The sequence below is a fragment of the Suncus etruscus genome, chromosome 19 (assembly GCF_024139225.1).
Source record: "Suncus etruscus isolate mSunEtr1 chromosome 19, mSunEtr1.pri.cur, whole genome shotgun sequence".
NCBI lineage: Eukaryota > Metazoa > Chordata > Mammalia > Eulipotyphla > Soricidae > Suncus > Suncus etruscus.
The window spans coordinates 13,529,341-13,650,082 of record NC_064866.1 but is presented as its reverse complement, the minus strand read 5'-3'; the positions used below and the strand labels follow the sequence as shown (position 1 = coordinate 13,650,082).

General features: G+C 41.7%; 1 protein-coding gene across 2 annotated transcripts; it reads right to left on the bottom strand.

Moving 5' to 3' along the window:
• Positions 1 to 1,280: 1,280 nt before the first annotated feature.
• Positions 1,281 to 113,196, bottom strand: SLC44A3 (solute carrier family 44 member 3). Of its 2 annotated transcripts, none has more exons than XM_049765765.1 (14): positions 113,095 to 113,196; positions 109,581 to 109,723; positions 105,165 to 105,298; positions 103,514 to 103,607; positions 88,348 to 88,508; positions 86,599 to 86,688; positions 85,608 to 85,732; positions 81,374 to 81,560; positions 66,313 to 66,478; positions 38,399 to 38,555; positions 35,488 to 35,571; positions 6,979 to 7,116; positions 2,767 to 3,003; positions 1,281 to 1,382 (listed from the first exon to the last, which is right to left on the bottom strand). In XM_049765765.1, the coding sequence occupies exons 2-14, from the start codon at positions 109,721 to 109,723 to the stop codon at positions 1,281 to 1,283; spliced, it is 1,818 nt and encodes a 605-aa protein (XP_049621722.1). In that variant the 5' UTR covers positions 113,095 to 113,196. The 2 variants fall into 2 exon arrangements, with proteins under 2 accessions (XP_049621722.1, XP_049621723.1); XM_049765766.1 differs by having other exon boundaries at positions 103,514 to 103,615; positions 105,266 to 105,298; positions 113,095 to 113,172.
• Between the last annotated feature and the right edge of the window lie 7,546 nt (positions 113,197 to 120,742).

Below are 120,742 nucleotides of genomic sequence, written 5' to 3'. Positions count from 1 at the left end.
ATGAGGGCAACAGCAGTTGGAGAGTGCTTTGTCTTTATTTGCTAAAGAAGGTAGATTTTTTTGGCTTGGAGATTATGTGAGCTGAATTGCTTTATTTTGGTTTTGTTTTCTGGCCAGTAGGCTAAGTACATTTGTGAACCTCTGCTTTAGAAACCTCTCTGAAACTTCCCTTCCTAAAAGAAACCGGAGGAACTCAATTAATTTCAAAGATACCTGTTGTCATTTGTCATGTAAACCTGAGCTGACATGTTACATCTCGGCATCTTTGCAGAATGTTTTAGGGAGATTTACATTCTGCTACTAGTGCTGAACTACATGTTACTTTTCTCAGGAAACCATGTGGTGCTGGGAATTGAACCTAGGGCCTATGCATGCAGAGGATTTGTTTCAGCCATTTGGACTATTTCCTTGGCCCATTGCTCTGCCTAAATAAGTCTTGTTAGGAGAGCTTCCTTCTGCTAGCCAACCCGATTGAGATCATCTGTCAGTCATCATGTTAAACATTCCTATTTGTTTAAAGCTTTGAAAAGAAACAAAAGTCCTCTGGCCTGTACTAGATTCAACTTTTGGGCCCAGGGTCCAGGACAAGTATTTTTAGTCTCTGATATGGCTCTGGTTGAATACCACTTCTTGTAACAAATTGAAGGTCTTTATTGGGTAACTTGCTGTCACTGGTTTATACCATCCTCATTTGGTGGCAGTTCCTGTTAAACTTCTTGTGTTTTGGTTTGGCTTTTTGGGGGGAGCCACAGTTGGCAATACTTAGGACTTTCTCCTGACTGTGTGCTTAGGCTCGGGGATCACTCCTGGCTGGCTTGGTGGACCATGTGGAATGCTGGGGATTGAACCCAAATTGACTTTGTGCAAGGCAAGCACTACCATATGTATTACTCTGGTTCCACTTTTAGTTTTTATTGCAACTAGAAACTGTGCTTTAATGGATAAAGTAAAGAAAAGCGATATTCTAGAGGTTTATGTTAAGGTATATTTAGCTGTTACAGAAGTTTCCTTTCATTGGTGTCCTGAAATAAGACTTTGCATAGAGTACTTTCTTGTTTGTATATGTGTATAAATGATTATATGAGACATATTAGTGTGTGTTATGTTTATAAACATGATCTTAAGAGATTTCCTGTGCCAGTTGGTACAAAACCTTTACAGTAAATATGGTTCTATTATTGCAACAAGGATGAAACAAAAGGACAGTAACTGGCCCTTTGGACCTTTTCATTTATTCTGTGAATATCTCGTACAAGAAAATTTGTTCCAGTTCCAAATATCTATCTCACTATGGGCTGGAGTTCCATTCCTTCTTCCTTTCCCAACTTCTTACCACTCTGTGCCTTTACATCCTTTAACTTGTGGATCCTTTTTATGAAACTCTGAAAACAAACAAGCAATGAAAATAAGAGATTAGACCAGCTCTGTAGCTGCACTCTTAGTGGATTTAATCTTTATTTTAAAGAAGAGATGAAGAAAAAGTACAGTGGGTAGGGCACTTAACTTGCGCATAGCTAACTTAAGAGTTGATACTTGGCATCCCTTTAAGCCTTTCAGCCCTGTCAGGAGGGATCCCTGAGCAAAAAAGTGATGAGTAAGCCCTGAGCACCTTTAGGTCTGGCCCCCAAATGAAACAAGAAACTTGTCCCTGTTAAAGTAAATTAAAATATCTTGAAGTTTTTAATTGGCAAAGAGTAATTCAGGGAACAAAGACCTGGTGAGTGTCCTATCACTATTAGAAATAATTTCTTTTCAAGTAAAATAAAGCATGACTGTATCTTTATGTCATGGAGTGAAGGATGAGACTACCACTAATTACAGTTATTGAAGTCCTTGTTAAAAAAAACTTAAGGGCCTTTTTAAAATGAAGAGTGCTTTGAATGCTCTGCTTAAAAGCAGGAGGACTTTAACGCCCAGTTTTATGGCACCAGAATGAAAGAAGAATATGAAAATGTCACCTGACCCAGACAACAGAAAGAGACTTTCTTCAGCTGCTAAATACCTCTGTCTATACAGGATAAGGCAAATAACAACTGGATTGCAAAAGTTGTTGGAAACAGCTGCCTGCTATTTCCAGATAAAAGCCATTTGGGGGCTTTTTGAGGGTGTGGCTGGGCATACATCGCTGTGCCTTGACTGATCAAGGGTTTGAAAATCGCAGGCATGGCAAGAAATTCTGTGCTGGGGCACGCATTTCCTAAAATACAATGAATATGATAGGATGCTTGGGAATGAGAAAGCAATTTGGGAAGAACAACCACCATTAATCCCACAGGCCATCCAAAAGGTTCCTTCAGTGAACAGCTGCCGTGTCCCAAACACCTTTGACTCAGGGTCATTTTGTTAGTGGTGTTTTTTTTTTGTCCAGTTCTCAGAGGGACACCATCAAGGAAGGAGGGTTTGATTTTAAAAAATCATTCAAATCACTTTTTGTTTTATTTTGATTTTTGGGTCATACCCAGCGGTGCTCAAGGGTTACTTCTGACTCTACACTCAGAAATCGTTCCTGGCAGGCATGGGGGACCATATGGATTGCCGGGATTCGAACCAGTTCGTCCTGGATTGGCTGTATGCAAGGCAAATACCCTCCTGCTGTGCTATCTCTCTGGCCCTCAAATCACATTTTCAAAGGTTCCAGACATTGTGAAAGGGACAGTCCCAGCATGAGAAGATAAGGCTGGATCTACTTCTCCTTGACCAATGAATGTCCAACACTTGATAGTGTGGGACTGGATAATGCGCCAAGAAAATGAAATGTCTGCTTACCAAAAACTCTTGGTCCATAAAGTAGGGCTTTTCTGCTGATCCATCATTTGTTTCCAGGTCAGCAGCAAAACAGAGAAAAAGTACATGCAGCACAGTTTCAAACACAGACAGGAAACTATGGGCTACTAAGTAGGCAAAAAATGCAACCAACAGCAGTGGGATGGCCCACACCTGGAAGGCCCGGTTGTAGTTAAATGCCATCAGACCTCCAAACACAGTGAAACACACCACCAATACCTGTAATAGTGAGAGTTGGTTAAAATGTCGGAAAAGATTTTTATTCATTTTCAAGCAAGTTTCACAAATGTACAAGAGTATATATCCTGCCTGATTATGAAGAATGGTTATCAGAAAAGGAGATACTATGCAACTGGAAGAAGAAAGGGAAGTGCCTTGATGGCCAAAGAAAGCCCAGTACCTTTGGAGAGTGAGAGATCAAGTACTTTTTTCTATGATAGTTTCTGTATCTATGTAGATAGAATAACTTCACAAACTTCACTATTTGTTCATATAATGCCACAATTAAGTCTCTTCATTAAAAAAACTTCTATAAACACCATCTTTTGATGGCCATTCAATGTCCATTAAGTGGCTATATTGTCATTTAACATGTGGTTATTGTACCTTGAAGATTAAAGCAATAGGGAGAAAATAGGATTACTCGATGTTTTTGCTCTATCTAATTATATTTCCAGGAGTATGATATACTGACCATAACATATCTCATTTTTTTTCTTTTTTCTTAATTGGGGAGAGCTTCCTGAATAGTGTTCAGGGGCCATGAGGCTACTATTGATAATATCAAGATAACTGGGCCAGCAGTTCAATTCCAGATCCAAGAATGTGGTATTAATGCTCTGAGTATTAATGAGTATTTTTTGTTTGTTTTTGTTTTTTGGGTCACACCTGGCAGCACTCAGGGGTTACACTCAGAAATTGCTCCTGGCAGGCGTGGAGGACCATATGGAATGCCGGGATTCAAACCACCATTCTTCTGCATGCAAAGCAAATGCAATACCTCCATGCTATCTCTCTGGCCCATGAGTTTTAATGAGTATTAATGCTCTCACTCACAGTATGAGAAATCACCTGGCCACTCCAGCAGTGCTGGGGGCCACCAGGGACACATCTAGAAGTGAATGGGGGGAGGTGGGGAGCTGCCAGGACTACACCCAGGCAATGCTGAGAGCCATGCAGTACTGGGGGACTGAATTGGGAAAAAGCACATAGAAAGTATGAACCCCTAATCCTTAATTTCTTAACCCCCTAATTTCTTCCTGGTCCCTAGTTGTTTGGTATTTTCCTTTTTTTTTTTTTTTTTTTTTTTTGGTTTTTGGTTTTTGGTTTTTGGGCCATTGACACTTAGGGGTTACTCCTGGCTATGTGCTCAGAAATCACTCCTGGCTTAGGGAACCATATGGGATGCCGGGGGATCGAAACATTGTCCGTTTTAGGTCAGCTACATGCAAGGCAAATGCCCTACTGCTCCGCCACTATTCCGGCCCCTGTTTTGTATTTTCTTTTTGAGGAGACACACCAACCAGTCAGGGATTGCAACTGGCTCAGTCATGACAATGCTTAAAAGACTGAATAGTACCAGGGAGGGAGTCAAATCTTTGTCTCCTACAGGCAAAACATGGACTCCAGCTTTGGAGTCATCACCCCTGGCCCAATGTACCTAATTCTTTGCCATATAAAACACACCAGTCTGGATTCCCCTTTATCTTGGGAAATCCATAAATGGACAAGACTGAATGTTGCATCATTCAAAATGTTCAAAGAATCTGGGGCTGAGGCTTGCTCATGGGATCAGGGGAATGCCTGGCATGTGTGAGGCCCTGGGTGTGACCCAAAGCAGTGCATGGCCTTGAGCACGTATCTGGTAACCTCCCCCCCCCCCCAACAACTGGGGAAATCACTTGTAACAAAATTCATTAGCAATGATATTTTCCTTATGCGAATACAGGAAAACTAGAAATTCATAATAATCAAAAATACCTTTTTCAAGGAAGGTATTATATAAAGATTAAATTTCATTTCAAGGTTTTTTTTTGGAGAAAGTGGTTATGAGAAAATGTATCACTGAGAATCTTGCGAAGTTAACATATAATCTTATTCATACAAGGACAGTTCATTGAGTGTTTTGAATGGCACACTTGTACTTCAAGCGTGAATGGCGTATGGAATGGTGTTGGGGCCCAGTGAACCCTGAAATAAACATGCAATTAATATACCTGTGAAATCCAAGCATGTTATAACTTGCTACTGATAACTATGAAGGCATTGCACCAGACACAGAACCAAATGTCACAAAAGCACAAGTGCGTGTGTGTGTGTGTGTGTGTGTGTGTGTGTGTGTGTGTGTGTGTGTGTGTGTGTGTGTAAACCAAGGTACCTCAGGTCACATCTGGAGTTCAAAATTTTGTCCACTACAGGGAACCTCTTAGGCCCCTGTATCCCTACAGAGAGGAGAAGCTGGAAGAAATCAGGATGTCCAGCTCAGAATTATAAGGATGATGTGTTCAAGAATATGATTGGCTTTCCAGTGAAGTAGGAAACCAAAGTGTGCAGAAGTGGGCCAAGTGGGAAATAAGCTAAGTAAGGCAGACTCTTGTTTCTCTGCCTTATATCCTAGAAAGGGCTTGAGCTCTTTATAGAGAGGAGCTGAGGTTCAGAGTAGTTGTTACAGTTTAGGGCTTGTCTTTTATCTGTTCATTTATCTTATTTTATTTTACCACACCTGGCAGTGCTCAGGATTTGTATCTGGCTCTGGATTCAGGGTTTACTCCTGGCAACCTTAGGGAACGTTTTGGGGTGCCATGAACCAAATCTGGATGGACTGCTTCAAGGTAAGTTAAATTATTGTGCAAGCCTCAAGGACTTGTTTTTTATACTGTGGTATGTTGGAGTTCTAAGATGCTCTGAGAGACTTCTCTATTTCATAAGTTTACAGACAACTCCTCAGGCTATGGTAATAGCTCAATAGGCTGAGCACATGCTTTGCATGCAAGAGGCTAAAGTTTGGGGCAGCACAGCAATGCTACCCAAATTCCCTGGATCCTTTGCTTAAGCTAAGAATAGCTCCTGAGAACAGTCAGGTGTGACCCCCAAAGCAGAACATAGACTACCAGGGCCGGAGCTGTGGCACAGCAGTAGGGTATTTGCCTTGCATGCAACTGACCTAGGACGGACTGAGGTCTACCAACATCCCATATGGTCCCCCAAGCCAGGAGCGATTACTGAGTGCATAGCCAGGAATAACCCCTGATCATTATCGGGTGTGGCCCCAAACCAAAAACAAAACAAAAAAAACTACCAACATATCTTTTTGAAGTGTTTCTGATGACAGCTTTATTCAGAGCATTAGCAATGAAGTCTTTATATTTACAGACATCATACCCTTAATTAAAGGATTTTCATCAGATTTCAATACTATTTTCATATATATATATTTATATATATATATATATATATTGGTTTTTGGGTCACACCCGGTAGTGCTCAGGGGTCACTCCTGGCTCTACGCTCAGAAATTGCTCCTGGCAGACTCGGGGGACCATATGGGATGCCGGGATTCAAACCACCATCTTTCTGCATGCAAGGCAGATGCCTTACCTCCATCTCTCCGGCCTTTATTTTGATATATTTTTATAGCAGAAACCCATTATAAAGTAAAAATGTCCTCATTTCTCAGGGGTTAGTGTTTTGTTTGTTTTAGAAATGAAAAAGAAGGGGTCAAAATAATAGAAAGAAGTGATCCATATATGCCTATTGTGGGCTCCTAAAAAGATTTAAGCCTTATCTTCCTCATCTGCAAAATGAAGATACCTCATGAGGTGAAGATTCAATGAGATCGTAGGCACAGCAGCTACTGTCAAATAAGCACTCAAAAAACATTATTTTTACTACATTGATAACTATCATAACAAAGTAAATGAATGAGGGAAGTAAAAAGCCTGTCTAGATTACAAGTGGGGGTGGGGGGGAGGGAGATTTGGGACATTGGTGATGGGAATGTTGCACTGGTGAAGGGGGGTGTTCTTTACATGACTGAAACCCAACTACAATCATATTTGTAGTCAAGGTGTTTAAATAAAGATATATAAAAAGAAAACATTTTTCTATTTCATTATTCAAAGCCTTGTATGACTTAATTGTTGGATCCCAAGTTTAAAAATTTGAGTGTTTAAAATTTTAGTGGACACATCTTACCTTTCCAAGGAAAATAATGAAGTCTCCAAGACAGTTAACTGATGCAAAATGACTTGAAGTCTTGGATAAGAGTCTGAGTGCATCTTTTGCTGATGTACAAAAATCTGTCCCATTAATAGCAGTTGCGGTATATGCATTCTGAAACAAAAGAAAAGCTTAAAAATGATCATTCTTATTTTAGAGATCATATCTTGACAAAGAAAATAATAGCAAAACTGAGAAAAAAAATTATTGTAATCCCACATCTCTGCCTTATAAAAAAAAAGTCATTTCATTTTCAAAGCATCTTCCAGTCTTGAATATACACACATATATTTTTATTTAGTTTCATCAGGAAAGATAAGTATTTTTGGCCAATCTGGAGGACTAAACATTCCATTATCAATATAAGAAATGATGGATACCAAATTATAACAATCTAAACTTAAAATGAGCCTGTTACACTGCCAGGCCAGGGGGCTAAGAGTAGATGGTATAGGATGCATGCTGGTAACATTGGTTGAGGGAGAGTGACACTGGTTATGGCAATGACCCTGATTCACTGTCACTGTATGCCTGAAACCCAACTATGAAGGACTTTGTAAATCACAATGTTTCAATAAGATAAAAAAAAAAAGTGATGGATAGGTCATAAATAAGTTTACAATGCAGAGCAGATTTTGAGGGCAAGAAAGGTAAATTAGATACTGAAGTGAAGATCTTAGAAAAGCCCAATCAATTGGTTTGAAATTGATAAAGGCTTTAGGAATTTGAAGCTGAGGATTTAGCCTAGGGACAAGAAATAACACAGTTAAGAGACAATGATCAGGCCAGTGCTAAGCAATTGAGTTCTCTGCACTCATTCAGGATTTAAACTTCACTGAAATTCAACCAACCATCACTGCAACGTGGTGAAGAAGAAACGCTCTGCATGTCTGGGACTGGAGAAATCACTAGACTCTGGCAGAGACCAAGAAAGATCAGAGCAGGAAATGGTGAGTTCACAGATAACCCTTGAAGAGGATGATGTGCCTGTCCATTGAACAAATGAAAAGATAACCAAAGGAAATAGTGCAACAAATGGAATGAATGTTTTGACCTTTTCTGGGGTGTGGGGGTAGATGCCAACTAATATTGTTGGGTTATGTGGAAGTTCTAGTTTTAACATTTTGAAAATAAAAATCTCCATATTGCTTTTCAAAGACATTGGAATAGACATTTCTACCAATGGTGAATAAAGGTTCCTTTCTCACTTCCTTGCCAACAGTCTGGCTATGTCCAGACTTTTTGATATGTGCCATTCTCACTGATGTGTGGTGGTATCTCATTGTTGTTTTGATTTGCATTTTCCTAATTATTAAGCACAGAGCTGAGAGTAGCCCAAGGATCATTAGATGTGATCCAGAAACAAACACAAGATAAAAAAAAAATCCTAAAAAATAAAAATAAAGGGCCCAGAGAGATAGCACAGCAGCGTTTGCCTTGCAAGCAGCCAATCCAGGACCAAAGGTGGTTTGTTCAAATCCCAGTGTCCCATATGGTCCCCCGTGCCTGCCAGGAGCTATTTCTGAGCAGACAGCCAGGAGTAACCCCTGAGCAACGCTGAGTGTGGCCCAAAAACTAAAAAACTAAGAAACTAAAAATAAATAAAAATAAAATAAAATAAAATAAAATCCTAATTTAGTTGTTGGTGGAAAAGTGTAGTGACTTAAGGAGGGATATGGAAATGCCTTTAGCATATTATTTGTTTTTTGTTTTTTGGTTTTGGGACCATTCCGTGATGCTCAGGGGTTACTCATGGCTCTGCTTCAGAAATCCCTTCTAGCTTGGAAGACCATATGGGTCCCCTGGGGGATTGAACTACGATCTGTCCTAGGTCAGCTGCATGCAAGGCAAATGCCCTACCACTGCACCACCACCCTGGTCCCATTCCTTTAGCATAATATTAATTAAGAAGTTTTATTATCTAAAGTTTTTCATGCCCTGATGACCCCAATGCATTGACTTGAAAGTGCCTTAGTGGGACAAGTAGATGGTAGGGCATCAGCACTCTTATAACCTGGCAAAAAATGCTGTTGGCATTTCCCCAGGTCTTCAGGTGGATCAGAAGGCTTTTAAATCATTTTCTCCCCTCTCACCTTTTGGAATACCAATTTTCATTGGAACAAAATGCTCATTAAAAGGGTACTGTTGAAGGTAAAGACAAGCTCTGTGTCAGACAGTCTCTGGGTTCAAATTGCACACACGTTAATGCCTGACTGTTGCGTGCTGGACAAATGATCTCACTTTTCCCAGACCCTCAATTTCTCACCTGTAAAACTGAATTGACAACACCTCCAGCAAAGGTCTGTGAGGAGCATGAAAGAGCTTCATCCCATAAAGCATTCCGAGGAACGACTACAGGGTGATCATTAGCATTCAAGCTCCCTGAAGATGATCTCATTTACAACTGGGAAACACAGGCAAGGCTTTTAAGCTCTAAGGAGGCACAAAGAGGATGACTGGTCTCCTTTCTTTAGCCAAGAGCTTTCATCTCACACCAGGGCAGGACTCACTTCATCCATCATTATCCAAATTCTTGGTTGTCTAGCAGGCAGCACCGAGCTGCAGAAGTCTGATCGCCTCCCTCCATCTTGGCACTGCCCAGTTCATTATCCCACTACTTTGCCTCAAGTAGTATCAGATTCTTAGTAAATTTTCTCATTTGAACCAGGAATATAGTTTTTGTGGACTCTTACCCTATATAACAGTCTTGTAAATTTAACATCCCTGATCAGTAGCAATAAACACTGATTTTTGCACCTTGGCTAAAATGAGGAAAGGGTTAAATTATATATATATATATATATAATTTATATATATATGCACACATATATGTGTGTGTATTTAGTGGGGGGAGACACAAAAAAGGGGGCTACATCTGGCTCTGTGCTTACGGGACCATAGCATGGTGGGGGATTGAACCATCGAACCAAAGACACACTAACATGGCAGGCAAAGCTTTAACCTTTGCAAGATCTCTTTATGCCCTAAATTTTTCTCTCTCTCTCTTGTCTTTTGAGCCACACCCAGCAGTATTCAGGAAACACTCCTGGCTCTACACTTTGAGCAATGTTCAGAGGACCTTATGTAGTGCCAAGGATTGAGCCAGAATCTTCTGTTTGCACAGCAAGAACCTTAACCCCTGTATCATCTTTCCAGTCTTGAAATTGCATTTTCCTATGCAAGAATTGACTTCACTGATTTAAGAGGAACCCATAACTATTTATATATTTTAATGCCTTATGCCTCCTAGAAGAGAACATTCAAACCACACTGACAAGGAAATTATATATGTCTTCTTGCTATTACTTATTCCACTGCATTTTACCACAAGGTTCAACCCAGAATGCCACAAAAACCTAGAATTAATGTCTGAGTGAGTAGCGGAAGGAGGGAAGGCTGACTCTAGGCACAGGAAACAGATGAAAAATGTCTGCTGTTTCAGCATTTGCTAATTGATGCTTCTTTGCAGTAGAAGCTGCTCCTTGTTGGGTATCTGCAGGGCCAACTGAATGGAACACTGGATGGTATATGTGAGTCCTCTCTGAGTTAGTTATGTTTTCCCAGAACAACAGAAATGAGGTGGAATATGTCACAGCAATCTGCAGTCTCTGCCAATATGTAGAAAGAACTGACCAGCATAGAACTAATCACTGTTCAATTGTAGAAGTTAACAGGAAATCCTGAAGGCTCATTTGGGGGGTGGTGGTTTTGGGTCACACCAGCAGCACTCAGGGGTTACTCCTGGCTCTATGCTCAGAAAACACTCCTGGCAGGCTTGGATGGGATGCCAGGATTTGAACCACTGTCCTTCTGCATGCAAGGCAAACACCTTACCTCCATGCTATCTCTCCGGCCCCCCAAGACTCATTTTAAAGCAAGAAGAGAGGTAATAGGTCGTGGAGATAGTGAAGTGGCTTAGACACTTGCTTTGCTGGTGGCCAATGCTGGCACCACTAGGAGTTATCCCTGAGCACAGAGCTAAGAGCAAGCTCTGAGCACAGTCAGATTTGCCCAGATTTACTTACCACCTCCAAACCTCCTCAAAGAGAAAAAAAAAATGTAGGGATACTTTTCATGTATTATCAGACAAAATTTAATTTTGTGTGCACATTTCTTTAGCATCATCTAAGTGGTATTTTTGAGTCTTGAAAATGAACCTAAAATGTGAAATATTTTTTAATAATATCTTTATTTAAACACCATGATTACAAACATGATTGCAGTTGGGTTTCATAAAAAGAATACCCCCCTTCACCAATGCAACATTCCCACCACCAATGCCCACCATTTCCCTTCCCCCCCACCTTCTCTGCCTATATTCGAGACAGGCTTTTTACTTCCTTCACTCATGGACATTGTTATGATAGTTCTCAGTATAGTTTTTTCTCTAACTGCACTCACCACTCTTTGTAGTGAGCTTCATATCGTGAGCTGGTCCTTCAGCCCTCATCTTTGGAAATAATTTCAATAATATCTTTTAATTTTAAAATGTGAAATGTGGGGCCGGAGAGATAGCATGGAGGTAAGGCATTTGCCTTTTATGCAGGAGGTCATTGGTTCGAATTCTGGCATCCCATATGGTCCCCTGTGCCTGCCAGGAGCAATTTCTGAGCCTGGAGCCAGGAATAACTCCTGAGCACTGCCGGTGTGACCCAAAAAACCAAAAAAAAAATGAAATGTTTTTTATATTTTATAGGAAATTTGGGATATTGCTGGTACTGCAATACATACACTATACAAGCAGGGATGCTCAATTGAGCCATGTAACCTCTAGTGTAAGATCCCAGTTGTCAATCTTGCTGTAATTTAAGGCTCTTCTGGGAACAGGATTATTTGTTTTCAGACCTTCTTGGGCTGTCTACTGTCTATAGACAGAAACGGGACAGCGAATTAATACAGCAGGCAGGGCCCCTGCTTTGCATATGGCGCACCTGGATTTTATCCTTCTATTCTAACACTTGAAATGTTCCTCAGAACCCACCAGGAGTGGTCCCTGAGCTCAGAGGCAGGTGTAAATCTTGAGCATAGACAGGTGTGGCACCAAATCAAACCAAACCAACCCAGAAAACTGCCAAAATAGGTGAGGGAAAGACTGGAATAAGGCAGAGGCTGTGTGGTTGCCAGGACTTGGTAGAACTGAACTACTACTTGGCAGCCCATTCCCCTGAGGTGAGGAACAGCTAAGGGACAAGGAGAAGAAGGATCATGAGCTGGGGAGTCACTTGGAGAACCAGCAGAGGAGGCACTGGGGTGTGTCCCAGAGGATGAGGTGGGAAGTGTTGTCCCAGTAGGCATGGTGGAAGGAGGAACTAAGGCGGTGGCAGCAGCAGCAGAAGGTGAAGTGAGAGCTGAGTCTAAGCAGACATGTATAGGGAAATAGCGTAGTCCAGGATTTCTCAGCCTTTCAAACCTTGGCCTCTTTGGACCTTTTTCCCTTCCTGTGTGCCCCCCCCCCCCAGTCCTGCACATTAGCCCCTTTGTCTCCTGCTGTGACCAATTCCTCCTCCCCATGGACACAAATTTCACCTGCAGCCTCCTTGGATTACCCTTCTAGGAAATGTTAGTTTGGAGCCTTCTTTCTTTGTTTTTATTTTATTTTATTTGTTTGTTTATTTATTTATTTTAGTTGTTGGGCCACTCCTGTGGAGCTCAGGGGCTACTCCTGGCTCTACAGTCAGAAATTACTTCTGGCAGCCGTGTGGCAATCATATGGAATACTAGGGATGAAATTCAGGTTGGCGGCATGCAAGGCAAAGCAAATACCCTACCCATTGTGCTATTGCTCTAACTATGCTCTTTAGTCTGCACCCTGGGTCACATATAGAATATATACACATATATATATAGAATATATACACATATAGAATCATACAGAGGAGCATGGAAAGTGGTCATAAAAATAATCTATTTTTTTTTTTTTGGTTTTTGGGTCACACCCAGTAACATTCAGGGGTTACTCCTGGCTATGCACTCAGAAATTGCCCCTGGCTTGGGGGGGCCATATGGAATGCTGGGGGATCGAATTGCAGTTCGTCCTAGGTCAGCGCGTGCAAGGCAAATAAACGCCCTATTGCTTGCGCCACAGCTCCAGCCCCACAAAAATAATCTTAAAATATCTTTAAAAAATATTTTTGGTGTGTGTGTGTGTGTGTGTGTGTGTGTGTGTGTGTGTGTGTGTGTGTGTGTGTGTGTGTGTGTGTGTGTGTGTGACATACAGCTGTGTTCGGAGCTTACTCTTGGCTCTGTACTCAGGGATCATTTCCGGCCAATGCTCAGGGTACCATATGAGGTGCTGGAGATTGAACTGGGTCAAACACATGCAAGAAAAGTGCCTTACCCACTGTAATATCCCACCAGCCTCCCAACCAAACAAATCTCTATGATTTTATAGTTGGTGAATATTTGATTCCTATGCCTAGCTTCTAGACCCATATAGCTGGGATCATGTATCAACTTCTCCCACAGAAAAGGGATGGTGAGTGGAAGAAGTTTAGGGGGCCCTGCTTTGGGGGAATGAGAAGTTAGGTCCAGGTGGAATTGATACTGCAGGGAAGGACAGGAAGTTTCAGGACCATTGTGGGGTTCAGTGCCTGTTTCTAGAAACTCAGTTCTGCTCAGTCACAAAACTTGCTCCTCCTTGTTTCTAACCCAACCTTTGAGCTTCCCCATGAACCACCAAAGAACCTACCAGGCTCAACTTGAGTTGAGCCTAAATGTTGGTATCAGTAGTCTCATAGGACTCAAAGTAAATAAACTCTACTCTGGAGAGAAAGCTATTAGAAATTACAATTCCCCCCCAGTAATCTCTTTCCTCTCCTATCCACCTAACCTCAGGAGGGGCCTTTGAATATGTCCCAGTGTTAGTATTTGCCTAACAGAGATTGTCCCTAATTTGTTTTTTACAGCCACCCCTCTGCCTCAACCCCATCAGAAGGCAGGTGAACAATTTGTCCATAAATAAGACATAATAAGGGTTCAGAGAAGCAGTACAGATGTTGAAGCACTTGCTGTGCACATGGCCAACACTGGTTCATCTCTGATACCACAGATAGTTTTCTGAGCTCAGAGCCAGGAGTAATCCTGGCTTCAGGTGTGGCCCAATGCTTCTCCATAAAGAAGAGTAAGCTTACTTATGCTCTTTATAAGTAAACCCAGAGTAAGCCCTGAACACAGTTCTGTGTCACCACCACCCCAAACACCTTCAGGTGTGGCTCAACACTTCTCCATAAAAATAAAATAATAGGGGGGGCGGGGTGGCACTGGAGGTAAGGTGCCTGCCTTACCTGCGCTAGCCTAGGAGACGGACCGCGGTTCGATCCCCCGGCGTCCCATATGGTCCCCCAAGCCAGGAGCGACTTCTGAGCGCATAGCCAGGAGTAACCCCTGAGCGTTACCGGGTGTGGCCCAAAAACCAAAAAAAAAAAAAAAAACAAAAAATAAAATAATAAAGGATAATTTGCTGGTACTTTGGCTTTTTGCTTTCAAGAGTGCCCATTTGTATTCTTTGCAAACATTTTTAGTGGTGTCTATATTATTAAGAAATGAATAAGGGCCCAGAGAGATAGCACAGCGGTGTTTGCCTTGCAAGCAGCCGATCCAGGACCAAAGGTGGTTGGTTCGAATCCCAGTGTCCCATATGGTCCCCTGTGCCTGCCAGGAGCTATTTCTGAGCAGACAGCCAGGAGTCACCTCTGAGCATCGCCGAGTGTGGCCCAAAACCAAAAAAAAAAAAAAAAAAAAAAGAAATGAATAAATAATTTTTGTTTGTTTGTTTTTGTTTTGGGGTTACACCCAGAACTCAGGGGTTATTCCTGGCTCTGTGCTTAGAAGTCACTTCTGGCAGGCTTAGGGAACCATAAGGGGATGCTGGGATTCAAACCCCAGTTCGTCCTGTGTTTGCAGTGTGCAAGGCAAATGCCTTACCGGCCCAATAATATTTTATTTTTGAGATAGTACTCAGGATGACCATATGCAGGGCATGAATCCACAGCAAGGCATGCATTTTACTTCTGCCCCATTTTACTCTGGTCCTGTATTGTTATTATTGTTGTTGGTTGCTTGTTTGTTTGTTTTTGCTTTGGGTGCTCAAAGTGATGCTCAAGGCTTACTCCTACCTATGAACTCAAGAATCACTCTTGGTGGAGAACCAAATTTGGTGCCATGAATCAACTCAGACCATCTATATGTAAGGCTATACTATTGCTATACTATTTTATAAAGGAAATTAATAGTATTATGAATTATAATATGTGCTTTAAAGAGATGATGTTGCTGGCAGGTGGGAAGTTTTGAAAGATACTCACCCTGTCTGCACTTAGGATGACTTTCCTATTTTATCTAAGCTAAGAACTTGCTGATTTTTGGAAACTCCCTATAGTCATACTGGTGAGATATCAGGATGTGCATGGATGGCCCACCCCAATGACCTTGCTGTACACAGGTTAGTTTGATGTAAAGTAACCATGGTGTTCCCTTTATCTTATGATGACCTCACTGTACTATAACCCCAATGTCCTCGCTGTATTTGATGCTATGGGGTTAGTGAGCCCCCATATTGCTAATGCATAATACTGAGTATGAATCAGAAGGATGGTCTAGAAGAAGTGTCCTATAAAATGTGAAGCCACTACTTGTGAAGCCACTACTCTCTATTGATTTTCTTTTTTTTTGTTTTTGTTTTTTTGGGCCACACCCAGTAACGCTCAGGAGTTACTCCTGGCTATGCGCTCAGAAGTTGCTCCTGGCTTGGGGGACCATATGGGTCGCCGGGGGATCGAACCGCGGTCCGGCTAGTACAGGCAAGGCAGGCACCTTACCTCTAGCGCCACCGCCCCTCTATTGATTTTCTTTGTTTCCTCTTTTGGGGGGTGCCACAGGGGTGACACTCAGAGGTGACTCCTGGTTATGTGCTTAGAAATCGCTCCTGGCTTGGGAGATCATATGGGATGCCGGGGAATAGAACCACAGTCCATCCTAGGTTAGTGCGTGCAAGGCAAACGCCCTACCACCTGCGCCACTGCAAATCTATTGATTTTTCTGACATCCCCAGCCCACTGGGAAATAAAACCTTCTTGTTCTTCTGCCATGGATTGTCTCAGTGTGCTGGATTAAGTGAACACCCATAACAACATTATCTCTGGCCCTGAACCCTTGTTTTATTAATTTATAAGCTATTTTAATGTAATGCAGTTATTATATTTGCTATAAAAAAGAATGGCATACTTCTCTAATGGACAGCCACTAGTCTATATTTCTCTGTCCTAAATCAATTGAATTCTGAGTTATTAGAATTAGCCCCCATTAGGCTTTTGAGATGTTCTCCACTGGGGTTGAGAAACCTGCCACAGGCACCCACACTACTGAGGTTGCATCACTTACCAGCAAACCTCTGACTGACTCACTGCGGGAAAACATTTACTTTGAACTGGACTTTGTGATTTTTCCCTTCCAAAAGATCATACAGCAGTGATCTCTTGAGATGTATCATTAAGCTGGGGTGAGGATATGGCAGGATGATTTTGCTAAGGACCTGGCTCCCCTTGTGTGCCCAGGTGTCCACTAGCTAATGCTGCTGCTAAGATGTACCCCAGTTTTGTTGCTTGTGAAAAGTGCCCGTGTGCTCTAAGTTTGATGTCCTAGAGGCTGTGTTTGTGCCACACATCACCAGAAGCCGGGCCCCTATGATCATCATCTTATTCCATCTGTTTGCTTTTCACCCCCCACAACCAAATAATCCCCATGACAGAAAATTCTAACATTGGGCCGAAGAGATAGCATGAAGGTAGGATGTCTGTCTTGCATGCAGAAGGATGGTGGTTTGAATCCTGGCATCCCATATGTTCCCCGAGCCTGCCAGGAGAGATTTCTGAGCATAGAGCCAGGAGTAACCCCTGAGTGCTGCCGGGTGTGACCCAAAAACCAAAAAGAAAAGAAAAGAAAAGAAAATTCTAACATTGAGGAAGGGAAGAAGGGAGAGCTAGTATGCACAGCTAGGTAACAAGGAAGCTGGATTGCTGCGAGAGTTAACCAAGAATGTTAATCACAGCTTTTCCATAGAAGAAACAATTTTTTTTTCTTCTTCTGAAGTCAAATGCATACGCCAGTGTGGTTTGGCCCCAAATCTTTCATCAGCCCTGGCTCCTCCTGCTGAACTGAAATGGTTCCTTCTTCGGGGGAAAGTGTGAACCTGAGGTTCTGTTGATTCTTCAAAAAGATCAACAGACTTTCACAGCGTATCGAGAGGGAAGGCTTTTGCCAAAAACTCATGCTATGAATAGCTGGCTTTCTTCTTGGAATGCCTTTCTAGACAAAGTTCTGATATTTATACACTCCGCTCAAAGTGCAAAGAACTAGTAAAATGAACCTGAAAAACTGGACGATATATAAATAATGCCAGACTCTTACTTTCCTTCAAACTGGAGGAAACTGAGAACAAGGAGCCCAGACACTGGCATTGGCTCAAGGGCCCTTCCAGGAACCTGTTAAAGGTGCAGACCACATTCTCCCAGTTCAGCTAGAGCCTTTGCTCAGTCACACACAGGGAGAAGAAGGACAGAGGCTTCCCTGGGCTTCTAGGGCTCAGCACAAACCCTCCATATCTTCTGGATATCATTAGTCATTGAGAGGGTGAGTTGGGACCTGTAACTCCTTCCTAACTGGGGATCAGGCCAGAGATGGGAGTTAAAGGGTCAAGTGCTCAGCAACACTGTATGCTTTGTTCCTTTTCAGTGCATTGACTTTTCACTTACTATGTGTGTGTGTGATGTGGGGAGGGAAGGAAAGGAATGTATGTGGGATTAAACCTAGGGCCTCACATAGGCAAGGTGGGTATTCTACTGTTGAGTCACATTCTAGGCTCCTGTGCTTATTTATTCTTAAAGAAAAATGTCATGGGGCCAGAGAGATAGCACGGAGGTGAGGCATTTATTTGCCTTTCATGCAGAAGGTCACTGGTTCAAATCGCAGCTTCCCATATGGTCCCCCGAGCCTGCCAGGAGTGATTTCTGAGCGTGGAGCCAGGAGTAACCCCTGAGCACTGCTGGCTGTGACCCAAAAACCAAAAAAAAAAACAAAAAAAAACAAACAAAAAAAAGGGCCCGGAGAGCTAGCACAGCGGTGTTTGCCTTGCAAGCAGCCGATCCAGGACCTAAGGTGGTTGGTTCGAATCCTGGTGTGCCATATGGTCCCCCGTGCCTGCCAGGAGCTATTTCTGAGCAGATAGCCAGGAGTAACCCCTGAGCACCTCCAGGTGTGGCCCAAAAACCAAAAACCAAAAAAAAAAAAAAAAAAAAAAAAAAGAAAAGAAAAGAAAAAGAAAATGTCTTTGTTCCCTTTACTCTTTTTTCTTATTTATTTATGAGGGAGGGCTCTGCAGAGGGTTTTGAGAGTCCCACTTCTGGTTATACCTGGCTAAGCAATGTGGGCCAAAGTGTTTGGTGCTGGAATTTAGAATTTTGGGGACTTTTAGGTTCATACCTGGTGGTGCTGGGGGTGAGGCATGTTATGCCAGGGATTAAACTTGGGGCCTCTTGTATGCAAGGTATGCAGTTCAGCCCTTGTAGCCATCTCTTAAGCTTCAATTTTTGAAATGCTCTGGTGGCTCCCAGTGCCCCTGGGTCCTATCCTGGACCTGTCTGATCTTGCACTACTTAAGACACCTCTCCCTCCTAGATAAATAGATAAATAAAATAAGCAGTATAGATGTTGTTTAGGCTTCAACAAAAGAAAATGGAACTGCAGTAAGACAGAAGAAATATATGAGCTCCAGACAAATGTTTCTTTATACCTTATCTTGGGTGATGAGTCTTTATATATATATATATATATATATATATATATATATATATATATATATATATATGTATGTATATATAGGTTTTTGGGCCACACCTGGTGATGCTCAGGGATTACTCCTGGCTATGCGCTCAGAAGTTGCTCCTGGCTTGGGGGACCATATGGGCACTGGGGAATCAAACCATGGTCCATCCTAGGCTAGCACTGGCAAGGCAGACACCACGTCACCACGCCAGTCCCTTTATCCCTTTTTTTTCCCCTTGGATAAAATCTATATTCTAAAAACAAAAACAAAACAAAACAAAACAAAACAAAAATAACCCAACTCAAATCATGATATCATGAAAAAGTTAAAGTGATTCAATTTTTAATGTTTTCAATTCATTAGCATGAAAGCATTAACTTCATGAAAATAAGCAGCTATGTAAGCAAAGAGTTGGGGTCAGAAATATCAGGCAGAAAAGAAGCAGGCAGAAAAACCTAAAGGAAAGGCTGCTTGGAGTGTTTTTGGAAGGCCAGTTTGGTTGGTACCTAAAAGCAAATGGCGGCTGGAGCAAGGTGTGATGTGGACACAGTGAGATTCTGACATTCTTCATTAACTGGTCCAGAAATTTAATGCCAAACATTCTGTTAGGGCCCTGTGTTGTTGAGCTTCCTTAGAAATGCTCAGAACCTCCTCCTTATGGTGCTGGGAATTTAACTAGGCTGGGTTTGGGCTGTTAGGCATGCTTCCTAACCACTGTACTATCTCCCAGTCACTGGTATTTAATGGAGTATGGCGTGTGTCACTGTATGGTGAAAAAATTCTTAGGGAAGCAGCAGCATGCTTATTTATTTATTTATTTATTTATTTATTTATTTATTTATTATTTTAGCCATTGTGTATAAAGTTTAGGTGGCACAGATGGTGAAAGATGAATCTTCTTATATTTTGTTTTGTTTTTTAGTATTAATGATTATTGTGATTTTGTCAGCGTTTTTATTTATCTATTTATTTATTTTTGGTTTTTGGGTCACACTCAGTGGTGCTCAGAGGTTACTCCTGGCTCTGCACTCAGAATTCTCTCCTGGCAGGCTCAGGGAACCATATGGGATGCTGAAATATGAATTGGGGTCTGTCCTATGTTGGCCTCATGCAAGGCAAATGCCTTACCACTGAGCTATCGCTCTGGCCCTTTCTGTCAGCATTTTGGACACTAAAGCAGAGGTTCCCAAACTGATTTGGCTTACTGCCCTTTTTCAAATAAAATAAAATAAAACAGTGATTTTGTATCCCCCCTGGAATTCTCCCCCCTTTAGGTGAACAAATAGAAAGTGGCTTTCAATTACACCTGAAGCTACTCCTATCCCTCTATACCTCCAAACTCCCCCTCTAGACAGTATGATCCCTATAGGAAAACTGGCTTAGAGACTCTTTGAGGATGGCAGTCTTGTTTCCTTATGAGGTCACCTCCACAGCCCTGTGCTGTACTGTCAAACTCCTCTATATTTCCCTAGCCTCGAGTCCAATTACCCATAAAGTTCTCTCTGCTTCTCAGTGAGGTTTATGTTTGTAGAACTCACAGAGGAAGATACTTTCAGTACACCAGGAGTGGCTCCCAAATATGTTTTCTTTCTAGAAAACCCAAATCCAATCTATAGATAGTTGTGTCTTCCATAGACTGGTAGTGAGAAAAGGCACACAGATTCTACTACTTAGGAAAAACTCACATTATGGGTGAGAGAGAAAAAAAAAAAATCTCAGTTGATTCAAGAACCAGGTAACTCAACATGAATGTCCTGAGTCAGAAATTTAGAGCCAAGGGGCCGGAGTGATGGCGCAGTGGTAGGGCGTTTGCCTTGCATGTGCTGACCCAGGATGGACTCGGTTTGATCCCCCAACATCCCATATGGTCCCCAAACCAGGAGCAATTTCTGAGCACAGAGCTAGGAGTAACCCTGAGCGTCACAGGGTGTGCCCCCCCAAAAAAAGAAATTCAGAGCCAAAACTTGCTCTTCCCACAAATGCAGAAAGGGAAAAACCAAACCCCGAGCAAACAAACATGTGGTTGAAGTTGGTATTGATGCCTAATGGGAAGGGTGAAGTGAGGAAGGTTCTCCCCTTTCTCCCAGGATGAGTGTTCCCTCAGTCCCATCATGCCTCCATCCAGGAAAATAATTTATGCATCACTAGCAGAGGAAAGGGGCAAGGCCAAAGGTAGGTGGGTCTTTTGCAAGATAAAAAAGGAAGATATATTAATGAGAAATGCATCAGTCCTGGGTCTGGTAAGGTCCATTCTTTTGAGCTTCTATTTCCTATTCTTCATAGTTAATATCTCTATGGCTTTTATTTTTGGTTTTTGGGTCACACCTGGTGACACTCAGGGGTTACTCCTGGCTATGCACTCAGAAATCGCTCCTGGCCTGGGGACCATATGGGACGATGGGGGATAGACCCATAGTCTGTCCTAAGTCAGCCGCATGCAAGGCAAATGCCCTACTGCTCCAGCCCCTCCATGGCTTTTAACAAATGCTAAAATCTGTGTGAAGACAGTAGGAACCCAGGACTGGGACTGAGCAAGTCTGGGCTCTTACATTCAATCATCATGACCTCTAGAAATGTATATGGAAGAGATGCTTTGACTAAGCTCCAAGGTGGAGATTAAGATCAGTGCCCTGAGCCAGGACAACAGCCTTGTGTTCCTGGAATCTTGCAAGTGTCTTAATAGCTCCTCAATGGACAAAGCAGATGAAGAGTCTCCACATTCTGAGAAGCCTTCTGATGAAGTCACTGGACCTCAGCTGTCTCCCCACTTGATAAATGGGAGTCTAGCAAGATGCCTTTTCCCACCCACCCCAAATGCCAACTGAGGCACGCAGTAAAAGGGAAAAAGAGGGGGAAGTCCAAACCAGCTGAGGTAGGTCGTCATCTGCATCCACCACCTGGATCATCGCCAAAACTTTGAGGAATTTTCTTGCCCCTCCTAAATGAGAAAACTCAATGCACCCACATTTTCTAAATTGCATTCTCTCTGCCTATGCACAGAACTCATGTCTCTAATGGCCAGAGAGAGATCAAGTACAAGAGGGACTGTCTAGCTCTCCCTAACACACAGGCTTTCTCCACTTTATTTGTTTTGTTTTGTTTTTTGGGGGGGTCATACCTGGCAGCGCTCAGGGGTTACTCCTGGCTCTACACTCAGATATCTCGCTCTGGCAGGCTCCGGGGACCATATGGGATGTCAGGGGATCGAATTACCATCAACTCCTGGCTTCGTGCAAGGCAAACACCCTACCACTGTGCTATCACTCTGGCCCAATTTTTTAAGCATTTTAAAGCTCATATTGTTACCAATGAAGATGAAAGAAAGGGAACCCCAAAGAAACTGAGTTTCTTGTGGAAGAAGATTAGTGCAAGTACTCTTCTACCTCCTGATCTGAAAATAGACTCAGTCCTGGGGTAGAAAGGAAAAGAGGTGCCTGAGCCTTGAAGATATGGTCCAGCTCTGCTGTTATTAGGGCATAAAAAGTAGTGAGATTTTAAAAGAAAGACTTTGGTTTGCTCAGGAGCCTAGAGATGTAGAAGTCAGTGCTAAAATCAGAACAGTCCCAGAAAAACTGAGACATTTGGGCCCACATACCCATCCACAAGAGGCCTAGAGAGCTTCAGGAAAATATATCTCTTGGGCAACCCATGTGCCTAGGGACAGCTAACACCTCTTTAAACTTCCAGGAGAGAGGCCACAAACAAAAGCTGAATTTATCTGCCTGCTTTTTGACACAAAAGCTCAAAGCTAGGACTTAGTTTGAGAAACATGTCTTCTTGCACATCTGAGATTCACATGTAAACCTAGAGGAGATCAAGGGGCTGAGAATGCAGAACAAGGTTAGATTCTGGCCTTTTGAAGATCATGAAGTAGAGAGACTGTAATTACATGGCATTTATTCCTTCAAACCCAGCGACTCACATCTCCTTTATTATATTTTTTTTATTTAGAAATGCTTTCTTTTTTAAAAGTAAACCCCAGTGCAAAAACTTATTCTAAAAATATCTATATTTTTATAATTTCTTTTTGTTGTTGTCATACACCTTTATTTTATTTTAATAATCTCTTTATTAAGCACCATCTTTCTAGTTGGGTTTCAGTCATTAAAAAGAACACCCCCCTTCACCAGTGCAACTTTTCTACCCCAAATGCCCCATATTTCCCCACCCCCACCTGTATTTGAGCCAGGCATTCTATTTCTTTCACTCACTACCATTGTCATGAGAGTTGTTTGTTAGTTATTTTTCTAACTGTATTTATCACAAAAACAAAACAAAACAAAACTATCAGTGCTAGCAGGGATGTGGGGAGAAAGGAACTCTCATTCATTGCTGGTGTGAATGCTATCAGGACCAGCCTTTCTGAAAAACAATATGGAGATTCCTCCAAAAACTGAAAATTGAGCTTCCATATGATCCAACTATACCAGTCCTAGGGAGATATCCTAGGAACACAAAAAACACAATACAAAAATTATGTCTGTACACCTATATTCATTGCAACACTATTTACAATAACCAGAATCTAGAAACAACCCAGATGCCCAACAACAGATGAGTGGCTAAAGAAACTGTGGTTCATGTACATAATGGAATACCAAGCAGCTGTCAGGAAAAGTTTCCTATACATGGATGGACATGAAAACTATTATGCTGAGTGAAATAAGTCAGAGGAAGAGAGTTAGACACAGTAACCTCACTCATCTGTGGGATTTAAGAAAAATAATTGTAGATATTGTAAAAATATTGTAATAATACCTAGACAATAGAGATGAAAGCTGGAAGAATCAACTCACAACATGAAGCTTACCACAGAGTGATGAGTGCAGTTAGAGAAATAACTACACTAACAACTATCATGGCAATGGTATGAGTGAGAGAAATAGAATGCCTGTCTCGAATACAGGCACGAGGTGGGAGAGGAGTGATGGGGGGCATTGGTGGGAATGTTGCACTGGTGAAGGTGTGTGTGTGTTCTTTTTTATAACTGAAATCCAACTGGAAAGATGTTTGTAATCATAGTGCTTAAGTAAAGATATTATTATTTCTGAGCGCTTAGCCAGGAGTAACCCCTCAGCATCAAACAGGTGTGGCTCGAAAAACCAAAAAAAAAAAGAGATATTATTAAAAAGTTCTTGGCCAGTAATAACTTCATTCTTCCAACCATTCTCAATACCCTGATCAAGGATATGTGGGTAGTGACGGCTGAGAAATGTACTCTCAGCACCTGTAGTGAGAAAGGGAAGGGCTTCAGAAGTGGGTAGGAAAAACTTTCTACAACCACTAATTGCAGAAGGAAATCCAAAGAGAAATGTGGAGAAAGATGCTCTCTGTCATGAGGAAGACATGAGGTAGGAGTTACTTAGTGCTTTTACTTCATTGAATTGGGGAAATGTGAAATGAAGCTGTTATTTCTACATATTTGGAAGGGTCTCCCAAGCAAACTCAGGGGTCTTCAGGTGGAATTCTTTTAGTAATAGTCAACTAGGCTAAAGGGTTCAATCCTCAGGCATTGCTATGCAGCACCTTTGAGGCCCAGAGGTATGGGGGATCAAAGGAACTCACCAGTAGTGCTTTGAGGGCAGTGCAGTGCTGGGGTCAAACCCGAATTCTTAATCTAAGGCATGGATCCAAGCCCTTGAGCTTTCTCTGGTGCAAAGCCTTTATAGTTCCTAAGCATGGAAGATCATTTTGAAAACTTTTATGAAAGCTTTATCTTCCTTTATGAATCACTTCCCCAATGTAACTCTCAGCCTCAGTGGACCAGCAGGCAGGATGGTCCATAGTACACACCAGTTAGCTAATGGGTGTGAAAAATAGGAGTCTTTCTGTGGCAGCCCAGCCTGTATGTGAAACACTTTTATTTTTTTTGGTTTTTGGGTCACACCCTGCGGTTCTCAGGGGTTACTCCTGGCTCTATGCTCAGAAAGCATTCCTGGCAGGCTCAGAGGACCATATGGGATTCCAGGATTTGAACTACCATCCTTCTGCATGCAAGGCAAAAGCCTTACCTCTATACTATATCTCCAGCCCCATGAAACACTTCTTATCAAAGCTCAGTGTCTTCATATGCTACCTGCTAACTTTGATATGGGTGAAATATATTTCATTGACTCCAAAGACAGTTTTATAGATCTTTGTTAAAAACATAGAAGATCTCGTTTAGCATAGTCCAACATACCTAATACTTATTTTGCTGGGTGTATACAAAGAACCTGACAGGGTTGCTTTAAGCACTATGTAAAGTTCAACCTGAGAAAGTTATAAAAATAGTACTTGGAGCCAGTGTGGTCCCTTGAAGCCAGCCAGGGTCCCAGGAGGCATGAGAAGCAGTGATATCACAGAGCTTGCTTACTGGAGAAAATGGTGGCTAGGTGTAGAAAAGTGAAGGTAAAAAGGACGTGTTGTGTGAGATAACTTCAGGCTCCAGTCATGCTCTGTCTACTGGTTATGGGTATGGATTTGAATGTGGACTTTCCTTTGCACCATCCATATTCTGAACTCCTAGCCAGTCAAGAAGTCAGTGGTCTGGCTAGGGTTGGAGTGGCAAAAGCAAAATGTGGCTCACGCCATCCATGTCTGTTGTTGATATTTTTCTAACTGAGCATCTGCCATGATTAATCCCAGAAAGCAGCACTATGCTTTCTTAGAAGACAGTCAGAAGTTTGACACTTAACAAGAAAATAACAAAAATATAGAAGTTATACTTACTGATTATATGCTTTGACTCGCCAGATATAAAACTAAGTATGTATATACAATCTCTTGAGATATTTATAATCATGCCAGGAAGTAGATATTTTTGTTAACCCCAATTTGGCACAAAACAAACTTGCAAGAGTCCAGAAATAAATAGATCAAAATAATTAAAGCTTCTTCTTTTAACACCAAAAAGAAAGGAAAAAGAGAAACTAAATATTTACGGTGCATGAACTAAGAATCAGGTAGGTATAAGCAGGCTTTTGGAGGGTAGGTTAGTTTCTATATATTAACGATGGAGAAATGTGTGTGTGTGTGTGTGTGTGTGTGTGTGTGTGTGTGTGTGTGTGTGTGTTAAGAATTAGGTTTTCTGGGGCCGGAGAGATAGCATGGAGGTAAGGCGTTTGCCTTTCATGCAGAAGGACAGTGGTTCGAATCCCAGCATCCCATATGGTCCCCTGTGCCTGCCAGAGGCGATTTCTGAGCATAGACCCAGGAGTAATCCCAGAGCGCTGCTGGGTGTGACCCAAAAGCCAAAAAAAAATTAGTTTTTTTTATAAGAGGGCATGAGCAGTGCTCTGTTTCAACTGTTTCAACTCATAAAAATGTCAGACTCAAGTCTGCCATCTTCCCACAATTGTTCTTTGGCTGGGAAAGTAGATATGTGAGCCTAGGTGGGGGGAGGAGTGAGAAAGAGAAAACTCTCCTAAGTTTTGAACGAATATCTTTCAGACAAAAGGGACGACTGAAGCCAGAGAAGATGGGTGAGGCTTAGAGAAAGAAGCAGGAAAGATCACAATCTGACTGACCCCAATCCATCTTCTGTCCAGGTCAGCAAGAGTTTGACAGCCCAGTTATCTCAGGCTAAGGAAGGTTCATCTCATGCTGCCTAAAAGATAAACTAGGTCAACTGTGTTGATGGATGTGTGATGTGACACACTGGTTTATTCCCATTATCTCTGTGAAGATCAAGAGAGAGGAGGGAAAGTAAATATAGGTAGGGTAGGACGAACAGGGTCAGAAAGAGTTCCCAACCTTCTAACTAAGGTTCTCCATAATGGTTTGTGTTCTAGGGGGATGAGTTCTTGTGGATGGAGGCCCCAAGGGGACCAGAGGAGAGCTGGACTTGAACATTGATGTGGGTAATATGGACCCTCCTGGCTTTGTATTTTTATTGCCTTCATGAGTTCTCCTCAAGGACAATTGCTCTCAGATTTCCAGGAGAGGAGGTCTGCTCCCAGGACTAACAGGGTTGAAGGGAAAAGCAGTAAATAGAACTTGTCTAGTTTCAGAAAAAGAACTTCAGCTCCTGCCTGAGATTTTCAGGGGGCCCAGGAGAGGGTCTTTAGTTTTTTTTTGGTTTAAGGGACAAAAATGAGTAAGTTGTTCCTACAGTTATTTATATACTCAAGTGACTCTTACTCATCTTCTTTTGCCAGATTTTTTACTCTGGAATAGTCAGAACTTAGCTAAAGAGGCAATGAGTGGTCAGTCTATCAAATCTCAGACCTTAGCTGGTCCTTTCTTCCCCTCATACCTAAAACAGCTTGCATTTCATCTCTCTGTACAGGGTCTCTCATAGGGTTCTCTGTGAGGATAAAGAGTTAGCATAGCTCTTGGCATGAATTAAAAGTTTTCCTATCTAAAGTGGCTGTATCCATGGCCGAGTTTTAAAGAACTAGCTCCCAACATGAGTTCCTCGTAGAGGCTGCCTTGGTTGAGTAAGGTCCTTTACAAATGCAGGGCAAACATTTGTTCTACAAATATCATTTGCTTCTCAAAAATGGATAATATTTGGAGTGGAGACACACACTCAGGGGGTGCTTGAGAGTATTTCTCCTGTGCTCAGGCTTGACCCTGGCATTGCTCAGGGGACCAGGTGGAAGTGGGCATTTGCTTCAGCCTGTTGACAGCTTTCTCCAGCTCTTTAGAGCTTTCTGTCAGTCAGAAAGGATTTTCGACAACAACCAAAGACAACAACTGTTCTCTAGGCTTTATCCCCAAAGGAGGAGGGGGTGATGAGACCCACTTGAGGAAGAGGATTGGGGGGCCCCAACAGATGGGACCTGGGCTCCAGAGCGGCTGTTTTTAGGGCAACCACTTAATGCCTCAGCCCTAAGTGCACCAGGTTCAGAGCCAGGCCCAGGAACAAGAGAATACAGGGAGCTTTTTCCCCCAGACAGTCCGGGGCCTCTAACGAATAGGTGTCTCAATTCCTTTCTATCTAAAGTCTGGGGAGTGGCATTTGCCAGGAAACAACTGTGCCACCAGGATTACCAGCATCTATAAATGAACCTTAATGCAAATGACACGCATGCGAGTTTCTCTGTAAAAGCACACACATGGCGACATCTCTCAGGTTGACATAATCAATTGGCAGTCCTGAAATAGCTCTGCCTCAGTCCCAAGGATGATGGTGGCTTATTTCACACAAATCTCCTTAGCTACCTATACCATGGTGTCCTCTTTAGAGCCTTTATGTCATTTCTATAATCTGGTTAGAGAAATTGCACAATATCCTCCTCCTCCTCCTCCTCCCAGAGATGTGCATGCTGCTCTGTGGGAGAAGGAAGAACTTGAAGATGTGCCAGTTGGCTTGAGATGAATCAAGACCTGACATGGAAAAGTCACCGAGAATTCTGGCTATTGACAACATGAGAAAGAGAATCATTGAAATGGAACTAGCTGAGTGGGGCAGGGTTCTGGAAAAGACTATGCAGGATTACAAAGTCAACTTTTTTTTTTTGCCACAAAGATTTAGCAGACAAACCAAACCTTATGTGCAGTGAAAAGAAAGTCTTGGCAAACAGTGTGGAGTGGGGGTGGACGGCCATGAAGAAGAGAGGGGAGAAATGTGTGTGTTTTCCAAGTGGAATGAGTTTCTCCTCTGCCCTAGATCTGACAAGTTGATTCAGGAAGGAAGTGGTGGGCCTTTCTGTTCAAATGCCAAGAAGCCATGATTTCTGCATGTAACCAGGAGCTCCAATCAAGCAGATGCTGAAGTATAGCAGTCAGCCTAATGCACTACCACAATGTGCATGGCTTTGAGGCACCACACTTCTAAAATTACTGATGGTGATACTGCAGACACTTGGGACCCGGGCCGCACTTTGTGATGGCACATGGCAGAAATCAAGTATGAAAGTTATTGAACTCAACTACCTCAATTCACTTTTGAGAGTGTCCATGGTCATCCTTTTCCCAAAATCTCAGCCACAGCTACTTACAAAGCAGTGACGTGAGTACATGGAGACAGATGGTTCATCTTTTCTTGCCTAACCCCATTCTTAGGTCACTCAACAAGATCCTAGAGGCTCAAGCCCAAGATAACAAAAATGTAGTGATCTTTGTGATTCTAGAATTAGTCTTTATCAAGGATAAGAAGTGAAACATCAGGCCCAGGATTAGCTCAAAGGGCAAGTGTGCATGTCTTGCATATCAGAGGCCTGGCTTCCATTCCCAGCACCACCTGAGCAACCCCTGAACACCAACTAGGTAAAGCCCCTGAGCATTGCTGGATGTAAAAAAAAAACCAACACTGTTCTTTAAACCATAATGAGTTATTTGCATTTAACATTTATCCCTTTCTAAGTGTGTCATAGTTCTGTGCAATGCAATAGGCAACCCCATGCTCCTGCACTCCTATGCTGACATAAAGGTCAGCAAAGGACATGAGAATTTCTTTATTCTGTAGAAACTCAGTCAGGTAAAGGGATTCACCCAAATTTCCCTGTAAGAAGGCAGAACATTCTACTGGCTATGCCTGAAAGGGACTTGCTTTTATTTAAAACTCTTAGCAGGAGAACAAATGTATAGTGTTCCAACTAGCTCGCTGCACAGCCCTTCATTTCTGTCAGATGAACAAAGCCCTGAAGGAAAATTTAATGCTCAATCTGATAAACAGATAGTGAATAGGAGTCAGGGATAATATAACTAATATAGGGGTTTGGCTGCATCAGCCCTAGTTCCATCCTTGGTCTCACATGGATTCTTGAGCATTGCCGGGTAGAGTCTTAGTGGCCTCTGTCCACCACTGCTATAGTTCAGTAATCCCTGGCATGACAGAGCCCAAGCAACACTGCATCCTCAGGCCCTTGCATCTACTATCTGGATTGGTTGACCAATAACTACTGGGAGTAGCCCCCGAAGTCTGGGACATTGACTAGAAGTCTGTGCTCCCACACACAAGAAGAAAAAAAAATAAGTGAAAAGAACAGGAAAAAAATAAAATCTTCAATGAATAAAGAAGTCAAATAATTAGCAGAGTAAAATGTTAATTATGGAAATAGCTGCCTTGAAACGGCACAGCTGCCTCACAAAAATAGTGGTGTCATACCCATAGCAAAGTGTTTCCCCTCGTTTGCAAAATGCCAACCCCGGCAATCCCAAACTCAACAATGTAGCTGGCATTGCCTTGGCAGTTCAGTGCCCATTCATCTAAACAAAAGAATGAATGAAGCCTATTTTTCTTCACAGAAGAATGAATAAATGTCCCCCAGGAAAGCACCCATTTTGGTTTAGAAATAGTAGGTTCGGGGACACTTTAGAAATACATCGTGTACTCGGCTAACTGGCAAACAGCTTTGGGTTGTATGTGAGAATGAAAATCTATGCGATTCCACCACTTACCCAGAAGAATTGATAAAGGTGCATTGTTGATTATTCAAACCAGACTGGAATCAATTAGTCTGTGTCCAGCCAGTGGGTTCCACTTGGAGAAGTGATGATCTGGGGACTAAACCCAAGGACTTGCAGAGGCCAAGTGATCTCTCTACTACTGGGCTGCAGCCTCAACCCTGGGGAACATTGACGGGGCCAAGGTGTGTATGCAGGGTGAATGAGTAAAGCACAAAGGAAGACATCCCTGGACAAGTGGTTGGAGGTTATTTTGGTCATCCCTGCAGATACATCCAATTACACAGTCCACAGGAGAGCTAAGGCAGGGCTGAGAGGGAGGCAGGGTTGCAGCTTTCCAGGCTAATCATTTCTGCAAACAACCCTCCTGCTCTCCTGCAAGCCTGGTACTGACCTGTTTTAGGGGCAGTAGTGGGCTAGACCACCCTGTCTGACCTTTTCTGAAACCATGATTGCATATTCGTCCTTTGCCCCAGCCCCTGTTTCCTCCTTCACAAGCTTAGCTTCCCTTTTGCATGAAGGTGAGTTGGATCTACCTGGGAAGGTGTTGGGGATACACTCCAGGCCAAGACTATGATTTCCACTGAACTAGGTGCAAATGGGCAGAGCTCAAGGTTTAGTTAGGGGAGGCAAAACACAAGGATCCAATCCTAATTCTTCTACTGATAATGTGCCTCTCTAAGTCTCAGTCTTCCCATCTGTAAATGAGAAATATGGTCCCAAAATGTGGTGGTGATGAAAACTATCAAGAAATCTAGGTGGAAAAGGCCTCAACACACAAGATACCGCCATTCACAGCTATTGTTATCAACCTATTAGCCAGTAATTTCATTGGGGCTATAATCGCATGGTTCATAAAACCTGTAGGTTTCTATGAAACCTCCAAATTACCAAATTAAATGAACTCCCCTCCCAAAGATTCCTCTTCCTAAACACAGGCAGTCTTCCCCCAGCACTTAAGCACGCAACTTTTTGTCCATGTACTTACGTGTGTCATGCAAATGTCTCAGAGCATCCCCTACTTCTCCAACCTACCAGCTCATCAAGGCTTTGTTTTCTAACCAACTATGGAATGCCATCATACCCTGCTTCAAAATGACTCCCAGAAAGTGTAAAGCAATTATTGTCAGGATAAATAAATGTGTAACTATATGTATGTGTACAGACACACACGTATTTAGTATTTATGGTATAGACTAGGAAATAAAAAATGCTGAGATGTTGGGTTTAATCCTGCTCTCTTCAGCTACAGGCTGAATGTTTCAAATATGCAACTGTCACCTACTTCCCTCCCTGGAGTATAGATGGATCAGGTTACTATGAAGGTACAGCAAGGAACAGCAAAACTCTACCATCGCCTCACTCTTAAGGAAAGAAAAGCATCTGGGTGCTGCTTGTTACAAATGGGTCTCTGTCTTTCAGTATCTCTCGCCTCTCACAGTATGATTCAAGGAAAATAAAATAGAACCCAGCTCCTTTAAATGTGATTTCCAGAGATATTTGCTCTTTATGTCTTCTTCTAGTGCCAGGGAATTCTTCCAAAGGGGAATGAATCTGACTTCCGTCTCTCACGTTGCATTACGATTTTGGTCCGCTGCCAGCTAAGCACCACAACACTGCTGATTTGGCTAGATAGTGTAAATCATCTTTGTTCTTATATTTATATTTTCATCTGCTTTCCAGTAGTAGATTTAGGCCAGAAGTAAACATTGCCTTCCCCTTAATAGCCACATGGACTCTCTTCCTTTTGCATTGCCTCCCCATTTCTCATCTCCCAAATCTTAGATTTTGGGGGATGAGGTCACACCCGGCAGCTTTCAGGGGTTATTCCTGGCTCTGTGCTCAGAAATGGCTTCTGGCAGGCTCAGGGGACTACAGGGGATGCTGGGATTCAAACCACCATCCGTCCTGGATCAGCTGTGTGCAAGGAAACGCCCTGCTGGTGTGCTATCTCTCTAGACCCCAAATTTCAGATTTCAGGACAGCATCCACTTCAGATGATTTCTCCTGTCCCTGTACAAGTCTTTCTAGAAAAAGATACTCTGACAGATGAGTCAAGCCATCTGTGCACCATGATCAAAATCCATAAGACAATGCTCAGTTTGTACCACTGCTTCCTTAAAGAACAGGGCTAGTCTTTATCCGTATAATCACTGCTATTGCTCTTGGTCACAGTATTCTCCATTTTTTAGAGTAATGATTAAAGAGTAGTTGAGAAGCAAAACAATAGTCTAATAGGTGGGGTACTTGCCTTTCATATGGGTTTGATCCCCAGAATCTCATATAGTCCTCTGAGCACTGCCAGGAGTGATCCCTATGCACAGAACCAGGAGTAATCCCTGAACACCAAAATTAAATTAATTTGGTCTCCCAAATTAAAATAAGTAAGTAAATAAAGAGCAGTTGATACAAATGCAAATTATGCTCTTGGAAACATTTGGCATTTCCAAATGACTCCGAGAAGGGTGACATTTCAGAATGCAGAATCTAGGTGCCTTCACTGTCAGGACAGAGCAAACCATTATGAACACAGTTGAAATTGATGAAATTCTGATGTGTCTGAGCAGATGAGTTCATTTCTCACACCATCCTGGAACCCCTCTCCTGCAGTAGTTAACAATGGAACTGCTCCATGGGAAGGCAGAGGGGTGTATATGTGTATGTGTGTGTGTGTGTGTGTGTGTGTGTGTGTGTGTGTGTGTGTGTGTGGTCATCTGTACCCTGAGCTGACTTTTTATCTTCTTCCAAGCCTTTCCCCTCCTTAAGTGGAGCGCCCCGCAAGGACCACAAAAAAATAAATACCCATAAAAATAAACCCCATTTCCATGGGGGCAGTATGAAAACTAGAAATTTCATATGAGGGGCAAAACAAAAAAATATCTTGATTTAATGTAATAACAACAGAGGGAGGAGGGCAGTTCAATGGTAGTCCTGTAGAACCAGCTAGCCTTTCTGTACGCTAGTGGTCCCATTCTTTCTGGGTATTTGTATGATTTTCAGTATTGATTTTCATTGCTCTCTAGCTTACCATAGCATGCATTGATAATGCAGCCCAATACTTTTGGGGAATAAGCCACAGTACATACATTTCTTGGAAGAATAAGTTTGGTATGTTACACTATTGCCAAACATTTGAAGGGGTTGGCTAAATATACTAGACCATCTACCATTCTGAAGGGTGCTATTGGATTTTGCTGTTTTATATACTCTGGCTAAAAAAAAAAGGATCTCAATGAATACAAGACACATACTAAAATGTATTCCAAGATCCTTCCCAAAAGTCTTAAAAGCAGAGTCTCTTCTCACTAGAAGAAGACAACACACATCCCCTGAACAATAAAAGATGGTCTTAATTTCACTCTTAAGATGTTAGACATGGATGGTTTAATTAGCCCCTTTACTTATAATAGCACGCTGAAATCTAGTGATAATGGTAATAAGAGCTTTTCTAAGTACTGTGAACTTTCTGTGGAGACTCATATTGTGAAACAATCTACTGAGTTATCAAAATACACCTTTGTATACACTTGACTAGAGGTTATTAAAATTTCCTAAATTATTGCCAAAAAATAAAACATATATTTAGATTTCCATCGATTTGAAAGACTTAAGGGAAAAAGAAACCCCTGGAATTCAAGCAATTGCAGTATATAATTTTTGTCCTGATTTTTTAAAGGGGATATTTATAGCTTGAAATGGGAGAGCTGGTGAAATACATCAAAATTAAGGAAGCGATTCTTTTCCTATTTCAGGAAAATTATAGTTCTTGCAAAAGACATTGAAAATTAGCTCTCAGTTGATACATATTCTTATTCTGAGGTTTCTCAAAGAAAGGTGCATCACCCCCACCCCAAATTAGAAATGAGCCAAGAAATACTTCTTTTAAAAAATTTTCAACTGTAGTAGTGTCCCTCTTATTTCAGGGAGATGTACTCCAAAATTCCTAAAGGCCATATCAAGCCCTACATAGGCTGTATTTATTGTATAGACACATTCCTATGCTAGTTTACTTTACAAATTAGTTCCCCTCTCCCAGGAATTGAAGAATGACTTTAATGAGCTATGGTTCAATAAATTATGGATCTGTAATTTTTTTTTATTTTTTGTTGTTGTTCTGGGGATTGTACCCGGGGACCTCACAAATGTCAAACTTCAGCCCAACAGTGAGATCTGTCAATCTGCTTTCCTCTAGCTCTGATCCAGTACAACATTCACATTTTCAAAATCCAGTAGATGTGGCCCCCTATCTCCTTCTATTGGTTTCACGTTCCTTGGTTTCAGTTATCTGCAGTCAATCTGTTGAAAAATATTCTGGACAATATGTATTTTGAGAGACTCTGTGGCTATAACTTTTGTAAATTACATTGTTGAATCATTTTGCTTTATTATTAGTTGATATTATTATTATCATTCTTACTGGGCTTAATTTATAAGGTAAACTATCATATGTATGCATAGAATGTAATATCTTTGGGATAGATTACAGTTGAAAATAAACAAAAGAGAAGTATTTCTTGGCTTATGAAAACTCTGGAAATTCAAATTTCAGTGTTTGTAGATAAAGTTGAAGAAATACACCCACAATATTTCTTTGTCCAGGGTTATTTTCCATGGCAAACTCTCTGAGGAGTTGTACCTGAGCCTGTATGCCCCCAAAGCCCAAAATATTTGCAATATTATTGGACTAAAGAATATAATTTATATGACATGAAAAAAATTTGAGAGTATTATTAGGACTAACAATATGAATCATCACTGGTCTCAGTTATCTGTGGTATATGGAATAACTGGATGGGGAAATTCAATGTATAACAGGGAGATTGCCTAGATCATCATGACCCCAAAGTAAAAGGAGAAGAATAGAGTATAGAAATCAAGGAAATAGGGCCCGGAGAGATAGCACAGCGGTGTTTGCCTTGCAAGCAGCCAATCCAGGACCAAAGGTGGTTGGTTTGAATCCCGGTGTCCCATATGGTCCCCCGTGCCTGCCAGGAGCTATTTCTGAGCAGACAGCCAGGAGTAACCCCTGAGCAATGCCGGGTGTGGCCCAAAAAACAAAAAAAAAAAGAAAAGAAAGAAAGAAATCAAGGAAATAAAAATGAAGAAGTCAAAAGGAAGTAATAGGGGTCAGTATTCAAGGGCCTCAGAGACATCAGTGATGTAGAGAAGTGATATATCTATGCATACAAATCATAAAGCCAACAACAGTGAAAAAATGAGATAAGACTAGATATTTTCCAGCCTTTTCCAAAACCATTGTTCATCTCTGACCTGAGAGTGAGAGCTCTACTAGGTTTCTCCCTTTGTTCCTGTGGCACATGATAAAGACATACCTGGTTGAGATGGCCCAGACATTTGTCAAGACACCCGAAACAGCAGAAGCAGCATTTGTATATGTATCTCGACCACACACTGTGCTGTGGGGATCAAGTTCAAAACCAAAGGAACAGAGTCAGAAACAGTATAGGAGAAAGATGGAAGCAGGGAAAGTCTACAGACAGAGTTTTGACTTTATATTTGTATTCCAGGGAACCACTGCTCTTTGGGTATAGAGTAAGTCCTAATTTTCATCATTACATTTATTCCTACGAGCTAACTTTCTCATGGGTTTAATCCTATGGTCTCTGTAATTCTCAGCTAAAAGGGAAATGGGCTGTTCCATATTTACTAGGAAAGATAAATTAGACCTTCTGGTTGGTTCTACTAGTCTCTCACTTCATCTGCTCCTGTGTCATTTATTGTAAAATTTGCTCTTTCAAATTAAAGTTCATATTCATGAAAACTCACTTCCCAGAGGCAATAAAACAAGGAATAAATTGTAGAGAATGGTTGTGTCACATTTAAAAAAAAGGGCGGGGGGGTCACATTGAACCTTTTTTGGCAGAAAATCCTCCAGTGAGACTTTCAGGGCTAAATTCAAGGGGCAAATTAATCCTTTGAAATAAAACTTGAACTTGGATATAGCTTGAGTGATAATTTAATAAGGCATTGGGGAGGGTGATTGAACAAATGCATCTTACTCACTGTCCAAAGTTTAAAAAACAATTCCTGAGAACAATCCTGAAATACTCCTCTACCAGGACCCCAAGAATAACTCAGCCTTATATGGACATTTTCTTGTCCCAGTGTTAACTCAATCAGATGCAACTTGAGCTGGTTGCTTTTCAGCCTGGCTGCAGTTCTGAATGAGCCATTTAATGTAGGAAAGATCACAGGGTGACTTGAAATGCTAAAATTTTTGACACTGGGCAGGGTTGAAAGGTTGCTGAGGAAGACCTTTTTTTTTTTTTAAAAAAAAAAGCCAACAACAACAACAACAACAACAACAAAACACTTTTTCAACACAAGAAAGGACACATTTCTCCAATTCCACCTTTCTTTACCAAAAGGGAGTTTGGCCCCTTGGACCTTGAGGGATCTGGAAAGTGATAAACAGCCCTCAAGACATCAGCAGTCTCTTTTCCTTTAGATTTAAGGGAGGCAATTTCCCCAGAGTTTAAGATGCTTAGCCCTAGAAGAAAAAGTCAGTTTCCCTAGTGCTTATTAATTTATGATTATCTTTTACTAATAAAACATATTCCCACACTAAGAACTCAGTTTCTCTAAGTTTCCTAGGATGGCAGGGCCAATTCAGACTGCAGAAACCAGAGTAACTAGATTTGACCAAGTGGTGAAAAATCCCTCTTTGAGTCACCAAAATATAGGGAAGCAATGTTTCAATGGAAACAAGGAAAGTTTTCTGATTGGGGTAAATACAAAAAAATGTGCTGTGATTGGGGCAACTGACTAGATTGTATTTTCAGATCAACAAGCTCGATCATTTTATGCTAAATGAAATGTTATTCTTAGTTGATATATGACTCTGGATTCTGACGTTGAAAACATCTGGATTTTGACGTTGAAAACATCAACAATTCAGATTTCATCTTCAAAGAGAACAAAACAAAGCCTGAGTCCAAAATATCAGTATGGATTCATGTGTCAACTTTACTAGGAACACATACCTAGACCCAAAAAAAGGCTGGCATCAGATAAGTTTGTAAAATTCTTACTAAGATACCAACATTGAGCAGGGCCTAGGGAAGGGGATAAGTCACGAAGATTGTGTGAGAACAGAAAAGCTGGACCAAGTCCAGCCTCCCCTTGTTTGGCAGGCCAGAAACACCATGAGAACAGCTGTTTTCCTGGTGTTCTGGTTTCAGCTGGCATTCATAACCAAATGTGCATGGAAATAAAAACCAGAGAGAAGAAAAAGCTCCAGGCACAAAAGCCTTACAGTTTCTGTCCTTTGAGCTGAGATTTAGGTCAGCTTGCTCAATTCTTACTCCCAATGTACTTGTGTACAGCACTCACTCACTCACACACACACACACACACACACACACACACACACACACACACACACACACTCACACACCCTACTTTCACATCTAATTCAGTCCTCTAGGAGACAACTAAGACAGTGTGTGCATTAAACAGAAGCCAGCAACTAGTCTTTCTTGCTGTATGTTTTCTTTTAATAAAAGCAAGATAAATGTCCTCTAAATATTGTTCAGAATGCCTGAATGTCTCTCATTTGTTTAGCATTACAATAAGAGGGAAAACTAACACATTACTGCTTCTTCACACAAATCTCCAACAGGATCTTGGAGAAAATCTGACAAAGAACCATAAACATAAGCAAAATAGAATGGAGGTGAAGGCGAGTACCTAAAGGAGTTTTTTTTTTTTTTTTTTTTGTGGTTTTTGGGTCACACCCGGCAGTGCTCAGGGGTTATTCCTGGCTCCAGGCTCAGAAATTGCTCCTGGCAGGCACGGGAGGACCATATATGGGACACCGGGATTCGAACCGATGACCTCCTGCATGAGAGGCAAACGCCTTACCTCCATGCTATCTCTCCGGCCCCCCTAAAGGAGTTTTTGAATGGATTCTGACAGAGTGACATTCTTGCCCCAGGACCGGCTGTCTAGTTTTTTTTTTTTTTTTTTTTTTTTTTTTGTTAAATTTGGTTTTTGGGTCACACCCAGTTTTGCTCAGGGATTACTCTTGGCTTTACACTCAGAAATCGCTCCTGGCAGGCTCAGGGGACCAAATGGTATGCTGGAATTCGAACCACCAGCCTTCTGCATGCAAGGCGAACATCCTATCTCCATGCTATCTCTTCGGCCCCATGCTGTCTAGTTTTCTAATGATTTACTTTTTCTACAACCACACACAGCACGATGCATAAGGTTGTTACTTACCTTCTCCTTCAGAGTGTTGTTTATGTGCAAGAGAATGATCCTGGGAATCCTCACCACAGTGATTAAAAATGACCCTTTTACCACGGTTCCTTGATGATAGTAGCAGAGAATGGAGAGAGAGGAAAGAACTGGGTGATTGCGAGGGTCATTTTTATTTCTGGAAACAATAACAACAAAAGAGATAGAATTTGAGAAACTAATTTTTAATTATTATTTTTGTTTTGTTTTGTTTTTTGCCATACCCAACAGTGCTCAGGGGTTACTCTTGGCTCTGCACTCAGAAATCACTCCTGGCAGGCTTGGGGGACCATATGGCATGCTGAGGATCGAACCCGGGCCCATCCTGGGTGTCTGCATGCAAGGCAAATGTCTTAATGCTGTGCTATTACTCCAGCCCCAAGAAACTATTTTTTAAAAATAATATCTTTAGGGCCCGGAGAGATAGCACAGCGGCATTTGCCTTGCAAGCAGCCGATCCAGGACCAAAGGTGGTTGGTTCGAATCCCGGTGTCCCACATGGTCCCCCGTGCCTGCCAGGAGCTATTTCTGAGCAGACAGCCAGGAATAACCCCTGAGCACTGCCGGGTGTGACCCCAAAAACAAACAAACAAACAAACAAACAAAATATATATATATATATGTATATATATATATCTTTATTTAAGCACCATGATTACAAACATTATTGTAGTTGGGCCCCCCCAATTTTTTTTTTTTTTTTTTGGGTTTTGGATCACACCCGGCAGTGCTCAGGGGTTACTCTTGGCTCTATGCTCAGAAATTGCTTCTGGTAGGCTCAGGGGATCATATGGGATGCCAGGGTTCAAACCACTATTCTTCTGCATGCAAGGCAAACGCCTTACCCTCATGCTATCTCTCTGGCCCCTCCAAAAACTTTTTTTTTATAAAATACTTTAAACTTTTAAAGTTTTAAAACTTTAAAAACTACTTTTTAAAACTTCAAAAACTTTTAAAAACTATTTTTAAAACAAAAACTTCTCTCTAGTTTCAATACTCATTGATGCTGACAATTTGTAAAACAGTGATACAATAAGCAAAAAAAGATATCTTCTGCGGAACTTCATATGTTTTGGAGTAAGTTAGTTCCTTTTGGTGGCACTCAATATAATCATTAATCAGTACCAAAAATTTTTTTTCTTTAACTTTTGAGGATTTAGGATTCCCCCTTTGCAATATTCCTTTCCTCCTCTACTTCTTTATGGTGTCTGTTAATTCATTTATATTTTTGGAGGTTGAATTGGGTCATAATCTCAGAAGTTTGCACAGCTCACGTAACATATTGCCAGACTTAGCTGGGTGACGACAATCCTGATCCAGTCACATGATTTAGGCCTGCAGCCCACAATGAACTCAGCTGCCATTGAAGGGCATTCTGGTCCTTTCTACACAGTTCCAGGCTCCTGAAACCAGCTGATTTTCACCCCACTTTTTAAAAGGGCACTGCAGTGTGAATCATTTACAGGATTTGTCATGACGCAGCTCCCAAGAATGTACAAGTCAGTCTCATAGGCTGGGGGTGAGGGGAAGTGAAAAAGAACAGAATGGGCACAGCCTTCATTCTCCCCCAGATCTAAGAGATAAATACAAAGGCTGGAAGGCGGTTGCTCCCCCTTGTCCCTGCCCTGAGCTGATCTTCTGACTCCCCACTGGTGCCAGTTCTCGGACACAAGGCCTTTTCCGAGAAGCAGCTCCACAGAATCCAAGTGGCGCTTGGTATCTTGATAATGGATTATTTTGCAACTTGCACTGGTTGCTAATAAGTCACTAGGAAGGCAGGATTTGACAAGAGCCTAGATTTTTCAGGGAGAAAGAAGAATTGAATTCAGAAAGGGTTGGAGGGTTTGCCATGGCTGCATTTTCTGCGACTCAAATCATCCCGGATGGAAAAAAAAGAGAACCCCAAAGCAATATTAGAAGCAGAATCATTGTGCTCCAATGGCTCACAAGAATTTAAAAAAAGCCAGAAAATCCATATTTCAACTCAATATTACTGAAAATACGAAATGCCAGAGAAGCTCTTGCTGATAGAAATTTATTTTGATCCGATAAACTAGAAGCATTGGGCAGGCCAGGAAAATCTGACACATTTTTTCCTTTGACTTTTTTTTTTTTTTAAGGAAGAATGTTTACTTTTCCATTTAGGAGATTTATATGCCTTAGAACTTATTATGGTTCTCTGGAGGGGATCTGAGAGATGAGCAGCACACCTGCTTCCCATCTGTGAGGACAACACATGATTCATAAGCCGCTGAGAATGGGGGTCTAGAAGGGACTGGTCTTGCAGGTATTGAAGATTGGGGTGAGCAGCAGCTTTATTTCACCAAAGTGGGATTAACCATTTCAGACCAACTTCCTTTCTCTCTACCATATTCTTTTATCAGTTCAGGGCTCCTCTGGAAGAAACTGCAGTTTCCATAATTTGGTTCATGCAATCACTATTTTTTAATTTTTGTTTTTGTTTTTTGGGGGTCACACGCAGCGGTGCTCAGGGGTTACTCCTGGCTCTGTGCGCAGAAATCACCCCTGGCAGGCTCAGGGGACTATATGGGGTGCCGGGAATCGAACCTGCGTTCATCCTGGGCTGGCCACATGTAAGGCAAATGTCCTACTGCTGTGCTATCTCTCCAGCCCCTCCAGAGCTTTTTTGTTTTTGTTTTTGGGCCACACCCGACGTTGCGCAAGGGTTACTCCTGGCTGTCTGCTCAGAAATAGCTCCTGGCAGGCACGGGGGACCATATGGGACACCGGGATTCAAACCAACCACCTTTGGTCCTGGATCGGCTGCTTGCAAGGCAAACACCGCTGTGCTATCTCTCCGGGCCCTCCTCCAGAGCTTTCAATCCAGGCCTGGATCATTCAGGACTGTCCTGGAAAACTAGAAGCCCTTAAAAACACAGATTAATACATGGGCGAGTCTATGAGACTCCCACCTTTTTTCCTGGATCTTATTTCCCATTTTAGAAGTGACATCAGCCTGTCCCCTGGCTCTATGTGTTGCTGTCACCCTCAAAACCAGCAAAACCTGCTTCAGAAAGAGACTCTGCTGAGCTTTTCACTTAGAGCCTCTTTTGACAACTGGCCTCAGACACACTCATGCAATGTTGGGCAATGGAGCATCTTGGTGAGTGATGAACTTGTAAACAAGCCAGCAGATGGGCTTAATCATCTGTCTCAAGGGAGGACCTGCCTGTTCCAACGTAGGCCCAGCACCTTCCACCCTAATTTGTGGATGAAGGCACAAAAGAAAGACTAGGACGGGGGCAGGAGTGGTGGCGCAGCAGTAGGGAATTTGCCTTGCATGCAGCTGACCCAGAACAGACCTGAGTTCTATCCCTGGCGTCCCATATGGTCCCCCAAGCCAGGAGCGATTTCTGAGCGCATAGCCAGGAGTAACCCCTGAGTGTCACCGGGTGTGGCCCCAAAGCAAACAACAAACACACAACCAACCAAACAAACAAAAAACTAGGACTGAATGTGCGAATTTGTGAGTCCAGAATTCAGGCACAAGTCTGCTCCCTTTTTCTTTTAATTGGCGAGAGATTAAGGTACCTGGTTCTAGGGGCTGGGGAGATGGATGTTTTGGTGTCTGCAAATACCTGGCTTGGTTGTAGGTTGTATCTTGAGATCATACGGTCTCCCGAGCATCACCAGAGGTGACCCTGGCAGATTCTTGGCATCACAGAACCCAAGCAGTGCTGCGTTCTCAATTGAATAGCACTGAATCACCAAACTCTTGATTGAATATCTGAGTGGCCCCAAAGCCCCCTAAATGCTGCTTGGGCTTAGGAGGACCCTATTCCTAAAAAATAACAGGGGCCGGAGAGATAGCATGGAGGTAAGGCGTTTGCCTTTCATGCAGGAGGTCATCGGTTCGAATCCCCGCGCCCCATATGGTCCCCCCATGCCTGCCAGGAGCAGTTTCTGAGCCTGGAGCCCTGAGCACTGCTGGGTGTGACCCAAACCCCCCCCCAAAATAAATAAAAATAAATAAATAAATAAAATAAAATAAAAAAATAACGGGAGATGATAATATAATAATAAATGTTCCTGGCTTTGGGCTCTAGAGTAAGTTCCAGGACACCATCTTAACCTAAGCTTCTGGGAACAGGGCTTAATGGTCTCACCCTTTTAAATACTGGAACCATTTATGTCCAAGGACTCATAGTCCTTGGATAGAAAGCATAAGGCTGAGCAAGGAATTCCAGGTCTATGAGAATATTTTTCTCGTTGTATCTGTTCCAGAGCTCATGGAGAATTTTCAAAATTTATTTTTTATTTCAAAATTTAAATGGAAAATAAATTAAAATTTGTATTTAATTTCATTTTAGTTAAAATTATTTTTTGAGGGGGTCACATCTGGGAGCGCTCAGGGGTCACTCATGACTCTACATTCAGAAATTGCTCCTGGCAGGGTCAGGGGACCATATGGGATGCTGGGATTTGAACCACCATTCTTCTGTATGCTAGGAAAATGCCTTACCTCCATGCTATCTCTCCGGCCCCAGTTAAAATTAATTTTATTTTTAATAATGATTTTATTTTGACCAAAGTAGATTACATATCTTTACAGTAATATTTTAGATACATAGACATTATATTTTTATTTAAAGATTTACTTCTTTCATTTGTGGTGCTGGGGATCAGACCCAGCTCCTCAACATGCGCTCCATCACCGAATTACACATGGGTTCCTTTCTTTTCTATTTAAATTTTATTTATTTTAAGTTTATTTTGAATTTAGGGGGCAACACCTGCCAATATTAGGGGGCAGGTGCCTATTCCCAGTTCTGTACTCATGGGGTAGCTCCTAGCATTGCTTGAGGGAACAAAGCTGCCAGTGACCTAAGCACAGTCCTCCACAGACAAAATTTGGAACTTTGGGAATCTCTTTCCATCCTTTAAACTTTAATTTTTAAATCCCCCTCTTTCTGTTGTAGTTGTTAGGATAAAGGGGTCCCATCTCCTGACTGTGAAGATCACACCCCATTCTCTCTAGAAGTGGTACATGTCTTAGTTGTCCCAGTAGTATCCTGTTAGTTGTGGTTTTCTTTTCTGTAGTGTAGGGATTACACACTGCAGAACTCCAGAATCCAGTTTGGCACCAGAACAAAACTAGTGGGTTTTCATTTGCAATTCAGATGATTTGAGCCACTGAGCTATCCCTGAGCCCATCTTTAGAACCTTTTTGGTTGGTTTGTTTTTGGGTTCACACCCAGAGGTGCTCAGGGATTATTCCTGGCTTTGTGCTTAGAAATTGCTCCTAGCATGTACAGGGGACCATATGGGGATGCCAGGATTCAAACCACCGTCTGTCCTGGATCTGCTGCATGCAAGACAAATGCTTTACCGTTGTGCTATGTCTCTGGTCCTAGAACTTTTTTTTTTTAAGTTTTGAACTATATTCAGCACTACTTAGGGGTTTCATCTGGCTCTGCACTCAGGAATCATTCCTGGTGGAGCTTGGGGGACAAGATTTGATACCGAATTTTAGATATTGAATCGAAATTGGTCATGTGCAAGGCAAGAGCCCTGCCTACTGTACTATCACTTTGGCCTCTCTTTTTTTGTTTGTTGGTTTTTTTTTGGGGGGGGGGGTCACATCTGGCAGTGCTCAGGGGTTCCTCCTGGCAGGCTCGAGGGACCATATGGAATGTCTGAATTCGAACCACTATCCTTTTGCATGCAAGGCAAATGCCTTACCTCCATGCTATCTTTCTGGCCCCACTTTGGCCTCTCTTTAAGAACTTTTTTGAAACAGCTTGGAAAATTAATTTTGTGCTGAGGTTGCTGGACCATGACTGGGTTCCACAGGGTCGAAGGGCTCCAGTGCAAAGCTGCTCCTCAGCTCATTTGCAAAATTATCATGAGGTGAGGTTCAAAGCACCTTGAAGAAGCTGTAAAATGGAAATTGCCTCTTTAACAATCCTGAGCAATTCCCTTCAGGGTTAGGAAATTCATGTCTCCTACCTAAATTCCTTAGACTTTAATTTGAATTCATGGCCTTGCTTTTCCTTAGTGAATTCAGAACAGCTGGAAACCATCTTTTGTAAACATGAAAATGATGAAGTCATGCCTCCAGTGTCTCCTCTCTAGTCTAACAGTCCTAATTTCTTCCCAATCACAACCCTAGGTGCCTCTTTAAGGCTGTTGATTGATCTCTCTTGAACCAAACAGTTGTGAAAAGGAAATTTTACAGGTTTCCCAGACCCCAGCATTTGAAAGAATTAGGATAAATTCCACAGCTTTCTCAATGCTTAAATAAAAAACAGAAATGAACATACTCTGGTATATTCTATCCTCTGTGTGGGCTGAAATATGAGATGAAAATACTATAAATTTGCAGATAATAAAAAGTTTTGAGATTCCAAAATTAGACCAGAAGTCAAAAGGAAAAAAGTTTTATTTTTGTTTTATTATTTATTTATTTATTTGTTTATTTATTTATTTTTTGAGTCACACCCTGCAGCGCTCAGGGGTTACTCCTGGCAAGCTCAGGGGGGACCATATGGGATGCCGGGATTTGAACCACTGACCTTCTGCATGCAAAGCAAACGCCTTACCTCCAGGCTATCTCTCCGGCCGAAAAATAGTTTTAAATAAATAAAATGGCAGTGCTAAAAATAAACCGTCATGTACTCTATTTTTACACTAATTTATTTTTATCAAAGTAATATCCGAAATATGCTTAAATACCAAATAGTACTGTTACAGAAAAGTTTTCTGTCCTGGCTTCAATTTTTTTCTTTCTAGAGATATATATTTTAGCTGTTTCTTCTGGACCAAGTCTCTGATTTTCTAAAATTACACGCTCTTACTGTTATTTCTTGATTTTAAGGTTTTAATAATTGTCTGCTGATTTCCCAGTGTATACGGAAGGGGTTAGCTCTCTTACAACCTAAATTCCCAACACACTCATGTCCTTTCTTCCCTTCTCAATATAGCTAGATTGAAGTTTTACTTTTTTCTAATTTTGACTTTGGGGCTACACCCAGGATGCTCAGGAGTTACTCCTGACTTTATGCTTGTTGTGTATGTAAATATTTTGGGGGATTACTATGTTGCTCACCCTAATCTGATTAGGTGATTGTGCCCTACCCTAGGGTGTGACCTGGCATTCTGCCCCCACCCTAGGGTAGGACCTGATTCTGCTTCCACCATTGGTTGGTATCTGATCCCACCATTGGGTGGGACCTGACTCTGGACTATAAGAGCAAGGGCCTGTGGAAGGCGAGAGGCTTTTGCTGGCTGGAACTGAATCGGAGTCTTTGGACTTCAGTTTTGTCCATCCGAATAAAGCAAATATTTCCACGAGCCTGATTGTCTGTGAGCTGTTTACCCGCCGTTTCACCTCAGAACCGTGGGCTAGACAGGGTGGCAGACACGTGCTACGAGCTGGAAGAAAAGGGCCTCATTCTCCATCCCTCCATCAGTCAACCTCTTCAGGGGCTGTCCTGATACATAATGGCGCCCGGACAGGGACCTGAACCCTGGACCCTCAGAACTGTAAGTGAAATATTTCATTGGGCTTTCCGCGGCAGCTCCGGAGCGGGGCAGGCTGTGCCCCCCAACTTTCTACCTCCGCGCACATCGCCCCCTTTGCGCGCGAAGCTGCTGGTGCGGGGACCAGTCGTGCAGCCCAGAGGGGACCGTGCGCCTGTACATCGCGCTGTGAGCGCCGGGGAGTGCCTTGGGGAAAGTGACCTGGGACAACCCGCCGCTGCCTCGATTTACCTCATGGACCCTGGAGAAGACCCCCCCCCTTCTTCACAGGAGCCCCTTTTCCTGGGCGCCGCAGGATTGGCCGCAGCCGGTCGAGCTGCACCTGGTTTAAGATTGAAGGCATCTTGTCTTATTCAATATGAAGTTGTTCTGATAAAGGGAGAGACGTGGCAAAAGCTGGCTCCCTGTGTGTGACACCAGGCGGGGAAAATCCGCGAAAGTACATCGGCCCAGTGGGGCTCAGCTGTGAAAGACTGTGAGTGTGACCTGTCTATGTCTGTCTACTGTCCTCTTGCGTGAAACTCTTGCGAGTGGGGCAAAAAGAGCCTCCAGAAACCTCGCTCGCCCAGACGCCATTTTCAGGGAGGGACTTCAGAGCATAAAAACCGGCTAACCTTTGCAAAAGCTGGCTCCCTGTGTGTGACACCAGGCGGGGAAAATCCGCGAAAGTACATCGGCCCAGTGGGGCTCAGCTGTGAAAGACTGTGAGTGTGACCTGTCTATGTCTGTCTACTGTCCTCTTGCGTGAAACTCTTGCGAGTGGGGCAAAAAGAGCCTCCAGAAACCTCGCTCGCCCAGACGCCATTTTCAGGGAGGGACTTCAGAGCATAAAAACCGGCTAACCTTTGCAAAAGCTGGCTCCCTGTGTGTGACACCAGGCGGGGAAAATCCGCGAAAGTACATCGGCCCAGTGGGGCTCAGCTGTGAAAGACTGTGAGTGTGACCTGTCTATGTCTGTCTACTGTCCTCTTGCGTGAAACTCTTGCGAGTGGGGCAAAAAGAGCCTCCAGAAACCTCGCTCGCCCAGACGCCATTTTCAGGGAGGGACTTCAGAGCATAAAAACCGGCTAACCTTTGCAAAAGCTGGCTCCCTGTGTGTGACACCAGGCGGGGAAAATCCGCAAAAGTACACCGGCCCAGTGGGGCTCAGCTGTGAAAGACTGTGAGTGTGACCTGTCTATGTCTGTCTACTGTCCTCTTGCGTGAAACTCTTGCGAGTGGGGCAAAAAGAGGCTCAGAGGAGCACGGCCGCGTAGCCATTGCAACAAGAAGGAAAAATCACACTAAGAACGGCGCTATATCACAGAAGCAAACATTTCTCTCTGGACTGTCTTCTCTGTTGCATGCTCGGGCCTAAGATTTGACCCAGTGTGAGGCTTCATCCACGGAGGACTCCCCTCCCTTAGAGGCAAGTCAGCCCATCCAGAAAGGGAGGAGCCAGAGGAGTGTGCTGCCTACATCATATAGACAATGAATACCACCACAACACGTAGAAAAACCCACAATACAAGTGTGACAATGGGGAAACAACACAGGCCAGCATCAGACATAGAGAATGAAGATGACAATTCTGAGGACCAGATAATGACTGAACAACTAATCAACCTCTCAGATAAGGACTTTAGACTAGCAATATGGAAGGTGCTCAACAGACTCCAAGAAACCATGGATCGAGTTGAACAGAACACTAATAAGAACCAAGAAAATATGAAGGCAGAAATGACAAAACTCCAAACTGAAATAACATGTCAACTAACAGGACTGAAAAAGTCAGTAAACGAAGTGAATGACAAAATGGATAAGCTCTGGGACAGGGTATCAGAAGCTGAGAATAGACTTGGTGCTGTGGAAGATGAGATACATAACAATTCCATACAGCAGGAGAGATTGGACAAAAAACTTAAAGCAAATGAGCAGACAATGGAAAAATTAGTCAAAGAATGGGAACAGACGAAAATAGAAGTCTATGATAAGATCAACAGAAACAACTTAAGAATCATTGGAGTCCCAGAGACCCAGGAAGAAAATTTCCAGGAAGAATCAATGGTCAAGAACATCATTAAAGAGAAACTTCCAGAGCTAAAGAATATATGTGATCAAATCCTGCATACCCGAAGAGTACCAACCAAAAGAGACCCCAGAAAAACCACCCCAAGACACATCCTAGTCACAATGACAAATCCCACAGATAGAGACAGAATTCTGAAAACAGCAAGATCAAAAGGGGAAATCATGTTCAAGCAAGCTTCCCTGAGATTTACAGCAGACCTGTCACCAGAAACGCTCAATGCCAGAAAGCAGTGGTGGGATATTGTGACAAGACTGAATGAAATGAATGCTTCACCCAGAATACTATACCCAGCAAAACTCACTTTCCGGTTTGATGGAAGAATACATGGTTTCACAGACAAAAAACAGCTCAGAAACTTCACAGACACAAAACCAGTCTTAAGAGAAAAACTGAAAGACCTAATCTAAGACAAGACTACCCAAAAGACACACCAAATTTTGAAATAAAGATGGCGTTAAATCCCAGGACAATTCTTTCTCTCAACGTCAATGGACTAAATGCAACAGTTAAGAGACACAGAGTGGCTAAATGGATCAAAAAACTCAATCCAACCTTCTGCTGCCTACAAGAAACGCACCTGAATAGTCAGAACAAACATAGACTCAAAATAAAAGGCTGGAGAAAAGTTATCCAAGCAAACAACACCCATAAAAAAGCTGGAGTGGCCATACTAATATCAGATAATGCAAACTTTATACTCAGGAAGGTTGTAAGGGACAAAGACGGACATTTTATATTAATCAAGGGGTACGTAGAGCAGGAAGAATTCACTCTCCTAAACATATATGCACCGAATGAGGGGCCAGCAAAATATTTAATACAACTGTTGACAAATCTGAAAAATAATATCAACAACAACGCAATAATTGTGGGGGACCTTAACACGGCTTTGTCAACACTGGACAGGTCAACCAGACTGAAACCCAACAAGAATATACTAGACCTGAGGAGAGAAATGGAAGAAAGAGGCCTAGTGGATATATATAGGACACTCCATCCCCAGAAACCTGGATACACATTCTTCTCCAATGTACATGGGACATTCTCCAGGATAGACTACATGCTGGCACATAAAACATACCTCCATAAGATCAAGAGGATAGAAATTTTACAGGCTACCTTCGCTGACCACAAGGCTCTGAAATTATTTGTGAACTCCAAAGGGACTCAGAAGAAACACTTTAACACCTGGAAGTTAAACAGCCTCATGCTCAATAACCAGTGGGTCCGAGATGAAATCAAGGAGGAAATAAAAAGGTTCCTGGAAACAAATGACAATAAAGACACAAACTCTCAGAACTTATGGGACACAGCAAAAGCAGTACTGAGAGGAAAATTTATAGCTTTGCAAGCACACATCAGGAAGGAAGAAGGAGCTTACCTGAGTAGCTTAATGACACAGCTAATAGAACTAGAAAATGCTCAACAAAAGGACCCAAGAATAGGAAGACAGAAGGAAATAACAAAGCTGAGAGCAGAAATCAACGAAGTGGAAACTCAAAAAACAATCCGAAAGATCAACGAAAGCAGAAGTTGGTTCTTTGAAAAAATAAACAAGATTGATAGACCACTGGCAAACCTAACAAAGAAAGAGAGAGAGAGAAACTTGATAACTCGTATCAGGAATGAAAAAGGAGAGATCACTACTGATATGACAGAGATTCAAAGGGTAATCAGAAACTACTTTGAAAAACTCTACGCCACTAAAAATGAGAACCTGGAAGAAATGGATAAATTCTTGGACTCTTATAATCTTCCACGGTTGAAGGAAGAGGATGTAGCATATCTAAACACCCCCATCACCATTGATGAAATTAAAACACTAATCAAATGTCTGCCGAAAAACAAAAGCCCAGGTCCAGATGGATTCACTAATGAATTCTATCAAACTTTCCAAGAGGAATTACTGCCAATCTTGGCAAGACTCTTTCATGAAATTGAACAAACAGAAACACTTCCAAATAGCTTTTATGAAGCCAACATCACCTTGATACCTAAACCAGACAGAGACGCTACCAAAAAAGAAAATTACAGACCAATATCACTGATGAATGCAGATGCAAAGATCCTCAACAAAATCCTGGCAAATAGGATTCAATGCCTCGTTAAGAAGATCATCCACTACGATCAAGTAGGTTTCATCCCAGGAATGCAAGGCTGGTTTAACATCCGTAAATCTATCAACATAATACACAACATTAATAACAAGAAAAATAAAAACCACATGATCATATCAATAGATGCAGAGAAAGCATTTGATAAGGTCCAACACCCATTCTTGATCAAAACTCTCAGCAAGATGGGAATGGAGGGAACCTTTCTCAATATAGTGAAGGCCATCTACCACAAGCCAGTGGCAAATATTATCCTCAATGGAGAAAAACTGAAAGCCTTCCCTCTAAATTCTGGCACAAGACAAGGCTGTTCTTTCTCACCACTCCTATTCAACATAGGACTGGAAGTACTTGCTATAGCGATTAGGCAAGAAAAGGATATCAAGGGAATCCAGATAGGAAAGGAAGAAGTCAAGCTCTCACTGTTTGCAGATGACATGATACTCTACTTAGAAAACCCTAAAGACTCTATCAAAAAGCTTCTAGAAACAATAGACTCATATAGCAAGGTGGCAGGCTACAAAATTAACACACAAAAATCAATGGCCTTTCTATATACCAATAGTAATAAGGATGAAATGGACATTAAGAAAACAACCCCATTCACAATAGTACCACACAAACTCAAATATCTTGGAATCAACTTGACTAAATATGTGAAGGACCTATACAAAGAAAACTATAAAACTCTGCTCCAAGAAATAAGAGAGGATACACGGAAATGGAAACACATACCCTGCTCATGGATTGGCAGGATTAACATCATCAAAATGGCAATACCCCCAAGGCATTATACAGATTTAATGCCATCCCTCTAAAGATACCCATGACATTCTTCAAAGAAGTGGATCAGACACTTTTGAAATTCATTTGGAACAATAAACACCCTCGAATAGCTAAAGCAATCATTGGGAAAAAGAATATGGGAGGAATTACTTTTCCCAGCTTTAAACTGTACTACAAAGCAACAGTTATCAAAACAGCATGGTATTGGAATAAGGATAGGTCCTCAGATCAGTGGAATAGGCTTGAATACTAGAAAATGTTCCCCAGAGATACAACCATCTAATTTTTGATAAAGGAGCAGGAAATCCTAAATGGAGCAGGGAAAGCCTCTTCAACAAGTGGTGTTGGCACAATTGGATAGCCACTTGCAAAAAATTAAACTTAGACCCCCAGCTAACATCATGTACAAAGGTAAAATCCAAATGGATTAAAGACCTCGATATCAGCCCCAAAACCATAAGATATATAGAACAGCACATAGGCAAAACACTACAGGACATTACAGGCATCTTCAAGGAGGAACTGCACTCTCCAAGCAAGTGAAAGCAGAGATTAACAGATGGGAATATATTAAGCTGAGAAGCTTCTGCACCTCAAAGGAAATAGTGCCCAGGATACAAGAGCCACCCACTGAGTGGGAGAAACTATTCACCCAATACCCATCAGATAAGGGGCTAATCTCCAAAATATACAAGGCACTGACAGAACTTTACAAGAAAAAAACATCTAACCCCATCAAAAAATGGGGAGAAGAAATGAACAGACACTTTGACAAAGAAGAAATACAAATGGCCAAAAGACACATGAAAAAATGTTCCACATCACTAATCATCAGGGAGATGCAAATCAAAACAACGATGAGATACCACCTCACACCCCAGAGAATGGCACACATCACAAAGAATGAGAATAAACAGTGTTGGCGGGGATGTGGAGAGAAAGGAACTCTTATCCACTGCTGGTGGGAATGCTGTCTAGTTCAACCTTTATGGAAAGCGATATGGAGATTCCTCCAAAAACTGGAAATCGAGCTCCCATACGATCCAGCTATACCACTCCTAGGAATATACCCTAGGAACACAAAAATACAATACAAAAACCCCTTCCTTACACCTATATTCATTGCAGCTCTATTTACCATAGCAAGACTCTGGAAACAACCAAGATGCCCTTCAACAGACGAATGGCTAAAGAAACTGTGGTACATATACACAATGGAATATTATGCAGCTGTCAGGAGAGATGAAGTCATGAAATTTTCCTATACATGGATGTACATGGAATCTATTATGCTGAGTGAAATAAGTCAGAGAGAGAGAGAAAAACGCAGAATGGTCTCACTCATCTATGGGTTTTAAGAAAAATGAAAGACACCCTTGTAATAATAATTTTCAGACACAAAAGAGAAAAGAGCTGGAAGTTCCAGCTCACCTCAGGAAGCTCACCACAAAGAGTGATGAGTTTAGTTAGAGAAATAACTACATTTTGAACTGTCCTAATATTGAGAATGTATGAGGGAAATGTTGAGCCTGTTTAGGGTACAGGCGGGGGTTGGGTGGGGAGGAGGGAGATTTGGGACTTGGGTGATGGGAATGTTGCACTGGTGATGGGTGGTGTTCCTTTTATGACTGAAACCCAAACACAATCATGTATGTAATCAAGGTGTTTAAATAAAAAAAAATTAAAAAAAATATAAAGGAAAGGGACTGGAGAGATAACACATTGTATAGGATATTTGCCTTGCATGTAGCCAACCTGGGTTCAATCCCTGAAATCCATATGGTCTCGAGACTCTGTCAGGAGTAATTTCTGAACACAGAGTCAAGAGTAACCAACCCCTGAGTATTGCTGAGTGTGGCCTAGAAACAATATATATAATATATTATATATAACATATATAATATATATAATATTTATATAACATATATATATATATGAAGGAAGGTATAATATACTATATAACTAACATTGTGAAAATGTAAGTATATATATATATATATATATTTATATATATATTTATATATTTTATATATTATATATATATATATATCCCTAGGTTAGAAAGATAGCAAATAGTCCCAAAACAAAACAAAAATGCTACTTACCAGAAAGAGCAAGAGCAGAATCTTTAAAAAGACCAGTTTGAACATGAGGGCAAGAATGTAAAAAAGATAATAAAAAAAAAAAAAAGAAATATTTCATTGGAAATTTCCTATGCTGACCATCAAATGGTTTCTGTGGTTAGTCATGTGGATTTTACCACCCTTAGTCTTACGCATTGGTGCTCTAGTATACAAGTGGATCATTCCATTTTGTTTAAAACTAATTGGTTTTGATCTAAGGACAATCACTGCAGTTGGATGGTTGTGGTCTATATTTCAAATGAAAAGTGTAGTGTCTCTAGCCATCATAGTTTGTGGAATTTCTGTGTTGACTAACGTTATTATTATGAGCATAGTTATTTGCTGTTATTTCTATTTAGGAAATAGAAAGTGTAGAAATGGTGAGGCTAAAACCAGTATAGATAATAATGAAATTTATCTGACGAAAACTCAGACCAAGGTGCAGGCTGACGAATCCAGCCCCACCATCAACAATATAGAAATTTTTGCTGGAAGAAAAACAACTCAGAATGTTAAGCCTGATTCTAGTGAATTGCTTGACAGTAGTGACTCAGATAATGATCTACCTCCAGTGCTAACTCCACGAAGTATGCCTCCTTCTAGTCACAAAATTGAATCGCAGAGCAGAGCAGATTCAAAAAATGAACCACATGCTCAGTCTCAGAGCTCTATTCAGAGTAATTTTGCTAATCAGGCTTTATCCCCTATAGACGGGGTAAATGTTTCTAACTATGTACCCTATCAGATGGAAGAATTAGATCGGTTTAAAAGATCATGTAAAGAAAATGGGCCAAAATCGCCATACAGTGTGGAGTTATTAAGACTTTGGAGTCATAACTCATCTTGGACTTTGTATGATTTTAAAAGAATCGCTGAAATATGCCTGTCGTCTAAACAGCGAACTGAATGGGAAATGTACTATTCAGAAGGCGTAAAAGCTAAATTATATAGTCCGGATGGTATGAAAAAGCAAGTGGCAGGTGTTACTCTATCGTATGAATTATTGATGGCAGAAAATCAATTTGCAAATATTCAGACACAAGCAGCTTTACCTAAGGAAATCTTAAATTTAATCAGGGAGATTGCATTGTCAGCATGGGAAAAAATTGATTCTAACAGCATTGGTAGAGGAAACTTTTTAAAAATTACCCAAGGCCCTTATGAGTCATTTGCAGAGTTTGTAGGTAAGATTAAAGATGCTCTGAAGTTACAGGTGGAAGATGAGGAGATTAGAAACTTCCTAGTAAAATCTGTGGCCTATCATAATGCAAATTTAGCCTGTAGATTAGTATTGAATACATTAAATGAAAAGTCAGATCTGAATGATTACCTTTATGCCTGCCGGAATGTCTATGTGGAACCCCAACCCCCACCCCACTCAGACTCAGTACAAACCTTCCCAGTTACCAAGGGAACAATGTCTTACTCCCCTCGGGGACAGAACACTTTCCGGAAACCAGGTCTTTGCCCAAAATGCAAAAGGGGTCGCCACTGGGCGAAAGATTGCAGATCCAGAAACCTCATTAATAATAACCTAAGTAGAGGTTTCAACACAGTCCCCAGGAGGCAAATCGCCTGCTACCATTGTGGAAAACAGGGACATATCAAAAGAAATTGTCGTCTCCTTATAAATTCAGCTCCCCAAGAACACACATACAAGATGCAGGGAAACGCCCACAGGGCCTCCCCCCAGGCCCTTCCAAATCAGGGGCAAAGTTCACAGACAATAATCCTTCCAAGCCCAGCCCAAGAAAATTCATCACGATAAGGGAATTAATCCACTCTACTTCAGGGAGTGCCGGATTAGACATATTATGCCCAGAGGACATTACAATTTACCCAGGAGCATGCCCTTACATGTTAGAAACTGGCATTGTAGGCCCGCCACCCCCAGATACCATGGGTTTGATTCTTGGCAGAAGTTCCCTCAACATAAAGGGTATATCAGTAATCACTGGTGTCATTGACTCAGATTCCATGGGAGAAATCATTGTAGTTATTACTGTACCAGTTACATGGACCTTTAAAAAAGGAGAAGCGATTGCCCAGATAGTAATAGTGCCTTATGTCAAATTTGGGACTTCAGATAAGACTAGAATTGGAGGTTTTGGAAGCACAGATCCGGGTGCTGCTCAAAACCCAATCGTGGCTCTGGTTACTAAATGTAAAGATGAACACCCAATGATCAAACTTCACTTGGAAGGCAAACCCTTTGATGGAATGATAGATACGGGTGCTCAGGTTACCGTAATTTCTGATAAAGAATGGCCAGAAAATTGGCCTCTTCAGGAAATCCCGTATTCCCTAGAAGGAATAGGAGGCCTGAGTTCCTGTCTGTTGAGTACGAGGACTATACTATTTTACGGCCCAGAAAATCAAAAAGCAATAATCAGACCTCACGTGGGCCCATTTTCACCATCCCTGTGGGGCCGTGACCTACACAAACAGTGGAAAGCAGAATTTCACATCCCATTAGCTCCAGAAGAGTCCGAACCTTCTTTTGATTTAAAAACCCAAAATTTTTAGTGGGGGCCACTACCGTAAAAACACCAGCACCAATAAAAATAAAATGGAAATCTGATGAACCAATTTGGACAGGTCAGTGGCCCCTTAAAACTGATAAATTAAAGGTGCTGACAGAATTAGTGGAGGAACAGCTAAGTTTAGGACATATTGAACCATCTTTTTCTCAATGGAATTCACCTATATTCACTATAAAAAAGAAATCCGGTAAATGGAGACTTTTGATGGATCTTAGAGCTATAAATTTATCCATGATACCTATGGGCAAATTGCAGACTGGTTTACCATCACCTGTAGTTATTCCAAAGGAATGGCCACTAATTATAATTGATCTGAAAGACTGCTTCTACCATATTCCTATCCACCCAGATGATAAAAAACGTTTTGCATTCTCAGTTCCTTCTCTCAATAATACCCATCCCTGCAGACGTTTCCAATGGACTGTTCTCCCCCAAGGCATGCTGAATTCCCCAACCATGTGTCAGTTTTTTGTAGATAAGGTTTTGAGCCCTGCTCGTGAAAAATTTCCTCAAGCCATGATATTTCATTATACAGATGATATCTTGCTCACAATGAACAACGAAACAGATTTACAGGAATTATACTCTTATGTTACTGACTGTTTACAAACATCAGGACTGAAAATAGCTTTAGAAAAAATACAGATAATGCCACCGTATCAATATTTGGGTTTTATTTTGGACCGGACGTCTATACGTCCACAAAAATTTTCTATCAAAAAAGAAAACCTCAGAACGCTTAATGATTTTCAGAGACTTTTAGGTGACGTAAATTGGCTCCGCCCTGCACTAGGAATCCCAAATGCAGAGTTATCTAATCTGTTTAAAACGTTGGAGGGTGATCCTGCTTTAGATAGCCCGAGAAATTTAACAACAGCTGCAAAAAATGAATTGGACATCTTCTTGAGCAGATTACAAAAATCGTTTCTCTCAAGATTCATCCCAGGAGAAAAGGTATTACTGTTAATCTTCCCTACTATAGAAACCCCCACAGGGGCCTTGATGCAACAGTCAGGACCTTTGGAATGGGTGTATTTACATAACAAACAACCTCGCTCAGTAGTCCCCTACTTGCAACTGATTTCAGAGATTATTATCAAGGCAAGACTCAGATCTATATCTTTACTAGGTTTTGATCCAGATATAATAGTTTTGCCAGTACCAAAAAAGGAAATTGAGTCAATATTGCCAATTAATGAATCTCTACAAAGGGCCCTCTCAGATTTCACAGGAGAAATATCCTCCCATTATCCAGCAGGAAAAATTTGGGACTTTTTAAAGAAAACTCAGTTTGTTATTTCTTCAATTGTTCGGGATTCCCCTATTCCCAATGCCAAGGTTTTTTACATTGATGGATCCCAAAATGGAAAAGGAGGAATAACTGGAGACAACATTAATATGACCATAGATACCAAATATAAATCTGCACAGAAAGTTGAATTAGCAACGTTAATTTACCTATTAGAAAATGTATCTGAAGCCATGAATATAGTTTCTGATTCTTTGTATGTGGTAAATTTATGTCATGTGATAGCCACTGCATCCCTTAATGCTAATAACCCGATCATACAGGACTTACTTAAACAATTACAGCAGCTTCTTCAAAAACGAACTGAGCCCATCTTCATCACACATATTAGAGCCCACTCAGGTCTTCCAGGACCTATGGCTCAAGGAAATAAAACTGCTGACTTGCTAGCAATGCCTATATTTAAATCACCTATAGAGGAACATTCAGCCCTACACACAAATGCTCGCCGTTTACATGTGAATTACCAAATTCCATGGAGGCAAGCTAGAGAAATCGTAGAAAACTGCAACGTATGTGCACCGTTAACAAAAAAGACTCACATAGCAGGAGCAAACCCAAGAGGCTTACAGTCTAACGAACTTTGGCAAATGGATATAACTCAAACAGATTTATTTCCAAGGAAACCTTATCTTCATGTTGTGGTGGACACTTATTCTCGGTTTATGTGGGCAATTCCCATGTCTTCTCAAAAATCTAAGGCTGCTTGTAGTTTTCTTTTACAATGTTTCTCTGTGATGGGTATTCCATATTCTATAAAAACTGATAATGGGCCAGCCTATGTTAGCAAAACTTTTGAATTTTTTTGTAAGGAATGGCAGATAAGACATCTCAGAGGAATTCCTTACAATTGTAGGGGACAGGCCATTGTAGAAAGGACTCACAGAACCTTAAAAACTCAATTGCAAAAAAATAGAAAAAGAGGTTTACCACCAACGGATTTGCTGTCTTTGACTCTTATCACACTAAATTACTTTAACTTACCCCAAGGGGAAAGCTACACTGCAGCGGAAAGACATTTTAAAGAAGATATTCAGAGACAAGAAACAACCCATAAACCTATTTGGATCAAGGAGGATGAAAAATGGATAGCTGGCTATCTTCTCCTAAGAGGAAGGGGTTATGCCTATGTTTCTATAAATGATGACCCTCCCAAGAAATTTTGGGTTCCATTACGTCTTGTTAGAAATCGGGCTAGCACAAATGATCAGGTTCAGACTACAAACTCCCCTTCAGAGAAAAAACAGAATACTTCAGACACTAACAGCAGTAATATTACTAAGGTCTCTGGGGCAGGGAACGATTTAGCTGTCACACACCATACAATGAGTGAGACTGATGGTAGTGATAAACCCTTACACTCCGAGATGCAAAAGGAAAGACAGGAACCGGTCTTAACTGGGCTCCAAAATATAGGAAACTCTTGCTACATGAACTCAATATTGCAATGCTTGTATAATATTTCAGACTTAACTCAGTATTTTTATAAAGATCATTATAAAAAGGATATTAACAAGAAAAATCCGATGGGGCATGAAGGTAAATTAGCCGAAGAATTTGGTCGGCTAATCAAAACCATGGGAAATGGATTTCATAGATATATTAACCCTGAAAGCTTCAAAGTAACAATTGGTTTACTTAATGACCAGTTTGCTGGACACAATCAGCAGGATCCTCACGAACTACTGATGTTCCTAATAGAGGGATTACATCAGGACTTGCTTACTGTAAATCTAATGACAGACAAAACTACACATCTCATGGGAAATGAAAATTATGAACAATTTAGTCCAGAACACCAAAAGGCTCATAAATCTATTATTTATGATCTCTTTCAAGGACAATTCAAATCTATACTCCAGTGTCTCACTTGCCACCAAAAGTCTGAGGTTTATGAGACATTTGTTCATTTGTCTTTGGCTGTTACATCTACAGATAAATGTACATTACAGGAATGCCTCTCTGAATTTTTTAAAGAAGAAGAATTAAGAAATGACAACAAAGTTCTGTGCAACAGTTGCAAAAATAGAAGGGATTTTTCAAAGAAAACGTACTTATGGAAACTGCCACCAGTACTTATAATACACTTGAAACGTTTTGCTTTTGATGGCAAACAAATAAAAAAATTGCATACTTATGTAGATTTTCCTTTAGAAGACCTCAATTTAGAGGAATTCACTTCAGAGAATAAAAGCAAGATTAAGAAATACAACTTATCATCGGTGTCAAACCATTATGGTAAAGTTCACTATGGACACTGTACTTCATACTGTAAAATTGCTGCAAAACAACACTGGATCAATTTTGATGACAAGAAGATCAAAAAAGTCCCTAATACATTGGTGAAATCCACAGCAGCATACATCCTGTTTTATACTTCTTAGAGATCTACAATGAACACCAGATAATCATTTTACTTCCTTATCAGTTGCTATTAATGCTCTAGGATTCTTTCCACAGGCATGATCAATGAATATAGATTGAAAATCATGAATCCCCAATGTGTTTCCTTGTAGGATGGATTTATGTCTTAATTTCATTATTGCTCTAGGTCTCAGTTAATCATGAAATTTTACAAATTAATTTAGTCAAGGTTCACCTGAAAGAGAAATTTCTCATCATATTAATGTTGTTTTTCTTTCTAGGTATACTCATTTAACGACTTTCACTCTTTTTATTTTAACATCATTGCTTTATTTCCCTCAATTTAGGTTTTAAGACGCTTACATAATGATAATTTTAGGTGGACTTTCTTCACAGTGCTTCTTGCCTATGATTGATTATCATAAAGTTACTGTTATACAATAACTTTGTATATATACTGATATACACGTATAGTAGAGCTGTCCATGTTTGTATTATGCATGAAATTCTCTTTCAGATCTGCTAGGCAAAACCATAAAAAAAAAATTTTTTTTTGTGAATTTGAAATGATTTATCTAAACAATTGCCGGCTATTACATTTTAAGGAGCTTTTAATTGATTCAGCTGAATTCTCTTTTCTTTTGCTCTATTTTGGATCCTTTCCAACAAATATTTTTTAGTATGAGTGAGTGTTATGGCCATATTTTTTGTGAAGTCTGTGTATGTATGTCTTGTTTAGTGTCTGTCTGTTCTGCATATTTTGTATATAGTTTCCTTTTTCCTAACTTTATCTTCCCCAAATTAGTCTTCCTTATCCTTCCTTCTCTCTTCCTAGTCCTTAACATTTTAATTTTCAGGATTTCACATGTGCAACCCATCTCCTTCACCCACAACTACAAGCTTCCTGATCTCGGCTGGAAGAAGAAATCCGTGACTGTTGGAGTTTTACACCATATATGCTGCAAACTTGTTGGAAATGAAGCCACCTGGAATTTGTGTCACAATGTAACCCCAGAGAAAAGATCCATGGACAAGACCCACGGTCTCTGGATCCCAGTTAAACTGTGCTATCTGAATTTCTGGTTTTCCATCCACATACACAATGCTATTGTTGACCGTTTCTACAATGGCTACCCCAAGATTGCACCGATCCCAAAGGAAATACAGAAGCCCAACCAACTTATGATGTAATGATGTAACGCTTGGGGATGCCCCAACACATGGATGACTGTACTGGCCTTCCTTCTTTATTCAGCTTGATGTTATCTCCTGTACAAGGCTTCAACCCGCTTTTCCAGACCCATCAAGTGTCTTCTGCCGGTCTTTTTGGAGTTCCAGACCCCTCATATTTACAGATTGGTATTGAACTCTGTAGAAATTTCATCTGTTGTTTTTCCTATAACTGTAATCCTTTGAAGTTATATTTGGTACTACACTTCTTTTGACTATCGTAATTAATGTTTTTCTATTTTAGTTTTTAATATTAGGAATCGATGTTGTATTACATTAATGTTTTGCTTTCTTGACTTTAGGTTTGTGAGTTATATATTATTGTCTATAATTTCCCAAATGATATTTTTGTCTGTTCTCAGGGTTTTTTGCTGGGCGCATCATAGGCAAAATACTAGGTTTATAGAAGGTTCCATCCATTTTGGATGGGCCCTCAAGTTGTTTATTTACACAGGGAAGGTCTCTGCCTTAAACATTTTGTTTTGGTTTGTGACTTAAGCTCCCATCTATAAATAGTCGACATCAATTTCAGACATCTTATGGACTTCAGACCGGATTAAGAACTTGGACTAAGTTCAGATACCTATTGATCATCATTGCAGTGGCTCCCCACTGTGCAGAGGGTGTATGTGCCACTTCTTCCGAAATAAAGGCCTAGTTCAATGCCCTCAAAGATGGGCTTTCTGGTCTACCTGAACTTGAATGAAAATGGAGCTGGAGAGATAGCATGGAGGCGAGGCGTTGGCCTTTCATGCAGGAGGTCATTGGTTCAAATGCCGGTATCTGCCAGGAGCGATTTCTGAACGTGGAGTCAGGAGTAACTCCTGAGCACTGCCAGGTGTGACCCAAAAACGACCACCACCACCACCTACAACAACAACAAATAAAGAAAAGGTGCTTCTTCTTGCCTGCTACACAACCTTTCTGGTGTCTCTTCGAAAGATCTATGTACGTCTTAGATTTATCTTCTCAGGAGCTTGTAGTTGATTCCTTGATACATGTTTCTGGTTTTAGACACCCTGTGCTTAGGTTAGAAGTTTTTCTTTACATTTTCCTGTGATGCGCTTATGCAAACAGCCGCTCTTTTATTATTGACTAATTTTTCTTTTAATAATTGTAGACAATATTGTTTGTTTACTAAAAACAAAAGGGGGAATTGTTGTGTATGTAAATATTTTGGGGGATTACTATGTTGCTCACCCTAATCTGATTAGGTGATTGTGCCCTACCCTAGGGTGTGACCTGGCATTCTGCCCCCACCCTAGGGTAGGACCTGATTCTGCTTCCACCATTGGTTGGTATCTGATCCCACCATTGGGTGGGACCTGACTCTGGACTATAAGAGCAAGGGCCTGTGGAAGGCGAGAGGCTTTTGCTGGCTGGAACTGAATCGGAGTCTTTGGACTTCAGTTTTGTCCATCCGAATAAAGCAAATATTTCCACGAGCCTGATTGTCTGTGAGCTGTTTACCCGCCGTTTCACCTCAGAACCGTGGGCTAGACAGGGTGGCAGACACGTGCTACGAGCTGGAAGAAAAGGGCCTCATTCTCCATCCCTCCATCAGTCAACCTCTTCAGGGGCTGTCCTGCTACAATGCTTAGGGGTTACTCCTGGCAGGCTCATGGGACTATATGGGATGCCGGGAATCGAATCTGGTCCATCCTGGGTTGGCCGCTTGCAAGGCAAATGCCCTACCACTACGCAATCTATCCGGCTCCTGAGAACATATTATTTATAAGAAAGGAGGAGAGGAGGACAATCTTTTGGGATATCACATGCTTGAGCATGACTGTATTCTCCTTTACCTCTGAATGATAGTATATATTACGAAGTAGAGAATTTGAATTTGGAAATGATGTTTCCTTAGAATTTGAACAGCTTTATCATGTAATCTTCTTGGTTCAGAGCTGATATTGAGGGTCGGACTATAAAATCATGTTAGCATTTGATTCTTTGCTTCTAATCTATTTTTTCCATTAAAAGCTTTTTTTTTTTTTCTCCTTGTTCATCCAGCTCTGGAATATCTTACTCTTCTGAACTCTACTTTTGAAATTAATTTTTATCAGATATTGGGTGTTTTAAATTTATCCTCTGACTATTTTGTTGTTGTTGTTGTTTTGTTTCTGGGGTCACATCTGGTGATGCTCAGGGGTTACTCCTGGCTCTGCACTCAGAAATCGCTCCTAGCTTGGGGGACCATTTGGGACACCGGGGGATCGAACTATGGTCTGTCCTAGGTCAGCTGCATGCAAGGCAAATGCCCTACCGCTATACCACTGCTTTGCTCTACCGCTGTACCACTGCTTTGGCCCCTATCCTCTGACTTTTAATCTTATCTCTTTTCACTTCTGTTTTCCATATCTCTACCTTTTAATGGAGTATTTTTAATTTTTTTGAGTATTTTTAATTTTAATTTTAACTCTCAATATGAAATTTTTATACTTGCAATACTTTTATAATTATGAAGATTTTCCTGTTTGTTATTGTTCCATTTTGGGGGTTTATATTTTATGATTACAGTGTACCTTTGTTTTCTCTTAGGATATTAAAGGTTGTTTTTATTTATTTATTTATTTTGCTGTACTGTTTTTTGTTCTCCCTAAATAACTTTTGGTTATTTTTGTTCATTTTAATTTATTTTTCACATTTTTTTTTGTTTTGTTTTTGGGTTACACCCGGCATGCTCAAGGGTTCCTCCTGGCTCTATGCTCAGAAATCTCCTCTGGTAGGCACGGGGGACCATATGGGATACCGGGATTCAAACCACTGTGCTTCTGCATGGAAGGCAAACCCCTTACCTCCATGCTATCTCACCGGCCCCATATTTTTCACATTATGAAACATCTCTGGATGTTAACTGGTTACCCAGTTACATTTAAGTTTGAAGCACTAAAAAATGAATTGGAAGATCTGCATTAGGAGATACATCCGGGCCCGGAGAGATAGCACAGCAGTGTTTGCCTTGCAAGCAGCCGATCCAGGACCTAAGGTGGTTGGTTCGAATCCCGGTGTCCCATATGGTCCCCCATGCCTGCCAGGAGCTATTTCTGAGCAGACAGCCAGGAGTAACCCTTGAGCACCGCCGGGAGTGGCCCAAAAACCAAAAAAAAAAAAAAAAAAAAAAAAAGGAGATACATCCTTAATGCTTTTTTACTGAGCCAGAATCTAGAAATCATGCCCTTTCACTGAAGACTCTTATATGACACTCTCTGTACGTCATCTTGTTGTTGTTTATTTTAGGGCCATACCCAGAAGTACTCAGTGCTTACTCCTGGCTCTGAACTCAGGGATCACTCCTGGTGGGGTTGGGGAAACATAAGGATCAAACCTGGCTTGATCACATGCAAGACAAATGAGCTACCTATGGTACTATCACTCTGTCTACTGTAGGTCTTAGAAACTTTATCTGCAGAATATCCAATCTCCTAATGGGGGAACATCAGTCTGGCTATCAACAACTGGGGGAACTGATCAGAGGGTGTGATTTGGTGGTGATGCACAGAATGGATCTTCTCTATTCAGTATTTAGATTTTTGCTTACTCCTAGCTGCATCTTCTTTATGCAAAGTGTCTGCTCCTAGCCTTTGTTTCTTAGATATTCAAAGCTCAGACCCTCTTTCTTTCCAACTAATATATAGGTAGGAAACTAGGAACTCTTTTTCTCCTCAGGAAAACTTCTAATCATCTTCAGAAGTACACATCACACTTAAATTCCTGGACCTCTCCAGGTTCTCATGAGTCAAAATTGTATGTGTTTTTACAGGCAGGCAGACTTTTCTCTCTCCTCTCAGCTTGCTCAAAAACACTAAAACATCCTCTCCTTAGCTTCTAATATTTGGTTGAATTTTCATATTTATCTTCACTGCTTTCTGTTTCTTACTATCCTCACATGCTCATGCCTTTTTCATTCTTTTGTGATTTGAGATCAGGGGTGGCCAGGAGAGCGGAGAACAGGGGATGAGTCACTGGCAGCCCAAACCTAAAAGTTCACCAACCAAATGCTTTGGTATGTGAGCCTAAGATAATACAGATTGCTTTGCTGGGCACTTTGGTTAGAATAATTTTCCATTTTTCCCTCCTCAACTCTACCAACCAAGAGCAAGCAGCGCAACCTGCCTGCTTCTATAGCTGCTCAGTAGATCCCAGGGCCAAAGATTACAGCTCCTTTATGCAGCCTTTAGTCCCTAATGATGGGGGTGTCCAAATGCACTATCCTATTAAAGCTCCACAGTGTTCTTTATCATCAGGAGGTAACTGCTGTATGGGATGAATCATCCTTGGTGACTTTCTTACCCCAAAGACACTCCTGTTTATCTACTCATTTAGTCTGAGAAATCTCTAAATCTCTCAGAGGAAGATCAGCCCCATTCAGAATAAACTTCCGGTTTGGAGTCCAACCCTATCATTGTCCTGGGATTACTCTTTATGCCTGTAGTTTAATTATTGCTTCATGGAGACTAGCTCACAAAGAAGTAAAGGGACGTGTGTGTGTGTGTGTGTGTGTGTGTGTGTGTGTGTGTGTGTGTTTATGTGTGTCCTCAATTATTATGATGAGGTAATGGAGTGCAAGCATTTAAGTTATCATGATGAACACACAGAAGCAAGTAATTATCTCACTAGTATATAACTGTCGAATTATTCCTATTTTATACATTTCCCATAAAGGAATTGTTATATACAATCCATAAATGTTATATACAATTCCCTTAAGCTTTATAATTCTTTTCCTTTTGCCTTTCTTTTAGCCACATCTAGCAATATTAAAGGGATCATATGTTGTGCTGAGGATCAAACGGGGGTTGGTTGCATGCAAGACAAGCACTTCAACCCCTCTATCGCTCCAACCCCTATAATTATTTTCTAAGAAAACATTCTCCTCCCATTAAGATTGAGAAGTGAGGTCCACAAAACTTATTGAAGTGTGTTCCAAGAAGGCCAACCATCCTTTTTAAAGAGTTTGCCTAGTAGGAATAGGTATTTACAGAAACCAACTCTTCCTTTCAGATATTTTTCAATTTTTAGCAATGTGATTAACTTCCTTATTTGGCTTCTAAATTTTTCTAACTCAAAAGAATTGGAAATGAGGCTGGAGAGATAGCACAGGGGTAAGGCGCTTGCCTTGCATGCAAAAGGACAGAGGTTCAATTCCCGGCATCTCATATGGTCCCCTGAGCCTTCCAGGGGCGATTACTGAGTGTAGAGCCAGGAGTAGCCCCAGAGCGCCGCCTGGTGTGACCCAAAAACCCAAATAAAAAAAATTGGATATATGACAGACTGAAACTCGATTTTTTTTTTTACTTTTCACCACATGAGGATCCCACATAGGTTTTAGCTTAGTCTTTTTCTCTCACCAACTCCTTTTTAGAAATCACATCAAAATTTCTACATATATCTTTTCAGAGGGTTGATTTTGGGGGGTACACTTTGGTTGTATTCAGGGCTTACTCCTGGCTCTGCAATCACTTCTAGAAAAACTTAAGGATCAGATGGGGATTAAGGGGCCGGCGAGGTGGCGCTAGAGGTAAGGTGTCTGCCTTGCAAGCGCTAGCCAAGGGAGGACAGTGGTTCGATCCCCCAGCGTCCCATATGGTCCCCCAAGCCAGGGGCAATTTCTGAGCACTTAGCCAGGAGTAACCCCTGAGCACCAAATGGGTGTGGCCCGAAAAATAAAAAACAAACAAAAAAAAAAGATGGGGATTAAACTGGAGATCAAACAGTGCTAGCCACATGCAAATCAGGTGTCTGATCTGCTGGACTATTTATCTTTCAGATCTCAGAAACACCAAAACATCATCTAAGACACAGAACATAAAATTTATATGCAAACCCAAAGGAGTGACTTGCTCAACTCACCTATTGAAATAACAAGTGGCCACTGCTCCAGCTACAGTCATTTGCTGGCATGCCAGGATGAATTCACTGGTCCATATGAGGCCGATTAGATGGTACCACCACATAAAGCGAATGCCTGAGAGAGGTTGATAGTCTACTTGCCCGCCTTGGATAACCTGAGCAGTACCTAAAGAGTAAAACACAAACACGCTTTACTTCAGAGCTTTCCCAGCAAGGAAGATGATGCTATGGGCTTTGCTGTCCAGTGCCTTGTCCTTAGAATTGCAATGAAGCAAGAAGCAGTTGTACCTGGATGATTTCAGGTCTCATAACAGTAACAAAAATCTGCTAGCACAGAGCTAGTGTGTAAATAAAGTAAAAAAAAAAATTCAGGCACTGAATGGTATCAATTTGGCTCAAAAGCTCATGGGTCTTTATGAATTGAAAATTGAGGCTTATGGGGCCAGAGCAATAGCACAGTGGTAGGGCATTTACCTTACATGTAGCTGACCTGGGATGGACCCAGGTTTGATTTCTCGCATCCCATATGGTCTTCCAAGCCTGCCAGGAGTGACTTCTGAGTGCAGAGCCAGGAGTAACCCCTGAATGCTTCCGGGTGTGGCTCAACCCTTCTCCCCCAAATAAAATAAAAATAAAATTGAGGCTATGAAGAATAGAGAAACTTTTGTGATGTCTGACTGCTCCTGCAAATCAGAGGGAGGATATGTACCTCGACACACTGATGGCTATTTTTTTTTAAAAAAAGCCTTTAGAACTATTTTATAAAGTTCTACCTGACCAGAAATGTAGACTTTATATGTATATAAAACTGACAAGATGTTTCCTTTTTAGAGAGAATCATTCCAGCTTTCATTTTAATCATAGACTCTTTTAGCGTATTTAAAATATCTCCAGAAATGTCTCAGTGGTGAAACAACAATTTTGCACTATTTGAATCGTTGGGTCTCATTTCCATACTTCCGCCTTCCAAGATGTCTACTGGGCCCCAGTATTAACCTTCATAGGTTAGATCTCTGTTTTATTCCTTCCTGAGGTTGACACAACCAGCCATTCCGTCTTTTGGAGTTTTCTTTATTGTTAATTTGTTACTATTTTGCAGGGAATAGGGATCATATTCAGGCCTCACACATACATGCAAAGTAAGGGCTCTAATGTTGAATTGTATCTCTGGATCCAGTCTCTCTGGAAGCTCTGGTATCCTTGTCTATTACTCTCGTCTCTCTTTATATTTTTTTTTATAATTTTTTTAAATACTATTTTTTATAATAATTTTTATTTTGACCAAAGTGGATTACAAATCCTTCACAGTAATATTTTAGTTGCATAGTGACATTGAATCAGGGTCATTCCAACCACCAATGTTGTCCTCCCTCCACCCCTGTTCCCAGCATGCATTCCATCTCCCCTCTTTTACTCCTTGGGTTGCTAGAATAAGTGGTTCACTCTGTGTCTTGCTTGTTGTAGATTGGGTATCGATTCTGTTGTCCTTGGCTTTGGATTTGGTGTTTAAGTCTGATCATTTTTTGTTTCTACTTATTGTTCATACGACTGTTTGGTCTTGGTACCCTCCATTATTTCCCCCTCCATTTGTGAGGCAGAACAAAATGGTTCAAGTTATGTGGTTCTGTTTGAAGGAAAGAAAAAAAATAAAATGGGGGGAAAATCAAACAAGCAAAAAAATGGGCAGAGTCCTTTTAGAGGCTATAAATATCAATTTAAGCGAAGAGAAGAAAAAAGAAAGAAAAACATAACAACACTACAAAAAACAAAAACAGGGGCCCGGAGAGATAGCACAGCGGTGTTTGCCTTGCAAGCAGTTGATCCAGGACCAAAGGTGGTTGGTTCAAATCCCGGTGTCCCATATGGTCCCCCGTGCCTGCCAGGAGCTATTTCTGAGCAGACAGCCAGGAGTAACCCCTGAGCACCGCCGGGTGTGGCCCAAAAACCAAAAAAACAAAAAACAAAAAACAACAAAAAAAAAAACCCTGAAAAGCACCGCAGCGATAAAGACAACAACCATACAATAACCATGGTCCTGAAGTAAAAACAAAGCAAAGCACAAAGATGAAAAAAGAAAGAAAAATAAGAAAAAAATGGAAAAAACAAGCAAGCAAACAAACAATAACAATAACAAAACCAAAACAATTTAATTTGTGCTTTTTTTTTGCATAGGCACAATAAATATATTACTCTCATCTCTTGATCATAAATGTGGAGTGAGATCAGCTGGGAAATGTTTAGTATAAAGATGTTATAGTTATTATATCATTCTCTCATATGTAAATACACACATATTTACATAAACATCTTTATGGCCTGTTTCATAGACAGAGCATGCCATAGTAATTATTATTTCCTTCAGAAACACTAGACTATGCTCAGTAGGGGCCAAAGAGATAGCACAGCAGTAGGCATTTGCCTTGCATGAAGCCTTTCCCAGGAGGAACCCTGTTTGATTCTGGGTATCTCATATGGTCCACCAGCCGGTCAGGGGTGGTTTCTGAGCACCGTTGGGTGTGGCCCAAATACCAATAAATCAATCAATAAATTTAAATAAATATATATATATTTAAAAAGACTAGGTTCAGTAAATGCAATAAAAAAAACCCCAACAATATTTTGCTATTCATGTGTCCATACCCTGCTTTATTTGCCCCAGTCCAAGGAAGCCCTCCAAATCAAATTCTTTTATTTGGGAATTGGCAAGTCCAAATCCACACTGTGTTTGATTTTGTGATCTCCTCCCTCCCCACATGTCCACATATATTTTATTTTTTTATGCCCACATGTATTTTAAATAAACTACTAGTCATAAAAGATGGTTTCTTTAGTATCTCGTAAGACTTATAACTTGAACAATATTTAAAAGATAGCTTCCTATTTCCTTTCACAACTATAAATCTATTTATGTGCATAATTGATGCCTCTTTGGGCATTCATAGTAGGAAGTAGAGAAGCGAATACAGCTGCTAAGCAACCTGATCCCACACACTGAGGCTGGTTTCAGCTCCTTCCACTCTCTGTTCTCTGGAACAAGAGCCACATTGTGAAAAGCAGGGAATCAACTTGATTTACACAGAGAGGTTAATATTTGATCAAACACTGGACTCATTCTGGCGGAGATGGATGCAACCTTTGTTTCAGGTAAAGCACTGAAAAACCCCCTTATTTCTTTTTTCCAAAATGGGGGTGTGACAGCCAAGGACTCCCAGTTTCAAAGGAGTTCTCTGACACAGAACACAGATGCAAGGTCAGTGGAACTTGAGCACCACTGCCTGGGATTACAGTGGCATGAAGTTGAGAAAGTGGCACCCCACTGCTCACCTTGACCTCCGTGTCCCAGTGATGACAATTTTCCCAGAGCTGGAGTGGGGGTGTGTGGAGAAGGCTTCTGTGGGACAAGACTGGTAAAAGATTAGCAGAAAGAGCTCAGAGGTGAGGGTAGAAAGCCTGTATTCTAGGCTGTGTTTGAGGTTCCAAGCCTCTTCATCCAGCTCAGCACATTGACAGCAGGGACATTCCAAGCCTTAGCATCCCCCAGAAAAAGCAGAACCTATAAGTTTCTCTGGACGTCTTACTTTTTGATTGCAGATAGTGGGTGCTCATCCTGTGATGCTCAGAGGCAACTTTCTTTCTTTCTTTCTTTCTTTCTTTCTTTCTTTCTTTCTTTCTTTCTTTCTTTCTTTCTTTCTTTCTTTCTTTCTTTCTTTCTTTTTCTTTCTTTCTTTCTTCTTTCTTTCTTTCTTTCTTTCTTTCTTTCTTTCTTTCTTTCTTTTTCTTTCTTTCTTTCTTCTTTCTTTCTTTCTTTCTTTCTTTCTTTCTTTCTTTCTTTCTTTCTTTCTTTCTTTCTTTCTTTGTTTCTTTCTTTCTGTGTTTGTTTCTTTGTTTGTTTCTTTGTTTCTTTCTTTATTTGTCACACCCAGCTATGCTCAGGGGTTACTCCTGGCTCTGCACTCAGAAATTGCTCCTGGCAGGCTCAGGGGACCATATGGGATGCTGGGATTGGAACCAACCATATGAGATGCCGGGATTTGAACCAACGACCTTCTGTATGCAAGGCAAATGCCATACCTCCATGTTCTCTCCCTGGCCCCTCAGAGGCCACTTTCAGCCCAGCTTGAAAATTGTCCCAGCAGTATCAGGGATCACATCCAAGCCTTTCGTGGTTACTTTAGGGATTGGGTGGCAATTTGGTCACACTCAGTAGTATTCACAGACTACTCAAGAGCTACTTTTGTTTGTTTGCTCACTTGGGGGCCGGAGGTGCTCAGGAGCTACTCCTGGCTCTGTGCCCAGAAATCACTTCTAGCTGTGCTAGAGGGGACCATATGGGATGTTGGGGACCAAACCCGTGTTAGCCCTGTGCAAGGCAAGAGCCTTACCCACTGTAACATCTCACCACCCCATGGCTTGCTCCTGACTCTGTGCTCAGGGATCCCTCCTGACAGAACATGGGGGACCAGATGGGACCTAGGGATTGGAACTAGGCTCATCACATACAAGACAAAGTATTACCTGCTGTGCTATCTCTCTGGCCCTGTTTTTTTGTTTTGGTGTTTTGGGGCCACATTTGGCAGTGCTCATGGCTCATTCCCAGCTCTGCACTCGGATCACAGTGCCAGGCTTGGAGGACCCTATGGGGTGCCAGGGAATGAACTTGGCTCAGTTGTGTGCAAAGCTAGAGCCCTAACCGCTGTACTATCTCTCTAACCCTGGTCACTTTTTTTTTTAATTTACTTTACTTAAATATCATTTATTGCATCGTTGTTCCTAATACACTTGTTCCAAGATGAATCCCACCACCAATGTAAAGTTTCCTCCATCATTGTCCCTCATTGTTCCCAAATTTCTATCCATTCCAAATCTACCCCCTTGACAGGCATAAAATAACATATTTAATATTGGCTGTTTACAGGTAAGTGCTAATGAAATTATAATTATGATTATTATTATTTTGGTTTTGAGTCACACCCGGCTGCACTCAGGGTTACTCCTGGCTCTGTGCTCAGAAATCACTTCTGGCAGGCTTGGGGGACCATATGGGATGCCGGGATTCGAACCACTTCTGCATGTAAGGCAAACGCCTTACCTCCATGCTATCTCTCCGGCCCCTGGAATTATTTTTTTTTTAAGTACAGTAATAATGGGGCCGGAGAGATAGCACAGCGGCGTTTGCCTTGCAAGCAGCAGACCTAGGACCTAAGGTGGTTGGTTAAAATCCTGGCGTCTCATATGGTCCCCCATGCCTGCCAGGAGCTATTTCTGAGCAGATAGCCAGGAGTAACCCCTGAGCACTGCCGGGTGTGGCCCAAAACCCAAAACAAAAAAAAAGTACAGCAATAAAAATATTTGTATGATAACTTTGTGCGTGCGTGCGCGTGTCTGTGTATGTGTGTGTGTGTGTGTGTGTGTGTGTGTGTGTGTGTGTGTGTGTGGTGTCCACAGCTGGCAGCATTCAGGACTTTCTTGGTGTTCAGAAATTACATTTCCCTTCAACTGATGAATGACTAAAGAAACTGTGGTACATATACAAATGGAATATTATGCAGCCCTCAGGAGAGATGAAGACATGAAATTTTCCTATACATGAATTTACATGGAACCTATTATGCTTAGTGAAATAAGTCAGAGGGAGAGAGATAGACACAGAATAGTCTCACTCATCTATGGGTTTTAAAATATTAATGACATTATTGTAATAAGGCCATAGAAAATAAAGTTAAGGGCTGGAAGGACCAGCTCACAATATGAAGCTCACCACAAAGAGTGGTGAATGCTCTTAGGGAAATAACGACACTAACAACTAGCATGACAGTGTTAATGAATGAGAGAAGTAGAATGCCTGTCTCGAATATAGGCAGGAATGGGGGAGGAGGGGAGCATTGGTGGTGGGAAAGTTGCACTGGTGAAGTGGGGGGGGGTTCTGTTTATGATTGAAACCCAACTACAATCATGCTTGTAATTATGGTGCTTAAATAAAGATTTTATTCAAAAGAAATTATTCTTGACAGGCTTGGGGAATATATGAGATGCTGGAGATTGAACCCAGTTTGGTTATGTGCAAGGCAAACAACCTACCCATTGTGCTATTGCTCTGGCCCTAAGTCACTAATTTTTAAATACCTGTTTTGAAACCATTTCTTATTCATCCTTCTGCTTTATTTATACACACTTTTGTTTTGCTTTTTTGTTTGTTTGTTTGTTTGCTCTTTTGGGGGGCTGAAGGTGCTCAGGGGCTACTCCTGGCTCTGTGCTCAGAAATCACTCCTGGCTGTGCTAGAGGGGACCAAATGGGATGCTGAGGACCAAACCCATATGTGCAAGGCAAGCGCTTTACACGCTGTACCATCTCACCACCCTAATATTTATATATATTTTCAAATGACTTTTTTTTTTCAGGGAAAGGTTTCTCAACCTCTCAACACACCATTAGGGGTTTCAGACCCAATAATTCTTGGCTGGGGGTGGTGGGGTAAGGGACTGAGAACTGTAAGATGTTGCAAACATCAACAGATCCCAGGAGCATCCAACCTCTCCTCCTCCACCTATGACAATCTGAAATGTCTCCAGACATTACCAAGAGCTTCAGAATTATGGCTTTGACTATGCTGGGAAGAATGAGACTTGGCTCCAGGGCAAAACCCTGACTTACTGCACTCAGTCCATGGGTGGGGCAAGCATTTTTGTGCATACAGGACTGCCCTCTACCGGCTAGATGTGCCAGTGAAAGCAAGGCAAGCCCCCCCTCCTGACCACCCCACCTTCACCCCACCACCCCAAGCTTTGCTGCTGAAGACAGTTAAAAATGAGCTATTATGCATAATTGGTACTCGTTGATGACTGGACTGCAGACAGAGCCCAATCAAGGGAGATCTTAAGAATAGCCAAGGATTGGAGCACTGAAAAGGGGGTACATAGATCCAGTCTCAGTTTAGATGGGGGAGTGAGAGAGTGCTTAGATCCAGCCTCAATTTGGATATAAGAGACAAGCAATCTAGGTCTCTGTTCTCTCCTAAAGATTAAGAGAAAAGAAAAGATGAACCTTTGGACAGTGGCTGTAATTTGGGCTTGAGAAATACACAGGCTGAAATCAAATCTCTATATACTATCTCCTAAGAACTGGACAATCTTGGGAATAAGGAGGCATTTAAAATTCATTTCATCACTGATACTGAAATACATAGTTTTCACTTTTTTCTTTTATTTTCTTTTTTAAAGGCCAATTACTGTCCTGGCTTTTCCTTTTTTTTTTTTTTTTGTGTGGGGGGGATGTACATCCAATGACTCTCAGGGGTTACTCCTGCTCTGCGTGCAGAAATCCCATATGGGACGCCAGGAGATTGAACCACGATCTGTCCTAGGCTAGTGCATACAAGGCAAACGACCTACCGCTTGCGCCACTGCTCCAGCCCCTCTCTCCTTTTTTTTTTTAAACTTTATGTATTGATTGATTGATTGGTTTGGGGGCCACACCCGACAGTATTCAGGGGTTACTCCTGGCTCTGCTCTCAGAAATCACCCCTGGTAGGCTAGGGGCCTATATGGAATGCTGGGAATTGAACTGAGTCCCTCCCGGGTTGGCTACATGCAAGGTAAACGCCCTACCGCTGTGCTATCACTCTGGCCCCACTCTCTACTTTTCATTCCCCTAGTCATCTCTCACCCAGATCTCTCTCCAGGCCCTAGGTGGAATGGAGATTGCTGTCAGAAAGATTAACTGTGAAAGGTGCTAGAAATAGCAAACTAAACTCGGGCTTAGTTATTCTAAAATATAGGTGGATATTATTCTAGCTCTGAAATTAACCAATATTTGAAATGCAACCAAGTATACAATGCACACTAAAATTATGAGAATATTTGCTGTAGGGGAAAAACACTGAAAGAGCAAAAAACCTACACACTGGGGCCTGAGAGATAGCGCAGAGGTAGGGCATTTGCCTTGCATGCGGCTGACCCGGGAGGGACCTGGTTCGATTCCTGACATCCCAGCCTGCCAGGGATGATTTCTGAGCGCTGAGCCAGGAGTGAGCCCTGAGCACCGCTGGGTGTGGCCCCCTAACCAATCAATCAATCAATTGAAAAAGCTTAAAAAATAGTTATCATTTGCGTATCTAGCAGAAACTTACAGATTGCTGTTTATTCACTTTCACTTCTTGGGAATGTTTGTAATTACATCTCAAGCTCCAAGAGATGAGTTCCCCATCATCACTCTCAATTAAGAACTATCCTTTTCTATTTATTTTATTTATTTATATTTTTGTTTGTTTGTTTGTTTTTAGTGATGCTCAGGGGTTACTCCTGGATCTGCTCTCAGAAATCGCTCCTTGGGGGACTATATTGGATGCCGGGGGATCGAACCGCAGTCTGTTTTAGGCTAGCACGGGCAAGGCAGATGCCTTACCGCTTGCGCCACCACTCCGGCCCCTCTTTTTCAATTTCTCTGAGAAAATGGAAAATCTGATAGTGTCTGTTGCCCCCCTGAATCAGCATGTGTTCTTGGTAATCTGTCCATAATTCTGAAGCTAACCCTCCACTAGGTTTTGTTTGCACTGACTAGAAGAATCTCTAGCAATTTTCCCCTTCTTTCTTACATCATCAAAATGTTACTCACCACTGGATCATTTTCAACCCTTTCACTTTCTATTTTTATTTTTGTGGTTCTGGGAGTCAAACTTAGGAGGACACACAGAGCACCACACACCTCTAGTCCCCATCTCATAACTTTTAAAACTCTCCTATTTCCTCCTTCCATTGCTTCCTTTCCTCCTTTTCATTGCTCTTTTCCTTTTATATGGCCAAATTTCTCAAGACAGGGCCAGGAATGTGGCCTCATAGATAAGAAGTACACAAAAGGGGCCGGAGAGATAGCACAGCAGTAGGACATTTGCTTACATGTGGCTGACCCTGGACTGACCAGGTTTAATTCCAGGCATCCCATGTGGTCCCCAGTCTGCCAGGGCGATTTCTGAGCACAGAGCCAGGAGTAACCCCTGAGCACCGCTGGATGTGGTCCAAAAACCAATCAATCAATAAATTTTTTTTTTTTGGGCCACACCCGGCGGTGCTCAGGGGTGACTCCTGGCTGTCTGCTCAGAAATAGCTCCTGGCAGGCACGGGGGACCATATGGGACACCGGGATTCGAACCAACCACCTTTGGTCCTGGATTGGCTGCTTGCAAGGCAAACGCCGCTGTGCTATCTCTCCGGGCCCCAAGTTGGTTTTTTTTTTTTTTTAATAAAAAAGAAGTAAACTTTTTAAGAGTGTATTTAGCTTCTCCCTTCAGTTTGTTTCTTCTGTTTTCTTTTTCTTTTTTAATACCTTTTATTTCTTTATTTTGTTTATGTTTTCCCCTTCCCCTGTTAATTCTGGGTGGTGTTTCATACACTCTGTTGTTTCCCACTTTCTCTTAACTCACACCAATCTTGATCCATTCCTCAAATTTTCCAGAGACTGATTTGTTTTTCCTCCATGCTGTTGACCCACATGATCAAGCCTTATCAGCAACATTCCTGAGCTAGATGATTCCATCTCCTTAAAAGAACAGCTTCCTCTTCAGACCTTCTTTTTTTGTTTTTGTTTTTGGTTTTTTTTTGTTTGTTTGTTTGTTTTTCCTTAGTCTTTCTCATCTCCAGGACCTCTGAACATTTAAGTAGCTCCCTCCCCTTCCAATAGCACTGGTAGGATTTCTTCTCTCTCTCTCTCCCTACTCATTCTCATCTATTTCTATGCGCCCCCCATTTCCAAATGCACAAATCCAGTTGAGACCTGTCCAGGAAATTCAGACAGCTACCCACTCACCTCACACTTCCATTTGCCTAAATGACATTTTATTTAGCACAGCCAAAAAACATTTCTCACCTCCCTCCAAGAGCACCAAAGACTTGCTCTATCCCAGATGTTAGCTTCTATTTTTCAAGTAGCCAAGCCCCCAAATATGTTAACCCAAACTCTTCTTCAATCAGATATTTCTTTCTTTCTTTTTTTTTTTTAAAAGGGGGAGGTGCATGGAAAGGAGGGTCGGCAGATATCTGGCTTCTGGTTTCCTCTTTGATTCTGGAGGCCAGCTCTTGCCAGGTATGGGGTTTAGGGAGGCCCCATGCCGGAGGCCTTCTCCCTAGACTTGGCAGGTCCCCAGTCATCCCCCTATTTCTCCCCTGGACTACAGGCCTTCCCTGGGTGCTGACTTAGATGGCCAGAAGTGGGTTCAGGTGGACTCTTAGGGTTCCTCAGGCTTCCCCCCTCCCTTCGTACTCCAGGGGGGAAGTGAATGGGGAGGAGGGCCATTACAGCACTGGTTTATATTGGGACAATCAATGGAAATTTTTTTTCCTTGGTCTCCATTTCCAAAACCATGAGGGGGCTAGTGCCCCCATGCATACAATATATATTGATAGTATTATATGCATATAGTTTATACATGCATAATATCCATCTTGTATTGTGACCTTGATACTACCCTACAAAGTTCATTTCTAATCTTTTACTGCCTCAGTCCCAAACATTATTTCCCACAATTTACCCATGTAGGTGCAGCTCATGACATGAAGCTCACCACATAAAGTGATGAGTGCAGTTAGAGAAACAACTACACTGAAAACTATCAAACACTGTGAATGAATGAGGGAAATAGAAAGTCTGTCTTGAGTACAGGTGTGGATGGGGTGGGGAGGAGGGAGATCTGGGAAATTGGTGGTGGGAATTTTGCACTGGTTCACCAGGGGGGGTGTTCTTTACAAGACTGTAATCATACAACTACAATCATATTTGTAATCACGGTGTTTAAATAAAGATAATTAAAAATATTTTGGGCTACACCCAGTGATGCTCAGGGGTTACTCTTGGCTATGTGCTCAGGCATAGCTTCTGGCTTGGGGGACCATATGGGATAGCGGGAGATTGAGCCATGGTCCATACAGGGTCATCTGCATGCAAGGAAAATGCCCTACTACTGTACCATCACTCCAGCCCCAATTAGATATTTCTGATTGAATCATAACAATTGATATAGCAGCTGATATACCAGAACATTGTGATTATGGAGAGATAGCACAGTGGCGTTTGCCTTGCAAGCAGCCGATCCAGGACCAAAGGTGGTTGGTTCGAATCCTGGTGTCCCATATGGTCCCCCGTGCCTGCCAGGAGCTATTTCTGAGCAGACAGCCAGGAGTAACCCCTGAGCAATGCCGGGTGTGGCCCCAAAACCAAAAAAAAAAAAAAAAAAAAAAAAGAACATTGTGATTGAACATGCCTGATTGAATTAGATATATCAACTGGTATTTGAAAAAATATATCAATTGATATACCAGGGCATCGTTCAAAACATAGATTCCAGACTGGAGACTTAGTTCAATGGGCTCAGCCCAGACTTCATGTGCCTGAGGCTGGAATTGATTCCCAGCATTTGCATGGTCCCCTGAGTATTGCTGGGAGTAGCTCCCACCCCAGCACTCCTGAGTGTGGCCCCAAATGAACAAAAGCCAAAAACAGATGTAATCTCATGTGTCATACCACAGCTACTGTTTGTTCTGAGCAACTACAATCACTGCAATTGAACTGTAAGTCAGATCGTGTTGCTATTCTCTCAATAACTCTAATGGCTTCTCATTTCTGATCAAAATCAAAGTTTCTCTAAAGGCCACTAAGGCTCAGGATCTCACTCTCTGAGCTTGCTGAAATCTCCTGAAGCCTGTTTCTCATAACCATGTTACTAGGTAAAAGACCTTCTTGCTGTTAACTTTGAGGTTCCCTTTGTGAAGACATTTCATTTTTCCTCCAGCTTTTCTCATTTCTTTCAAATCTTGGCTTATGCTATCACCTTTTCCATGAGGCTCCTTATGATCCCCAAATTTAAAGCTACACTAGCCCCTAAACCTCTCTTCTTGCTCTTTCATGCTTTATTTTTCTTCATAGCACATAGCAACATGTGTGTACTATAAAATTAATTTATTTTATTGGATGTCTATTTTCCTTTAGCTTCTAAATTGGAAGGGAAGCTGAGGACATAACAGGGTCAGATACAATAAATATTTAATATCTGTTGAATGAATTAAGGAATGTACCCACCTCAAGTATCACGCCTTGTCAAAACATTTGAGATTATTTTTCAGAAACCTTCCTAAAGATAATCAAGAGAACCTGGAGAAAATCCATGACAATGCTGGCTATGAATCTAGGCACTCTAAGTAAACTTTAGAGTACTGAAGACAACTATAGTGATACTAATGATGGTCATACATGGCAGTTTCTCAGAGCCTTGAAGTCAGAGAAGGCCTACATTTCCTGGATGACTACCTTGGCAACTCACACAGAACTTCCAGGTTTGCACCTAAAATATCTAGCTCACAGCACAACATCCAAAGGGGAATGTGATGTGTTAAGAAGAGAATGAATCCAAGAAAGTATCTTAAAGTTTAGAATTTAGGGAAATTTTACCAAATGCTGGCTTTATTTTATGCCCCAGGGCCCACTTTGTGAATGGACTTAAGTCTGCTTCAAGAAAGGAGCCTAGGGCCGGAGAGATAACACAGAGATAAGGCGTTTGTCTTGGGTGCAGAAGGATGTTGGTTTGAATCCCGGCATCCTATATGGTCCCCCGAACCTGTGGGGGGGCAATTTCTGAGTGTAGAGCCAGGAGTAACCCTGAGCGATGCCAGGTATGACCCAAAATCCAGAAAAAGAAAAAAGAAAGGAGCCTAAAAGTAAAAGGCTCAGTATTGCCCTCAAAGGGAGTCCAGACTTTTCCATGATATCTGCTCTTCCTTCATTGTTCAGCAGCAGAACTGCCCATGTTTAAACCATACATGGCTTCCCCCAAGGGAATGACATCTCCTGTCCCTCCTTGCCACAGGCTTTGCCAAGGGACTTGCTTCGGAGGTATTGTCCACTGGAGGACTGGGAGAAGTCAGCACAAGAGCTGACCTGACTTCCAAGAAATAGAATGATCCTCTATCTTCTATACCCTCTTATTGTGGAATTAATGATACAGGACATGCAGTGAGTGGAGACTGAAGTTTACATGAACTGCAAGATGTTGAAATTAAAAGTCTTGGATGCCAGGAGAACTATGTTGGCTGACAGGGCAGGCTCCTTCTTGAGGACCTCATAGAAAAAAGTAATGGCCTCCATTTTTTTGGGGGGAAGGGGACACCTGGTGATGCTCAGGGGTTACTCCTGGCCATGCACCCAGAAATTGCTCCTGGCTTGGGGTATCATATGAAAAGCTGGGGGATCGAACCACAGTCCGTCCTAGGTCAGTGCATACAAGGCAAACGCCCTACTGCTTGTGCCACCGCTCCAGCCCCAGGTAATGGCCTTTGATCTTGTACAAGCCATATATAGTATAGTTTGGGTTTCCTGCTACTCTCTGGTAAAGCTCTTCCTGAGTGATCATGGACCAATATTTGACAGAACAAAGTTCTCTATTGGATCATGATTGGGGTTCTTCTCAGGCTTTCTACAAGCTTACAGGGCCAGAGAGAATCCACAGCATCTTGTGGATATATTGTGGAAATATGGGCTTCTGGGGCTCTGACTTTCTGGCAGCCTTCTGACTATCCCTAAGTAATAAGCAAGGAATCAATCTCCCCAGAGGAGGAAGGAAGCCATTGAGGAAGACACTACATGATGTGGCACTTCCACATGGGACTGGAGCCATGCTTCCACATAGGACAAGGAAGTTGATCTGTAGTAAGGAACTGTTCTCTTTGGCTGGCTGTGCTCTACTGTGGCTCTCCTCTCCTTGCTGACAGGCTCAAAAAGCAGCATGCTATCTTGTGCTTACACTAGAATGTGGATTTGAGCCTTGACCACAGCAGATGAGGAAGCAAAAATCTAGAACAAATTTGGTGCATAGACGCATCATACAGCAGGAAGGAGTCTATGCTGAGACATAGAGTTCCAGCAGATTCCAGCAATTCTCAAGTAGCTCCCTATTTTGTTCTACTGGTATTTTCCTTACAACAGAACTTTGTCAGGGAGGAAGGAAGCGATGGCGTGATGTCTGTTTTGAACTAAGTGGCTCATTTGCTTTTTTGAGAATGCTTTGAGCTGTCCTGCTCTGGAATGCAGTTGTCCTGTTTGAGGGTTTCCGGAAATATAGACCACTAGTTCCACTTCAAGCCAAATAAACTAGTATCTCTGGGGTTGGGGGTTACTTTCAACAGAATGCAGAGGGCTAACACAGCTGTTTCAGATGACAGATCTGGTTGAGAGGGCTGCTCAGACAGGACACAGTGTTGTGTTCATTCTTAGGACAAAAAATTCAGTGACTTATGTGGCCAGAGCAGTGGTGCAAGTGGTGAAGGCATCTGACTTGTGCGTGCTAGCCTAGGATGGACCACGGTTTGATCCACAGCAACCCATATGGTCCCCCAAGCCAGGAGCGATTTCTGAGTGCATAGCCAGGAGTAACCCCTGAGCGTCACCAGATATGGCTCAAAACTCAAAAAACAAAACAATACAAAAACCTCAAAACCAAAAAAATTCAGTGATTAACTCACTTGCTGTTAACTCAAGCCACCCCTGTGGAGCACAGCTCATTTTTTAGAGGAGACTTCCCAGGGTTCTCCTTGATTACCTACTGATCTAATAGGGGTTGGAACCTTGCCTAAAATTTCATCCCCCAGGGGCCAGAGAGATGGCACAGTGGGTAGAGCATTTGCCTTGCATACAGCTGAATAGGTTTGATCCCTAGCATCCTATATGGTCCCCTGAGTCTGCCAGGAGTTACCCCTGAAAACTGCTGGGTGCAGCCCCCAAATGAAATAAACAAAAATTTCATCTCAGAGACAGCTGGTAATATCTCTCTATTGTGTTTTGTATATTTTACTTTGCCTTCCAACTCTTTGTATTTTTACTAATTTTTCTTTCTTTCATACAGACACACCTCTTAGAGAAAAAAAGGATCTCCTATTTACCCCATCCACAAGACAAGCATGTAGCACTGTAACTATTGTCATCAGATATCCCCATTGCAGGAAAGGTTTGGTTTCAATGAGGAGATCAACTGCTGCAACACATCCTCTGTACATGATCCAGGTAAAGCACCCCACCACCACTTACCTGCAGTGCCCAGGCTCAGCAAAACAGCCACCCAGAGAGCCCAGAAAAAAACGAGGAGGGCAAAAGTCCACACAGGCTGAAAGAGCAGGAGAGGAGAGCTGCTGATGACTTTATTTGTAACTTGGAAGAGTTCAACGGTCAGTTTGATTCTCTTCCTGAGGATGAAAATCAAGACGAGGAGCACTGCCTGGTGAGAAAGACAGTAGAGTCACTCATTCAGAAGAATGGAGATCTTAGAGATCTTAAAACAAACCTGAATAACAGACACTTCAGCAAACATTTCTTTAAGGCAGATCCTCACTACTTTGATCATAATTGAGCGGATACTATGTGCTGGCTTTCTCTGTTAGATCCTGTGGAGGAAACAGTGTTTGTGCCTTAAGGGAGTTTGTGGTCTGAGCAGAGAGCAAGAGAATAAGTGAGAGAATAAACCTAGGGTTTTGGGACTGTCACCTACACTCTATCCCAACCCCCTCTCCCCAAAGACACAGAGACTAAAACAGTCAAGACACTCTGAGGATTGCAAAAGTGATCAAGTCGCAGAGCAAATTTCTTTGCCTTCTCACCTGGCTTTGATCCTTCCTGCACAGAACTATTACATTAAAGAAACAAAATATTGTTTATAGTCCCCTCCTGGTTCAGCCTCTGCCCCTACTCTCATCCCTTCCATAGGCAAGCTTCTTCTATTCACAACTCGTTCTTCATGGGCCTGTGAATCCACTGAATAATCCACTGAACCCCCTCTCCTCTCTCCTCCCAAAGAGTCACCTCGGCTCCAGAACATAAAAAGTCATAGAAAATAAATTCAGGTTTTGATAGACTTCAGCATGGTGTGTGAATCTCTTTTTTTTGTGTGTGTGTGTGTGGTTTTGGGGTCACACCCGGCAGTGCTCAGGGGTTATTCCTGGCTCCATGCTCAGAAATTGCTCCTGGCAGGCACGGGGACCATATGGGATGCCGGGATTTAAACTGATGATCTTCTGCATTAAAGGCAAACACCTTACCTCCATGCTATCTCTCCGGCCCCTGGTGTGTGAATCTTATAGGCTTCTAGTTTCTTAGCTCTTCTTCTTCTCCCCTCCATGATCTCTTGTTCTGGCTCTTCTCTTAGTTTCTCTGGATCTTTTGAAAGAATGTGTTCTTCTTTGCACTTTTAGAGTTCTTTCTAGATGCTAATTGTTTTTAAGTAAAACACTAGGGCCCACCTTTCTCTAGATACAGGATGGGTGAGCCCCACAATCTCTGACCATCCTGGAAACATCTCAGAATCAATTATTTATTATTATTATTATTATTATTATTATTATTATTTTGTTTTTTTGGGCCACACCCAGTGATGCTCAGGGCTTACTCCTGGATATGAGCTCAGAAATTGCTTTTGGCTTAGGGGACCATATGGGAGGCCAAGGGGTCAAACCATGATCTGTGCTAGGTCAGCGTGTGCAAGGCAAAACACCCTATCACTTGTGCCACCATTTTGGCCTTCAGAATCAATTTTTGATAAATCAAATAAATCCATTGTTTTTATACCTAAATCTCTACTTTTCCCAATACTCTTTTTCCAGTGACTTCAATTTTTCTGGAATCTCTAAGAATAAGTTAGGTTCTTATCTTATTGTTTTCATTTTATCCCTTACATACTTAACAATAGGCTATGGAATAAAAATTTTCAGCTTACTCTACTGTATGTGGTTCTGGATTTCTTATTAAACTCCTGGAGCCTGGTGCTGTGGGTGGCAATATGGTGCCATGTATGGGGTAACCTGGTTTTCTCTTCCTTTGCCTTCCCCTTTCCTCCTAAGTAGGGGGACTGTGGGAGCTGAGCTTGGGTTCTCTGGGGAGAGTAGTGGGTTGAAGGCACTGGCTTCACAGCTTTGCCATGGCACTGGCCCTAAGGCTCCAGTCAGGGAGATTAAAGTTTACTCTGGTGGGACTGGGAGATTCTATGGTAGACATCTCCAAAGGAGGAATACCATATATACTCAAGTATAAGCCACCCAAGTATAAGTTGACCCCCTAATTTTACCCTAAAAACTGGGAAAACTTAGTGACTCAAGTATAAGCCAAGATGGAAAATGCAGCAGCCACTGGTGAATTTCAAAGATAAAAATATATACCCCAAACAAAAAAAATATACCCAAAACAAATACAATAATTGAGGGATCAGTGCATACAGTTCAGTTCTGCCGCCTACCTCTTCAGCTCAGCCATGACTTGTGGACTGAGCTGAAGCACTGGGGGCCCCCTTCAGCAGACAGATGGCAGAAGACGACTGGAGACTACATGCATTTGATTCGAAGCATGCTCCGAATCAAATAACCTCTATGACCCAAGTATAAGCTGAGTTTGGTTTTTTCACACAAATTTTGTGCCGGAAAAACTCGACTTATACTCTAGTATATACAGTAAGCTACTGTCCCAGTGCAGACTGTTACTAACTTGACAGACAAATGCTCACTTGACAGGTAAGAAAATCACAGCCTAAGAAGAGGTCAACCATCTCTCAGGTCACATATGTGTGAAGGGATGTTGATGACTATGATGTTGTTGATTTTTTTTGTTGTGGCCAAACCTCAAATCAGCAGCTACTCCTGACGTGGTGCACTTGGTTTACTTTGAGCAGTGCTTATGGGATTATGCAGTGCCAGGGGATGAATCCAGGCCTTCTGCATGGAAAATACACTCAACCTTCTGAGCCTCTCTTTCCTGTCCCTGAGGTCTAGATTTCCAAAACAGGTCTGAGACCACAAAGGCCAGAATCATGCCCAGTGTGCCAGGTGCAGTTTTCAGGTTGCACATCTGCCCACATCCCTGTCCTTAGTTTCTTTTATCCTCCTTTTGCTCCCTAACATGTAGTTTCTGGAAAGAACCCAAACCTGAAACCTCAGTATCAAGGAGAAAATCATGAAACCCAACTCTGGGAGTGCTGAAGGATTTCTTTGGCAGAAGGAACTGAGGTGATGAAGGCTGTGGGTTTTATCAGGAGCTGTAAGAGCCTCTGAAAGCCCTTGGCCATGTCTCCTGTAGAAAATGGCTTGGAAGCTCCACATATGATCAGAAGCCTCTGGGATCACCATAAATCAATTCAGGGCACTTTCTAGGGCCTGCTGCGTCCACACTTGAAAGAGCACTGGGGAGTGTCTGGAAGCATTGCAACTGCCAGTCACAATCCTCCCAATCTTTGATGTTTGCCTTTTCTCTACCAGGAGCTCACCATGGAGCAGTGGCCAGCGGACTGGGAGACAAAAGGCTCTCTGTGCTCACGGGCACACCCTGGCCCTCACAGCACCCATGAGCTCACTGCGCAAACAGGAAATAGGGACTCTCTTAAGTTCTGCACTCCCTCTTTACTTCACAGAGTCCACCTGACCTTACAGGCAAGTGAAATAAGGTCCCAGGGATGGGAAAAGTGACCCAGAAAGAATGAAAGGCCCTTCTCAGATTCTGTCAAGGCGTCAATGCATTCAGTATATATTCCTGTGTACGGATTGGAGAGAGAGAGAGAGAGAGAGAGAGAGAGAGAGAGAGAGAGAGAGAGAGAGAGAGAGAGAGAGACAGAGAGAGACAGAGAGAGACAGAGAGAGACAGAGACAGAGACAGAGAGACACAGAGACACAGAGACACAGAGAGAGAGAATAAGCGACAGAGACAAAGAGGACCTTGTGTGTGCACACAAAAACATGTGTGTGTGTGTGTGTGTGTATGTGCCTACTCCAACTAGAGTCGTGTATTGTGAGATGAAAAACAGAATGGGGCAAAGCATGGGGTCTAGGTTACAGAAACAAAAAGGAGGAAAGAAACGGAGCAGGGGGCACAATGAGGTGGTCTAGACGCAACTTAGGGGCTCATGAGCTTTGGATGGCTTTGTGTACAGAGGTGAAGTAGCTGGACTGATTTGGACTGCTAGAGCCAGAATGACTATAAGATTGGGAACCAAATGACAATAATTAATCTTGAAAATGTCTTTATCAAGAAGTCAGTCTGGGTGGGTAGGAGGGAATATGGGGTGAGTGGTGGAGGAGTTGGGGTGTGTGGAGTTGGTGGATTGTAGGTGAACACTGAAGGTCTGAAACTCAGTTGTTAGCAATTATAAACATGTATGGTATCTAAATAAATAAAAATATGATATAAAACTAGCACTAACACAACTCTAGTTTTCAATTAAAATCCAGTTATTTAGGCTTCAGACTCCTGGTTGTCTACTTGGATCATAGCTGGACATATGTGTGCTTACCGTGATGACTGTGGACACGAGAGCAAAGCCCAGCAAACACTTCATATTTTCCCTTTCTGTGTCCAACTCAATGCTGAGATCATTGGTGTAGTCATAATAGAGCCACCAGAGGACACTACAGACAACTGAAAAAAATAGAAACACTCTGAGAACCCTCTTCTCTCCACCAACCACACTGAGATGGTAGTGGGAACCCTGGTCAGGCAGTGGCCCTGCACCCAAGGAAATTGTGGGATAAAGACCACCCCTCTGCAGAAGTAGATCAGGACAGGGTGGCTCCTGAGCATCTGTGAGCCCTGGTTTGGTGGCTGCTTGTATTGAGGAGCCCTGAGCAAGAGCCACATGGCCCAGGTGTAGACTATGTGCTTAGTCAATAGCCCATCCTCATTTTTCCAAATGAGCTCTGCAGGTAGAAGATCCCATGGGAGACTGGGCATTCACTGGGCCTCACAAACCTGATGGATATTCTAAAACTCCACCACAGCCATAGTGATGAGAAGAAGGCCACTGTGAGCTTTCTAGCCATTGGGGGAGAAAATCCTCCTCAGTAACAGGTGGGACTATTGTGGATGATGTCAATGGGAGATGTGAAAGTTCAGGAGAAATCTTATGCAATGCTTCTAACGTGGCCCAGAGAAACAGTCCAGTGGGGAAGGCATTTGGCATTCAGTCAACCCACCCTGGTTTGATCCCTGGCACCACATATGGGTCCCTGAGCTCCACCAGGACTTAGTCCTGAGTGCAGAGTCAACAGCAAGTCCGAAACACTGTGGGGTGTGTCCCAAAACAACAGGTCAACTTTTAAGTTCTGTATTTAGTGTCAATTGCTTATCATTCATTCATGTTTTGTTTTATTGATTTAACTAGGTGCACAGAGGATCATTTGGTGCCAGGGATTCAAGGAATGTGCTCAAGAACTTTAGAACTATCTACCTCTAGCCCAAGACTTTTAATCTAACAGAGATAAATGAATCAAATAGAAATTACTTACACAATAATCCCAAAACAATCAAGGCAATGAGAATGTGAACCAGAAGAGTGGTGAGGTACCGGAAGGTGAACATCATGGCCAAAGACAAAACTGAAAAATTAAGAAAAACAAGTAATCCCTTTAGCAGTCAGCCTAAGAGCGGTTGATGATGGCTTAGCCTGGCTAGGCCCTACTGAAGAATGAGAGCTGAGAGTTTCCTTTAAGTTCTGAATATCCTAGGATATTTTCCAAATGCCAAAAAGAAAGCAGGACTTCCTTGAGAGCATTCTATGAAACACAGACAAATTTGCTGCCCTGGAAAACAGTCTCTCAATGGGCCAGCATTCTTTGGAACCAAAAACAAATTTTATAAAGCAGGAATGAATCTTGAAGGCAAAGGTCATTGACTTTATCTTCCAGCCTCAACATATCATTATACATTTTTATTATCTTTCTTTTCAAAATTTTATTTTAGGCATCATGGTTTACTGTTATTGCTAGTCAAAGCTCATTCTCTTGACTCCAGCCTAGGCATACTTTTATTCTAAGATATTAATGTTATTAGCTATTCTTCTTAAATATAAATATTAAAAATTAAAGATTCTTACAGATAGTAAACTATACAAAACACCCAAATATTATTTTTTAACATTTGGATTTTTATACTGTTAGATGTATTTTAGTAAATTTTAACAGTTTTTTTTTTTAACTGAAAAGCCAGGATTCGGTAGAGGAATTCCATGACAGTGGCCAAGAACATGGACTTGTGAACGAGCCAGGTGAACATTGAGTCCTACAGTCTTTTACTCTACCTCATGTGGCCTGAGTTGAATCACTGAGCGTTTCAGCCTCAGTGTCCTTTCCTATAACTGGATCAGAGGAATGAAGTACTAGTGAGCTATAGGAATAACACGTTTGGCACATTTGGGCCATAACACAGTATGACTAACAAAGCCTCTCAGGTATTCAGGAATGAGCAATCTTTGATGATAGAATTCTGAAAAGCTCAGCATAGAAATGGAGAAAATTGTATTAAAAAGCTAACAAAGAGTTTCTTTTAAGTGAGAAGTTAGGTGAGTACCATTTGGTCATAGGCCATTACAATTGCTCCAGAAGCAAATGTCTTAACTTGTTCAAAGAGAAAGTCTCTTTAAGAGGCTCTTCAAGCTGAAACACAGCAAATAGAAAAGCGAGGAGTTCAGATTTGATTAAATGGGCAGCTGTGTCCAGGAAATGCTAGAAGATCAAGACTCTGGCTCAGTGCCTCCATCTGCAATAGAAACCTGTTCCCTGGTGGCCACTGCTGGCCAATGCTCTTCTCATCATGCACACTTCAACCTTCCTTGTTCACCAAGCAGCTTTCTGAAATGGCCTGCTCACAAGAAATGAGCACCCTGGCAAAAGACGTATATACCTTTTTGACCTGAAAGTTGTAATTGTCATAACCAATTCACTAACTGATTATTTGCTTTCCACATCTATCACTTGGGTATAGTTCAGATCCTGCAATATGGTCCTTATATTACAGCAAGTCCCACCCAGAGAAGTTTTGTGTCACAGATACAAACCTAGCCCACTCCACGTCTCCTAGCTTATTGTCCCTCTTTCACTTGAACCTAACATTTGGCAAATCTCTACCAAACCAACACACAGTCTGAAACTTGACCTCTCAGACAAGAGTAAGACATGCAGAAGCACTAGAAATTTTTATATGACATATATGCTAGAAACGTTTGCCTACCCATGAAAAATAAAGTAGCCCCAAATTACCTAATGTGAAGACACAGAGGCCAAGGATTGTGTCTCTTCCTGACATGATTCCACTTAGAATTCGGTGGAGGGTGTCAACATCATTTATCAAAACAGATGCAAACGAGGAATAGCAGTCGGGTGTTTGCGGGATGCAGCGGTTAAATAATGGAAAAGATTTGCTAAAAATAAAATGTATAACAAGTGGTTAAAATGCTTATTTTAGACTTACCTTTTGGAAAAATGGATCTATAATCAAGTCCATTAAGACCTGTACAATATAATAATAAAAAGAGACTAGCTTCTCACTTGCAACCTAGGTCTTAGAAAGTCAGGTGACTATAGCCATCAGTTGAAGCTCTAACAAGGAAACCAACTCAAAGAACTTATGGAAACCAGGGATATAAATTTAGAGAGGGGCATTTCTTTCTTTCTTTCTTTCTTTCTTTCTTTCTTTCTTTCTTTCTTTCTTTCTTTCTTTCTTTCTTTCTTTCTTTCTTTCTTTCTTTCTTTCTTTCTTTCTTTCTTTCTTTCTTTCTTTCTTTCTTTCTTTCTTTCTTTCTTTCTTTCTTTCTTTCTTTCTTTCTTTCTTTCTTTCTTTCTTTCTTTCTTTCTTTCTTTCTTTCTTCTTTCTTTCCTTTTTTTTGTTTGTTTTTTTGGGTCACACCCAGCAGTGCTCAGGGGTTACTCCTGACTCCGCTCAGAAATTGCCCCTGGCAGGCTCGGGGGACCATATGGGATGCCAAGATTTGAACCACCGACCTTCTGCATGCAAGGCAAATGCCTTACCTCCATGCTATCTCTCCAGCCTGAGGGACATTCATTTCTGACTATCATGTCCTTGAGTTCTTTTTCTTTCTTTCTTTCTTTCTTTCTTTCTTTCTTTCTTTCTTTCTTTCTTTCTTTCTTTCTTTCTTTCTTCTTTCTTTCTTTCTTTCTTTCTTTCTTTCTTTCTTTCTTTCTTTCTTTCTTTCTTTCTTCTTTCTTTCTTTCTTTCTTTCTTTCTTTCTTTCTTTCTTTCTTTCTTTCTTTCTTTCTTTCTTTCTTTCTTTCTTTCTTTCTTTCTTTCTTTCTTTCTTTCTTTCTCTCTCTCTCTCTCTCTTTCTTTCTTTCTTTCTTTCTTAATTTCTTTCTTTCTTTCTTTCTTTCTTTCTTTCCTTCTTTCTTTCTTTCTTCTTTGTTTCCTCTTTCTTTCTTTCTTTCTTTCATTCTCTCTCTTTCTTTCTTTTTCTTTCATTTTCTTTCTTTCTTCTTTCATTCTTATTCTTTCTTCCTTCTTTCTTTCTTTCTTTCATCTGTTTTTCTTTCTTTTTTCTTTCTTTCTTTCTTTTTTCTCTCTCCTTCCTTCCTTCCTCCCTCCCTCCCTCCCTCCCTCCCTCCCTCCCTCCCTCCCTTCCTCCCTTCCTTCCTTCCTTCCTTCCTTCCTTCCTTCCTTCCTTCCTTCCTTCCTTCCTTCCTTCCTTCCTTCCTTCCTTCCTTCCCTTCCTTCCCTCCCTCCCTTCCTTCCTTCCTTCCCTCCCTTCCTTCCCTCCCTCCCTCCCTCCCTCCTTCCCTCCTTCCTTCCTTCCTTCCTTCCTTCCTTCCTTCCTTCCTTCCTTCCTTCCTTCCTTCCTTCCTTCCTTCCTTCCTTCCTTCCTTCCTTCCTTCCTTCCTTCCTTCCTTCCTTCCTTCCTTCCAAAATTTCCTTACAGATGTGGGTGATATGGGAGAAGAAAAAGAAATGTGCATTTAGGAGGGAACAGGGCTTCTTTGGAGTGGAAAAAAGGCAAGCAAAGAGATACAGAGATAGGTGTTCAAGATAGACCACAGATTTGAAAATAAAGACTTTTTTTTAAAAGTATATTTTTATGTAATCAGAAATTTAAATGGAAATTTGTAGCTGTGGTTCAATGATAGTAAAAAATGATATTCCAAAATCATAAATAAGCTCTCTCGGGTAGTGTCTACACAAAAAAAATAGTGGAAGAAAACTGGTTAAATATTTTTTAAGTCCCTCATTAACAGTGAAATAGAAATGGGTTGGAAATCAAATATGTTCCAATGTTTACAAAATTTATTTGAAACATTCAAAATTTTGAATAGTTTTGAAGTTATAGAAAAATTACAAAAGTGTGACAGAAGTCTAGTGTCCCTTTTACTCATTTTCCCTGCTAACATCTTATATAAAAACTACAGCACATTTATGCAAACACAGAGATTAATGATGGCATTATAGTTTCAGCTAGTCTTTATTTATTGTTTTATTGTTGTTGTTGTCTTTGTTGTTTTTGCTTTTTGGGCCACACCTGGTGATACTCAGGGATTACTCCTCACTATGCACTCAGAAATTGCTTCTGGCTTGGGGGACCATATGGGACATTGGAGGTTTAAACTGACTAGGTTTGATCTGTTCTAAGTTACCCATGTGCAAGGCAAATGCCCTATTGCTCTGACAAATTCTTAGTTTTTCAGCATTCCTCCTGTTTGAGATATTTTTTTTTCCAGATACTTAGGTCAGCTTCTTTTCTCAGACTCTTCAGGGAGGCTACTTTAGACATCTGTAATGTCTAGTCAGTCATTTACCTGGTTTATGTTCTGTTTAGAGATTTCCTGATACTTTGCTTTTATTTATTGGGGTACAGTAAAGTTTGCTCTTTCTAGTGCATAATTAAATAGGAAGCAGTTCTGAAAAGGTGAGTGTATACATGTGTGTGTGTGCATGTGTGCGTGTGTGTGTGTGTGTGTGTGTGTGTGTGTGTGTGTGCAGAGAGAGAGAAAGTGATTAATAACCATGTGAGTTCACTTCTGATCTCATTTCTGTCCCCAATAATGAGAAATATTACTCCTGAGTCAGAAGAGTTCTATAAAAAATTATTGCCATTGAATAAATCCAGAGAGAAAAACAAAAGTAGAATTGCTGTCTGATTATATCTCATAGGTCATGTTTGTTCAATGTAACAGCTACATAAACAAATACCTATATTTATATAATCAAAGATATAGCTATAAATTTATTTATTTATTTTTGGAGGGACACTTAGGACATTAGTGATGGGAATGTTGCACTGGTGAAAGGTCTTTTTTAAAAAATTAATAAAATATATATAAATTTATCTAACATTTATACACATAAACATAAGTCACTAAAACACCTTTATTTATTTATTATTATTAGTGGTAGAGATTTTATTTATTTATTTATTTGTTTGTTTGTTTGTTTGGGGGCCATACCTGGAGGTGCTTAGTTTACTCCTGGATCTGCATTCAGAAACCTCTCCTGGCAGACTTGGGGGACCATATGGAGTGCTGGGGATCAAACCCAGACCTGTCCCAGGTCAGCCGCATGCAAGGCTAATGCCCTACCTGCTGTGTAAACACTTCAGTCCCAGAAATGTTTTCCTTTTAAAGCAAAAGAGTACACTGCATACAACTATAGTTAGCTTTTTGTTGTTGTCTGTTTTGTTTTGTTTTGGGGCCATATCCAGTTGTGCTCAGGGGTCACTCTTGACTTTACATTCAGGAATTACTCCTGACAGGCTCAGAGAAACCACATGAGATGCCGGGGATCAAATCTAGGTTGGCCATGTGCAAGACAAATGCACACATACCTGTTGTACTATCTCTCTGGCCCTAATTCAAGTTTGCTTAAAAATAACTTAATCTATTTCACATATCTGTTCAGTTGAGATAAAGGATTCCTCTTGTTTTTACAGGGGCAACTTCAAATATAGGGAATATAAACATCTTTAACACTGTTATGACTTTTGATACATATTGATATTCTGTACTGTCTTGGATTTTTTTCTGGACACCTAACATCTTTCATTGGTCTTTTCATGTACAAACTAGCATCACAATTTTTTTTTTTTGGTTTTTCGAGCCACACCCGTTTGATGCTCAGGGGTTACTCCTGGCTAAGTGCTCAGAAACTGCCCCTGGCTTGACTTGGGGGGACCATATGGAATGCGTGGGGGGGTGGGGGGATCGAACCTCAGTCCTTCCTTGGCTAGTGCTTGCAAGGCAGACACCTTACCTCTAGTGCCACCTCGCCGGCCCCAAATCACAACATTTTTAATGAAATTTATTTTATTATAGTTTAGGTATAGTTTAGTTAACATTTATATCAATGTGCAAAGTTACTACACTCTGCTAACACCAAAGTGCCCAATACTACCCCACCAGTGTCCATATGTAACATAAAATATTTGAATTATTAAACTTTATCATGTCTGGTGATGGGAATGTTGCACTGGTGAAGGGGGATGTTCTTCACATGACTGAAACCAAAGTACAATCATATTTGTAATTAAGGTGTTTAAATAAAGATATTAAAAAAAAGTAAACAGACACAATGCTAGTCAGTATGTGTATTTCCTAGTAAAGCTAAGATCAAGTAAAATATAATTTTAATTATATATATATATATTTTTTTTTTTTTTTGTGGTTTTTGGGTCACACCCGGCAGTGCTCAGGGGTTATTCCTGGCTCCAGGCTCAGAAATTGCTCCTGGCAGGCACGGGAGGACCATATATGGGACGCCGGGATTCGAACCGATGACCTCCTGCATGAGAGGCAAACGCCTTACCTCCATGCTATCTCTCCGGCCCCTTTAATTATATTTTTATATATTTATATATTTTATATATTAATTATTTAATTTAATTATTAATTTATATTATATATTATATATATATATATATGCTGCAACAAAGTGCGGCTACTGTTAAATTCTTTTTTTGGGAGGGGGTCACACGCGGCAGCTCTCAGGGGTCACTCCTGGCTCTAAGCTCAGAATCGCTCCTGGCAGGCACCATATGGGACACCGGGATTCGAACCAACCACCTTTGGTCCTGGATCGGCTGCTTGCAAGGCAAATGCCACTGTGCTATCTCTCCGGGCCCAAACTACTGCTAACTTCTTATAAGTGAATTTCTAATTGTGAATATCAAGTCATTGGTTTCTTCCCTGGCTTCTGAATAAAATTATTTATGCACTGAAAAAAAAAAAGTGGTAGGACTGGTCTCCTTTGTTTTTCTGTATCATATTTCCTTTTGCTAAGCTCTTTAAATTTTGTTTTGGAGCCATACATGTTGATATTCAAGAACTACTTCTTCTCTGTGCTTTGGGATAGTTTTCAGTAGTTGCTTAGGGGTCCATGCAGTGACAGGAAATGAACCTAGGCCTCTTGCATGCAAATAATGAGTTTCACTCATTGAGGTATCTGGTTCTAATCTATCTTTTTATTTTTAATTTCTTATAAACCATGAACTATCCTAGTCTCATTAATAATAAAATATGTTGCTATTTTCATTACAATCATGTCACAATTATAGGTAGGGGAAAAAAGATATCTTTAAAATGTTAATTTAAATTTATGTGCACAGGAAGCCATTATTAATACCATTGTAAACTGCAAACTCTCAGTCAAAATAAAAAACAACAACATTGGGGCTGGAGAGATAGCATGGAGGTAAGGCGTTTGCCTTTCATGCAAGAGGTCATCGGTTCGAATCCCAGCGTCCCATATGGTCCCCCGTGCCTGCCAGGAGCAATTTCTGAGCATGGAGCCAGGAGTAACCCCTGAGCACTGCCGGGTGTGACCCAAAAACCACAAAAAAAAAAAAAAAAAAAAAAAAAAAAAAACAACAACATTGTGGGGCTGGAGAAATAGCATGAAGGTAGGGTGTTTGCCTTGCATGCAGAAGGACAGTGGTTCGAATCCCGGCATCTCACATAGTTCCGAGCCTGCCAGGAGCAATTTCAGAGTATAGAGCCAGGAGTAACCCCTGAGTGTTGCCAGGTGTGACCCAAAAACCAAAACAACAATAGCAACAACAACATTAAATTGTATTATCAAGAACACCGTCTATTTTGTTAAAATTTAACCTCTGGATCATCCTAAGTTTTCTTCCTGTGTTTCTCCCCCCCCCCCCCATTTCTTGTTAAATTTGTTGCCAGGCACATTTGTGGTTTTGTGTTTATTTTTTCTTGTGATAGAAGTCTTAGAAAAACATATAAATACGACAACTTTCATTCTACTCATGTTGTTCCCTGCCGCCTAAATAAATAAGTTCTTTTAACATTTACAGACTTTATGCTCAGCAAAGTTATTTTACCTCTGGCATTCAAAATCTTAGAACTTTATTCACTTTTTGTTACTAAACATATTAATAACATAGTCATTCAAGATAGTTTTTGTTGTTGTTGGTTTGTTTGTTTGTTTTGGGGTAACACCCAGCAGTGTTCAGGGGCTACTCCTGGCTCTACACTTAGGAATCATTCCTGGCAGTGTTCAAGAATTGAACACAGAATGGCTGCATTGCAAGAAAAGCACCCTCCCTGCTGTACTATAGATCCAGTTCTCAGAATTGTTTTTGAAAGCAAGTGTTAGTGTTTTTTTTCTATTGTGCTTATGATAGAATATGATTTTATATAGATATCATAAAATTTCATTTGTTTTCTTTGAAGTTTCCATAAGTCCTTAATTTTGTCAACATAGTTTTTTCACAATGCCTTTTTTGTTTGGTTTGTTTTGGGGTCATACTTGGAGGCACACAAGGGTGACCCTGGTTCTGTGCTCAGAAATTACTCCAGACATGTTCGGGGGACCACCTGGGATGGCAGGAATTGAACCCAGGTCAGCCGCATGCAAGGCAAATGCCCTACCTGCTGTGCTATCATTCTGACCCCTCACAATGTTTTTTTGGGGGGTCACACCCAGCAGTGCTCATGGGTTACTCCTGGCTCTGTGCTCAGAAATCACTCCTGGCAGGGTCGGGGGACCATATGGGATGCCAGAATTTGGCCCACCTTCCATCCTGGGTTGGCTTTGTGCAAGGCAAAGGCCTTACCACTCTGCTATCTCTCTGTCCCTACACTTTTTTTAAAATATTATTTTAGACACTGTAATTTATAACTGTTAATGGTGTGGTTTAGCCTTTTGAAATATAATATGGATACTCCTCAAAAACCCCAAGATTTGAGCTTCCATATAACTCAATAATTCACTTCTTGACATCTGTCCCAAGAATTATTTTAAAACTCTATTTAGAAAAGAATATCTCCTCTCCTGCATTCATTGCAGCACTGTTTACATAGCCAAAGTCTGGAAACAATCCATAATGATACTTTTTAGGTATTTAAGACTCTGGGCTGCTCATACCCATATGTAGTCTCAGGGTGACAGAGAGATATAGGTAAAATAGATACAGTGATTAATATGCACCCCCACCTGCAAACCTGGGGTGTGGCTGATCAGCTTTTCTTTCTCCTTTGCATGTCATTAGTGGAAACTTGGTATGTGTCTTTTGGCCCCCAAAATATGATTTCTTTTTGAGTCACACTAGTAATAATCAGGACTTGCTTCTTGCTCTGTGCTCAGGAATTATTCCTGGAGGACTTGAGAAACTATCAGGGTATCAAACCTGGGTTGGCTGTGGGCCAGGAAAGCACCCTACCAACTCTACTATCTCTCTGCTTCTACAAAATATTATTTCTTTTGGGGCCGGAGAGATAGCATGGAGGTAAGGCATTTGCTTTGCATGCAGAAGGATGGTGGTTCGAATCCCAACATCCCATATTGTCCCCTGAGCCTGCTAGGAGTGATTTCTGAGTGTAGAGCCAGGAATAACCTCTGAGCGCTGCCGGGTGTGACCCAAAAACCAAATATATCTTCCCCCCCGCCACAGCAGTCACATGGGAGCTAGAACAGAAATGCATGAAAAGGAAATGAGTCTAGCATTTTTAGATTTTAATACATAACACTAAAAATACTACACTATATTGAATACCAGAGGGAAAATTGAAGACAAAAGGGGAAAATACACTTGCTTGCTATTTTCTGCAGTGTAGTTTTGCTGCCCTTAAAAGCTCATTCTTAGGCACAGACAAGCCCTCTAGATATCAGCCAGTGCTCTAAAAGGATATATGCTATCCCTCATGTGATCCATAAGGAAGAAGAAATGATTTAGTCAAGAAAAAGCAGTTAGAAAATGTTCTTTGGCCCTAAAGCCACACTTCTCATGTTTTCAAACTTTTTGCTCTTGGCACCGATCTTCCAGAATGAATATGATCATTTCCATCTTAAAACAAACACTGGTTTGTGTAGAAAAAGGAAATGGAGCCCTCGAGGCTATTTCTATCTGCCTTTCTCCTTCCAAGAAGGGCCAGTCAATCCACAGTTCTGTTTTTGCTTGAAAATTTAGTATAAGAAAGATCTCCAGCCACGGGGGGGGGGGGGGGGGGGGGGGGGGGGGGGGGGGGGGGGGGGGGGGGGGGGGGGGGGGGGGGGGGGGGGGGGGGGGGGGGGAGGGGGGGGAAGGACCAGGAGCCCTGCGGACACGTGGTATATAGGGCATGTCTCTCAACTCAGTGAAGTAAAGATGGTTGTGTGCCAGTTAAAAGAAAACCCATGAAGCCTGTAGAGTTTGTTTTGGATTATGAAACAAATATGGACTGTCTGCTTTTGAATGCCAGCTTTTCTTCTGCTGATTGCACATACAACTTGACCTGTCTGCATCGGTTTTCTCAGCTGTAAAATAGGAATGGAAAAAAAAAAAAGGCTATTGCATAAAGGTTCTGTGAGGTTCAAGAGGTGGATGAATCCATGTCAAGGGCTTAGAAAAGCATCTGCATAGTATCAAAAGCTCAGTAAATGGGGGCCGGAGAGATAGCATGGAGGTAGGGCGTTTGCCTTTCATGCAGGAGGTCATTGGTTTGAATCCCGGCGCCCCATATGGTCCCCCGTACCTGCCAGGAGCAATTTCTGAGCCTGGAGCCAGGAATAACCCCTGAGCACTGCCGGGTGTGACCCAAAAACCAAAAAAAAAAAAAAAAAAAAAAGCTCAGTAAATGTTTGCTTTCAGCAGCAGCAACAAGATACAGGTTTCTAGTGAAATTGCGATTGCCTCTTCATTTATAGCAAGAATTTTCTGTACTCTGGTCATAATAACCCCCAAGATTTTCATTCTCTCTCCTTTCTTTCCACAAGCTCAGCTACAAATAGAGATCTTTAACAAAATCTTCTAATACAACATATCCTCACTAATATATGGAATTTATTTGTTTGTTTTTGGGTCACACCCAGCAGTGCTCAGGGGCTACTCCTGGCTCTACGCTCAGAAATCGCCTCCAGCAGGTTCGGGGGGAGGGGGGGGGGGACCATATGGGATGACAGGATTCAAACAACCATCCTTCTGCATGCAAGGCAGGCTATCTCTCGGGCCCCAATATATAGAATTTATAATAGTCATTTTAATAGAAACAGAGACTAGAAGAGATGTTCAGGGATGGTTGTGAAATAGGGATAGAAAAGGAGGAAATGAGTTGATTTAGATCAAAAAAGGTATAAAGTTAAAAATATTCTCCTGGAGTTTGGGGCTGAATAGCTCAATGGGCTGCTACTGATTCTAGGCACCACATGATTTCTTAAGCACCACAGAGAGTAGCCTGTACCACCAGGTGTGGCCCCCAAACAAAAAATTCTTCTTTTTTCTTTTGTCTTTTTTTTTAAATAATATCTTTATTTATACACCTTGATTACAAACATGATTGTGGTTGGGTTTCAGTCATGTAAAGAACACCCCCCCCCCCCTTCACTGGTGCAACATTCCCACCACCAATGTCCCAAATCTCCCTCCTCCCCACCCCACCTCTGCCTGTACTCTAGACAGGCTTCCTACTTCCCTCATTCATTCACATTGTTTTGATAGTTCTCAGTGTAGTTATTTCTCTAGCTGCACTCACCACTCTTTGTGGTGAGCTTCATGAAGTGAGCTGGAACTTCCAGCCCTTTTCTTTTATAACAAAGAATTCTTTAAGTTTTTTTTTGTTTCGTTTGTTTTTGAGTCACACTTGGCGTCCTGGAATGACTGTGTGCAAAGCAAATGCCCTCCCACTGTGCTATTTTTCTGGCCCCTTATTTAAGTGTTAAATAATCATTTTAACCCTACTAAAGCATTGAAATTATACTTTGGGTAACTTATATTTCATGGGGATATATTTATATTTTATTTTATTTTTTACTAGAAGAATTAAAAGGGACTGGAAAATAGTATAGCTGATAAGGCACTTGTCTAACACACATCTTGGCATCCCATATGGTCCCCTGAACCCATCAAGAGTGATCCCTGAATGCAGAGCTATGATTAAATCCTTAGCAACCCTGAGTGTGGTCCTCAAACAAAACACAAAACAAATAAACAAAAACAAGTTTGAAAAATAAGATATTGAAGGGGCTGGAGTGGTGGCACTAGAGATAAGGCATCTGCCTTGTAAGTGCTAGCCTAGGATGGACCGTGGTTTGATCCCCTGGTGTCCCATATGGTTCCCTCAAGCCAGGAGCGATTTCTGAGCGCATAGCTAGGAGCAACCCCTGAGCATTAAATGGGTGTGGCCCCCCAAAACCATACAACCAAAACCAAAAAAAAAAAAGAAAGAAAGAAAAAGAAAAAGATATGGTAAAAAATGGAATAGGTACTCTTCACTACAAATATTTTTCCTCCTATAATTTTTTTAGCATAAAGTAATTATTTTGAGGGCTGGATCTATAGCACAGAAGTAAGGTGTTTGCCTTGCACGGGCCAACACAGGATAGACCACGGTTCGAATCCCAGCATTCCATATTGTCCCCTGAGTTTGCCAGGAGCGACTTCTGAGTGAAGAGCCAGGAGTAACCCCCTGAGGTACAGGTATGACCCAAAAACAAACAAACAAAAAGTTACTTTTTGAAGAATGCCGTAGAATGGTTAATTAAATTATTTCTAATTCATATTCAATTTAAATCAATACTTCATTTATTTTATTTATATTTTTGTTTCTTGTGTTTTGTTTTTTTGGGTCATACCCGGCAGCGCTCAGGGGTTACTCCTGGCTCTAAGCTCAGAAATTGTTCCTGGCAGGCTCAGGGGACCATATGGGATGCTGAAATTTGAACCACCATCCTTCTGCATGCAAGGCAAACACCCTATCTCCATGCTACATTTTTTCTGATTTTTTTGTTATTCCTTTTTTTTTTAAACTTTATTTATTTATTGGGTTTTGGGCCCTACCCAGCAGTGCTCAGGGGTTATTACTGGCTCTGCACTCAAAAATCACCCCAGGCAGGCTGGGGAAACATATGGGATGCTGAGAATTAAACTGGGCCCTCCTGGGCAGGCTGCATGCAAGAACAAATGCCCTACCACTGTGCTATCTGTCTGGCCTCATACTTCATTTATTTTTAGAGCACCTACTATTTGGGAATCTTTGTTAGCTGACTAATAAATTAAGTACCTAAAAAAAGTAAAATAACAGAGCTAGTTGTATGCACAATAACTATTTTATAAAAGTACTCATTTGGTAATAATTCATTCTATTTTTCACTAGCAATAGTGTCACTGAATCGATTGGCCAGCAACCACATTGCAACTAATTCTTCCTCTCCTTCCCCTGGATGCCTGTAGAATTGAGGGTCCCAATATTATAGGCTTTCCCTATACCTCTTTTTTTTTTTTTTTTTTTTTTTTTTTTTTTTTTTTGATTTTTGGGCCACACCCGGTAACGCTCAGGGGTTACTCCTGGCTATGCGCTCAGAAGTTGCTCCTGGCTTGGGGGACCATATGGGACGCCGGGGGATCGAACCGCGGTCCGTCTCCTAGGCTAGCACAGGTAAGGCAGGCACCTTACCTCCAGCGCCACCGCCCGGCCCCTCCTATACCTCTTTTTATGCTTTTCATAATCTCCAGGAGAGCGACAAACATGTAGCAAGTACTCAATTGCGTTTGCTGATGCATACAGCAGTTAGGGAGCTTGCGTTGCAGGCTGCTGATCAGGTTTGATCACCAACATCACATATGGTCCCCTGAGCCCTACCAGGAGTGAACCCTGAATGCACAGTCAAAAATAAGCCCTGAATACCTCTGTGTCTGGCTCCTGTAAAGGCAAAATCAAACCAACTAAAAAGCTAAATAGAATATATCCTATGTATGTAAATAATGAGCAGTAAGGGTAACCTTGCTCTGTGAGGCTTCCTTTTCTATAGCACCAATACATGTATGTACAGAGGCATGCATATGCTGGAACTGAAATGCCATATATTTCTTACCGTTCATCCCACACTAAGTGACAAGAGACTGATAAACATACAACTAAACAGTTGGCACTATGCCCTGCTCTACTGAAAGTATCATTATTTCTTGGAGATTTTGCACAGAGGTCTTATTAACTATGAACAAACAATTTTTCAAAGAACGTTAATGCAAATTAATTCCAAGTTATCCTTTAGTATGACTCAACATCCCAACTATGGCAACAATGATTGCATTCCCACCTTAACCATCTCAAAGACCTAAATGTGAGCAAGACAACCATTTCTTTAGCATTTACAAAGACTGACAGCTGCCTCCATAGACCCTGTAAAGGCTTCTTTTGATAGGGATGAATAAAAGCTTGACTAAGATCCTGAAGATAGTTAATAAAGTGAAGTCTTTTTTGTTTGTTTGTTTGTTTGTTTTGGGGTCACACCTGGCAGAGTTCAGGGGTTACTCCTGGATCTGCACTCAGAAGTCACTCCTGGCAGGCTTGGGGGACAATATGGGATTTCAGGATCTGAACCACCATTTGTCCTGGCTCAGGTGTCTGCAAGGCAAATGCCCTACTTCTGTGCTATCTCTTTGGCCCTTAAAGTAGAGTCTTTTTTTTTTTTGGTTTTTGGGCCACACCCGGCGGTGCTCAGGGCTGTCTGGCTGTCTGCTCAGAAATAGCTCCTGGCAGGCACGGGGGACCATATGGGACACCGGGATTCGAACCAACCACCTTTGGTCCTGGATCGGCTGCTTGCAAGGCAAACGCCGCTGTGCTATCTCTCCGGGCCTTAAAGTAGAGTCTTAATGAGCAAAGAAGGTCAGTTTTGGGTGATGGAGTATATATAATAATATATTACATATAATATCTATCTATCTATCATCTATCTATCTGTCTGTCTGTCTATCTATCTATCTATCTATCTATCTATCTATCTATCTATCTATCTATCATCTATCAATCACCAGGATCACCAGAGATACAGGATTCCCCCTTGTCCTTGTCCCGACCCCCTAGTTTGCATCTATCTATCATCTATCAATCAATTATCCATCCATCCGTCTGTCCATCTGTCTATCTCTCTATCTATCTCTCTATCTATCTCTCTATCTCTATCTATCTATCTATCTATCTATCTATCTATCTATCTATCTATCTATCTATCTATCTATCTATCTATCTATCTATCTATCTATCTATCTATCTATCATCTAATCTATCTAGTTTCCTGAGCCAACAAGGAGTAATTCTTGTGTGCAGAGCCAGGTGTAACCCCTGAGCACTGCTGAGTATGACCCCAAACAAAAACAAAACAACAGAAAGGAGGTCTTGTTTTCTGATCTCATAGAAAAGATGTGATCGGGGCCGGCGAGGTGGCGCTAGAGGTAAGGTGTCTGCCTTGCAAGCGCTAGCCAAGGAAAGGACCACGGTTCGATCCCCCGGTGTCCCATATGGTCCCCCCAAGCTAGGGGCAATTTCTGAGCACTAAGCCAGGAGTAACCCCTGAGCATCTAATGGGTGTGGCCCAAAAAACAAAAAAAAGAAAAGAAAAGAAAAGAAAAGATGTGATCACTTGGCCTTGCTCACCTAGATCAATTTCTGATATGTGTGTGTGTGTGTGTGCGTGCGTGTGTGTGTGTGTGTGTGTGTGTGTGTGTGTGTGTGTGTGTGTGTGTGTAAGAGGTGGGTCTCCCATACAGTCCTCGGGATGCCCATGTGCTCCTTCTGGAAATTCTCAGGTCAATGTAAGAGCCTGTGAGTGCAGGTTCACTACCTTGTGGTGCTTGGTAATCTTTAGCGTCATGTCAATGATGCTCAAGGGACCAGGTGGTGCCAGGGATCAAATTGGAAAGGCTTCATAGGCCTTTCCTTAACCCTGTACTATCTCTTCTGCATTTCAGTCAGTTTCTTTCTCTCTTTCTTTCTTCTTTCTTTCTTTCTTTCTTTCTTTCTTTCTTTCTTTCTTTCTTTCTTTCTTTCTTTCTTTCTTTCTTTCTTTCTTTCTTTCTTTCTTTCTTCTTTCTTTCTTTCTTTCTTTCTTTCTTTCTTTCTTTCTTTCTTTCTTTCTTTCTTTCTTCCTTCCTTCCTTCCTTCCTTCCTTCCTTCCTTCCTTCCTTCCTTCCTTCCTTCCTTCCTTTCTTTCTTTCTTTCTTTCTTTCTTTCTTTCTTTCTTTCTTTCTTTCTTTCTTTCTTTCTTTCTTTCTTTCTTTCTCTTTCTTTTGTCTTTCTTTCTTTCCTTCTTTCTTCCTTCCTCCCTCCCTCCCTTCCTCCCTCCCTCCTTCCTTCCTTCCCTCCCTCCTTCCTCTCTCCCTCCCTCTCTCCTTCCTTCCTTCCCTCCTTCCTTCCCTCCCTCCCTCCTCCCTCCCTCCCTCCCTCCCTCCCTCCCTCCCTCCCTCCCTTCCTTCCTCCCTTCCTTCCTTCCTTCCTTCCTTCCTTCCTTCCTTCCTTCCTTCCTTCCTTCCTTCCTTCCTTCCTTCCTTCCTTCCTTCCTTCCTTCCTTCCTTCCTTCCTTCCTTCCTTCCTTCCTTGGTGTTTGAGTCATGCCCAGCAGTGCTCAGGGGTTACTCCTGGCTCTATGCTCAGAAATCAGTCCTGGCAGGCTCGGGGGACCATATGGGATGCTGGGATTTGAAGCAATGTCCTTTTGCATGCAAGGCAAATGCCTTATCTCCATGCTATCTCTGGCTTGGGGGACCATATGGGATGCTGGGATTTGAAGCAACGTCCTTCTGCATGCAAGGCAAATGCCTTACCTCCATGCTATCTCTCTGGCCCCCTAGAGCTATTTAAAACAAAATTAGCATTCTGAGTCACTATATTAAAAAAGACAAAAGTAAATGTTCATATAAGGCAATAAATAGTTGAAGTAGAAATATGTACATAGACTATTTTTATAAAACTACCCATTGGTAATAAGTTATTCTACTTTTCACTAATAATGTTGCCACTTAATTCATTGCTCAGCAAGCATATTGCAAATAATTTTTCCTCATCTTCATCTGCATTCTTATAGATTTGAGGATCCCAAAATCATAGGCTCTCTTCATACCTCTTTTTAGGTATAATATCCAGGAGACTGACAGACGTACAAAGTATGCAGTAACTTTTGCTCATGAATAAGTAAAAATGGTGGAAAATTTTTTTTTACCTTGGAGGAACTGGTAGTCTGGGACACAGAGAGTCAGCATTTGGATTCTGAGTATAGTTGAAGGATTCCAAATTATAAACACATAGGAAAGACCCTGAAAGCAGAAGACACACAGATTCAGAAATAATGGTCATTTTACTGAGCAAGGAAAGAAACAGAAAAACTGCCTTAGCCTGAGAAATGTGTTGTACATGACCTTAACTCACAATAAAAAAAATACATGAGGCCAGAGAATTAGTACATGTGGCTTACATGTGGCTGACCTAAATTTAACCCCCCAAGTCTTATCAGAAGTATTCTCTGGACACGTAACCAGAAGTAAGCCTTAAATCTCTGAATACTGATGCCTGTGCCCTCACTCCCAAACATAACAAGACATAAAACCAAAACACAACCTGAGGTCAAGTAAAGTCCTCTCTTACTCTGTCTCCCAAACCTCAAATCAAACCTGTTATGGGTCTAGACAGTGACAGTACAGTGAGCAAAGTGTTTGCCTCACTCATGACAAACCCAGGTTTGATCCCTGGCACCCCACATGGTAACCTGAGCACTGCCAAGAGTAATTCTAGAGTAAAAAGCCAGGAGTAACCCTGAGCACTGAAGATGTGGTCCCCACAGAAATACCAAAGCCCTAAAATAAACAAACAAAAACAAAACAAAAAGAAATCTTAAACCTGAATTGGAATGAAAATTATTTGAATTTTGTGTGTGGTGTTTATTACAGAAGCTTGACATTTTTCACTGAAAATTGTCACTTGAAAATCATCTGTAAAAATCTGACACACTGCCACAGAAATATGACTGTGTTCCAATAAAACTTTATTAAAGAGGTTGGTATGGTACTACAGTGTGTAGGGTGTTTGACTTGTATGTAGCCAGTCTGGATTCAATCTCCGGCACCCCATATGGTCTCTGAACACCCAAACAAAAATCTGACACACTGTTCTGCAAACAGATGGTTGGCAAGGCCATGGATGTAAAAGGTTGAATATCATATAATCATTATCACATAAATATAAAAAGCAGGCTCAGAACAAGGTACTATTGGTATAATTTAATGACTAGCCTATTGATTAGTGGTAATATCCATGGGCTCTAATATTTGAATTCTAAAACATACATCTCATACCAGGCTTGTGTATGCCCAACTGCATGGGGCTCTCTGACCACCTGTGACTGCCCCTGAGCCCTAAATTATTTTTTTTCCAAAAATTTTTGGGTCATAACCTGCGATGCTCATGGGTCACTCCTGGCTTGCGCTCAGAAATAGCTCCTGGCAGGCTCGGGGGACCATATAGGATGCTGAGATTCAAACCACCATCCATCCTGGATCAGCTGCGTGCAAGGCAAACTCCCTACTGCTGTAATATCTCTTTGGCCCTGTTCACTACATCCTTTAACTCTATCTCTATGCCTTCTCTTGAAGACCACATTCCATCCGGGAGCGTAGAATAGTTAGGGTTTAGGATAAATACCAAGAAATGAAATTACACTGAAGGAGCTCAAGAGAATATGCTTATGGCCTTTTTCACAAAAGAAGTGACACCCATAGGAATATAAAAGCCTGTGTCCTATCTGCATTCTCATCTTGGTCTACCTGGGTGACCCCCAGGTATTTTCCAGCCTCAGAGGAAAAGCCCCGAACACCTACCACTGCTGTTTGCAAAGAGCTGGATCTCTTCCAGGGTGTTGAGTTGCTCTTCCGGACAACTGGCTACACAGAGGATGATAGAGCTGATCCCATCATGAATGTCCAGGTTACACGAATTTAGAAAGAACACATGTCTAGGAGACAGGAAACAAAAAAACTGTCTCAGAGCATTTCATTGGGCTAACTATCCATTTGTACAATATCTGAGTGAAAGAAGGGGCTGAGATTGGCTCCATGGTAGAGCACTTGCTTTACACGTTTGATGCACTGGGTTCAAAGTTGGCCCTGAGAGCCAGAGCAATAGTACAAGGGCGCCATCTTGGTTTGATTCCTGGCATCCCATATAACCCCCTTTACACCACTAGCAGTGATTTCCTGAGTGCAGAGCCAGGAGTAATCTCTGAGCATCATTGGGTGTGGCTCAAAACAAAACCAAAAATCTGGCATTGAAGACAAAATATATATAAGAATAACAAAAGACAACTCTGTTTTTTTTTAATTATCAAATGCTCCTATATAATTAAATGTGAATATGCCCTCTCATGGATTATCTGTGGAACTGCACAGGTTAAAAGGAAAACTCAGACATTAGCCATCTTTTGCAGTATTTCCATCTTCCAAGGGACTGGACAAAGTCCACGAGGAAAAGGAGGGACTGAGTAAAGTGTCAATGAATAGCTAGACAGGGCCAGTGTAAACATTATTTAATAAAGGGGTCAGAGCAATAGCACAGCAGTAAGGCATTTGTATTGTACATGGCCAACAAGGGACAGAACCCGGTTTGAATCCCCATATCCCACATGGTCCCCAGAGTCTGCCAGAAGCAAATTCTGAGCACAGAGCCAGGAGTAAGCCCTGAGTACCACCGGGTGTGACTAAAAAAATTTTAATAAAATCCACAGCACATTTTCCTCAGGAGTAGTGCTAAGATCATTTTCAGAGACTAGCAGAAGTGAAAAGTGGAAAGGAAGGAGACTAGGATGTCAAATGAAGCTTGTTTCTCTGAGGCCTCAGTGAGCACAAATGAGCATAGCAATTCCTTCCTGCTACAGCTACCCTGCCAGTGTGTGTGTGTGTGTGTGTGTGTGTGTGTGTGTTTGTGTGTGTGTGTGCGTGTGCGCACGCATTCACATGTGCATGCATCTCTGTGTGCTCACATGTATATGTGTCTGTGTCTGTATACATGTGTATGTAAATAGGAGTGTTAGAAAACATGAAGCTATTGCAGTTGTACATGGGTCAAGAGAGGCGGGCAGGTAGGCAGGTGGAAGAGGCATCCCCCTCTTCTGTAGGCACCCCTCAAGTGAAGGGTTTAGAAGAAGGGTCCTGGTCATTTCTTTTTTTCTCTGAGAAAGGGAGAAGGAGAAAAAGGAGGTGGGAGAACAAGTTTCCTGAGTTTGTGATAAATATGCAGCATAATTTATTTTAAATATTTAAAAATATTTATTTATTTATTTATTTTATTTTATTTTGGTTTTTGGGCCACACCCGGCGGTGCTCAGGGGTCACTCCTGGCTGTCTGCTCAAAAATAGCTCCTGGCAGGCACGGGGGACCATATGGGACACCGGGATTTGAACCAACCACCTTTGGTCCTGGATCGGCTGCTTGCAAGGCAAACTCCGCTGTGCTATCTCTCCGGGCCCTTAAAAATATTTATATGCAACTGTAACTCTCTTTCTTGACCATTCCTACTCCCTTGTCCATGAAAGCTGCCCCGCTACTTTTTGTCTTCGAATTTGATGATTCAATGTATTGACCTCAAACAAGTGGAGTCCAACAATATTTTGGTTCTGGTTTCTGTGCCTGGGTTATTTATTTAGTATAGAATCTACAAAACAGGGGCCAGAGAGAGCACAGCAGTAGGGTGTTTGCCTTGCATGCGGCTGACTTGGGAGAGACCCGGTTTGATTCCCAGCATCGCATATGGTCCTTCAGCCTGCCAGGGGTGATTTTTGAGTGCAGAGCCAGGAGTAACCCTTGAGCGCCACTGGGTGTGATCCAAAAACAAAAACAAAAAGACTGTGTGGGGCCAGAGAGCTAGCACAGTGGTAGAGCGTTTGCTTTGCACATGACTGACCCAGGATGGACTGTAGTTTGATCCCTGGAATCAATATGGTCCTGTGAGCCTGCCAGAAGCGATTCTGAGCACAGAGCTAGGAGTAACCCCTGAGCACCAAAAAAACAAACCCCACCCAAAAAACAAGACTGTGTAAACCCTTAAGATTTTGTTCCTAGGAACTGCTTTTAATCAGGTCTCAAAATTAGGACCAAGAAGTCTCCATCTTAGAAAATCATGATCAGGGATTTCTTTTATCCCAGAAAATCCATCTCTCTTCTTTCTCCCTTTTTTGGTCTATATTTATATCGAGGGAAAAAATGCAACCCCATCATGTCATATTATCATGTCATATTTGAAGTGCAGACAAGGGAAATGGTGGGGCACAGAGTCTCAGAATTGCCAGTCAGGATTCAGAAATTTCCACCTAGAAGCACTATTGAGGATATTGACCAATACCTGAAACATTATGGATGATTGTGACACTATTTTTGTTCGTTTGTTTTTTTTTGGGGGGGGGGGTCACACCCGGCAGCGCTCAGAGGTTACTTCTGGCTCTATGCTCAGAAAATGGCCCCTAGCAGGCACAGAAGACCATATGGGATGCCAGGATTCAAACCACTACCCTTCTGCATGAAAGGCGTAAACATCTTACCTCCATGCTATCTCTCCAGCCCCTGTGACAACTATTTATTACACATTCGTTTCTGCTGAGTTTCATTAAATTTTTAAAACAACCTCGTGAGCCTAGTGCAATCAAAGCTTAGGTTCTATATGCTGCTCAAGTCACACAGTTGAAAACCAGCAGAGGCAAACTTTAAATTAAGAATTGACTATAGGGGCCCGGAGAGATAGCACAGCAGCGTTTGCCTTGCAAGCAGCCGATCCAGGACCAAAGGTGGTTGGTTCGAATTCCGGTGTCCCATATGGTCCCCTGTGCCTGCCTGGAGCTATTTCTGAGCAGACAGATAGGAGTAACCCCTGAGCACCGCCGGGTGTGACCCAAAAAAACTAAAAAAAAAAAAAAAAAGAATTGACTATAGGGCCGGAGAGATAGCATGGAGATAAGGCGTTTGCCTTGCATGCAGAAGGACAGTGGTTTGAATCCCAGAATCCCATATGGTCCCCTGAGTTTGCCAGGAGGGATTTCTGAGCTTAGAACCAGTAGTAACCCCTGAGCACTGCCGGCTGTGACCCAAAAACAAACAAACAAAAATTGACTATAAGGGTGAGTGATAGCACAGTGATAAGGCCTTGCACAAAGCTGACCCGGAATAAACCTGGGTTCGTTCTCCGGCATCCTATATGGTCCTCTGAGCTTTCCAGGAGTGATTTCTGAGCACCGCTGGGTGTGGGCCCCCCAAAACAAAACAATGAAAAAAATCTACCAAGAATTGACTATAAAATCTGTGTTCTGGGGCCAGAGAAATATCATCGGGGTTAAAGAACTTGCCTTGCATGTAGCTGATCCTGGTTTGGTCCCTGGCACCACATGGTTCCCTAAGCATTGCTGGGTACAACTTATAAGCATAGAGGTCCTCAGGTCACTGCTGGGGTGCCCCAGCTAATCGCTGGTATTGAAAGGATGACCAAACAGCACCGGGTCCTAAGGCCCTCACATTGAGCTTTTAGGCCCATTGGCTGTGAATCACTTGAGTGGTCATTAGAAGAGACTCTACATTCTTTGAGCACTGCTTGGAGTCACCCACCTCCCTAAAACCCATGCTCTAATGAAGATACATCTTCTAGATCTTTATTGGATGGGTGGGTGGCCACACACAGCTGTGTTCAAATCCCACTCTTGGCACTAATACTCAGAAATCACTCCTGGGGCTGGAGAGATAGCATGGAGGTAAGACGTTTGCCTTGTATGCAGAAGGTCGGTGGTTCGAATCCCTGCACCCCATGTGGTGCCCTGAGCCTGCCAGGAGCGATTTCTGAGCATAGAGCCAGGAGTAACCCCTGAGCACTGCTGGGTGTGACCCCCCAAAAAAATTACTCCTGACAGTGCTGGGACTAGGGGGTGGAAAGAATATCCAGGTAGACTGAATGCAAGGACAAATACCCTATCAAGCCCCCATCTCAAGTTGTGAATGGGTCACAGACCAATTGGTTTGTACACAATGGAATCTTCTGGGGTCCCTTTAAAGGTGTGTACCAGAGTCGGCGAATGGGTAACAGAGGCCACGAACTCCCTTTGACACTTAGGACCTTTTTAAACTTGGTGTCTTCTTAGTTCTCAGGATTTGTTAACATGGGGGATGTAGCAAATGGGGGGAGAATTTCTAGGCTCCACATGACTGAGAGAACATTTGGAAAAGAGCCCTGAAAAGTCTGTGAGACTTGCTTCAACACTTACTTTCTCAGGGTCATGTCTTGTCCCGAAAGAGGAGCGCCTTCTACAGGTGAGTTCTTCCTGCCACACACGTTGCCAAAGCTATCATAGCCGAAGAGGAGTCTTCCGGCTGACCCGGCCACCACCGAGTAGCCCATGAGGAACATCTAGCAAAATCCAGGTGGAGAGTGAGAACCTGGTCTAAGGGCTGAAATCCCCCTCTCCCAACCCTACAAATATGGATATACAATAGAATCCAAGGAGGAAATGAAAGATATACAACCAGTTCAGATGCTTCCATTCTAAGCACCGCTTTATGGTGTTAAAGAAGAGAAACTTGGGGAAATGCTAAAACAGTTCCTCTTTTGCTTTTTTTTTAAGGATGGAGCATAGAATAATTTTGAATCCTGAATTCCTATAAATAATAAAATAGTTCTCCAATTATTTTTAAACCATCAGAACTTTGCTCTAATTTCATTATTTTTGGTGTTTTTTTTTTAAGCCACACCCGGTGACGCTCAGGGGTTACTCCTGGCTATGTGCTCAGAAATTGCTCCTGGCTTGGGGGACCACATGGGATGCTGGGGACCAAACTCAGGTCTGTCCTGGGTCAGCCGCATGCAAGGCAAATGCCCTACTGCTGTGCTATTGCTCCAGCCCCAAGAAATAGTTTTTGTTTTGGGGCCACACCCAGCAGTGCTCAGGAGTTACTTCTGGCTCTGAGCTCAGAAGTCACTCCTGGCAGGCTTGCGGGATGATATGAAATGCCAGGAATTGAACCCGGGTTTGTCCCGGGTTGACTGCGTGCAAGCAAACACCCTACCACTATACCATCATTCCGGCTCCTGCTCTTATTTCAAACACACACACATACACATTCCATCACATAACTAGGTAAGACAGTATTTGTGCCTGCCAGGATTGGCAAGACTGTTAAGAAAGTTCCCCTCCATAGTTCTGGGGCTCCCCAACATGCAGTTCTGAAAAACGAGTAGCAGAAGGCAAGACAGAGGTCATAGGTGAGCTAAGGAGAGACAGACCAAAAGTTGAACCAGTTTGTACTATATGTATTCTGCAAATATAAACAAAGGCTGACACTGCATTAGCAACTAACCATTCCTGCTGGTAATTTTCATTCTCTGACCCCCAACTGCCTTTAATCAGCCCTTCTAACCTGTGGCAGCAGAAAATTCTTTCTAGCATGACCCTCCTAATCAGACACACCATCAGACAAGGATGCTGCATAGCAGAAGCAGAAACAAAACTTACTTAGGTTCTTTACAGTATCTGTGAGTTTAAGATTTAAGAAGATATACATGCCAGCCAGCTGAGAAAAGGCAGGCATTAGTCAAATTGAATGCAGCATAGAGAAGATGGACATCTTGAAGTCTTCAGGTTTATTTTGTTTTCTTTTTCCTAATTTTCTTTTTACTTTTATTTTATGAAGACAAAGATGCAAAGAGGACAAGGTGAAGTTACAGTGAGAAGACGATCACCCACAAACAGAATTCTCAGAAGAAATCCCCTGACTGACATCTCAATTTTGAACTTTCAGCCAAAAATTATTAATAAAATAAAACCCATGCACAATTGCTTTGTCCCTCAAGTCCCCAGATTGTAGTACATCATAACATTTCTTAGCAGTACACAAAGAAATCTAAAGTCACAAAATTTCTGTAACTCCTTTAACATTGAAGGCATAGTATATATATTTTGGCTTTTGGGCCACACCTGGTGATGCTCAGGGGTTACTCCTGGCTATGCTCTCAGAAGTCGCTCTGGCTTGGGGGACCATATGGGAAACCGGGGGATGGAACCTCGGTCCGTCCTAGGCTAGCGCTTGCAAGGCAGACACCTTACCTCTAGTGCCACCACACCAGTCCACATAGTATTTTTTTTTAAAGTTCCATGTACATACATATTAATTTAAGTTAACCTCAAAAGTTTAAGTGATAGACCTTGAGACTTCCTGATCTGAAGTATAATACTATTATATTAGTCTGCTTTTGACTTTTCAGGGAAAGTCATTTCAGAGCAATTTTCAGCCAGGTTTTTGCTGCCTCTCAGATGCTGTGTAACTCTTTAGGTTGTGATGGATCATTATTGGTAAAGACTTTCCCCAGATAATTGTTGGGCTGAGTGTTTGGTACTAATGTACTGGGTTTGAACCATGGAGGAAAGGCCATCTAGTAACATTCACAACCCATGGGCAAAGCTGCCAGTCCCAGACTAGGCAGCTGCTGCCAAAGGCTGGACAAAAGCAGAGTGAGGAAAAGCCAGCCATCTGGGAGAGCAGGCACTGGAGATTTCCTCTGCTATTAGGAGAGGGATTCTGGGACTATGTCTGGGACAGAATCTGTGACACATTAGGTGACACCCTCCAGCTCAATGGTCCATGGTGTCCCTTCTCACACTCATCCAAGTGGAAATGAGAAAGATTTCCCAGTGAAGAGACTTTTTCTACTTGGCAGGATGAGCCCATGTGACATATTTGGTCCATTTCTAATTTAATTCTTTTTTAAAAAAAATTTTGGGGGCACACCCGGCAGCCCTCAGAAGTTACTCCTGGCTCTACTGTCAGAAATTGTTCCTGGCAGGCTCAGGAGACCATATGGGATGCCAGGATTCAAACTACCGTCCTTCTGCATGCAAGGCAAATGCCCTACCTCACAAAGAGTGATGAGTTTAGTTGGATAAATAACTACATTTTGAACTGTCCTAATAATGAGAATGTATGAGGGAAATTGAGAACCTGTTTAGAGTACAGGCGGGGGTCGGGTGGGGAGGAGGGAGACTTGGGACATTGGTGATGGGAATGTTGCACTGGTGATGGGTGGTGTTAAGAAAAAAAATATTGTTATTCAATAATGGAATACAATGTATATACAATATATTATTATATACAATACATTGCATTATAAAAAAAAAAAAGAAGATTGTGAAGGAAAAAAAAAAAAAACTGGTACAGCCGGTGAAAGGTCCTGCGCCCACACATGTGTGCAATCCAAACTGGGAGAAAAGGCATGCTCCAGCTAAATAAGAGACCTTATCTGGAAGGATCCAGAACCCACGATAGCATAGTAAACCCAGATTTTTTATGCTTATTAGAAGTAAGAGTAATTTATTTCTAGGTTCCTTCAGGATTCCCCTTTGAAGAGGAACAGCAAACCCTGGAGGGACATTGCTTTGGGGGAGCAGGGCGTTGGAATGATCAACTTCCAGGTCACTAGAAAACTGGCAAGGATAAAGGAAGAAAAACAGGTTTGTGCAAGAGCAATTCTATTGCAAAGGGTGGGACTCAGTCATTCTTGGAGGCTTCCATTTGAGCTCGGCCTGCAGCAAGTAAGATTAATCTTCTAGTTTCACAGGAATTCCCAGCGGCCTGCAAGTGCCTCTCAAGAGCACAAACTTCAACCTGGTCAGCTGGGACTCTGCACACTAAGCCCTCTGAATGCCATTCACAGTTGGGGACACTTATTTTAAGCTACCTAGGCCCTATCACTTCCCTTTCTGGGGCCCCCCCCCCGCCCAAACTTACCAACCCCGTCCAAAAGAGAAAGAACAGGAATAACCAGGCTGGGTCTGTGCATTTTCTATAAAGCTGAGGTCGCCAAGCTCTTTGGCTGAGCTGTCTCTCTGCAGAAACCTTCCAGAAAAATAAAAAATACAAGAAGGGAGAATGGAGGAAAAAGATGAATAACCAGAAGGGTGTTCACTTGGGGGAAAAATAAATTTACTTCATGCAGTTTTTTGAAGAGTTAAATGCAACTTGGGGAACCTTGGAAGCACCTGCTATAAGGGCGAATGTGCAATTTCTAGCAAACACACCCTTACCTGGACACAGTCCCATGTTCTTGCTCCAGGGCTAACCCCTCTGTATTCTTTGCCCCCCAGCCACTGAGCAAGACCCCAAGTCCCTTGACCCCTCTAGTGTCTCTGGACCTGGTGACACCTGTCTTGAACTCGGTTGTTGGAGGAAACGAAAGCATGCCGAAGAGGAGGAGCCTTCCCCAGGGTCCCCACCCCGGGAGTCCCTTCCCAGGGGGACCAGGCGCTGAGGGCATTACCGATTGGGCGTCGAAGCTCTGCATCCTGCGGCTGGGCCTGAGCCCAGATTCAGGAGCCCAGCGCCACCCCACGGCCGCCCCCAAAATTGCGCACCGGGAGCTCTTGTCTCCAGGTTGCTCTGGGCCCGCCCATTTCCAAGGAGGAGGCACCGGGCACTTCCCTGCGCCCCGCCCCAAGCACCTGCGCCCAGGTGGTTCCCTGGAGCCCCCTTTCGGGGTCTGATGCACCAGCAGCTATATGGAAAACAATACTGAGATTCCTAAAATAAAAACAAACTGGAAATTGAACTCCCATATGATACAATTATTCCATTCCTAGGGATATATCCTGGGAACACAAAAATACAATACAAAAATCCCTTCCTCACACCTATATTTATTGCAGCATTATTTACAATAGCCAAAATGTCCAACAACAGATAAGTTGGCTAAAGAAACTGTGGTACATATACACAATGGAATATTATGCAGCCTACAGGAGAGATGAAGTCATGAAATTTTGCTATACATGGATGGACATGGAAACTATGATGATGAGTGAAATAAGTCAGAGGGAGAGAGATAGGCACAGGATAGTCTCATTCATCTGTGGGTTTTAAGAAAAATAAAAGACATTATTGTAATAATGCCCAGAGGCAACAGAAATGAGGGCTGGAAGAACCAGCTACAATGTGAAGCTCACCGCTCAGAGTGATGAGTGCAGGTAAAGAAATAACTACACGAACAACTATCATGACAATCTTGATGAGTGAGAGAAGTAGAATGCCTGTTTAAAATACAGGCAGAAGGTGGGGGAGGAGGGAGATAGAGGCATTGGTGGTGGGAATTTTGCACAGGTGAAGGGGGTGGTGTTCTTTATATGACTGAAACCCAACTACAATCGTATTTGTAATCAAGGTGTTTAAATAAAGATCTTAATTAAAAAATAATAAAGGAAGTCTTTGCCTGGGGATTTTCTCTGCAGAAAGCTTCCCGAAAACTGGCTCACTCAATTCTCCAAGTGGGGGGGATGAAACAGGGACAGGTTTGTTTATTTATTAATTTAAGTTAAAAATGTTTAATGTTCTTTGTGTTCCTCCTTCCTCACCTATCTGGTTACCCCAGTTTCAAAGAATACAGGAGCATTGTCTGACTTCGTAATTATAGGATTTATTCATTTATTTATTTATTGTTTATTTTGGGGCCAGACCTGGAGATGTCTGAGGATTACTCCTGGCTCTGTGCTCAGAAATCACTCCTGATGATATTAAGGAGACAATATTTATTTATTTTTTTGAATACACATCTTTATTTAAGAACCATGATTACAAACATTCTTATAGCTGGGTTTCAGTTATGTATATAAAAAAAGAACACCCCCCCCCACCTTCACCAGTGCAATACTCCCACCACTAATGCCTTCCATCTTTCTCGGGTTTAAATAGCCAGCAGGAAAGTAGTTCTAACTTTGTGCAGGGCTGAGTTCTGCAAGTACCAGGAGATTTTTGCAAGTAAAAGGTCAAACGCACAAACTTGCGGCTGCATAGACTACTGCAACTTCTAGCACCTAATTTCATTTACTGATTTCAAGACAAAAATAAAAAATTAAAAAGTTGTGCCTGAAAAACATCCACAGAGGGACAGCATTGTGGCCCCTCATGCCTGGCCTATAAGAGACCCTGGTTCGAGCCTCTGCATCATTTTCAGCATCATCCACAAGACAGAAACAACTGTCATTTCCAAGTCTGCAAATGCGGGAGACCATGGCAAAGGGAAGAAGCGATGTGATTCGGTCAAGAAAACACTGGTGGGTGAGCAGAAGCAGAGAGGAGCCAATTCTGAAGGAGATGCACTCTATAGTGGCTTCCATAGGATAGCTGCAAAAGTCATCATACAGTGGGTAGGGCTCTTGCCTTGTTCTTTGCCAACCCAGGTTCAATCCTTGGCATTCCATAGCATCCCCGAGCCCTGCTAGGAATGTGACTCCAGAGTGCAGTCAGGAGTAACCCCCGAGCACCCCCTGGGTGTGTCCCCCAAACAAACAGAACAAAACAACAAACTGTTAGACCAAGACTAAAGAGGCAAGTTGGAAGTCAAACGTATGTATTTGCATGTAATCGAAATACCTTTACTGTTTCTTTTAGGAATTATTGTGTGTGTGTGATTTGTTTTGTCTTGTTTGAGGGCCACACCCAGTGGTGCTCAGGCTCTGCACTCAGAAATCGCTCCTGGCAGACTCAGGGGACCATATGGGATGCCTGGGATTGAACCTGGGTTCTTCCCAGGTCGGCAGCATGCAAGGCAAAAACACCCCGTGGCCTGATTATTGTTTATTTCTATTTATTTCAGTTTGTTTGGCTATTCGTCTCTAATGAGATCATGCAATGTGACCCTACATGGATGTATTTGGAGAGCATCATCCTGTTTGGAGTTGGAAGGAGAAAGGCAGATACAGAATAATCTCTTATGTTTAGATTATAAGAATTAGTAAGGGAATAGCAAATGTCCAAAAGCAACAGAACTTGAGAACAAATCTACAGTACTGAGTTTACTGTGAGGATGAGGTGGTGACTGGGAATTGGAAATGGGATGGATACTGAAACCATGAATGGATACCAACACTCTGGGGGAAGGGGTGACATTAGAATGTTATATGCATGGAATCCTATCATTGCCATTGTTGCAAAGCATGATGCCTCAAATAAAAGTTAAATAAATAAATAAATAATAATAAAGCTAAAAACGCTTCACAGATCAGACTCTAAAAGACTTCAAATTTATACACACCACATCTTTAAAACAAAAAATGTCTTTTTTTTCTGTCTTTATTCAGAAAGCCTCATTGATACTAAATAAAAATAAAGCCTCATCCATTGTCTTGGAAAGTTCTAGATAGAAAGCCACATGTTTCAAAAATTGGTGAGTACCTATATTCATTGCAGCACTATTTACCATAGCAAGACTCTGGAAACAACCAAGATGCCCTTCAACAGACGAATGGCTAAAGAAACTGTGGTACATATACACAATGGAATATTATGCAGCTGTCAGGAGAGATGAAGTCATGAAATTTTCCTATACATGGATGTACACGGAATCTATTATGCTGAGTGAAATAAGTCAGAGAGAGAGAGAAAAACGCAGAATGGTCTCACACATTTATGGGTTTTAAGAAAAATGAAAGACATTCTTGCAATAATAACTTTCAGACACAAAAGAGAAAAGAGCTGGAAGTTCCAGCTCACCTCAGGAAGCTCATCACAAAGAGTGATGAGTTTAGTTGGATAAATAACTACATTTTGAACTGTCCTAATAATGAGAATGTATGAGGGAAATTGAGAACCTGTTTAGAGTACAGGCGGGGGTCGGGTGGGGAGGAGGGAGACTTGGGACATTGGTGATGGGAATGTTGCACTGGTGATGGGTGGTGTTAAGAAAAAAAAAAAAGAGAAAAAGAAAGAGAAAAAAAATAAAGTGAAATAATGTTCTTTGTGTATTTAGGAGAAAAACTTGATCTGAAATGAAGCTGTTGTATCAAAAATATGACTGTGAAATTACAATAAAATTCCATGTTGGTACATTTTGTTGTAAAAAAAAAATTGGTGAGTAAAAAAGCAAGTTGGTTCTACCCTTCCTCACCTCTGTGAATAGGACATTAGGGTGACGAGGTTGCTGATAAAGGGGTTTTCCAGCTTAGAAGCATACTGGCACATAAAGAAGGAACCAGACTAGAGGTGGTAGGGGCAATGGCAGAATGTTGTGGGCACTTTGCTGGTAGAGGGTGCAGTAATTTTATATATTGATATATACTTTGACATAAAGGTAACTAACTAAATGATAAGAAATTTAAATACTTTTTTTTAAAGTGCAGAAAGGGGCCAAAGAGATAGCACAGCAGAAGGGCATTTGCCTTGCATATGGCAGATCCAAGATGGATGGTGGTTCAAATCTCAGCATCCCATATAGTCCCCGAGCCTTCCAGGAGTGATTTCTGAGCTCAGAGCCAAGAATAACCTCTGAGCGCCCCAGAGTGCTCAAAAACCAAAAACCAAAAAATAAATAAATAAATAAATAATAAAAACCTTGGAAAGATTGAGGGAATTTAGGACAACATTAGAAGAAGGACAAACCCTCTCCCACTTAAAGCCACTAGGAGGGTCATAACTGAAACAAACAAATAAAAGCCACTTGAATTTGCTATCCAGATTTTCACGGGGGCTTCCCTAATTAAGTTCAAAGTCTGTAGTCTCTCCTGGAAATAAAATGGCCTGGTGGGGCCATCAGGGCAGTATGCAGTATTAAGGAGGAACAAGGATGGTGCTAGGGATCAAACTTGTGGCCTTTCACATGCAAGACCTCCTTTGAGCTTTCTCCTTGCTCCCTGAATCTGGCTGCTGAGTCATAAGTGATACAGGGAACAGATGAGCAAAAGCACAGTGCTGGCGCCAGCCAAACAAAGAACCAGAAAGTCTTCAGACATGTGACCTGGTGTTTTAACTCATGAATAGCAGCACAAAATGTCATGTAAACAAAGACAGGGGGAGGAAGGAGACTTGGGAGATTTGCTGCATGGACTTGGTTTTTTCAGATGAGAGCAACAGGGAAAATAAAGGAGGTCATTCAGAGGTCAGTCGAGGACATGTGAATACTGATGGGCTATTTTATGAATTAGTGGGGTACCTTTGGGTCAGAGGCCCCAAAGCCCCTTTTGGCAATTCTTAGCCAATTGTTCAATGCCCACACTCAAGGATGGAGTTTCTCAGGCCTTGCAGTGCCAGGGATAACTACTCAGGTGATGCTTGGGGTCTCGATTAGGGACTAGGAGGTGCTGAGTGTGATCAAATTGGGGTTGGTTACATACACAACAAGTGCCTACCCCTTGGGCTAGAAGTGTGACTCTGGACATTTGGTGGTTTTAAGCAACTTATATTGAGGAATTTAGGAATATGATGATACACAAATCAGACACTTACATTGAAGTTAAGTCTAAGACAGAGTCCCAGGTCTGGAGTTAGCTGCTCTTTGCAGATGCAAATCTCTCTCAGTCTGGTTTAGTCAGTGATGCATTTACAATCATTCATGCTACACACTTTGCTTTGGGTCCCATGGGTGCAGAGTTGAGCTTGAGTTGAGCTGCAGCCTGTATGTTTTCATGACAACATAATTGGGGTTCACCATCTGAAAAAGTTTAGATTTCATTTTTTTCTTTTATAAAATTTTACTGGGTCACACCCTGCACTTCTCAGGGGTTAATCCTGACTCAGAAATTGCTCCTGACAGGTTTAGAGAATCAAATGGGATGCCAGGGATTGGACCCAGGTCCATCCTGGTTCGGCTGTGTGCAAGACAAACACCCTTCTTCTTCTTCTTCTTCTTCTTCTTCTTCTTCTTCTTCTTCTTCTTCTTCTTCTTCTTCTTCTTCTTCTTCTTCTTCTTCTTCTTCTTCTTCTTCTTCTTCTTCTTCTTCTTCTTCTTCTTCTTCTTCTTCTTTCTTCTTCCTTCTTCTTCTTCTTCTTCCTTTTTCTTTCTTCTTCTTCTTTCTTCTTCTTCTTCTCTTCTTCCTTTCTTCTTCTCCTCCTCCTTCTTCTTTTTGTTCTTCTTGTTCTTGTTCTTGTTCTTCTTCATCTTCTTGTTCTTCTTGTTCTTGTTCTTGTTCTTCTTGTTCTTGTTCTTGTTCTTCTTCTTCTTCTTCTTCTTCTTCTTCTTCTTCTTCTTCTTCTTCTTCTTCTTACTTTGTTGTTATTTGATTTATGATGCTTCTTAGAATTCAATATGTTAAACTTCATAGGATTATCCAGAATAAATAGATTGCCGGATAGAGTATAAAAAATCACTGATTTTAAGCCCTTAACAAGAATGTAAAGTGGCTCATTGCTTGGTTGTCTGGAAATCAGAAAGTTTTGAAATTATTCAGACTCAGGTAGGAGACCAAAATTAGATATTTAGACACCTTCTTTTTTTTTTTTTTTTTTTTTTTCCTTTTTGGTCTCACCTAGCAATTCTCAGGGTTTACTCCTGGCTCTGCACTCAGGAATTAGTCCTGGTAGTGCATGGGATACCATATGGGCTGCCAGAGATTGAACATAGATCTGACATATGTTAAATATGAAGCAAGTGCCTTATTCGCTGTAGTATGACTCCATCCCCAAGTTTTTCATGCTTTATAAACCTCACTTTCTTGCTCTTTAAAGTGGTAAAAGCAACAGCAAGTCGGGTGATTGTTTTTTACGCTTATGGTTTAACTTGGCTCCAAATAGCTGCAAGAACCTCTAATCAATGTTATACAACTGAATAAAGTTTAAATTACCAGTGAAGAATAGCACAGACTCCTATTGGTTTATGACAAATAGGGGGGAGTATAGCTGAACCTCTGAGTTTATCAGGCAACTCATAGAGTACTGGGGATGCTGGGTCCTCTTAGGCCTCCATTTCCAGAAACTCTTTGGGTTCCTGTTAAAAGGGAAGATTCCTGGGCCCACCCAGACCTCCTAGATGAAAGTCTCTGGGGGAAGGGCCCAGAATGTGTCTAAATCAACTTCTTTGTGTGGTTTGTGGGGATGCAAAAATATGCCAGTGCTGACCTCAGTAAAAATTCCTACAGGCTCATGTTAAGATGATGTTTAGTTTCTGTGGCACTTGAATGATATGGTAGTTTTACTGTGCTTATTGGGTAGTGGAAAAGAAAAGAGGGTTCTACAGGCTGCTGTTCTTCCACAAATTTATTAAATTTTAGCAATTGCTTTTCACTTATTCTTTTTAATCTCCTTGGTTTACCTTTTTTTCTTTACAATCATTATTGAGACAACCTGTGTTTTATGATGCTGTTAATCATGAAATTTTATGCATCTATTGCTATTTTTTAGGGAAGGCATACTTGGCTGCACTCATGGCTCTGTGCTCAGGGATTGCTTCTGGTTAGCTTGGGTGACCATATGGGATGTCAGAGTTTGAAACTAGATTGACTGTGTTTAAGGCAAACACCTTACCAGCTGTACTATCATTGAGGCCCCTCCCATACATACACTGATTTGACCCCAAAATAGCATGTCAGTTTCCCTGCCACCTCTCTCCCCTGGTACCCTTTATGCTGCATTTTTTTAAACTCCCCTTTATAATGGGCCTTCATCTTACAACGAAAAG

Bases quoted from the DNA above. Each gene is read 5' to 3' on its own strand.
- SLC44A3 (XM_049765765.1), bottom strand. From the start codon at position 109,723: ATGTTCCTCATGGGCTACTCGGTGGTGGCCGGGTCAGCCGGAAGACTC. The intron at 103,608-105,164 runs GTAGGTGTTCGG...TTCTGCTTTCAG, and splicing joins GCTCTTTGCAAACAGCAGTG to GGTCTTTCCTATGTGTTTAT. The intron at 35,572-38,398 runs GTAAGTAACAAC...TGATCCCCACAG, and splicing joins ACAACACTCTGAAGGAGAAG to CACAGTGTGTGGTCGAGATA.